This window comes from Babylonia areolata, chromosome 10, assembly GCF_041734735.1.
Source record: "Babylonia areolata isolate BAREFJ2019XMU chromosome 10, ASM4173473v1, whole genome shotgun sequence".
Classification (NCBI taxonomy): domain Eukaryota; kingdom Metazoa; phylum Mollusca; class Gastropoda; order Neogastropoda; family Buccinidae; genus Babylonia; species Babylonia areolata.
Genome location: NC_134885.1, coordinates 19,637,802 through 19,755,301, shown reverse-complemented (window position 1 = coordinate 19,755,301; position 117,500 = coordinate 19,637,802). Strand labels below are relative to the sequence as shown.

Genomic DNA, 117,500 nt, shown 5'->3' with positions numbered 1-117,500 from the left:
GGACAGCCCAACAAAATATCACTGGGGACATGGGACAGCCCATCAAAATACCAGTGGAGACGTGGGATAGCCCATCAAAATACTATAAGGACATGGGGCAGCCCATCAAAATACCACCAGACCCCAGATGGTTTTTGTCGTGTCTGTACCTAGATAGTAATACAAGGGAAATAATTACTATAAAGAGTCAAAGGTCACAGCAAGCGTGACGATATATCTGGATCAAGATGGTGGATTAAACCGGTGTAACTATTACCAAGTGTCTGTGCAATTTGAATGGTAGCACATGATAACAACACCAACCATCCACGCATACATACACACAAGATACAGATAAGACAGTTTTCATGTGGTAAGCCCATCTGAGATGGGTTTTTGATGGGCTGTAGATCACAAATATGGGATTGCCCACTGGGATCCCAGCAGAAATCCATGTTGGCCCCACTTGGAAACCCCATTGCAAACCTTAGTGGGGCACACCTGTTTTAGCCCAAGTGGGGCCCATTTGGTTAAACATGTGAGACCCATTTGGCTCTGCTGTCTGGGAACCCTTCTATTCCCTTATGTCCACCTTGTAGTCAGGAACTGAGGAGGTCATGACAAACCAGTCCAGAAATTTACCCTCCCCCAAGATTGCGCAAAGCAGCCTTGCAGAGAGTGTTCTTATTCACAAGGGCCTGGGACTGTTCTGATTCAACATACACAGAATACCACATGTCTGCTTATTCCCGTTGCAACAATTTTCTCAGTTGTTGAGCTACACTGCGTGACTGAGCGTTCCTGGACCCCCCTTCCAATCTGCATGGAATGACTCTCTTGGAAGCGTCCTCATCAATCTGCTAACAGCAAATTAGACTCTAAAAAAAATCATGGAAATGTCACGGTAGGAGAAGTGGACTGTGGCAAAATGACCACATAATTTGGAACAATGCATTTGATAAAGGATAATAGCTTAAGATAAGGATAATTACAGTTGATGCTGCTACTGTATATATGTGGAGGTTCATTTAGATTCGGGGCTCCTTGACAAGGCTTTTCGCTTCATTTCCTTTGACGTCAATGAGTCATGCAACTGCGGTGATGGCTGCATGGGAACTTTGAGCAGCACTCACTGACAAGAGAGGCATCTGTGAAGCGGAGGATGACAGTTGATCGATTGTGCGGTAGTCTGTCGTACATTTGAGCGTACAGCACACTGAACAACAGGTAGGACCCGGTCACGCCTGAAAAATCTTACCATGACGTAAGCATATGATGGAGTTCAAAACCGTGTTTTTTTCCTGACGTCATCAGTCTGGGAATGGTTCCGTCTGGAGAGAAATTAATGAGCCGGCCTGTGTCAGTCTATTTGACTGAAGAAGGGAGAATTAAATTTTCAGTTCAAGAACTATCGGCTTTCCTCCTTGAAGAGGTCTCCGCTTAACGCATCCTCAGCTTAACGCATCCTCAACAGAACTGTCATGGTCAATGTATAAACAGCACAACGTCCTCTTGCTGCATCATTTCATATCAACGGCTGGTTCCCATTACATACACTCATGTGATGTGAGACCAACGTACGGCTCTATGGACGTTCGTGGGACTTGTTTGCTTTGGATTTCTCCAGGAATTTTGATAAAATGAGCTACAGTCTCCTGGTTCTCAATCTCCCTCAATAGGGGAAAAGAAAACTGGGTCAACCAGCAACTGCCGTTGCAACACCAGAACTGAGTTTTTGCTTCCAATGTCATGTTATTGTCTTGATCTGGTTCGCGGTTGCACTGATGCTCATCAAGCACAGCAAAAGCAAGAGAGAGAAGGAGAACAGAAGAAGAAGGAGGAGGAGAAGGTTATTCTGTACTGAAAAAGAACCTAAAGTAAGTTAATACTTTCGCCGATATCTGCTGCTCTGCCCTAGTTTCGGTTTTCATCAGACACCGGAAATAGCGGCCACAATGGCGCCATCTGCAGTATTGAGGTCACACGGAAGTGAGCTCCAAAACAAAGTCGGCGGCGGCGGCGAGGTGCTTGCAGACGAGTGTCGTCTACTGGGTTTGATCGTCTCAAGCAAAGCAGGATGAGGACAGATCAGAAGCTTTTCTTACTCAAATGCAACCTGAGCATCTTCCTAGTGATCTTATGGGTAAATGATTTCATGGTTTTTGCGTGGTTTGTGTGGTGGACTGCAATTTTGCAGGGATTTTTACGCATTGATTTTTGATCATCGAACCCGAACTTCACGAGTTGGGAAAACTGAAATTTGGATAAATCTGTGGATACAGATTAGCGTGATTGTGCTGTGTTATTTATGTGTCCTTTGCCCCTTTTATTTTCAGGAAGCACCATATTTTTAGTACGTAAATTGTGCTTGTGCATGCAATGACGTGCTCAAAAGTGCCTGAAGCTGATCAACATCAAGTATGCTTCAGTGCTTGCAGTGCGCAGAACTTGAGCTAACGTGGTAGATCTATAGGCCAGTGTGATTGTCTGCTAGCGATGCTGTGAAGCGTATAATGATTACGTATGGATAGTATACACAGATGTATTCATATGTGAGTGTTTCGTGTTGCACATATTTGTGTTTCAAAAACATCACTGTGCACAAGCATGCATCACTGTGTCAGTGTGTGTCAATTCTCTTGTAGAATAAAATTGACATATATTTCTAGTTATATTTGTTTAAATCAGCACTATACTATTTGGCAGATTTTTATCCAGTTTAGTGAAAATTAAATGAGTGATTGAACCAGATATATTTCCTCATTTTTAAGTTTTTGCTTACGTAGAGGGGGACAAAATGCTGGCTGCAGTGATTCTAGGTATGCAGTATGTGAATATGCATGGAGAGGATCTTAGGCAAGCTGATGAAAGTACACACAAAAATTAAAAGCCATTAACTTACAGAATCACAATAATACGATTATCAGAGCTTCACACTGCTGCGGGAAAACCAGGTGCCACATGACCCCATACTTCTGAAACTGAGGGGCCAAAAAGCAAAGGTCCCAGGCCAGTCAAAGAGTTTCAAAGACTGAAACTTAAACTCTGAGCAAATAAGATGCTCTTGCCATTTTGTCTCCAGAGAAAGTATTCTGAGAAACTGAGGCACAAGTCAATAGTGGAAATTGTTTCAATGGCATGGGCACATCATCAGTCTGAAGCCTTAGTAAGTCAGTTATTGGAAAATAGTTATATTGTGGCACTATTGTTGATGATTGTTGATGATTGAAACTAATGGAAAAAAAAGAAAAGAAAAAAGAACTGAAGTAAAAAGGATGGGGATGAAATTCAATTTTGGGTTCAAATGAATGATCATATTTTGTCTTTTGAATTTGATTTTCATTAAAGTTGTATCTTGAAAACAAAAACATAATATCCTATGTGTAAGTTGAATGGTTTTAACTGCTTAACTCACTTCGTACTGCCAGTTAGCTCCCCTGACTTTCCTCACAGATGGCCCATTTGTATGGGTAAGAAATAAAATTGCCAAAAAACAAAGGTCAGTAAATATGTAATGAACTGAAAACTTGCAAACCGATCAGTAACTTCAAGAGATAGTTGGGGACAAAACATAAAACTTCCTCCCTGATGCTATCATCCAGTGGAATGATGAAAGTACCCATATTTTTTGTTAGATATTTGCACACACTGTAAATTAATCCAGATTGAATTCAGAATGTTATATAGTCTCGATAGGGCCCCATTGTCTAATTCTGTTGTGTGCCTTGTGACTGAGAAGAAACTGGGTCATTTGCCATTGTTAACAAGTACTGTTCACATGGACCAGTTGTCTGGAAAATAACTCTTCTGATCATGAGCACAGCAACACACGTTGCATTTATTAGTTGCATCAGAGAGTGGAAAGGTGCCCTCTTAAAATTCAAAACTTTCTAAAGCCTTGATTGGGGCTCCTTCGTCTGAAACAGTAGTAAACAGTAAGGCCTCGATCATGGCCCATCATCCGTAGTTTGTTAAATGGTTTAAGAACAACAATGGATGTTTTGAAATATAATTGACTTTTAATGTAGTGACTGATTTTGTGCATTACATAACACTTGCAATAAGAAGAGCAAGAGTTTATGTACTTGATCAGTGCAGGTCCATTCTTGCGCTGCTGTTGGTTATTTCATCAGTTCAGTAACTCTCTGTCAGTTTGGCTTAAACTAAAGGTAAATCCCTTTCAGTTGAGGTTAAACTGTATATTTTTTCATGCATGATGTATGTATATTGTTTTATAAATTACAAGTTGCTGAAAATCCTTTTGAATCTCAGCAGCACCTGTGCTGGAATTTTCAGAGGTCTTGAAGATGAAAAAAATTTTTTTGAGGGGTTGAGTTGGGGGCATACAGTTAATTTGCTAATTTGTAATGTCTGCACCTGATTTAAAATCTGCCTTTTACCACAGGCTCGTTTCTTGATTTGTTTCATTTTTATTTACCTGTTGAAGACAAGTCCTATTTGAGAGCATTTTATAACGGTGTATTTCATGTTCTTCTTTTTATTTACACATATTTCAAACATATTCATTCTGTGAGCTTGTATTTGGAAATTGTTTTCTATACACAAGTATTGGTGGGAATGAATAAAAGTTAAAAACAATATTGATCTTTTCACAAACTGATAGGGTGGAAATGAATCAAGTTAAAAACAACATTAATCTTTTCACCAAGAAATATCGTACTGGCATCCATGTATGATGTGATAGTTAATTTTTTTTTGGAAGTTGGAAAGGAAAATCAGTAATAAACAAGAGAGAAAAAAAAGAAAAGAAAAAAAGGCCAAACTTTAGCAGATCAGAAAAAAAAACCCAATAACTGCTCTGTGCCCTGCAGATCCTGGGAGGCGCAGTGTTCGGGGTGCTGCTGTGGCTGCGAATGTACAGGTGGACAAGGGAGTACCTGGACTTGGATGTCATCTCCTTTGGCCACTTCAGCCTCCTGGTTTACATGGCTCAGGCGGATGTCTCCCTGATCATCCTCTTCTCGCTGTGCGGACTGATTGGCGGAATTCGAACTGTCAAGTGTGCCTTGGTTGTGGTGAGGGGATATTTTAGTGTCAGTGTGTTTGTGTAATTATAGTGGTGGTGGAATGGGTTGTGTGTGTGTTAGTGCGAGTGCATGTGTGTGTTTCCCTGGTAAACGTTGAAAATATTATGGCTGAAAACTAGCTGACTCTTTTGCTGCCATTGATGACTTCAGTAGATTAGACAGTTCACCGCCTTAGGAAAATTTATTTATTATCCAGGTTCATGTTAAATGGACTTTTTTATTTTTTATTTTAATTTTTTATTTTTTTACATTATGACAAAGTTTGACAGTTGCAGCCGACTTTCCTGTACAGCAGTATATCGACTAAACTTCAACCCTTGACCGTGTTGTTTTGACATAAACCAAATTCTGTGACTGGGAGCGTCAATTTGGTGCTGGGGAGTGTTTTTCATTTAGACAATAACAAGAATAATATTTGTAAAAAAAAAGTTAGAAATTGTGAGAGGGTAGGCTGTTGATCATCATAACTAACAGTTACAGTCAGGCAAAGACAGATACACAGACGCACAGACACACACAAAGACACAGACATATATAGACACACACACACACACACACACACACACACACACACACACACACACACACTTAGGCAAACACACAAACCACAGATAAGGTTTGACTTTGAGAAACCTTGATTATTTATTGAAAAGACTGCCTCTCCTACCTCTTTCCCTGCAACATGAAATTATGCCCTGTTGCCATGCTGGCTAATTGGACCTTCATTGTGGTTGTTTCAGTACCTAATTGCACTCTTGTTGGCATTTGGACTGACAGTGGCTGGATCTGTGTATGGATTTCTCTTCAGGTTTGAGGTAAGTGTAAAGTTGATGTTTTCAGAGGGGGGAAAAAACCCCTCATTAAATTGAAAAAGAAACTAAACATATTTTCAGATGACTCATATTAATTGTAATAGCTGTTTTCAGAGAAAAAGAAGCATATGATGTATAAACAGAAGGGTAAAACTGCATTGTCACATGAGATTAAATTACATTCTATGGACAGAGCTAATGATGAAATGACGAAACATTACGTAAAATGTTTCTGTTTGAGTTTGGTTCTGTACAAGCATGATGTAAATGGTGTTTTTAATTTGTTTATTTATTTAGTTATTTTTTGGAAACATTGAATGTGATATGTGTAGGCATGTGTGTGCCTGTGTGCATATTGCATATATACGCTGAATGCGTGTCATTGCATCTGTGAAAATGATCATGGACTTTAACATTTGATGGTGTCATTGACTTTATCCTTTCATGCAATATTTATCATATGTATCTGAATGTGTGTGTGTATGTGTGTTCGTCCAACAGTATATGCACTTTTGTTAATATGTCTTTCATGAATGTATTTGCTTGTCCACACTGACACATGCCCATATACTCAGCTGCGTTGTGCATGCATTTGATGCATGAATGTATGAATATTGTCCATATGAGAGTGTCTGACTTACATTGGGCAGCTGCGGGCCGATGTAAAAAACAACGACGTTCTTCGCAACATCGTCCTGCGCAACTACACCTCTGACTCTGCAGGGGGAGAGGAGATGCTCCATGTGGATATGATACAATCAGAGGTTAGCATGACTTCCCTTTCCTCTGCCATTCTGCTGCTCTAGCTCTCCACCACACCCCCTTTTTTTTTCAAACATGATGTTAATATTAACAAATGTAACAAGCCAGGAAGCTTGGTAGCTCTTTGATATATATATATATATATATATATATATATATATATATATATATATATATATATATAGAGAGAGAGAGAGAGAGAGAGAGAGAGAGAGCTATCTTTCTCTTCATCAGTGCATGACTTGTATCAATCGCTATTATGTGTTATAAATACAAATTTCAAATTAAAAAAAAAAGGAATTATCTTTTTGTTTCTATTGATGTAGGTGTTGACATATGATAATCTTAAAAAAAAGTAATAATGATTAAATAAGCCTTACACACAAAGATACAAGCATGAAAATGCACACACACTTCAGCATACAGTTTTACAGTTTATGCTCACATGCATATACACGCTGTCTCTCTCTCATGCTCTTTTTGATAGTTTCCATGTGTGTAGACAACAGACCATTCAAAAGAGTTTATAAAAGAAAGACGGATCTGTCTTCAGTTTCAGTGTTGCGGAGGAGACGACGCAGAGGACTACGCGAAGTCCAACTGGTTCTTTGAAGACAAAGCTGGTCGGAAGGGCAAGGCTCCAGCTTCGTGCTGCAAGGAATACATCCTGAATGATAAAAACCCAGACATACTGTGCCCATTCTGGACAGCTGAAGACAGTGACGAGAGAAATGCCGACTTGCATGGACAAGTAAGGCGTTGGGACTTGCTTCAAGAGAGGGATAGGGCCCTCTCTCTCGGTCTCTCCCCCTCTGTCTGAATCCATTCCTTTCTCTTTCCCTTCATCTGAGTGTGCGTGGTTGTCTTCCCTAGGTTTTGTCTGTTTAAGATCAAAAGAACAATCAGTACATGTACAACACAAACTGATATTTGAAATTAAAAAAAAATTAAAAAAAAATCGAAAGAAAGAAAAAGAGGGGTTGGAGGTAGAAGAAGGCAGGGCCCCCCTTTTTCCGTGAATTTGCAATTTCTGTGAAAAGTAACAGTGAGATTCTGCAATTCGCAGATATCCGTGAAAAATAGATTAAAAAAAGAGGGCACCAGTCAGGGATGCACAAGGGAGGTAACCTACTTCGGGAGGTTCTCTGCCGTAGCTACTTTCGTTTTCTCCGCATAGGTGGGTAGTAGTTTGCACAGGACAGGAATGAGACCCCTGCCAGAGTCTGCACTAGTGGGTCACGGTAAGTATGTGTAATTAAACTTAATTTTAGGAAGAAAATTTCCTTTCAGTGAAAAAAAAGTTTGTCAGCGAGTGATAACTAGGAATATTGTTACTGTGAGACACTACTGAAGCTGTGAAGTTGAAAACTGAGAAGTGTTGGTATGTATCAGTGCCTTTTCCATCCCAGTAAATGTAAGATTGGAGGTGCTCTGTGAATTGTAGATTTCTGATAATAGCAGTAAAGTGCTATAGATTTGCTCAGATTAACATCAGATTGCTCCATTTTAAATGTGAATTTCAAAATTTTTCTAGGGGAGAATGCCGACCTATTATTTCAATGATTTTTTATTTTCCTCTCTGGGAGCCCTGGAAGAAAAAAATAGAATCAGAGTGTGAGTGTGTGTCTCTGTCTGTGTGTATGTGTGTGTACATTTGCATGTGTATGTGTGTGTACATTTATATCTGAAGTGTGTGTGAGTGAGTGCACATTAGAAACGTAGATCACAGAAGAGGTATATTCCTGCAAAAGCGGTTTGCGGCAAACAAGGGTAGTAAACGTTCACACATGATCTGTAACCAAAGTGTTGAAACTAATTCTCAAATGAATAAATGAGCCATGCAGAGCAAAGCACTTGTTTGCTGACGTCGTAAGTCAGCATGTTTAAAGCTTACAATATGGTGTGGAGTCTCTCTGGAGAGACTATATTCTTTGATGTAGTATTTTATTTTATGGACTGTTGTTCAACAGGATGCTTTTGAAGTTGTGAATGATTGTCACAATTGAACATCTAGAAGAAAAGAATATTTTGGTAAGACTTTTGATGGTAATGTAGGTTGCGCTAAATGTGTCACTTTCTCATCTTTTGGAACATCCTTTACCGTCAAAAGTTACTGGTTTTAAGCTAACTGTTTAGCATACTTTTTTTTAACATACTTTTTCTTTCTCACCTGTACACAGGCAGAAGTGGGAATCAACAATTCTTATACTATACTTAAAAGTTAATTTGATGACGATAAAACTATCTGATGGCGTTACTTAAAAGTTAATTTGATGACGATAAAACTGATGGCGTTGCTGCATTTCAGGGGTGTACAGCGGCCCTGCTCAAGTTCTTTGATATTGCCATCCTGGTAGTGGCGGGAGTTGCCATCGCTTTGGGTGTTTTCCAGGTCAGTTTATGACATGGTTTGTGTATTTGCTGTAATTAGAGGGGGGAAAAAAAAAGAAAAAGAACCGATGGAATATTGAAATGCTTTCAGGTGCTGTCACAGTTCTCTGTGAATGCTCTTCAGAGGTAAAGTTTGAAATTTGATTTAAGAAAATCTTTTGAAGGAAATAAAAATTTGTTACACAAGTAGTATCAGCAATTTTAGAAGTTTAGTTTGTATGTAAACTTGTTAAGCATATCAGATAATGCCACTTGTCTAAAAATTGATGTTTCTGATGTTAATGATGCCTGCTTATGTAGAGATGTAGATAGTTTATTGTTGCAGTAAAACCTTGCATCACATGGCTAATATTACCTACAGCCACAGAGAGTAAATCTTTTGCTTTCCGTTTCATTCATGTTCCTCTGTCTACACAGAACCATTTCCAGGACTGGAAACATCTTGGAAAACTATGTTTTTACCTTCAGGCTCTGGGAAAGTCTTGAAATTTTGGTAAAACTTTTGACCAGTACGATTTAACATCATTAAAAAACAAACAAAAAAACCCCAAAAACGACCACTCAGAAAGTAATGAAAATCTGACGTAGATTCAGGGTTATCGATTTCTCTCTTTCATCAGCAGTGTAGCAGACTTTCAAAAAACAGAATTTTTTTTATGTATTCAGTTTGGTTTTGTGTTAGGTGTGGATAATTTTCAGTCTGGTCTGGAAAAAATCTGGATTTTTCTTTGGTGACATCTGTGGGAATCCAGTAATCAATAATGATAAAAATAATAATGTGAATTTATATAGCACCTGAACACCAAATAGGATTCTAAGCACTTTACGAAAACAGGCAGACGGACACACACACACACACACAGGCATGCACATAGCACACACTTGACTGCTTGTTAATCTCTTGTTGTTGATGTTTTTGCCAGCTGATCTGCTTGGTAGTGGTGATCATTCTGATCCACGTGCTGAACAACTTGTACGTGCCCCAGCCTGACGACATCGTCTACGACATGGCCCGCAACCAGGAGAAGTCCCCCTACCCCTCCAGGGGAGACTACAAAGAGTACTACACATAGGGCAGCTGAGTCCCCTCCCTTCCTTCGGGCCCTTCATCTATCATCACTCATCTGTCGCCGAGAGAGGTGGCCACTGCTTTGAGAGTGACTGCCTTTGGATGACCTGGACTTTTTTTTTTTTTTTTTGGTGTTGTGGAAAGTGTTAATTCACTGAACTGAATGTGACCATTTTAGATGGTCTAGGAATTAAGTTGTGGGGGGGTGGGGGGGGGGGGTTGGGGTGAGGATATTGTCTGCAGACGTTTGTTTTTTCTAATGTGGCAAGTATTATTGTCCTAAACAAACAACTCTTCCTCTGCGCCTTCACACCCTTCCACATACACACATACACTAACCACTCATTAAGATATGTAGGAAATTAACAGTACAGATATAGATTGGTACCCTGTATTATCTGATGCTGTTTCAGCAATTCTTTGAATTTAAAGATAGGGAATGGTAGGAGATGTAAAGCTGAAACATTCATTATCATTTGTGCATATTGATATTGATTGCTTGGATTGACTTCAGTGTTGTGTATATTAATCAGCTACTTGATAACCTTGCTTGGATGTCACTGGGGTTCAGAGCATTTGAACAAACACTCAGGATCACTTGAATACATTTTTACTTTACTTTTCGGGGTACAATACACTTCAGATTTAAGGTACACTTTTCAAAGAGGGCTCTGCATTCATACCACACAAGGGAGTTAATTATGAGGGACGGTACCTAGTTGAAGGAGGTAATATTTATGAAGGGAGCTATGTTAGTATGTTTTTATCTGTCATACAGAGTAGTATTTTTCACAGGACAGAAGTCAGACCCCTTCCGATGTTTGCACTTGAGAGTCACAGACATCCTTACCTGAGGATTTTGGAATTGTTTCAATTCACCGGCTTGTGCCATCATCTTACCTTCCATCCTCAGGATGGTCTGTGCTTTTGGGGCAGGCTCAGAGCCGATTCCTGAGTTTTCCTCCATTTTAGGATTGTCAGTTCATTTATTTCTGGCCCAAACAGACAGAAAATACAAAAACAAAACAAACTTAGCCGTATGAAGAGCACAGGGACAGGAGTCAAGATGGCTGCTGTCAAAAGAGGGTGCTAGTCATGGGGGCAAAGGGGAGGTTACCTACTTCCGGGAGGTTATCAGCCATAGCTACTTTTGTTTTCTCCACATAGGCGGATAGTAGTTTGCACAGGACAGGAATATCAGACCCCTGCCGGAGTCTGAACTAGTGGGTCACGGTATGTATGTTAGATAACCATAATTTCAGGAAGAAAATTTCCTTTTGCTGTTGCTGGTTTTTGGCAGTTCTAGAAATCATCTGGAGTTCAGATTCTGTATTGTATGAAAAACACTCAGACAAACATCATTATTGGCAGCATGTCAGTGACTTAAGGTGAGATTTGGGGGTTTTACAGGGTATATGCTGATTTCAGCATTTCAGAGTAAAATATGATCACTAGTGCGTGTAGTTTGCACATATTGTTTTGACAGATTGTGCAGACAGAAGAAGCAGTCACAGTCACTCTTGAGCACAATAGTCCGGAAGACATGGTGTGGCCTGTGAGCAAACTATTGTATCAGCATGATGAGTGATGATTTGACACAGAATCTGATGTTAAAAACATTTAAAGACAGAATAGACCGGGATGTGAACTCATTGGCCATGTATAGAACGCTTTAGATTAAAAGATACCCTCCTCGGATACAGGAGAAAAAACAACAACCTTGTGGCCTGAGAACAATGGTACTTGAATAGTATCAGGTCTTTGATAAAGACTAAAAGTTTGAATAGACATCCTGAATTTGATGTTCCCTTCCCCATATTCATAGTGAAATGACTTGTGACAAGAGGGTTGCTTTCCTCCCCAACACCAAAGAACCACTGGGATGAGGTGAAAAGTAGGACCTCTTGAAAGAATGGGTTGCTTGCCCCTTGTAAGTTGATAGATCATCATGTTTAGTCATCTTAACTGCAGCCCATGACTCAGGTGACTACTGTTTCACATGTTCACACATTAGATGTCTTACCCTTCCTCGGGTGCTGGGAATTATTTTCACAATGTTTTCATTGAATACTGTAGCATAGTTGCGGAGTATGGATTTGACTGTACAAGCCTTTCAATATGTGTTTCCTATCCTGGATACAGCCCAACGACATGAAATGGTACTTCATGGTGTAACATTTTGCCTGTCCATGTGTCTCCATTATGCTTGTATCCCCCCTGTTTCTGCTTTTGTTAACTGGTCTCTCTGCTTTTGTAACAGCATGTTAGTCCTGATCACTTTTTCTTTCTTTCATCTTTGTGAAACATGCCCATTTATAGCTCTTGTGTGTTCCAGCTGCATGTTCAAGAATGCTCTTTATTTTTCCTGTAAATCTGTTGGTTTTTTTTTTTGATTGCTTCTCTCTAACTCTTTTAGACCTGCTGGGATAATCCATTTCTTATATGCATTTCCTGATTGTCTTGAATGTTTGTTTATCATTCTTGTTTTCCTGATTGTCTTGAATGTGTGTTTATAATTCTTGTTTCTTCCCTGTGTGTCTTAAAAGTATATTTATAACTGTCTTTACATTTTTTTTTAACCAAAGTTTAGACCATAACTCGTCTAGTTGATTTTTTTAATTACATTTTTTTGAAAAATAATTAAATTTGAAGCATATGTATGGTAGGAGAACATTTGTGATTCTGAATTTGGTCAATTAAAAAACAACACCTTATCACTGTGTTCATAATTCTCTTTTATGGCCTTAAAAGGATTTCTGCCCATTTTACTATTATGGCATATTGCTGATGCCTATTCTCATAGAAAAAAATATTTTGATAATTCTCATTTCTGCCAAACTTTTCATACATTATCTCTGTTTCTTCAGCATATGTGTTGTTTGGGAATGTTTGATTGATAGACTCTAAAACCCTGTTTGTATCTGAAAGGTACATTTGTTATGATTTCTGTTATATCTCAACAGGATGTGTATTATCATTTCTGCTATTGTTACGGCATTGTTCGTGTTTCTTATTAGATGCTGTCAAAAACTATATTCTGTTCCTGAAAATCAGGTGCATGACAGTTGTATTTTCCCGTCACTGCTGTCAAACTTGAATGTGAATGATGTGTATTTTTAAAAATATTTTTTTAAGCAGAAGGAATCGATCCACCAAAGCAACAGACTTCCACATCTCTGTGGACATAACAGTTGTTATATATAAGAAATACGGTTTAGCAGGTTGTGTGTAGGTCTCACCCATTTGTGCCATCTAATTGGTGAAGACTGTCCATGGTGTTTGCCTTAGAGAAACCAGCAGTATTACGCATCTTTTTCATGGAGTGCAGGCATCTTTTTTGTTCACGACATTGCATTGAAATTTACAAATTCCAGGAATGCCTCTTTTTGCAATGTCATACCGAAGAAATTTTTTTCAGTGTTAGGAGAGTGTGAATCACTTCAGTGGATTAAATTACTACATCATGTGGGGGAAAGAAAAACCAACACAACCTTCGATAGTTTAAAAAAAACCCATTTTTTATCAGTCTGTTTAGTTTGACAGTTGATTTGTGTACATGTTTTTGACATTGAAATTGGTGTTTGTACATAAGTGTGTTTTAATGTGCATTTAACCGTGATGTGGCCACTATGGTCAGCTGTGCTAAAACAATGTGAATTCTCTCATATATGTTCCACTGTCTGGAATGAAATGTTCTTAAATCCTGTTTGTGGCCGCTATTGCATTGATGTTTGGTATACAGTACTGTCGCATTGATAAATCCCTGGGTTCTGTTTGCACACTGAGGGCTTGGAATTTGGTAAGGGCACAAGACCGGGAAGGAAAAGACTGATGACCCTGTACCCTTTCACAAGATCTGGGTTGTAGTCTTTTTAGAGATGAAAAACTGAGATCTCATTTATAGCACACAGCCTGCGCACAAGAAAAACAACATAATTATGCACTGCAAAGATTATAGTAGGTCTTTTTGCACTGTCCCGTCTTTTTTTTTTTTTTTTTAACACCTTTTGCTCAGTCTGAAAGAATCCATGACAACAAAGGGAATGTCACTTTTGTCTCCTTGGCATTCTTTGTTTTCTTTTCCCTCTCCCTTTACATCTACCTTTGTTTTGTTTTGTTTTTTGTTTAAATAATCGAAATAATCCCTTTTTTTTGCACTCCTTATGGTTGGTTTTCAAATGTCCCGACAAAGGTTGTGCAGAAAGATTGAGGGAAGTGCGTTTCGTACGGAACCCACAGAAACCTCAGAATGGAGTGTCAAGAATTGTACGCACATCTAAAGAGTCTTTTTCTGATAGTGCCTGCTATGATTTGTACCCACCTAAAGATTTCCTCGTTTAGCAATAATACTGGTCACAGTGCAGAAGTTGAACTTGTTGGTAGGAGAGCTTTCATATGCAGCTTCGGTCTGATGCATTTCATTTCCATGTTAGTCCACAGCAGAAATGTATGAACTTTGTGAAGATATTGTGGATGTGAGACTACATTGTTTCTGGTATTCAGTGGGAAAAAAAACAAAACAACAACAAAAAAACACTATTATGTGCTGTGAACAATTTGTATTGTTTTGTAGATAGATTTGTTGTGTACTGTAGTTAGCTCTTGTTTGACCAGCTATAGAGGAAAATGTTTGTGAATTTTGAAAGTTGTAAAGTTGTATGTTTCATCTCGGATGTTTAGTGCAAGCGATGTCACAGTATGCGAGTATGTATTGTCTGTTTATCGTTGGTCATCAAAGATGAAAGTGAATTTTGCAACACTGCACCTGTATTCTGCTGTTCTTCTCGGATGTACTGTTTCTACTCTTAATGTTGTACTTCTACATGCTGGGGGGATAAGTTCAAAATACTAAGCTCATTGTCTGTGAATTTTAAAACTTTATCGGTGTAATTCAGTGTATTTTGCATTTAGTGTTTTCATTATTGTGTCATTACTCATTTGTCAACCCTAGATTCTTCCCCTCCTCCTAACCCAAATATATATTCAGTTTACTGTATGTGCAATGATTTCATAATGAAAGTCACTTTGATAGAAGCTCAGTATCAATGAACATTTTTGCATTGTGTGATGATTCTGAATGTTGTTTTTTTTTTTGGTTGTTGTGTCTGTGAGCATCAATGTGTACAATGCACATACGTCTATATACTCATGTATGGATAATTATCTTGTATGTCTTCAGCTTTTTAATATTGAAGGGTTATTTAAAAAAAACAAAACAAGATTCTCTCAAACCTATGGCTTCTTTTTGAGTATAATCTAGTGCCATCCTTTTTGCTCACTGTCATACAGTCATGTATTTTTTTCCGTGAAATATTGAACTTATGTTTGTGTGAGTGAAGGATGTGTTGACCTTGGTGATAAAGGGGAAGGTTGTGCCATCCTGTGGACCAAAGAACATGCTCATTCGAACTGTAAGGACATTGTTGAACCTGTAAGCTTTTTTCTTTATATGGTTTATTCATTTTTTTGGTTTTGATTATAAGAATTTTAAAAGGTTGGTATAAGCTTTATTTTAGGGATTTAGATGATTAGTTACACTGAAAGGTGTGTGTGTATTTTGTTGTTTCTTTTTATCTTCTTGGGGTCCATTTCTCTAGTCATTGTCAGTGTGTTGTGATTGTAGGAGTTTTATTGCTCACTGTATTTTTTTTTCAATTCATTTTGTCTTGTGTATGTTGATATGTGTAATGTGTGTGGACATGTGTATGTGTGTGTAGTGTGTGTGGACGTATGTGTGTGTGTGCGTGTGTGTGTGTGTGTGTGTGTGTGTGTGCGTATTGAATCCTCTAGAAAAACCTGTTTTTAGTAAACCTGAATCAAATAGAATCTGTACCATCAGTTAAGAGACTTTGCTCCCTGTTTAATGTTAAAACCATGGTTGGTGCATTATTACATTCAAAATTGCAAGAAGACATTTTATAAAGCTAGTCAGAAGGTGACTATAATGCACAGGAGATGAAAACTTTTTTTCATCTTCCTGCAGTGCTGGTCATTTTAAGGTTTTCTACTGAAAATCTTGCATAATAAAAACTTGGTCTGGGTTGTAGTCTTTAGAGAGATGAATTACACACACACACACACACACACACACACACACACACACACACACTCACACACAGATATATATATATATATATATATACAATTTTTTTTGGTTTTTGATTCTGCCACAGAACAGATTTCAGATTTTAACAAGGCCTTGAGCAAACAATATACAGACGATACCATTTAAATATGTGAAAGAGAAGATAGTGCTTTTCCTTATTTTGAATTATATATATGTATATATTAAAAAAAAAAATTATATATATATTTTTTGTTTTACAGGTGGACATTAAGTTATTTATATGATTGTTTTCAAATACTACAATTTTGTTTCCATTATTGAATGGGTTTCAGTCGTGCTGGATATGTTTGTACTGCCCAGTTCTCTTTTCTTTCTTTTTGTTTGTTTTTTGACGGAAGATGATCAGATGAGACTGCAAGTCAAATCAAAAACTTATGTTGTTTGTAATTGAAATAAAGGGGAATTAAAAAAAGAAAAATTCAAAGGAAGCAAGGTTTTTGAACTCTTCCATGCACCTTTATGTTTAAAAAAAAAGTTTCACAAATACATGATATTTCAGGGTGAATTTTAAAGAAAAAAAGTATTTGGCAAGCAAACAGATTTCAAAGAATGAGTACATAAAAAAACAAAGTGTTTGACAAACACACACGAGATTTCAAAGAATGAATACGTATTAGCAGGAGAAATGTTTGCTTCTAGGAACTGTGTCTCAGTCACATGATTAACATGATCAACAGAATGATTAAGAAATAGAATATAAAAAACACACATATGCACTTACACTGACACCTTTCCTCCATGAAAAGAAAGAAATTGTGAGCAGCAAAACATTATTTGACAATTCTGTTCATTTCCTTTTTGCAACAGTATTGTGTGTGTGTGTGTGTGTTTTGAACCAGTATTGGTTTTGTATTTCAAACCAGTATTTGTTTTAACATTTTTTACAACCAATATACAGTTCTGTTTTAGTTTTTTGTGTGGGGAGTTTATTGATTTTGTTTTACAGTATTATTCACGTAAGTGTGCGTTGTCATATTTAGGTTTTAACAGTGATTGTGATTTTTTATTTTTTATTTTTTTAATTTTTTATTTTTTGGTTGTGTGTATCAGAACTGTGTTGTGGATATACATTAAATGACATTGACCTTTTTTTTTTGTCACATTCTCTGATATATTCCTGTTTGTGTATTAAAATGTATTGGTCTGATTTTGTGTTATTTCGCATCCCCACACCATGCATTTTGTTTCTAGATTTTATAGAGAGACGATTGTAATATTCAGAGAGTCATGCTTAGTTCTAGCATCTCTCATGAATATGTATTTTTTGTACATGATATCCTAACTTGTACCAGTGCTAAGACTGGATACAATTTTTTTTTTCTCAACATTTTTTTTTTTTTTTTTTGAGGGATGGTCAGAATCTACTGTCACCTGTGTCGCTGTTTTCAGATTTCTGATCTGATATGAGCACACATACAAAAGTATATCTCTGTCAAATTGATCTTCTTGCTACTCATGCCTTCATAACTTTAGAATGATCTCATCATAAAAGCAAACTGAAATAGACTGGAATAGTTGGTTGGTGACTGCTAAAGAGGGGCAGGTCATTTTAGGGGCCAGATTTTTTAAGTGGAAGAGACTGTACCTTTAGTGTTGCTTTCTTCAGCAGTGGCGAGCTTCTGCTTGAGAAGTCCACATCCATACTATCCATACTTGATAATGGGTTACAATGTCAGAACGCTTCTGAAGGATGAAAGTGCTAAGTCTGTGCATGTGCAGCATCCAGCTTTTGTCCCAGAGAACATTCTTTGCTTCATGATAATGTAAGTCCACACACAGCCAAGGTTATTTTGACATTTCTTGGGAATGTGGTGTTCTTTCTGTTCCAACACACAAACCGGATTTGGTGCATTATGACTTTTGATTTGTGAAAGAAGATCTCTAAGGCTCAGCATGGTCAGCTGGGCAAAAAGCAACAAGGATAATAAGGTGAGCAGATCTCAAAGCCATATCTTTTGTTAAGTACAAAACTGTTCTTCAAATCATAGTTGAAGGGCTTTTCTTTCTGTATTACCGGTAGTTGGAAGTATGTTGATGGCAAGTGAAAAGTTACTGCACTGGTTTCCATTCTTTCTCACAGGTGACATTGCATTCTGATCTTCCCTCTTGAAAGCAGTGGTTTGAAAGAAAGGGTGCGGATGGGTTTGTATGTTATTCAGTGAGAAAGATACATATTTCAGTGTGTTCATGTATACAATGCAGCAGCTGTAGTTAAGTGTTTGGTGAGCTTGCATTCTCTTTTTGTTGTTGTTGTTTTGGTTTACAAACACCAAGCTGTGATGTATCTTTTCTTGCTTGTGAAGGTTTTACCGGCCTGATTTGACAGACTGGTTTTCATGTCGTACACCAAAATCTGAATGATAAGTGATCCGATGGGTATGTTAGATGTGAAATTTTTTTTTTTTTTGCCCCACCCTCTGAAGCCCTCACCCTCACCCTGCAGAAAATAGGGAAAAAAAAAATCCCTTGGGATCTTGATGAGACAAAAGATGAACATGCCTTTTACAGCATGTTTGAAGAAAAAACAATTTGTGAAGAAAAAACGCCCCGTTGTGATGTGATTGTAGGCGTTGAAATTCATAGCTAGATGTGAAAGTTAAACATTGTACGTCAGATGCATGATATGGGAAACGTGAGAATCTGGTTTGCACGAGCATTTGTTACATTCCTGACAAAGAGCCTTCTATTCCTCCTTATTTCTGGTAAACTTCCATAAAGGATGTGCAGATCTTCTTGCCCAATAAAAACAAAATGTTCAGTCTATTAACAACCTGTAAAGTGACCGGTAAAGTCTACTGTGTATTGCAGTTCAATCATGGACAAGTTAAAAGCCCACATGTGCACAGTCAGTCACATTTCCATGATAACAAAAGTTTTCATCTGATTGGTCCCTTTCAGATGGCTGTTGTGCTGTGTTCTGTGATCGGATTAGAAGATTTGTACTGGTTACAACTGTGAAGGTATGATCGGATAAGAGGATTTTTATGATTCACAACAATAAAAAGTATGATTGGAACAGAAAATGTTTACTGTTTACAAATACAAAGAAGAGACTGGATAAGAGGTTTACAGTTTAAAGTCATAAAGATATGATTGGGCTATGAAATGTTTACAGTTTACAACTGTTAAAGCTATGACGAAACTAGAAATTTTTTATCGTTTACAACCATGAACAATGAAGATGTGGTATAGCAATGGAGAATATTTACTAAATGTTTAGTCATGACCAAAGATTTCACAGCTCCCAGTTTGACCATTGTTACCACTCTGGTTCAGTCGTGTGTGTAAAACATCTGAGACAACAATCCCAGCTTTACCAAAGCTGTTCTGAAAGTGAAAACAAACTGAAGTGTCCACTGACACAAGGCAGAAAACCTTACCAGTCATAACATTGGTCAGCTGCATGCATCATTCTCCAACACATTGTGTTTTAACTGTTCCGAGACATATTTTTCTTGTGATTAGAGTTGTTTTTTTTTTAATCCACGACACTCTTGGTTTGTGGGCTTCATTGTATGTTATGTAAGAGGCGCCAATGGATTTTTTGTCCATTTTTTTTTCTGCCTGCCTTTTCTTTCCTGGGTGTCCATCGTCTGCAGTATTTGTTAAGGTTGTTGGTGCTCTGCTTTGTGCGTGTGTGTGTGTGTGTGTGTGTTGGTCAACGTCTGTTCACTAAAATGATTTTAGACAACAAAAAAAGAATTGTATGCAGTGTGTGTGTGTGTTTCATTCTTTCAGTTTGCAACCAGTAACTTCTCATTGTGTCACACTTTTCTTTTCTCTTGGTTTTGAATATTTTCAGCATTTTCATGCTTTTGTGTCTGTGGCTATGTTGATGTTTTATGCTCTTTTTTCCATTTGATTTGAAAAAGAATTTTTTGTTTTTAAATGTCCTAAAAACAAAAAATTAAAATGTTTTCTTAAGAAATATAAGAAATAGATGTAACATCTTTTTTCTTTCTTGTAACATCTTTTTGAGAAAGAAAAAAACAACAAACCCCCCCCCCCCACACACAAAAGAGATAACATTAAGTGGCAAGAAATTTAACAACAAATGTAAAAGAAAGTTTGTATTGAATTTTTTTCTTTTCTTTTTTTCTTCTCGCATGTCCTTGTATCGTCTTGTCAGTAAATGTATGAACAACAGTTGGGGGCATCTGTGCTCAAAGAAGTGTTTGTGTAACAGAATTGATCATATCCTTTTCTTGTCTCTGACTTGCTTTCCCGTTCGTGTATCTTTTTTGTACAGTTTTTTTCTCCTGTGTACATAGTTCCCCCTTAAAGATTTATTAAAAGAGGTCAGAAGCAAAAAAAAAAAAAAAAGGATGAAATAAGCGGAGTCAAAATAGTTTGTGAATTACGATGGCAAATGATCATTAGAGATTGATAATTGTGAGATGTGCCGATCATGAAACATGAATCATGCGAAAGATAGGGCAGTCACAGAGACTGATACTAACACTTTAGACTGATACTAACACTTTAGTTGAACAATATACACGTAATATGTGATAAAATGATCAAAGAAAAGAAATCCCTTTTTTCAGAACAGTTTAGTTTTTGGTTTTATTGGCTGCTAAATTCTGCATTCATTTGGTATGCTTCTCATCAGTATTGTACATATTATGTTTTGATTTTTGTGCTTGCATTTGGTAACCAAAAATTGTGTTTGTTTGATATTTTTGAAAGATCTGTTATTGTTAAAACAAAAAACGTACTTAAAGATTTTGTTATCATTTCCTTGTATAATGCCAGCAGTTTAGATCTGGTGATGGTGAGAGTGATCAGTTTCTCATTGTTGAGGTGCCCAGTGTGTATTGATTTGCTTTTCAGCATTCCCTTTTCGGTTTTAGTTAATTCATTTTTCGTTTTATAAATTGGTTCGCTGATGTACATATGTTTGCTCATTCTCTGTGTATATTTGCTTCTTTTTTTGTATGCATTTGTTTGCTCAGTTATTGAATTCTATGTTTTGCACCTTATTGCTTCTTTTGTTTTTATCTTATTTTTGTGATTGCTTTTTTTTTCTTCTTTGTTTTTTTAAATTGTTATGTTTGGTGATGTTGCTGACTGATATGGGTTTTGTTGAAGATTTCTGTTTGAGTAGAAAATCATGTTGGATGCGCTCAGTTTCTGTTCTGGAGGTGAACAGTTCTACAGAAGTGGAAAGAAAACGGAGAATGGTTGAGGTGATGAAGACCACTAAGAGATTAATAGTGTGAGTGCGCTTGTGTTGGTATGTGTGAGAAGACATTTTCAAAATGGTTGTTTGGCTATGGTGGATTTCAACTAAATTTGGGTCATTTTGAAATTTGCAGTGAGAATATCATGAGAAAACACACCTCAGTGTCAAGGTCACAGCTCAAATGCAATGATTGATCTCTATGGTTTAAAAAAAAAAAAAAGGAAGAAGAAGGAAACTAACCATATCTGTCTTAAGTAGAATTGGGTACATTTTACACTAATAATCTCGCTTTTGAAAGAAGGTGGTGGTGGTGTGTGTGTGTGCTTGCATGTTTTTTTGCGTCTATTGGAAGATGTATGAAGATGTAACACTGGCTATTCTTTGAGTTCCTTTGTTAGCACTTTAGCCCATTTTGGTTTGCAGTCAAGGAGCCAGAATTCTCAAGTTTGGCAGACTTTGCTGCTCTTACTTGATTTCTCTCATTTTCCAGTGGTTTGTCGCACGTAAAAGATTTTTGTGCAAAATGCACATAAGAGATCAACAAACCTGCCATTAAATTTTACACATTTGCTAATAAGTCAGTGAGTGAATGCAAATTCCAAACATACTGGTTAAAAAAAATTGTCATTGGTTAATTCTTACTTTTGAAATGAAAAAATATTTTGTATTTAGAAACAAAAACTTTGTATTTATAATTAAAAAGCACTTTGTATTTAGAAATAATATTTATTTTGTACTTAGAAACAAAAATTATTATGCATTTTGAAACAAAAAAAAATTGTATTTAGAAACCAAAAGCATTTTCTATTTAGAAACAAATTATTATGTATCTGAAAACAAAAAAATATGAGGTAGTTAGAAACAAAAAGTAATTTTTATTTAGAAATGTGATTTATTATATATTTGGAAACATAAATTATTATTGTGTATTTAGAAACAGTAAAAGCTTTTTTTGTGGAGCAAGCATTTCTGGTGGATGCTGAAAGACAGTTTCAGAGTTACTGAAGCAGACCATTAATAATGTTAAAACCATGTTAAATATTAAAAAAAAACCCACATGATTTGGTTGTTCTAGGATACTGTCAAAGAAATTTTTCACACTCAAGACAAATGTTAAAAAAAAAAAAAAAAAAAAAAAAAATATATATATATATATATATATATAGAGAGAGAGAGAGAGAGATAGAGATATATATGTTATATATATATTTTAAAGGTGGGAGTGGGGGAGAAAAACCTGAGAATTGATAAAATTTCAATTAATCTCTTTTGACAGATGTTGGTACTCTAAAACCAGCTGTCGCATTTTCCCTGATAACAGATTTATGGAAAATGCACAGTTAAGTGTCAGAACTAAATGGTCTGTTGTTGAATATTGTCTATCTGAACATTGCTCAGCTTCAGTTTAAAACCATGTTAGGGTGGTAAGTGTGAACATTGATATTTTTATTATGGTGATTGTTGGGTCGGTGTTACAACAAATTGTTTAGCTAAAACCAGGGCATTTCGCTTATTGTTTCAGTCGTTTGGAGGTGGTAATAGTGACATGTTTATGTTTACATTGTCAGTTATGAGCTGTTTATAAATGAAGGAGAGACGGACTAAAAAATCCAATAACAGATCTGTATATATTGTTTGACACTCTTGGAAGTGTGTGTGTGTGTGCTCCTGCATGTGTGTTTACGAAGCATAGTATAGTTATAAAAGAGAAAGAATGAAATCAGATAAGTTGTCTTTTTTGTCAGTATAACCTAGTTTATCACAGTGATGGTCAGAAAGTTGTCAGAATAATTTGAAACAACTGTTCCAGGAATATGAATGGGTTGAATGTATTTTTTCAAGAAATTGTGATTACACTGGAGAAGTTTGAAGACAAGAGGGTTGATATGTTAATGTAGATAAAAAAAAGTATCTCTGGTATTTTGCATCAAATATAATATTTTGAATAATTTATCAGTGTGGAGCATGAAATAAAACAACTTCAGTGATTTATTAGTGTACTGCATCAATTGCATACTTTTCAGTGACTTGTCAGAGTAGTGCGTCAAATAGAACATTTTCAGTCATAGGTCAGTGTTGGAGATAAGAGTCTATCAGTTATGTTTTTGCAACTGTGTACTGATGTTATACATTGCCAGATGGCTAAATCCTTTCCAGGTTCAAGCCATTGTGTACTTGCATTTTGTGACGTGTCAAAAGTCTCATTTTGCAACTAAATGAGTTTTGATTTCTGTGCAATAAGTATGCTGTTGTTCAACTTTTTTGGTGAACGTGAAGGCGCTTCAGTGTGTTTTATCATGTTGTGTTCGTGAGTGTTGTGTATACTTTTATCTGTTTTTTGTTGTTTCAGCGAAGGTAATTATCACTTATGGAATACGACTTTAATGCTTGTCTGATTAAAAAAACAAACATAACGGTTAACATTTTTTTTTTTTTTCTGCAGATGGATCTCTTATTACAGATGGATCTTTTATTAAGTTTAGGTGATACAAAATCAAAACATTAAGGTGAAATTAACAAGTTTTTATACTTTTTCAAATATATTATTTTAAATTAGTGTACTAAATTTTGATGGCTCGAGCAAAAACTGTTGAGATGAAATTGCTCCAATCAGCTATTTAGCCAGACAACATTTCGAAATTGTGTGAAAATTTTAGAACATATTCAGCCAGACAAAATTTTGGAATTGTGTGAAAATTTTAGAACAACCTGGTCCAGCAAATCAGTTTGGACATGATGACAAAGTGTTAAAGTACATCAGTGTTGAGTTATGTATATGTATTAATAGGAATAACCGTTGTGTGTTGGAAGAAATTTTGCATCAATTTTTTAAGGCAAGAAGAAAAGGCAGTGAAGGATTTTTAATGAAGAATGTTAAAGCTTTCTGTATTTTGTTTTTCTCATGTATTTGGAGCTGTTGGGCTGTTTGTTGTCATTGATAAGATGGGGTTCTTAATAAAGTCATTATCGTCACATTTTTGTATGTTGTCTTAGTTGATTTGTTTGTGTATGCGTGCATGTTCTCACATATTTATGGTTGTGTGTGTGCGTGCTCTTGTGAGGGAGAGATTTGTGTATGTACATCTGAAAGAGAGGTGTGCATGTTCATGCGTGTTTGTGCTCGTGAGAGAGGGAGAGGGGCTTGTGTGCATGTGTGTATACACTTGACTGTGTGTGCGTGCGTGCGTGCGTAAAAATACAAGATTGAAGGTGCTTTGTAGCTTGGATGGTTGCCAAGATGATAAATATGATGCTAGAAATGTGAGCTGTTGTCAAAAAGTTTACATATTGGTCACACTGGGGGCTATTCATGCAAATATGTATGCAGATAAATACAGCTCAGTAAAGCCGGATTAAAAATATATTTGCTTGACAAATGAGAAAGGAGAAAAAAACAAAAACCCCTCCCCAAACATATCCTGATCAGATGTAGCCATGACCGTCCAGCTGTGTGTTCATATCCACTTAACATTGTCTTGTGAAGACAATGGATTAAACAATGGATGAAAAAACAAAAAAACAACAGCAAAAGTATAATTTGGATCAACTTATGCAGTTAACAGATCATCTAATAGTAGGAAAATCAATAGTTCTAAAAGAAAATTATTTTACGTGGAATGTTGCTTTAGTGGTTTAGCTTTTAGTTATTTGTCCAAACCAGAGTTATGAAGGCAGAGAAACTTTGATTGAAAACTGTAAAATGTAGATTAATGTGGGCTGCTTTTGGTAGAACTATTCCCTTTAAAGCACACAAATTATGATAGTGACCAAAACTAAGACTTGGATTGATCTGTGGAAGTACCCAACACCTGAGCTATGAAGGCTTTGCCTCTTTTCTTATCTCAGAGAAATTAACTCCTTGACTGCTGACACTTTTTGAGGTAATCTGTGAGTCCTATGTACACAAAAAGAGGAGGATGGCAGAATGGATAAGACGCTCATCTGCCGACTCAGTGTCTGTGAGGGTCTGGGTTCGAATCGCACTCTCACCTTTCTCCCAAGTTTGACTGGAAAATCAAACTGAGCGTATTATCATTTGGATGAGACTATAAACCACAGTCCTGTGTGCAGCACGCACTTGGCACAGTGAAAAAGAACCCATGGCAACAAAAGTGTTGCCCTTTGGCAAAATTCTGCAGAAAATACCGCACTCAGGTACAGAAATATGTATACATGAACTCAACGTGTGACAACCTCATTAAGTTATACTGCTGTCTGTCATCTGCCTAGCAGACATGGTGTCATGTTTATGGATTTGCCCGAACACAGCGATGCCTCCTTGAGAACTATGCACACTAAAGCTATGGTAACTTCTCTGTAGGAGTTTATGCATGAAATTATACATACTGATGCATGGTAAGTTACTTTTCTGTGTTCACACGGAAATAAAACATAAGGAAAAACTTTGTGATTTGTTGGTATTTATTGAAATTATTACTTATTTATAAAATCTTGTGAATATTTGTGCAAACAAATTCACAAATACATAACATAGAAACAAACAAAAAATAAGCATTAGCATTTTCTTTTTCAAAATTATCTTCTGAATCCTTGTACAAGTTTTTTTTCCATCACTGTCTGCATCATTCATAATTTTCTCAAACATCTAAAAGGATTGCTAGGTTCAGTTCTGTGGAGCAAAAAAAAAAAAAAAAAAAAAAAGAAAGATTTTGTGAGAGCTGAATGACTGGGTGAGTAGGAAAAGGAAGATAATCACTTTTATGAACATTTCCAAAGCCTGTCAGGGAATCTCCCCCTTCTCAATTAGGCACAAATGTTTGATGAAATACCTCTGGTAATCTAATGCAGATAGGCACCACTGAAGGCTCTTAGAGCTCTGTTCATTTAACGGTAAGAGACAGTCAAGTGGTGAAGTTTGTACAGCTTACAAGCTTTTTGTTTCAATTTTTATTTTTTCTCTTGACATTTACTTTAACATGGTGGAATGGGTCCTCAGAAACATCAGCAAATGCATCCAAAATGATTGAAAGTGAACAGAAGTATTGCTAGCTGAGCAAAAATGGCCCTGCAGAAAGATAATTTTCGTGTAAAAGCATGCCCAAAACTCACTCCACACTTATTTCCATTTTTCAAACCAAATATTTTGAAGGCATTTGTTAGAGATCAATCTCATAATGGTTCCCATAATGCCAAGAAATACAAATGACCACATGCATTTTAAGAGATCAATCTCATAATAGTTCTCATAATGCTAAGAAATAAAACTGACCAAATGCATTGTTAGATGAGTGGAAATGAGCACAAGATGATTTAAACAGATAATCAATCAATCAGTCAATCAATTCATCCATCCATCCATCCATCCTTTTAATGTGTATCCACACAAGATATACAGAAATTCACCTTCAGGCTCATCATTACACAGGGACAAAAAGTTAGAAAGTATCTTAAGAAAAAAATAAAATAACAGTCATTTCATTATGAGAATATATGATTATATCACATTCAAACCAAAAGTGAAAAACTGCTCACTCATATAACCATGGTGGTGAAAGGGGGTGAGGGAGAGGGTGTAAGAGGGAGGGAAGCAATGACCATCCAGTAAATTTAGTTATCACATTGTAATACAAACAGTAAAAACATGAACATTTGACATACAAATATACAATTATGAAAAAAAAAAAATCTACCTTTGAAACTACACTTGATTACAAATGATCTGAATGGGGGTGGGTAGGAATGACCCACTTGTAAATAAGGAATACAGTTTGAACACAAAAACTTGGCTTTGAAACCATATCTTCCCAGAGTATTTGTCATAAATCTCTATCACAATGGTTTTTTTGGCTCTCTTGCGTTCACAACTCCCCAAACTGCCTGGCGGGCAGGTAAAGTGCTCCTACAGTTCACAGCACCCCACTCCGCCCATCACATTAGTAAGCACCGATTTTCAGAATAAGAAACCCTATTCCAAGTTATCAGAAATTCTTTAAAAAAAAAAAAAAATGCAGGTACAGAAGGTATGCATTAAACATAATATTTTAACAAATATGTGAACAAACACTTTTATAAACTCGGGAGACAACTTAACAAATATGTGAACAAACACTTTTATAAACTCAGGAGACAACATAACAAATATGTGAACAAACACTTTTATAAACTCGGGAGACAACATAACAAATATGTGAACAAACACTTTTATAAACTGGGGAGACAACATAACAAATATGTGAACAAACACTTTTATAAACTGGGGAGACAACATAACAAATATGTGAACAAACACTTTTATAAGAACAAGCACAGGGGGAGGGGCTCCTGAAATAGTATCTGGTGTCACGGAGTGAATGAACGATACAATGTGTCTTGACAGACTGGTAGATGGCTGCCTGGTGTTTCACTCACAGGAGAAAGATGGCAAAGTAGATAAGATGCTCACTGCCAATTCAATGTCCGTAAGGGTTTGGGTTAGAATCCCGTTTTCGCCCTTTCTCCCAAATTTGACTGGAAAATCAAACTGAGAGTCCAGTCATTGGAATGAGATGATAAACCGAGGTCCCGTGTGCAGCAAGCACTTGGCACTCTGAAAAAGAACTCAAGGTAACAAAAGTGTTGTCCTCTGGCAAAATTCTGTTGAAAAAATCCATTCAGATAGGTACACAAAAATACATGCATGCACTCAAGGCCTGATTAGCGCGTTGGGTTATGCTGCTGTCAGGCATCTGCAAAGCAGATGTGCAGTGTATATGGATTTGTCTGAATGCAGTTGCGCCTCTTTGAGAAACTACAACTGTTTCACTCACAACTTGTGGGATGGAAAATGGAAGCCTTGCATGAAGAGGACGGATTTCTTGATTATTCTGGAGCAGAGTTGAAGAGGATGCAGTCAGATGCTTTGAAAGAGGGGGTGACAGTGTGGAAGGTGGGGGAGAAAGTGACCCTGAAAATGATGTGCCATTACTCTGCACTACATTTATCATGGAAACCTGACACACATGCTCCTGAGGTGAAGAAATTTACACAGGATGCTGGCTCAAAACATGAACTGCCAGGTTATACAATACAACTGACTGCTTCCTGTGGAATACATGTGTAAATAATGCACGGGTAAGCTAAAATTCATGGAACACTTAGAACAGTCTAAAAGATTTCATTTTGTACAGTTTGAGAACATTCAGTTGTTTGTGACACTTCTTTTGTTTGACTTTTGTGACCAAGCTGTACTGGGGATACTGTGCGGATGACTGGGACACACATCAGGCAGGATGGTTCCTTTACATCACAACTAACAAAGCATTATTTCATACAATATTCACGCTAAGTCTTTATTGTCATCACAAAAACACATGATTAAGTCACATCACTGGTGACAATGATAAGTGCAGCAGCAGTATTATGACATATGCATGTGCATACCAACAATCTTTCTTCTTGGGCACCAAATAAGCACATGCTGAGCAAATGAACTGTGTTTTGGGCCAAAACTGTCTCAAAATATTTTGTATTTCTCTTTTTATCACAACAGATTTCTGTGTGTGAAATTCAGGCTGCTCTCCTCAGGGAAAGCGTTTCGCTACACTACAGCACCCCCACCCCCCCTTTTTTTTTCTTCCTGCGTGCAGTTTTATTTGCTTTTCCTATTGAAGTGGATTTTTCTACAGAATTTTGCCAGGAACAACCCTTTTGTTACTGTGGGTTTTTTTTACGTGCACTAAGTGCATGCTGCACAAGAATATGGATACTTGGAAGGCACAATACTGCTGGTAATGCAAATGTTAGAGGGTTAAAGCATATTTAAGCACAGTATTGAGAAACTGAACTATGAGAAAGGGATTCAACATTGCATGAAGAACCATCTCTCTATCCTTTTCTGTTATAAATCATTTGACATCACACCATTTCTGAAATGGATACAGACAAATGCACACGTACACAGGGATGCACACACATATGCAACAAAAGTGGAAAACTGATTAAGCAATCAAGAATTGAAATTGTACCATGATTTATCTGGGGGAAAAAAAAGTACTATCAGACATGTACAAAAGCAGTCTTCATACAAGGAAAATAGAGGAAATAAGGTATTCTTACTCTGTATTTGACAGGATTATGTTAAAACCAGTTTGATCTGATCTTGACAGGACCTGATAAATCTATGATAGTGGTATGGAAACAGATCATTTTCACTTGTGATTACCAGTACTACACACTTCACTTGTGATTACCAGTACTACACACACAGTACTTTTCAAAGCATGTCACCAGTTGAAAAAAAAAAGTCAATGTTTGCTGAGGTGCACTGACTTTCCTCTCATGTGTAGCATCTTCACAAAATTAGTGGCTAGAAAGGTCTTGCTGTATCTACCATCCTGCCAGGTTTAGTTTCTGTGCTGTTCATAGAGTTGAGATACTGTCTATGTCAGTGTTTTTCTTTTTTTCTTCTTCTTTTTTTAATTGACACAAAACCACACATACAGATGCACCACTCTCACGCATATATGTGCACTGACAACTAGATCAGACTCTTCATATGGATTTACTTGATTAACAACTGTGACTCCCCCCAAAACAAACCTGTCCAAGTGATAATTAAACCTTTATTTAGTACTGACTCAGCTCATCAATGTGGGTTTGTCACCCCTTGTGATGATGAGAGACGTCTAACTCTATTCACCTCCAACTCACCAGAACAGAGACTTGTGCTTGTTTTCCAAGGTTTCTTTCTTGAGGGATTGGAACTCACAATGCATGGTCCACTACTGCCAAGCCAAAGCTGACAGTCTAATTCTGAACCAAATGAAATAGGAATAGCCCCATCAAGTGGGAATAAGGTGACTTTTCTGTTTTTCTAACACAAACAAACCAGCTTGTTGAAACCCACTGTTCATCATGACCTCATCTCCAAGGAAAAAACATCACTTTATTTTGACACACAACCAACAGACCCGGAGGAAATCTAGCAGACATTTTTTGTGCCCCAATGACTCTTCAGAGTTGAGGGAGAAGATTCTGCTAAAATTAATTCAGAGTTCTGTCCAGTTCATGAAACAAAAATTAATGTGCTTCAAATCCGTGCCTGATGATCTAGTTTGCATTGTTTCAGGCACTATGGGGTTAAAAGGGATTTTTTTTTTTAATCACAAAATTAGCATGATATGGTTACGTAAAACACCATCAGCTTATAATATTCCTGATATAAAAAATATTGAACAAACAAGTATCTGATTCATATTACCAACAACATTCTGGACATATAAAGACATTCAAAAAATTTTCTGGAAGCACCACTGATGACTAAAACAAAATGAAGGACTGGTTAAAATGTACAGCCTGGGCTGCCACACCGAGACATTTCAAAATAGCACAAATGGGAATGTATTTTTGATGTTTATATTTGGTGTGTGTGTGTGTGTGTGTGTGTGTGTGTGTCTTCATGTGTGCTCTGAGTGTATTCATGTTAGCTTGTACATTCTCACCTTAAACATTCAGTCCAATCAACCTCTGTCCCTATCTACCCCAAAAGTAGAAAACCACAGCCAGAATGACAGGCACCAAAGCCACCAGACAGCCGTATCCCCAGGCACTGCCTGCCCTCCCTTCCCTCCCATCTCCCACTGTGCGATGCTGGATGGAATACACGGTTTCTCTGTACGCCTTTTCCGTGGCTTCCCGCGCTCCTGCCCACATGTGAGGCCCCTGCAGACGGTAGTGAAAGGGGTAAATGGGCCCGAACATCACCGCCTGTGCCATCTTCACATCGCCTTGAAGTAGGAGGCGCCACCAGTCAGGTCTCACACCAAGTTCAGCAGCAAGGATGTCGGAGATGACAAAAGAGACAAACTGAAAAGACAGTTGACAGTTTTGGATACTCCTTGAAAAATTACAAGAAAAGGAAAGGCACTGTGTTTTTAAAACTGTTTTACTTTAACAATTTAGCTCTGATCATTTCTCAGTCTATCAAAGAGATAAAACATGTCACCACAGTGCACTGCCATCTTGTCTTTTCCTGCATGTAAGTGAGCAAGATTCCACCACAAACCAGTCCAAACGACACAGAGGGAAGGATTTCTGAAGCTGTCAATCTTATCGTTTACTATGATACAATGATCAATAAAAAACAAAAACAAAAAAGAAAGGAAAAAAAGAACAAAATATACAAACCGAATATTTGTAGCAGCCATGAGTTTTAAGCTGCTGTTGGTTTGTGCGATCAACATCCTGCTGTCTGACTTTTCTGTCAGGGAGCCGATGCCTGCCAGCCAACACCCGAGCTGCCAGTCGTGCCTGCAGTTCCAGAATAGGGGGAATGGGTCCGGAGGCTCTAAAGCAGCCCACTAGAGCCAGGGAGTCATGGGGCAGTGACATGGGGAACGCCATTTTGTATAGTTCAAGTCTCCCACTTTCTGTCAACACAATCAGTGACCCCAGCTAAGTGACCGCAAATGCTTCATTCAGAAAAGGAGTGAAGAAACAAGACTAACTCTCTGTCAACACAATCAGCTACCCCTGCTAAGTGACCGCAAATACTTCATTCAGAAAAGGAGTAAAGAAACAAGACTAACTCTCTGTCAACACAATCAGTGACCCCTGCTAAGCAAATAATTAATTCAGGACAGGACTGAAGAAATGTGAAGTTCAGTCAGATGTTCAAATACTATGGGAGATAATCTGTTCAGCTAAGTATTGATGTCATGAGGAAAATATCTGATCACTGAAGAAATGTGATATTGAGTTAACCGTTCAAATGATGCAGGAAATAATCTGTTCAGCTCTGTATTGATGTCATGAGGAAAATGTCTGATCAGTTTAAAAATTTACGCAGACAGCAGAAAACGGTTTAATATGCTCAACACTGCAGTGATGCAGGAAATCACTGGGTCAGGTGAGTGAAGAAATAAAGCAGGAGGTGGTGACTGTTGGCTCTGTTATTGTTCTCTACACTCCAAATGTGGGGCGACAGGAAATAAAACACTCATCACAGACTGAAAACAAAAAGGGGATCCATACTGCAACTTGAAGGTCATGCACAAGTTTAATTAATCACCAAATCTGTTAATGAAACAAAATTAATGTTTGCTAGTCAAAGAAGCACACAAAGTAAATCACAGAGATGATTATTTGCCTCATGTAAATACCAGCGACACAAACATACAGGCACTCACGCATACATACATTCTTGCATGCAAGCATACAGTTTCACAAATATCACACATACACACATCCACAAACATATGAAAGCATATAATTATGTATTCATGTACATAAAATTACATGTGCATAAACTATCCTCACAATTATGTGTGCACACACACGAATGCACACTTATTTGCACACTAATGTACAAAGCCACACACTGAATACCGTCCAATGACAATGAAGATTACAAAAAATCAGCTGTGAAATTAAAACATGAACACAGCTCCTTATTGTTTTAAATCCTGAACAGCCAACAGAAACAGAGGGTGCTACTGCTCTTCCCTTACTGGGGTCAGAGGACACGATGGACGGGTCAATGGCGTCAAAGTTTCTTTTGTAACCTGTGGTGAAGATGATGTCATCGACCTCCTTCAGCACCTTCCCATCCTTCAGGTGAATCTCACCTGTGCCTGTCACCCTCTCTATGGCAGACACCACCTTCACCTGGCCTGTGAACACCTGGAGGCACGCATACAGTTATAATCTAGTGAGCACATATACATGTACACACATGTACACACACACACACACACACACACTCTTATATATTATTAAGCACATATACATGTATGCATCACACACACACACACACACACACACACTTATATATTAGTAAGCACATATACATGTATGCATCTCACACACATACACACACACTTATACACACACACATGCTGGCTATGTGGCCAGGTGATCACTGCCATCATTTGTGGGCTCAGAAAGGGGTGTCCTGTGTATGCCGAATCAGTATAGCCACTTCTGAACACCACCACGTTGACTCAGCAGCAGTGCATGGTCTCTTCTGATGAGGCCTAATGATCATTCCCTGTGGACTGGTGTGAACTTAGCCTTGGTCTGGTTTTGAATGGGGGGGACTTGCAGTGAGCAACATGGGGAAATGCCACTGAAACAGTGCAGATGATGGGGCATCAAAAACGAATAAAAAAGGATAAGAAAAAAAAGGAAACATGAAACAACTAAATCATCTGCACACCCATGCAATAACCTTGATCACAACCTAACAATTCATACGCAATGACACACATGACAACAACAGAACACAACATCAACAACCATACCCTACCAACACATATGCACACGCAAACACACACACAAACACACAGCTGTGGGCTGTGTCACAGTTCACCTTAGCCGGCAGCTGATCATTGATCAACACACTGGTGAAAATGTCAGGGGTGGATGCATCTGGCTGGATCCCAGAAGTGACTGGATTCAGATACTGTGTAGAGCCACTGACGAGGATGCCAAGCATGATCCACTTGGGAATGTACCTCAGCAGCATGCGGTTCAGACGGAAATCTGCTGGCAGAAGACCACCATGGACACGAGGAATGAGGTATGCTCCGTGATGCACACTCATATACACCTACACAAACAAAACAACATAAGTCATGACGTGTTCATTTCAATGACACTCAAATAAATACACATACAGATATCATACAAGTCAACATAAGTCATGATGTGTTCATTTCAATGACACTCAAATATACATACAGATATCATACGAGTCAACATAAGTCATGATGTGTTCATTTCAATGACACCTAAATATACATACAGATATCATACAAGTCAAGACGTGTTTATTTCAGGACAATCACATACAGTTTATATATTTGTTTACCTATCAGAGTGGATTTCCTCTACAGAATTTTGCTACAGGACAGATTGTTTTTAATGATCACAATAGTTATGAGAATGCCAGCTAATGTAACAGCTAGTTATCATATCTAAAAAGAACTTCTTTCCCTGTCTGATGCAATAATCTGCTGTTACCTGTTTGGCTACAGGTGCAAGATCACATGCCACATCTCCTGCCGAAGATGCAGAACCTGGATGTAGGAAAAGAAAAGAACAAAAAAGTGAACACCTTTCTTTGAAACAGGACATTGAAACATTTCAACATCTGAACATTGCACTGAATTCCGTAATGCCATGAGAGTTATGGAAGATGACCAAATGCCTCAGACATGATGGCAAATCAAAAAAAAAAAGATGCAACAAATCAAAATAAAAACCTTAACTGTGGAAAACAGACTACTCTGCTGAACAACTTTACACAGGCCTGCAAAAACATTTCTAAATCAGAAACAATTTTTCTCTTTGTATCAACAGAAAACGTCATACATTAGATAAGAACTTCATCTGAAAAAAACTGTCCCTCGTATCAAAAAAATTCTCCAGATGTAAAATTTTGTTCATTCTAATACCAAATGAAACTCACTACCAATGCCATTCAAACTGCAATCTTTATTTTGACATAGCTCCTGTGGGATTCCTGGGGTTTGACCCAATTCAGTTGATGATAACTAGATTGGAATTTAATGAAAAAGAAAAATCACTGTGATTATAAACAAAAAATTCCCTGCCAAACTCTTGCTTACAATTCCTGTACTGCAATTCAACTGTTTCACCACCAAGTTTCTGTGTGAAAACCAATCCCCAGTGCCAAATATTTTAGATCGAAGCTCTCAGTCACAGTCTTTGGCTCAAGTAAAAACAACACACGAGATCAGGGGGTGAAGACTAGTCATTGTTCTACTGCACAGGAAACTGGATGCAGCTGTCAAGCTTTGTTAAAATGTCAAAAACGACCTTTTAACACAAGCCCTCGATGTTGACTTATGTGGCCTTTGGTGATGCGCTGTTCATTTGACTGAAGTCACTTATAGTGGCATGAGAGTTAATATAACACTATATGATGGAACATATCAGACAAGTAATCCAACAGGAAAAAAAGGTAACTCAGTTCAACACAATACAACTGACTACACCAAGTCAGTATTATCATGAAACCACTCCTTCAATCAACCTTCAGAGGTGGACAAATAACTGAAATAAAGTATTTTACACCTGTCGACAGGATACTGCTGCATCATGTGAAGACTGACATGACAGCAATTCTTAAGAGACAGAAGCAAGTGCTAAATCAGTTTCAGTTTCTCAAGGAGGCATCACTGCATTCAGACAAATCCATATTTGCAACACTGCATCTGCTAGGCAGATGCCTGACAGCAACATAATCCAAAGTGCTTGTCAGGCCTTGAGTGCATGCATATGTGTTTGTGTACCGATCAGAATGGATTTCTTTTACAGAATTTTGCCAGAGGGCAACACTTTTGTTGCCATGGGTTCTTTTTCAGTGTGCTAAGCACATGCTGCACACCGGTCCTTGGTTTATCATCTCATCTGAATGACTAGAAGCTCAGTTTGATTTTCCAGTCAGACTTGGGAGAAAGATTCAAACTCAGACCATCATGGACACTGTATTGGCAGATAAGTGTCTGAACCATTCTGACACCTTGCTCCTTCTTTCAAACAATCAGGGTCATGGAGGATAACCTAATTCAAGGCAATGGATACCTCAGACATACTCCTGATCCTTGCTGAATCAGTAAGAGGGAATGCTTCATAACATTTATCACTCACAAGCATACACAAGATCATACAGAAATGTAGCAGCGAAAGCACTTTCCTACAAAAATAACAATGAAAATATGCTGAGCAAACAAACATACCCACAACAACAGCCACCCTGTCCTTGAAAGGCTGTGAATTTTTGTAGCTGTTGACATGGCTGACACGACCTGGGTACCCTTCCCTCAAGCCAGGAGTGTCCGGGATAAAGGGTAGAGAAAAGAATCCCTGACACAGAATGACCCCACCATAGGTTTCCGAGGTCTTCTCATCACTTTCTGTGTTGCCCTCCATTTTGCATGTGGTCACTACCCAGCGTCCAGTTTCATCGTAGTCGTCAGTTTTGTGAACGCTTAGGACCTGGAAAACAGACATAGTTCTAAGATTCATTGATGAATATATTTTTTAATCACTTAAAAAAAAAAAAATCATGTCCTCTTAAATTTACAACCACTCTACCAAAAGATCTGAAATTTACAACCAATCTTAAAAAACAACAACATATATATATATATATATATATATAAAAGGTTGTAGGAGCAATGTAAACTTGGAACATGTAAATGAACTGATGACAATTACGTTTCCTTTATCTGAATATTGTTGAAAAATGAGGAGTTTGTATTATACTCCCAGTTTGGTTAAATATACTTACCATGTCAAACTGATGCAAATTAGGCCTATCTGCTTCTTCTTCTGGCCAAAATTTTTCGTGGCAACTCAGTGATACAACACCTTGCCATTAGACCGCCGTCTGCTAGCCAATGAAATGCCGTTTGCAGCAGGAGGTAAACAATCATTCCAAACATCAATTTCCGAATGACAAAGTGGGAGAGTAAAGTGTAAAAGGGTCCCCACTGCACTGCACTGACATGCTTCAATCAGGATAGGGGCCAAAATTTTATTTTGGAAATCCTAAGTGATGGAAAACGTGGACACAAACACTAGAAAGTGACAAAACATGCATGCATGTCTGTTCTATATATCTTCTAGGTGACAGACCAATGGAAGCCTCAATGCAACACTGCAACAGATAATAAAGGGAGGCAGAAATAAGCAGCTTTAGTTTCTGAAGGACATCATGTCACAGCATTCAGAAAAATCCATACATGTTACACCACATATGCCAGGCAGTATAATCCAATGCTCGTGTCAGATCGTGAGTGCATACATAATTATATATTTGTGTACCAATCAGAGTGGATTTCTTTAACACAATTTTGCCAAGGACAACCCTTTTGTTGCCATGGGTTCTTTTTCAGTGCACAAAGTGCATGCTGCACACGGGACCTCAGGTTCTGGTCTCATCCAAACAACTAGACAATATGCTAAGTTTGACTTTCCAGTCAAAGTTGGAAGAAAAGGCAAGACTGGGATTCTAACCCAAACCCTCACAGACATTGTACTGGCAGACAAGCTTCTTAACTGTTCTGCCACCTTCCACCTAAAGCAGAAGTAACCACAACAGCAACAGTGTAAACATAAACAAAAGCCAAAGAACAGGATCATCACCAATGGGAACATACTGACACCGAACACCAGTTGTTGCCTCACCTTCGTGTTGAACGATACATGTTGCACCAGTTTGAAATGTTCAGCATAGCTCTGCAGATACTGCTGAAAGAGGTGATGGGGCAGGTAAGGCGGATAACTGGCCGGCATGGGGAAATCACTGAAACACGTCATGGCTTTACTGGTATTGGTGATGAGACTGTCGTACATCTGAGGCCCATTACCGTACTTTGGTGTGTCTGGTGTGTACCACACCCCACCTGAAGGAAACACAAAAATAATGTTTGGTCAGTGAGTGGTGACTATTTCTTTCTTTTTTTTTTTTATCTGCTTTGGGTTGGGTTTTTTTTCCCGTTTTATAACTTCTTAAGTGCTGGGCTTTTGGCTTGTGCTTTGTATTTACCATGTAGTTTTGGGTTGTGGAGGCCAACCATGGTGGGCAAAATCACAATTTTTTTTTTAAACACACCTCTGTTATGACCCACTAGGGCCAGGTTTGGATCACTGTCCACCATTCTGAAAGTGTCAACTGGTTTCTGAGAGGGGTACTTTATATAACATCCATGAATGACTGTACAAAGTGTGACCGGGTCCTGCTCCTCATGAACAATTAAAGGAGAAATACCAAGCTTTCTATTGGTGCATATTGGGACACAGCAACACTGAAATAGAAATGGAAAATACACGAGGTGACACAGATGTACGTGTATGTCCTTTACAAATAGTGAAGCATTTTAGTGCACACACACACACACACACACACACACACACACACACACACACACACACACATGTATATATATGTCTGTGCTTGGCACTCAAGAGGTTAACTTAAGTTTCATTACTCTTATTTTGTTCTTGTTGTCAGCTTAACATATAAGTAAAGAAAACAGACAGTGTGTGCAAATGCTTTGGATTTTCAAGTTAATGTTGTTTCACTAAAAGTGATATCAGACAATGATGTAACAGTATGCAGTGTGTGTGTGTGTGTGTGTGTGTGTGTGTGTGTGTGTGTGTGTGTGTGTGTGTGTGTGTGTGTGTGCAGGTAAGAGAAATATATCACACACACACACACACACACACACACACATATATATATATATATATATATATATATATATATATAATGTATGTTTTTGTGTGTGTGTGTGTGTGTGTGTGTGTGTGTGTGTGTGTGTGTGTGTGTGTGTGTGTGTGCAGACATGTATGTCCATGTGTACAACTGTGCTTGATGGTGTATAATGTATCTGTCAAAGGATGTGTTGCAGCTAAAATGGGATTTACTTTCATGATAAAACTGTGAAGACTCAGCACTTTTTACAATACTAATGCAAGTCAAGAAGAAAATAAATTTCAGAGACTCTGAGTCTCATGACTGAATACAATCAGGAAAAAAAAATTCAATGGAAACAGGCCAGTCTGTTACAAGGAAAAAAAATGACCGACACTGAAAGTGCTTTGGTCACTGAACAGTTCCGCTACCTACACTGAAAAGTGAATCATTCTCACCCAGATCCGAGTTGATCTCAAAGCAGTGGGGCTGCAGGCCCTCCTCCAGACAAGCTTTGATGGACGTCAGTCCTGCCACCCCACAGCCTACTATGGCCACCTTCCGTCTGCTCTGCTCCCTCATCCTCTGCTGCAGTGTGCCTGCACGAAGAATGATGAGAGTAATGACTGTAAAGGGTGTCATGTCTCTAATCTCACAAATATAAAAACAAAAGTGGTGATGAATAGTTTGAAGAGCAGTGTGTGTGTGTGTGTGTGTGTGTGTGTGTGTGTGTGTGTGTGTGTGTGTGTGTGTGTGTGTGTGTGTGTGTTGTTGTGTGTGTGTGTGTTGTTGTTGTTGTGTGTGTGTGTGTGTGTGTGTGTGTGTGTGTGTGTGTGTGTGTGTGTGTGTGTGTGTGTGTGTGTGTGTGTGTGCTGTGCGTGCGTGCGTGCATGTGTGCGTGTGGGTGTGGGTGCATGTGCGTGTGTGTGTATGTGTTAATGTGTGTGAGTGTGTGTGTGTGTGTGTGTGTGTGTGTGTGTGTGTGTGTGTGTATGAGCTTGTGCACGTGTGTGTAAATGTGTGCATGCATGTGTGTGCATGTATATGTGTGTGTGAAGGTGAGTGTGTGTGTGTGTGTGTGTGTGTGTGACTGGCGGCATGTTCATTTATAGTCACAGCAGAAGCAGTCAACAGAGCACTATCAGCACCAGGTCTCCATCAGCTGCAGTGGCAGAGATATCAATCCCTGTAAACTCTTAGAAACACCCAGGAAATTGAGGGTAAGGATGTGCAGGGGTGGATGTGGGGATCATTCATTCTTAATTTTTTAACAGACCCTTAGTTTATTGGTCTACTCAATGTGGATTCAGTGAAAACATAGCAAAGTGAGAGCTGTACGATCAATAAGCTTAGTCTCTCCATTAGAATGGGAAGTCATTTATAGTCTAGCCTTCTGTAAAGGACTATGACTCTCAAAATAGGAGGCACTGGCTCTTACTGCCTGCAACCTTGGGGGGTAGTTGGCCTTTGGAAACCATCCCAACGCTGACTGTCCTAAAACCCTCTTGGCAGATTGAGTGGGGATGTAACTTGGGCATGACATTCTCCACAATAATCCAATTCTAGCCCAGATAGATGTGACAGCAGTTGCCTCCTCTGCTATTCTTATGGTCACAGACATGACTATCAAACATATATACATGTATACATACATACATAAACATGCATGTGATTGGCTTTGGCTTTGTTTCATCACCTGAGACTAGTACTGTGACTCACAGCCACAACCTGAGCTCAGTGCACCATGTACGTCATGAAACTACCAAAAGTTATAAATCATTCAAAAACAAAACATGCGGACCACTGTAGCTGTCCAAAAATGAACATGTTGGAACCATTTAGGTGTCCAAACAAATTGTGACTGGTTGTAAGAGCACCAAAATACAATGAAACTGGGACAGTTGGCATCAGTGCAGGGGATACTGGGATCACTTTGATTTAACACCAAGAACTGTTGACAGTCATTACATTCTTGATTTAACATTTAGTCATCAGTCATCCAAAATGACCTTTCATCCTTCATTTCATCACCCCCAAGTCCTGTGGCGACAGGCGAGCGACGAAACGACAGGTGTGGGTACACTGGCAGTCGCAGCCGCAGACCTGCACGCAGGCGGCTCAGGCCATAGGGTCGTTCTTCGTCGACAGGAGCAGCGATGGAGCTCGGCAGCCGTCTGAGCGTCTGAGCAGCCCTCTTTAGGAATGCACTGCTCACCTCCCTGGCATGAGGAAGGGGCTAGAAAAGGTGCCCTAAAAATTGCCTGCTCCATATCACCCTGGCCAGCATACCGCGGCTGGCGGGGACCCTACATCAGCGGTCGAAACAAAGAGAAAGAAAAGAAAAAAACAAGGATCGTTCCTCTCACCATTGGTGCTTGGAACATAAGGACTCTCCTGGACAGAGATAATGCGGACAGACCCCAAAGGAGAACAGCACTAGTTGCATCCGAACTCGCCAGATACAACATCGACATCGCAGCCTTGAGTGAGACTCGGCTTGCAGGCGAAGGCGAGCTCTGTGAACGGGGATCTGGTTACACCTTCTTCTGGAGTGGACGAGGAAGCGAAGAGCGACGTGAGGCTGGCGTTGGTTTTGCAGTAAAAACAGCACTTGTCAGCAAGCTAGCTGGAATCCCAAAGGGAGTCAACGATAGGCTTATGACCATGAAACTCCCACTGGCATCTGGCCAGAAGCACCTCACCATTGTCAGTGCCTACGCCCCAACCATGACCAACCCGGATGAAGTGAAGGCGAAGTTCTACGAGGACCTTCACTCTGTCATTGCTGCCATCCCTAAAGCAGACAAGCTCATCATTCTTGGGGACTTCAATGCTAGAGTTGGCTCTGACTACATCTCCTGGGATGGAGTGATTGGAAAGCACGGTGTGGGCCACTGCAACCCAAATGGATTGCTTTTGCTTCAGACCTGTGCAGAGCACGAACTGCTGATAACCAACACAGTTTTCTGCCTCCCCACCCGTAACAGGACGTCATGGATGCACCCTCGCTCAAAGCATTGGCATCTCATCGATTATGTCATCGTCAGGAAAAGGGATAGGCAAGATGTACGTGTAACAAAGACCATGTGCGGCGCCGAGTGTTGGACAGACCATCGTCTTGTAGTCTCGAAGTTGAATATTCGAATCCAACCCAAGAGACGCCCCCAAGGCCAGAAGGCTCCAAAACGGCTCAACATCGCTAAGCTGAAAAGCATCACCATCAAACAGTCCTTTGTGGAGCTGCTGGAAGATCGTCTGGAATCCGCCTCTCTGGACAACCAGAATGTGGAGTCTGACTGGAGGACCCTGCGTGAGCTGATCTATAGTACAGCTTCAGAGACCCTGGGACCCATGACCAGAAAGCACAAAGACTGGTTTGATGAAAACTGTGATGAAATCAAGCAGCTTCTGGATGAGAAACGCCGTCTGCATCAAGCCCACCTGAGCAACCCAAAGTCCACATCAAAAAAGGATGCGTATGATGCCATCCGCAGGACTGTTCAGCAAAAGTTACGCCAGATGCAGGATAAGTGGCTGAGTGACAAAGCTGATGAGATCCAGGGATATGCTGACAGGCACGATATGAAGAGGTTCTATGATGCCTTAAAAGAAGTCTACGGCCCCACATCCTCAGGATCATTCCCCCTCCTCAGTGCAGATGGGAATACCTTGATCACCGAGAAGGAGAACATTCTCGAACGATGGGCTGAGCACTTCAACAGTGTCTTAAATCGCCCTTCCTCCATAAATGATGAAGCCATAGACCGTCTCCCACAAGTCCCCATCAACGAAGCACTGGACGATCCGCCAACACTTCTTGAGACCCAGAAAGCAATCCGTCTGTTATCCAGTGGCAAAGCACCTGGCTCAGACTCCATACCAGCAGAGGTCTACAAGGATGGAGGCACTGTGCTGACTGAGAAGCTTCATCAGCTGTACTCACTCATGTGGAAAGAAGAGACGATCCCCCAGGATTTCAAAGATGCATGTATCATTCACTTGTACAAGCGAAAGGGGAACCGGCAAGCCTGTGATAACCATCGGGGCATTTCCTTGCTCTCCATCGCAGGCAAGATACTTGCCAGGATCCTACTTAACCGCCTCACAGCACACCTTGACCAAGGTCATTTGCCTGAGAGCCAATGTGGATTCCGGAAAGAGCGCGGAACCACTGACATGGTGTTTGCTGCAAGGCAGCTGCAAGAGAAATGTCAGGAGCAAAATGCTGATCTGTTCTCCACCTATGTCGACCTCACTAAGGCCTTCGACACCGTGAGTAGAGAGGGACTGTGGAAGATCATGGCCAAGTACGGATGCCCTCGGAAATTTATTTCCTTGGTCAGCCAATTCCATGAAGGCATGCAGGCTCGAGTCCAGGACAATGGTGAAACATCTGCTCCTTTTGCTGTCACAAGTGGTGTCAAGCAAGGCTGCGTCCTGGCTCCAACGCTGTTCAGCCTCATGTTCTCTGCAATGCTTACTGATGCCTTCAGAGATGGCGATGTTGGAATCGGCCTAAAGTACCGAACAGATGGCAAGCTGTTTAACCTCAGAAGGCTTCAAGCAAAAACGAAGGTCATGACAGACATCATCAGAGACTTTTTGTTTGCTGATGATTGTGCCCTCAACGCTGGATCTGAAGCTGACATGCAACTCAGCGTCGACAAGTTTGCCACTGCCAGCAGGAACTTCGGCCTTACCATCAGCACGAGGAAAACTGAAGTTCTCCATCAGCCAGCCCCAGGGAAACCCTACGTTGAGCCCAACATCACAGTCAACGGTCAGAGACTCAGTGCGGTGGAGCGGTTCACATACCTTGGCAGCACACTGTCACGAAATGCGACCATCGACGATGAAGTGAACGTCAGGATTGCAAGAGCAAGCGCAACTTTTGGTAGACTCAATGCAAATGTCTGGAACAGAAGAGGCATTAGTCTTGAGACCAAGCTAAAGGTCTACAGAGCAGTAGTTCTCCCCACACTACTGTACGCCTGCGAAACTTGGACAGTGTACCAACGACATGCCAAGAAGCTGAACCACTTCCACACAACATGCCTCAGGAAGCTACTGAACATCAAGTGGCAAGACAAGACCCCAGACACAGAGGTGCTCGCAAAAGCCACCCTTCCCAGCATCTTCACCATCCTGATGCAGTCCCAGCTTCGCTGGGCTGGACACGTGGCGCGTATGCCAGACCATCGGCTGCCCAAAAGGCTCTTCTATGGCGAGCTGCAACAAGGGAAGAGATCACACGGAGGTCAGAAGAAGCGCTTCAGAGATACTCTGAAAGTCTCTCTGAAAGCGTTTGATATCAACCCTGACTCCTGGGAGGAATCTGCAGTGGACCGTGACAAATGGCGCGCTGCTGTGCACAAAGGCGCCAGGTTGTGCGAGGCCAACAGGACTGCTGCAGCTGTTCAGAAGAGGCAGGCCAGAAAGTCACGGGCAAACAAGCTCCCTGACAATGATATGCCTGTCTTTGTCTGCCCCAACTGTCAGCGAACATTTCGTGCGCAGATTGGACTATTCAGCCATCTGCGCACTCACAGATAGATTCATGAGCATCCTTCCCCCCACCCCACCACCACCCTCCCCCCATCCCCCATCCCCCATCTGGATGACAACGATGGTCATCATCGATCTCGATGGACACACCACCACCACCACCAACACCAACAACTGTTGACAGTCATTACATTCTTTGATTTAACACCAAAAACTGTTGACAGTCATTACATTCTTTGCTTTAACACCAAGAACTGTTGACAGTCATTACATTCTTTGCTTTAACACCAAGAACTGTTGACAGTCATTACATTCTTGATTTAACACCAAGAACTGTTGACAGTCATTACATTCTTTGATTTAACACAAGAACTGCTGACAGTCATTACATTCTTTGATTTAACACCAAGAACTGTTGACAGTCATTACATTCTTTGATTTAACACCAACAACTGTTGACAGTCATTACATTCTTTGCTTTAACACCAAGAACTGTTGACAGTCATTACATTCTTTGCTTTAACACAAGAACTGCTGACAGTCATTACATTCTTTGATTTAACACCAACAACTGTTGACAGTCATTACATTCTTTGATTTAACACCAAGAACTGTTGACAGTCATTACATTCTTTGATTTAACACCAACAACTGTTGACAGTCATTACATTCCACATTCCTAACATGACAGCTTTCATAAATCAGTACAAGTCTTGATCAAACTTGTCAAAGACATCAAAGTGAAGAGAAAATTCAGCTGAGGTCAACATGAGAGTAGGGTATAAACTAATAAAGGCCACACTATTTGGTAAATTTTTATGCATTGAAGTTAACAAACAACACAAATGATTCTTTTACACCAACTCGTGTTTCATACTTTTAAATTTGATGACTGGACCAAACAGTGCTACAGGGTTTATGTAATGTCTGGCTGCTTTCCTGGGCAACTTTCCGTTTCCATGGAAAAATATGTGTTTCTCATTGACATGAAGAAACTCTGATGGAGCTTATAGAACATCTTGTGTGTGTGTGTGTGTGTGTGTGTGTGTGAGAGAGAGAGAGAGAGAGAGAGAGAGAGAGAGAGAGAGAGAGAGAGAGAGAGAGAGAGAGAGAGAGAGAGAGAGAGAGAGAGAAAAGAAAGAAAGAAAGAAAAAATACAAAAAAGACAATTATCATGAAATGATGTTAATTCAGTTTACTGACTGCAATTGTTTTGTATTACAAAGCAGTGCTGATTTAGATTTAGATGAGATGAATAATGGAATGCCTGCAGGAGATATCAGTACATGTCATTAAAAAATCAAGTGAAAGCGTGATGTTGCCCAATGATGCAGTGTCTGGTTTCAGTTCCTAGTGTTTGTGCTCACTCAGTCTCTCTCTCTCTCTCTCTTGAACACACACAAGTTCAGTTCAGTTCAGTTCGGTTACTCAGATCAAGGAGGTGTCACAGCGTTCGGACGCAACCATATACGCTACACCACATCTGCAAAGCAGATGCCTGACCAGCAGTGTAACTCAATGTGCTTAGTCAGGCCTTGAAGGGGAAAAAACTGAAAGAAAATAAGTGTGTATGTGTACAGAGAGAGAGAATTAAGAGATTTCAGTACTGAAACATATCCATTACACATTTGAAAAATTCCCATTTACATAATATCTTTAGAGATAATGCATTCAGTAAGTACACATAGCGAAATGAATGGTCCGCCTGAGAAGAGTAACCAGTAAACACTTTCAACATTTTAAGGTGCAGTTAGTGCAAAGATGGGGTTACAGGGTACTTGACAGTATATGTGTGGGTACCTGCATGTGTCTGTACATACGTCTGTCGATCAGTGTGAATAGATGTGTGAATCAGAATCAGAATCAGAATCAGAATCAATTCTAATGTCAATTAAACCTGAACAAGGTTTATGAGACACGCATGCAAAGTTACATGAAACCACGCACAAACAGCAAAACAAAATAGATAAATATTGAACAAGAGACTGAATCACTCCTGCACACTATGGCGTTTTTGGCAGCAGTTACTGACAAATTTCCCAAACAGTTGAGATGATGTGCCCCTGAGTAAACCTGATGTGTTTATTTAATAATTGACTGTGTGGCCACACCCATCAGTGTCATTTGGAGAAGTTTTTTTTAATTTAAAAAAAAGAAAGAAATTTTTTTAGAAGGAACAACAACAGAAGTAACTCTTATTTCCTTCAACAAAGTATCCAAAGGACACTGATGGGTGTGGCCACACAGTCAATTATTAAATAAACACACCAAGTTTACTTGGGGGGTACATTATCTCAACCCCACTCCCACCAATATTGGTGCGACTTCAACGCAGCTGTAACTGAAACAGCCCAAACAACTCTTGGAAAACAACGCATCAAAAAGAAGCCCTGGGTCACGGACGACATCCTACAGCTGTGTGACAAACGTAGAGACCTGAAAAAGAAAAAGAATGAAGAAGAAGGGGCAAAACAGTACAAAGCAGTTAACACCGAAATCAAGAGAAGCATGAAGAAGGCAAAGGAGAATTGGATTGAAGGAAAATGCCAGGACATAGAGGAAAACCTGACAAGAAACAACAGCAAGAAAGCCTACCAAGTTGTGAAAGAACTTACCAACACAAGGCAAGGTAGAACTATGTCCAACATCCAGACCAAGGATGGAAAATGTCTAACAGAAGAACAAGACATCCTAAAGCGATGGACAGAATACTGCTCAGAGCTATACAACATACAGACCACAGGTGATCCAGCAATACTGAATGTTCCACCAGCCACTGATAACAGTAATCACCCCATACTCCGTGAAGAAATAGAGGCAGCAATAGCATCGCTGAAAAAAGGGAAATCGGCAGGAGTGGACAACATCCCATCAGAACTGGTCCAAGCAGGGGGTGAAGTTATGATAGATGTGCTACTGAAAATCTGCAACAAGATCTGGCAAACAGGGGAATGGCCCACACCGTGGACACAATCACTGATCATCACCCTTCCCAAAAAGGGCAATCTCCAGCAGTGTCAAAACTACCGCACCATCAGCCTGATTAGTCATCCCAGCAAAGTCATGTTGAAGATCCTGCTTAACAGACTGAAACCACAAGCAGAAAACATCATTGCTGAAGAACAGGCAGGTTTCAGACCAGGAAGGAGCACAACTGAACAAATCTTCAACTTGAGGTTGCTATGTGAGAGGTACCATCAACACCAACAAGACCTCTACCACGTCTTCATTGATTTTAAGAAGGCATTTGACAGGGTCTGGCATGCAGCTTTGTGGGCTACCATGAATCTGTACAACATCAACGCCAACCTGATCAGACTGATACAGCACCTCTATGACAAAGCCACCAGCGCCGTCTACCTCAACAATAGCATTGGGGACTGGTTCAGAACCACAGTCGGAGTGAGACAAGGCTGTCTACTCTCCCCAACACTCTTCAACATCTTCTTAGAAAGAATAATGACTGACGCACTGGAAGAGCATGTAGGAACAGTCAGCATAGGCGGCAGAACAATCACAAACTACGTTTTGCCGACGACATTGATGGACTGGCTGGAAAAGAAGAAGAACTGGCAAGCCTGGTCAAACATCTAGACAAAGCCTCCACATCGTATGGAATGCAAATCAGTGCGGAGAAAACCAAACTGATGACTAACAACACCAACGGCATCAGCATTGACATCAAAGTCAACGACGAAAAGCTTAAAACAGTCCACAGCTTCAAATATCTGGGAGCAATCGTGTCAGATGAAGGATCTAAACCAGAAGTACTCTCGAGAATTGCCCAAACAACAACGGCACTCAACAAGCTGAACACCATCTGGAACAACAAAAACATCGCTCTCAGCTCAAAAATCAGACTGATGCGTTCCCTGGTTACATCAATATTGCTCTACGCCTGCGAGACTTGGACCCTGACTGCAGACATCGAGAGAAGAATCCAAGCTGTCGAGATGTGATGCTTTCGTAGACTACTTGGCATCTCCTACAGAGACCACATCACTAACACGGAAGTGAAGAACAGAATCAAGCAAAGTATTGGACCCTACGAAGACCTTCTGTCCATAGTGAAAAAACGCAAACTTAGGTGGTATGGACACATCTCCCGATCATCTGGTCTTGCCAAAACGTTCCTGCAAGGCACCGTACAAGGAGGCAGAAGGAGAGGACGGCAGAAGAAGAGATGGGAAGACAACATCCGGGCGTGGACAGGCTTGACGCTCGGTGACGCCCTGAGGAAATCAGAAAACCGTGAAGAGTGGAGAGGGGTGGTGGCCAGGTCAGCAGCGGTGCCCCAACGGTCTGAACCCAGACTACGGGTGAGGTGAAGGTGAAGGTGATAGTATTATTTCAGTCCAACACTCTTTCCCACCCTCAACAAGTAAGTATCATGTATGTATGCGAGTATGTGAGTGCAAGTATGTAAATATGAGGTTGAGCAAGTTTTGATTATCATCACACACACACACACACACACACACGCACAAGACAAAAAAAAAAGACAAAAAAAAAAAAGAAGAAAGATATAAGTTACTGAAGCAGAAATGTCAAGAGTGAAATCTGACCAGGAGTCCTCAAGAGGAAAAGAAAACTAAAATGTGTGGTGTGTGTGTGTGTGTGTGTGTGTGTGTGTGTGCGCGCGCGCGCGCAAGCGAGCGAGCGAGCGAGAGAGAGAGAGAGAGACATGCAAAGTGCATGGGTGTGATCACAACAGTGCAAATCGTGGATATTATGGAAACATGCTTCGGTGATGTCGCACTTTAGCAACCTAAATTGCTGAAGCTGGATTTAGGATGAAACTCTATAAGCTGTAGCATTCATTTCAAGAACTCCTGGGATCGTACACTGAAAAACGAGTTTAGATAACAATACAATGTTGCCTCATAACACACACACACACACACACACCACACACACACTGGCCTTCTACAGAACTTGTCAGTGTCGATGGCATACCTTGCCGAAGTTGAAAACGGAGCCCCTTTTGGTCTTCTCTTGTTCGTGACCTATTTTCTCTCAGTGAACTAGCTGGACTTCATTTCTCTCTCTTTCTCTAACCTTTCATGCAAAAGCTGCTGTATGCGCTGACACGAGTTAATTGTCACCAACTTCTCGTGTTTGCTGGGATTCAGGTTCGTTGGTTCCGGGTTAAAGTCCTAGTTTCGTACATAAATATCATGATTTGACATTAGTAGGGTGAACTGCGGACTTGGGAAATTTTTTTAATGAAGGCTTCACAAGTCATGTGAAAAGTTGCCAAGAGGGGTCGATAGGGCTGTTCACTTGTTTAATCGGGATAAGTTGCTATTCTTTTAAGTCCCAAAAGTGGATCCTTGATCCGGTTTCATTTCTCACTGAGTGCGCAACGCTCTCTCTCTCTCTCTGTTCGGTAGTCATTAATTTTTAACGTCTGTTCACTGGTGTTGAAAAAAAGGTGTAGCCTATGCAGTGCGTGTGTGTATATGTAAGTGTATAAGAACTTGAACGTACTCGAACTCGTACAAAGAGTCTCTCTCTCTCTCTCTCTCTCTCTCTCTCTCCAGTCTCTCTCTCTCTTACACCGTGTGTGTGTGTGTGTGTGTGTGTGTGTTTTCTGTGTGTCTGTGTGAGTGTGTCTGTGTGTGCCTGTGCTACGGTACTTGTGTCCACGGCGGACGCCATATGGGTTATATGAAGTTGGCTTAGGGGGTGAGGGGTTGTTTATTGGTAAATTTTAGATTTTAAATAAAAGATGGGATAATATGAGGATTAAATCATTAGAAAGAATAATTTTGGATCAAATTGTTGTGGATCAAAATCCTGTCGGCGACGCCACTTTTGTAGCCCGGTGTTGAACCGAGTCAGTGGTATTTACATAAAAGGGGATGGTACATAAGAAATAATTAATGAATTACTGAAAGGATATTAAAGATCCACGCGCACGGGCCAGGAACATGTAAAGGCCAGTCACAAAAGGTTTTTTCTATTGTTTTCGTTACAATAGTTATGAGAAGATAAGAAGAAGAGAAGAAGATAAAGAAAACAATGCAGCGATGTGGCGATGACGCTGCCCGTTGGGGCGACACATGCACACTGTGTGCGACACAGAGAGAGAGAGAGAGAGAGAGAGAGCAGGCCATGTTGTGACAGGCCAGGTGAAAAGTCGACCAGTGATCGATAGGCTGGAGTTTAACGACCACAAGGTCAAGTTTGTTCTTTAGGAGTTGTTTTAGTACATATATTTATTTCTTAAGGGGGTTGTTTGTGTGGTTGGGGTCGTAGGTGTTTGGTGGTTGGGGGTTGTTTGTTTGCTGTGTTGTGTTGATTGTATGTGGGTGGCCGGCGTGTTGTGCTGTTGATGTGTTGAGTGTTAACTGACTGTGTGTTGTGGTAGAGTGGGGTTGGGTTTTGTGAGTTTTGTCTTGTATGGAATGTTTTGTTTTGTTGCTGGGTCTTGTGTTTGGTTGTTTTTTGGGTGTTATTATTGTTTTTGTTGATGGTGTTGTTGTTGGTGGTGGTGATGATGATATCTTTTTGGTGAGATCGGCGGTAAAAGAAGAAGAGAGCCCGGCGAGAGGGGGAGCGCCAAGCACCCCCCAAAGAACTCCGTGGCCAAACCCGGGGCACCACCGGCCACCCCACCAGCCGCCGGACGCGCCGGATATGCGGCCGTGACCTGTATCACTTGCACATCATGTGTATTTCTCAATCGTGACATTTGTTTTTTTCATTGCAGGCCTGTCACCGCCATGGACGGACGCAGTCCACGCCTCGCATAGACTGACAGAGTCCAGTTCGGGTCAGGTCCCCTAGCTGGATGATCCTCGCGAGATCCAGAGGACAGGAGTGGGATTATAAGATTTCCGACACTGCCAGTTTAACCATCTCAGAGTGGTACAACGGCGTGAGGGGGTGGGTGGGTGATCCAAATCGGCTTTGGTTTTATGGGTCTCCTGATATCCCAAGGATTGGTTTTTGGGACTTGCAGCTCCTTTTGGTTTGTCCCCTGAGGAAGTAGAGCGGGGGTATTAATGAGGGTAGGGGGCATGTGTAAATGTGTTGTGCTTGCGGGAGGAGGGAAGATGGGTGGGGGGAGAGGTCGAGTGTGTTGTGCGTGGAGGGGAAGGGGACGGGTGATGGTTGGGGTGTTGAAAACCAGCTGCGAATCTCCCCAGAGGACAGGAAGGATTTGGTGAGAATCCTCATGGGTTGGTTTCCTAAGGTGGGATGAGGTTGGAGGAAGTCCTGGTTTGTTAGGCTATGCTTTTGCTTGTAGTGCAAGAGGGGTTATATTGCCTGTTATTTCAGTGCATGCTGGCATTGCAGTGCTCGTAGGATGCCTCTGCACCGCACTTGCACCTGAGTTTCCGGATGGTGCATGCGTGGGGGTGGGTCCTGATTCTTCTGAGGAGTTTGGAGTTATTTCTTGGGAGTAGAAGACGATGGTTTTTTGTTTTTTGTTTTGTTTTTGTTTGTTTTTTGAATGTGAATGTGAAGCCAGCCCGTCTCTGTATACTTGTGCTTCATGTGTTTGTTGCATCGGTCGTACATTGTTTGTCGTACCTTGTTTGTAATTTCTGTTAGAGAGTATTCCACATGTGATGGGGAGCCATACTCTATAGTTTCTTTGGCTGCTTTGCCAGCCATGTCGTTACCTATGATACCTGTGTTAGAATGTAGCACATGAATGTAAACTGAGTCGGTGCCCTTCTGTATGATCTGGTGTGCCAGGAAGAGTATCTCCTTTTGGAGGCCCCTCCTGTTCTTCGTCACCCCAGAGGTCAGTGCTTCTAGGAACGACTTGGAGTCTCGGCTGTCAGGAGTACCACTCCTCCTGGGATTGGGGGCATGTCATTCACGGCGAAGCATGCCATATAAATGGCACATAGTTCCGCCGTAAAGATGCTGAAACCAGTGATCACCCACTATGTTTTGTTGTTGGATAAATAAATAAATAAATAAATAAAGTAATAAACTTTCCGCGTTGCTTTCTTTTATAATGCAGTATGTCTTGAGTTCTAAAAAACCTTTTTGACAAAATAGTTTTTATTGTTTGGTTCAGTCTGTGCAAATAAAATGATGGGAACAAACTCTGTCAAAAGCTGTCCGAAGAAAGAAGAAGGAATTTTTCATTGGGAGCAAAAGATACAAAAAGACTGTCCCATTTTCTGTTCTGGAACAGATAAAATTGAAAAGAAAGACACACAGCTGGTATAAGAAGTACAGGACGACAGGGAATTATAACTTGATGCTTATGCGCGTGCACGAAACCAGGTTAAATGTGCATTATGCAAGGTCACTAAAGAGAAAGAACTGTCTGTTGCATAAAATATTAAAAGTGACCCAAAGAAATATTTTATTTACATTGCTTCGCAAACTAAACCTAAAGAGATAATTCCAAACATAAACACGCCTGATGGAATTTTAACTACAAATGACAGAGAAAAGGCAGAGGTCCTAATTTTTTTCTCTAGTGTTTTTACAATAGAATATATCAACAATATCCCTTCTTTTGAACCAAAGTATAAGGTTTCAAGAGATAATGTCGAGGTTTCAGAAAGGATGATAAGTGACAAGCTTTTACATGCAAATGTAAATAAAGCCATTGGTCCTGATGGAATTCACCATTATTTGTTACAAGAGTTACATCGCAGCTTAGCCATTCCCTTAAAGCTTCTGTTTGAGAAAACACTATCACATGGTAAAATACCACAAACATGGAAGGTAGCAGAGGTAAAACCAATATTTAAAAAAGGTAATTAACAAGACCCTGGTAATTATCGTCCAGTAAGTTTGACGTCAGTGGTTTGTAAAGTCTTTGAAAGCTGTTATCAGATCAATTTGGCTTTACCAGAGGTAGATCCTGTGTGACTCAGTTACTGAACACTTTACATGACTGGTGGATATCCATTGAAAACAATAAACCAATAGATGCAATATATCTGGACTTACAGAAAGCCTTCGACAAAGTTCCTCACAATAGGTTAATTGTAAAATTGTAAGGGTACAGTATAGGTTGGAATGGATAAAAGACTTGTTTGAAAGAACACAATATGTATCAGTAGGGTCTGAGTCGTCATGTCCTGTCAAAGTTAATTAGTGGTGTTCCTCAGGGCAGTGGCTTGGGGCCCACTCTCTTTGTGTATTATATAAATGATATGCCTGATATGCTTAACTGTTTAGTGAAAATCTTTGCTGATGATACAACGATCTATGAGGAAGTAGACTCTGATATAGGTAGGTTAAAGTTAGAAGCTAATATAGATAGATTAATAGACTGGACTGATAAATGGCAAATTAAATTTGATAACAATAAATGTAAAGTTTTACATGTAGGAAAGAATAATCCACATTATAGGTATTACATGGACTGTACTGAACTGCAGGAAACTTCATCTGAAAGAGATCTTGGGGTTATTGTTGACCCCAGTCTCTATTTTGATACTCATATTCATGAAACCATAAAAAAAAGCCAATAGACTGACTGGAATGTTAGTTGGGAATATACAGTGAAAAAGTAAGAACATAATGATACCTTTGTTTAAGTCATTAGTTAGGCCAGTCTTGGAATATGGGAATGCGGTCTGCAACACAGGATTAGTTAAGCATACAGACATTATTGAAAATGTACAAAGAAGATTTACGAAAAGAATTATTGGCTTTACTGATACGGACTATGAAAAAAGACTGCACTTTCTTAAATTACCTGGTTTAGAATATAGAAGACTGCGCGGTGATTTAATAGAGATATATAGAATGACTCATGGTTTTTATGACAGTAAAACTATATATTCTTTGTTCACCTTAAACGATAACAATGTTAGAAGAGGACATTCCCAGAAACTGTTCAAGTTTCTGCTAAAACTTCCAGATTTGGACATTTTTTTTTTTTTTACTAACAGTCTAACAAATGTTTGGATTAATTTGCCACAAGATGTTGTCTCTGCAGGAACAGTGAATACTTTTAAAAATCGTGTTGACACTTACTTTCAAAAATTAAAATACAAAACTCATCTAAATATTCTTTAATAAGCTTTGCGCACTATCAGATTATAAAAATCTCCCTATACATTTATGGGGACTCTCACTTCCCCCCATTTCAAGCGGGCAAAAGGCTTTACAGGCCTAAAGGCCTTCATATTCATACGATATAAGAAAGGCAGTGCACACCCACAAAAGCCCATGACGTCAGGTTCCCGACGAAAGCGTGTGCACTATCTCCCTATTCAAACAGAGTTAATGGTATGTATTACGCTTTGATTTTTACTGGAGTATGCTTGTTATAAACAGTGATGGATGTTTTATGCCAGAGTTTCAGAGCTTTATTGGGGTCAGAGAACTGATTCATATCTGACAGAGATGACTGAGCTCAGTGTAGTCAGGAAGGAAAGATTTATCAAAAATAGGAAAACATCAGTATGTAATGAAGTTATCTCCAGATTTTGGAATTTTCACCCTTTTTTGCAGTTTTATATTTCGTATTGACATAAACATGATCTAGCACTTTTCAGATGAGGGGCAGTTCGACTTGTTGCATCAACTGATTGAAGAAGGCCAAAATTATATATTCGAGCCCACCAAATGTTGGGTTTTAGAATACCAATGTTAAAATTACCAAGGAGAATGACTTCATTATCAGCAGGTGCAACAGCCTTCACCGTTTCACTAAAGCTGTCAAACCAGCCCAAGTGTTCTGAAAGTTTACACAATTTCAAGGATTTTGGTTTTTCTCACGTTTACTTCAATCCATATTGTTTCGACGTCGTATTTTTCAAACGGAACAAAATGTTTGTAAGATAAAAAATGACTAATAAAAATGAATTAGCCAGTTTGCTTTAGAGGGATGGGAGAAATGTAGCACATGTGCACGGCATGCTCCTCTCTCTCTTACAGATCATCCACACTGGCACGCCATCGTTCACACAACCACATCTCTCCAGTTCATCCATGACAAAGACAAGTCCACTGCAGTGATATTCTTTCAAAGCTTTATATAAAAACAATCTGGTTATAGGTTTTTTTTAAGCAAATGTCCAAATGTCTCCTTCTGCTTCTACCTCTCACAATTCTCTCTTCTTCTTCTCTGCCTTCTTCGTCTCTGTCGTCTTCCTCTTCTACATCTTCTTTGTCTTCCTCCTCTTCTCCGTCTTCATCTCCTCTGTCTTCTACTTCTCCTCCTTCTCTTTCTACTTCTCCGCGGTCTTCCTCTTCGCCTTCTTTCTTTTTCTCCATTGTCTTCTTCTCCGTTTCTTTTTGTCTTCTCCTTCTCTTACTTCTCAGCCTTTTTCTACTTCTCCGTTCTTACTCCTCTCCTTCTTCTTCTTCTACTTTTCAGTAATCGTTCATTGTCTTCTTCTCAGTCTACTTTTCCATCTTCTTTTCAGTCTTCTTCCGAGTTTTTTTTTCTTGGTCTCCTCTTCTTTTACTTCTTGAACTTCTTTTTCTCCTTCTTCGTTTTCGTCTTCTGTTTTATAACACATTTAAATAACATTTGTCAGTTGTTTCCATTATTCCATATACGACTGACAAACTATGCCACTGAGATTCATATTGAGCAAAACATGTCAGGAGTTATAAATGATACAATTATTTCCAAAGCATGTTAAAATTCTTCAAGGGAAACAATTCCTTAGATGAATAAATACGTTTTTCTGGATACACTGAAGTAAACCATGTTCCATATCCACTGAGATGAAAGGGGTCCGAAAATTAGCATGTGCGTGTCTGTTTCTCTGTATGTAAGAGAATGTGTATGTGAGATCTTCAGTTTAACGTCTATTCATTAGAAGTGTCATTAAACGGAAAGAAGAGAGGTAGTGGATGAAAGAGAGGGAATGTTTGTGAATATTAGTGTAAGAAAGTGGGATTAGAGGAAATGAAAATAAGTCTATTATGAGAAATAAAAATTTTAAAGAGATGGTGGTGTGTAATAAATGAGATGTTATAGGAGGGAAAATAGGTGTATCCATATCAACAAGTGTTAACTTACAACAATGTAGATATAAATAACGACATTAATTAGAATACATCAAATAATGATACCAACTGGACTGGAGTTGAAGATTTCCGAAAATATTCTAAGCAATGAATAATAATTCAAAATCTTTTCAGTGGCTAATGGAGCATTGGTAGAAAAGTGGTCAACTACAGCTTTTGATAGTAACTGTCTTTTGCTTGGACAATGAATGAGTAGATGGTTTACAGTTATTTGTTTACCGTAAAAACATTTTATATTGTTTGAAAATGTTCTACACAATGCATTTAAACGAATTATGTACATAAGGTTTGTAATTTGTCTTGAATGTGCTGTAGGTATCAAATTTAGAAAATATTTGGGATTAGCAGCATTCTTTGTGTTTACACAATATTGGTGATATTGAATATTTGAATCATCTATAAGCAATTCATTAAATTGATTTCTGGATACATTTGCTATACTACTGAAGCATTCGTGTATATCTGACTGGATGTCGAGTTGTATTGCACTTTCGAAACTACGTGCTGCTCTTCTAGCTGCTTGGTCTACCCATTCATTTGAAGATATTCCACAGTGCGAAGGTACCCAGCAGAAAGTTATATTGATGCCCTGTTTTGTCAGTTGATGAATAATATGTTTTATTTCCATTGTTATCTGAATTCGTTTCTTTGAATTTGGAGATTTAATAGCTTGTAATACTGACTGCGAGTCTACATATAATAGAACCTTACACACAGTTTTTAGAAGGTCTGAAATATAATTTAAGGCCATAAGTATGGCTGCAAGTTCAGCTGTGAAAATGGAATATTGTCTACCAATATAGTTGTTTTTTTTCTGAATTAATCTCTAACTGAAGGAATTACAAAAGCCACTCCTGAATTACTATTTTCAAGAACAGATCCATCTGTGTGTATTCTTAGATAATTTGAATATTGATTTTCCGTATAGGAGAGTACTTTAGTCTTTCAGAGAAATTTTGACTGTTTCTTGGATAAATCTGTATAATCTATGTCCAAAGTAGCTTTACACTGCTCCCATTCAGGAACTGGTGAAGAAGCAGGCATTTTTGCAGTCTGTTTGCCTTTTGAATCCGTGGAACTAATTATGTCTGATGCACCAGCCGCCGTGGCGAAATGGTTAGCGTCGCGGACTGACGGCTGGGAGGACGCGGGTTCGAATCCCAGTGGAGGTGGGTTTTTCGGCCCGTGGGCGGCTCCTACCAAGAGCTGAGTGTGCTGTGGGCTTAAATGGGGAGACTGGGACCACACAGTCGAGTGTCATCCACTTCAAGGATGCGTCTTTGGGTGTGTTGCTCTAATTACCTGACCAACACTGCAAGTGTCTGTATCTCTCGGGCCTGGTAACGCCGGGATATCATTATGACAGGAAGCGTAGAGTACAGCCTTGTCACGCAGTCCCAAACCAAAATGGACCTCCATAGCAACATCGTCATCATCATCGTCATCCTCCTCCTCCTTCATCGTCATCAATATAAACAAAATAGTCTCAAAGTCTGTGGCCTTTCATGCCCTGCTCTCATGGTGACCTCAGTTTCGATGCCCCTCCACTTCCGTGCTTGGGGTGAGTCCTGTCAATGTCGTCAGTGTCGGCAGATTCATGGCGGCCTGTTGTTTGAGGGACGTGGTGGCGGTCTCCACTCTGGGAGGGACGCTCACTCAGTCTGGCTCCGCGACTAAGCCATTAAGCGCGTTGGGTTACGCTGCTGGTCAGGCATCTGCTTGGCAGATGTGGTGTAGCGTATATGGATTTGTCCGAACGCAGTGACGCCTCCTTGAGCTACTGAAACTGAAACTGACTAAGCCATCATTGTCGTTAGTAGGGGGCTTAGTAGGTGGTGTCCTAAGTACGTTAGAACAGGCACCACTGAACACCACCGATGTGACTCAGCAGCAGTGCAGGGTCTCCTCTGGTGTGTGGCCTCCTGGCGACCTGACATCGATATTTCCCTGTGGACTACCGACGCTGGAACTGCGACGGACGAACCCCGTTGTGGCCGTGTACGGGGGAATCTAAATGAGCGGCGTGGGAGTAATGCCACTGAAATGGTGCAGATGATGGGGCAGAAAAAAAAAAAGCAAAAAAAAAAGCAGAAAGTCTGATGCAAATCTATTAATCATACTGGATGTCATGGACTGCGGAGGATTTGATTACGAATTTTGCGGCTGAAGCTTTCCTTTGTTCATCAAGAGATAAAATACCTGCTTCTCTGTAAGTTCCTAAATTTGATGTATGAATGGGCACACCTAGAGCGAGTTTATAAGCCTTACAATCAATGCTTTGCAGCTTCTTTAACAAATGTAGTGGAGCACTGAAAATTACCTCTTGAGCATATGTCAAGTGTGAACGTACGAGGGAGGCAGCAGGAGATATCAAAGATTTGGTATCTTGCCCCCCGTGCTGTTTACAAATTATTTTAAGAAAGTTTAAACCTTTCCTTGCTTTGTTTAATATATGATCGATATGATAATTCCACAAATGTTTTGAAGAAAGTTAACCAACCAATAATTCAGCAGATTGTGTATATCTTGTAATAGTACCATTTATTGTAAGCACAGGGAGATTTTCTTGGTCAGATCCTGTATTAAATAGCATCGTATTTGTTTTCTCTAATGATGATGATGAGCCATTTTCTGTCATAAAGTTGCTAATTTTATCAAGTTCTGCAGAACATCTATTTAAACTGACCACACAGGTAAAGAAACAGTTTACAAGCGAAAAAACATTCTAGCGACTTTTTAATGTGAAAAAAGCATACGACCAAGTGTGGCATGTTCGACATTTAAATAGACTGAAAAATATCGGTGTCACAGGAAACATGTATGATCATATTTGATTTTTTTTTATCAGATAGATTTATACAAGTAAGAATATGAAATACATATTCAAACCCCAGACAATTACACATTGGGTTACCACTTCTTCTTCTTCTTCATATGCCTGTTGACTCCATGTGGAGCACAGTGCTGCTACAGCACTCCTCCAGCGGACTCGGTTTTGGGCTGTCCTCTTCAGCCGGGTCCACGCACATCCGGCTGCCTTCATCTCATCCTCCGTGCTTCTCCAGGTCTGTTTTGGTCTGCCTACTCTCCTCTTGGCACTTGAATGGAATCCCCAAGGAAAGAGGAGAGAAGGCAAAGATAGAGATGGGGTTACCACATGGATCAATAATTTCACCGATTAAAAAAAAAAATTGTTATTAGTAGATCTACTGAACAAGCCAGCTAGAGATACAGTCTTAGTTCAATTTCCATATTATATTTGTTTATGGATAAAGGTGACAATGAAAAATGAAACGCCTACTAGGACACTGAATAACACAAAGAATGTGTGTGTGTGTGTGTGTGTGTGTGTGTGTGTGTGTGTGTGTGTGTGTGCGCGCGCATGTGTTAGTGCGTGCTTGTGTCTGTGTCAGTGTCTGTGTGCACACCCATGTGAGTCTGTGTGTGTGTGTGTGTGTGTGTGTGTGTGTGTGTGTGTGTGTGTGTGTGTGTGTGTGTGTGTGTGTGTGTGTGTGTAGGCACGTGTTGCGAGTGTGTGTGTTTGAACGTATGTGCATGCAACACACATCTGTGTGGTGCCAGTCAGGTATCTCTGTCTAAAGCATAACTGAGATACGCAAATGATTCAACATGCACAGCCCCCTGCTTCACATTCCACCCCCAAAGTAGAAAACCACAGCCAGAATGACAGGCACCAAAGCCACCAGACAGCCGTATCCCCAGGCACTGCCTGCCCTCCCTTCCCTCCCATCTCCCACTGTGCGATGCTGGATGGAATACACGGTTTCTCTGTACGCCTTTTCCGTGGCTTCCCGAGCTCCTGGCCAGGCGTGAGGCCCCAGCAGACGGTAGTGAAAGGGATAGGCGGGCCCGAACAACACAGCCAGGGCTATCTTCACATCGCCTCGAAGCAGAAAGCGCCACCAGTCAGGCGCCACACCAATTTCAGCAGCTATTTCATCGGTGTATGGTGTGGAGAAGCACTGAAAAGGTTTTTAGTATGAAAGTTAGGAACGCTTCTTGAAAAACAGAAAGTGCCAGTTTGACAGAGGAACGATTGATAAGTAAACAAATTAAGAAAAGACGATAGATAGTGAAATAAGCAAATAAGAAACAAGTGAAAAGATGTATAACAAACAGACATACAAATGATGAAAGAAGCAAAGAAATAAAAGATGCGGTCATTAAGTCTCTGATAGGAAGGAACATAGATAGATAGATAGATAGACAGATAGATGGAGTACAAATTTGGAGGGTGTTATGGAGGAATTAGAAGAGAATATGAACTTTTTCAGAGCATGAAATATCAAACTTTCAACTCACTGAGCACGAATTTTTAAACTTAAGAATGTTAATCATTAGCTTTCAAACAGACTTGAGTACTTGAATAAATTTCGAATCTGTACTACAGTAAACATTTTGCAACATATTAAAAAATGTTCTTAATTTACTCTAGATTTAACAAATATTTCTCCCCTGTGTGTTTACACACGCAGAAGATTCAATACACACATTAAAGATGATGTAATCCATCTCAGTGCTCGATGGGTTATGGAAACATACCCAGCATGCACGTCCCCGAAAACACTGAAATAACGGCTTCCTACATGGCGGATTAAATAAACAGGACGGTCCACATGTAAAATGGTGTGTGTGTGTGTGTGTGTGTGTGTGTGTGTGTGTGTGTGTGTGTGTGTGACTAAAATAAGACTGAATGACTCAGGAAGCGAATGATCAGCGCCTTATGGCAGCTGTCAGACGGCTCAACCCAGGTAGGCAGCCTGTTGTGCAAATGACTCCGTGTTTGTAAAACGCTTAGAGCTTGGTCTCTGACCGAGGATACGCGCTATATCCTGTCCTATCCTATCATTTTATGTCATTTAACAGAAACACAATGCATTTACTGCGCATGAACCTGAACGACATAACAAATGTGTGACTGATAAAACAGGTAAATAACTGCTTGGCTTTTGAAGCTGTGTTTTTTCTTTTTTACTGGCTCCCACCCGTTTCGTCTAATTTCCATCACATTTTTAAATCGGATTCTATCACAAAATGAATCACTGAAAGGATGCAGATGATGGTATTTTCCATAGTTCAGAATCTGAACCTGTTGCTTGTTCATAGATTCTGTATTTAACTACAGCATGCCTGGAACGCCTATGCCAAGTATTGCAGAGGAAAACGTGTGTGATGTTCTTCTTCAGTTAAGATAAGTTCTTGTATAATAATTATTGTGTGATATATATTTCAGGGTTTTGGTATTGTCAACAGAAAGCGTTCAAGGATAACCTACTCAGATTAAAAAAATATTAAAGAAGACTACATATAGCAAGAAAATGTAATCAGTTACACTAACATCTCGAAATTGTCCTTTACATAAACATTCCAAATATGTTCCTGTTTGATTTATATAACCATACGAACATGTACCATTGTCTATGCTTGGTCTCGAGTGAATCAGGCTGTACTGATGAAACATTCATGTCAAACTCCCACCAAAGCAAGTTCAATGCTCAACTCATTTTGGTTTTGAATAGAAAAGAATGTATAATGTGAACTTATCTGTGTAGACATCGAGATGTTAAGAGTAAATTGCATATTTTTCCTTCTGTATTACTTGAAATAAACATTCCGGTGACATGGTTAATTTCACACCAAGCTCAGTGCATTCTCGTGGAAAGCTAACATAGAAAGACGTAATAACTATACATACAATGTACTTGTAGCAGCCGTATGCTTCAAATTGCTGTTGGTTTGTGCGATCAACATCCTGCTGTCTGACTTTTCTGTCAGGGAGCCGATGCCTGCCGGCCAACACCCGAGCTGCCAGTCGTGCCTGCACTTCATAGACAGGGGGCAGGCCTCCTATGGTATAGATAAAACCCACCACTGCCAGCGTGTCGTGGGACAGCGAAGTAGGGTACATCATTTTGTACAGGTCGACTCTTCCGCTCTCTGCCAACAGACCAGCAAAGTCAGTCAATGTGGGGTACGGAACAAACTGTTTAGTTCGACTGAAGTGATGTGAGAACTTTTCTATTCAATATGATAGTAGAATGGGGCATATGGTATTCCATTCAATGCTGGGGTGAAAGGGGAAATATTCTATTAAATCAAACCATGAAATGATGCAGGATATTTTCAATGCAGAGTTTTGTTATGAAATGATGTCAGAGTTTATTTCCTCTTATTATATTTTTTCTGTGAAATTTACTCTTCTGTCAGGCGTATATTTTAGATAATTTTGTTCAGAATGAACTGACAGCAACAATTCAGTAAGCATATATTAATTGATTTGAACGTAACAAAAAGGACAGACAATATATGTAAGAAAGACACAAGACTAAAAAAGACGACAGTAAAGGGAAACTATAAACATCACTGTAAGGCTGTTCGCAGATGATATGTCATCTCCGGGTGGTCTGCAAAAGCAAATCAGTAATCTAAGAAAAAAACTATCTTCAAAGGAACTGGGACTTATAGTAAATTTACATCAAACCAAAATAGTGATTTCAAGGAAGAGGGCGGGGTGGGGTGGGGGGGGGGGGGAGTGTTTCTAACAGAGAAAAATGGACATTCGGAGGAAACACAACTGAAACCATAAACAAATACAAATAGTTATGGTTTACAAACACCGCAACCCTCTTTCTATTGACTCCACTGTATCATGTGTTCGCTACTGGTTGCAGCTTACCAAGATGTCACTTTCACGATTTTCGAAACATGTTGAAGAAATCTTTAGACAGAAATAACAGAACAACAGAAAATTGGTTTGGAAGAATCAAAGTGTGCCTTGAGTTGCGTGGTTTCCATGATATAACAAATGGATGAACCAGGGCACTGGCAATGAGATCACCTTCTTAAAGTCTCTCAAACAAAAACTGATTGACAAATTAAAAGTAGACTTTGTAGGAGTTAGTCACATATTTTCTTTATATTGGTCATTTAAGACAGACTTTCATTCTGAACTATACTTAGAAATATAGCTATAAAACGTTTTAGAGATACTGTGATGCGTTCATATCCGTCAGAAATATTTTCCAAAATTCATAAATCTTACTGACAATACCTTGCTACCTGTTCTATAAAAACCATGTGTTACCTTCTGGAGAAATCTTGCGATATATACTCCAGAACAAAGTACACATTAAATGAACTGGTACGTTTGTAAACATGTAGCGTAAATTTATGAATACGCACGTACATCTTATGTATTTACTGACTCCTTTTTTTCATCCATTCATCCTTTGTCCATGCAATACCAGCTCTTTGTTTGGATGAGCGAAATACATATTCTTTCCGTATGATGAACTACCATTTGTATGTCCCTACCGCTTTTGTGTATGGACCTGTGGCCTTCACAATAAAACCCGTGTTAGTGTGGTGTCACTGTCACTCTCTCTCTCTCATTTATTCACTCACTCGCAGCTATTTTCTTATGACATGGAAGAATGTTCTAAACATCTGACATCCACGATATTGACCTTCAATATCAAATTAAGAAATCTGTTACAAAATAATCTATTGCAGAGACAATTACAATTACTTCCTATGGATCTCGGTCTCATAGGCTTCACTGACTACTGAAATACAAGAGTAAAAGTGAATACGTGATGACAGATTTTCCGTCGGTCCAGCGAATGACAACACAGACATGGTCCTTAAGTGAGAGAAGCCTATATTGGGAGATACTAACTACGTCTTCAAAGAAATTGAATGGGTGTAGGTCCTGTACAGAATATCCATGTTTTATGTGTTTCTTCTTCTCCTGGATGGCACTCCACTTTTTCACTCAAATGTCTTCTTCCCCAAGAACACTGGAGTTTCCGCTGAGCCCTTGCAATTGCAACATCATCTTAGATTGTAGTTTTTAGGTGTAACTTCGAATTTTGTATTCTAGATTGGGCTTTTCTAAACTGGAACCAAAGTTATGCTTCATTCCTCCTGGGAGGATTTATCAGGCTCCTTATCCCTGACTGACAACTGCAGAAAATTCCCTGACAAGAACAAGAAGTAAAGGATGCTCCTGCTGTTCACTTACCATGGTCAAATGACATTATGGACGGGTCAATAGCGTCAAAGTTGTTTTTGTAACCTGTGGCGAAGATGATGTCATCGACCTCCTTCAGCACCTTCCCATCCTTCAGGTGAATCTCACCTGTACCTGTCACCCTCTCTATGGCAGACACCACCTTCACCTGGCCCGTGATTACCTGAAAAGCACCATGAAATAGGTTCTCTGTCAGTCTCTGTGGGCGTTTTTCTTTTCGTCATTTTTTATGGTGTTTTTTTTCTTCTGTTTTGTGATAGTTGTCAGTGAAAATATCCCTTCTGTCCCTTAATTTCATTAACGGAGAAACGAATAGATACGCAATTTATATAAACAGTATTTTACTTTGTATCCGCTACTGGCTGAAATTAACAAGGTTGAAAGAATACAGATTACCACATACAGCTTACATAATGCTATTTGACTTATATGCAAGAAATAAAAGAAATTGGGTATCAAGTGTTCGTTGTAAATTGCATTAGTTTGGATTTAGTTATGCATTGGGTAACCAAGATATTCAAGGTGTCAACTTGTTTTCAAGTAAGTCTAAAGACAGATTAATTGCATGCATATAGCAAGAGCATTAAAAGTAGAGATATATTTCAAATATATCGCACATTCTGTATTATGCAGCATGTTAAACTGTATCTACAAATGGATTCAGATACACTTGAAAATTGTCATGACAAAAATTAGCATTGGTATCTCTTGTGTTGCTTAGCATCAATTTTATTACAGAAAGCACATTGAAATTGATTTAGTTCGTCCATTATACAAAACTGGAAATGAAGATTCCTTGCACTCCTTAAGATTATTATTCAAAAGCAGATACCTAAAGACAGATATTGGCCAAAAAACATTCAGATATAAAATAATGAATACTATTCATGATGTCAAGTTGAAATGGTTCCAGATCAGGTTAGTTCACAGAATTTTAGCTACAAACATTGTTTTAACAAGAATGAAATAAAAGCCAGTGGCAGATGTTCGTTCTGTAGCCGGGTTGGCTACAATCTTCGTTGGGCCAGCTAAGCAGACGACTTTTGCGACTCGCCGAAGGTTACTAAGGATGTTTGTAAATCGGTCACAAGTTATCTCCCTTTACAAGGAATCGTATGATTTTTCATCAATTTATTTAATTATAAACACTTCCTTATATATGAGATTATAGTTTTTATGTTATTGGATTCTAAAAAGATCATACTTCTCAACTGTAATGATATCATTTGGCCAGAAAGCCTATAACTCTTTTAAATTAATATTTATGTGAATGAGTTTTGGCGCGATCTTCGAAATCCACTCATTTGAAACATAAAAAATACCTTCGTTTTCTATAAATCGATATAGTTGCCGTGGAATTTAGATTGTGCATTAAAATGTAAATGATTAAACTTTCTTCTCGTGTGCCGCTTTCCGTGCACACCTAAGTTATAGGCATGCGATGGTACGAAATGTCTGACAGCATTTCGGCCCCACAAAACTATCTCTTCTTCAAGCCATTGGAATTCGTCAGTGCCAATTTGAGCAAAATATGTTTTTACAATACCTAGAAATTTTTATAGCGTGTCTTGAAGATGTTTACATTTCTGTTATCAATCTGATTCGTATCATACATGTATAGTTGTGTTATAGTTGGTTTAAACGAAGTATTTCATTGTCGATCACGAGTGCCAAAGCACCGCCAAGCGGTGCCGACACAGGAGCTGTCCGTTGAGTTTTCTCTTGAATTTTGACATAAAAAATCTTTAGAAGCAGATTCTATAGATGAATTTTATATAGTTGGAAATTCAGGATTTCCAGTTACTTAACTGTTACAATTATATTACATATCGCGACGTATTAATTGTTGTAATCAGTGTACAGAAATGATACATGAACTCGTTAAAAGCTCGTTCATTCAGTGACTCTTTTGTTTACAGTTTTTTAACTACATTGTTTTTGTAGAAAATGGTTTAGCTTAAGAAAATGCTCGTCTCTTGTAGTTTTGTGTGAAATATAATATGTCTATGTTAGTTCCCCGAGCCGAAAGTCAGAAGCCGCTAAATTTGATCAAACAAACACAAGCTTGGCTCCTCAAGGCTCGCGGAGGGCCGGTTTCGCGAGTCGCTTCGCGGCGCTAGCTTTGCGGTTCGGCGGAACAGAATATAAGGAGTGAGCGAGTGCCAGACAAAGAGAGAACTATCCTGGTCTGGAAGAATGAAAGAATAAAAGAAGAAAACCAGCGCACTGCCTTCCCGAGTCTACCTTGCCTGGCTGCAGCTCTCTTCTGCTAACACCTTCTACCTGTCTTCACCTTCTCTAACACCACCTTACCACCCCATCACAGTTCTATAATGTGAACAGAGATGAATTAGAACATGTCTTTTGGAGATGTATACATGTTAACCATTTCTGGAAGAACCTTGAACATGTGGTAAGTAGCTACTGTGTCAATGTTTAAAAAATAACACTGAACGAATCAGTTGTTTTATTCGGAAATGATCCAAAATATAAATCGGACAGGGTATTATTTGACTTCATTATACTGCTGGCAAAGTTTTTCATCTATAAATGTAAAATTAATGAAAATCTACCACATTTTCACGCATTTCAGAAATATCTAAAAGCAAGGAACGAAATAGAAAAGTACATTTCATTTGCAAACATGTGCTCAATTTCATTAATAATTGGAAATGCTACAAAGATTTAATGAAAACAAGTCAGAACCGTTGATGCTTGAATGGAATATATAAAAGACCATTTTTTTTGGTTCATCTTGATAACAGCACTGGAAGTATATATTTGGTTTGAAATGAATTAAGTGACAATGATATATATTCATATGTGTTTATGTGTATATTTCTGTGTGTAGAGGTATATATGTATGTGTGTGTAATTATATATATATATATATATATATATATATATATATATATATATTGTGTGTGTGTGTGTGGGGTGTGTGTGTGTGTGTGGGAGACCAGGGGTGGGGAGTGGTTCGGGGTGGATGGATGTGTGTGTGTGTGGGTGTGTGACAGGAGGAGAGGGGAGTGAAAGAGAATCATCCCGATCGCTTGTAAACAGTGATAATTTGTCCATTCTAAGTGTGCATAAAATTGGAGCTTTTCTCTCCCCTGTCAACTAATTCACATTTGTCTATTGCTGCTGAAAAAAGATTGATACCCAGTTGCAGACACTGATTCTGCAGACCGGATTACTTTATAATGACAAGCATTTTGTTTAGTTGTTTATTTCTATGATACTATTTGCTACCCAATGTTATGAATCGATATCTGTTCTTTGCATTTTTTTGGAGGGGGGTGGGGGGGAGGGGGGCGAGGTTTTGTGTGTGTGTGTGTGTGTGTGTGTGTGTGTGTGTGTGTGTGTGTGTGTGTGTGTATTAGGTTTGTTTGTTTGTTTGTTTGTGTGTGTGTGTGTGTGTGTGTGTGTGTGTGTGTGTGTGTGTGTGAATGATATTTTTATGGTTTTTCTTTCTATATGGATGTATGTATCCTATAATGGATTATAACAAAAAAGTGTATAGAAAGGAAAACAATCAGAATGACAATGCATACATGCGTAGTAATCTACAACAACAAGAGCAGGAACTACAGCAACAACAACAACAAAGTGAAACATATGACAACAACGTACAGTAGCAACAGCAAATTAAAATCAATTCAAAACCCCAAGACAATCGCCACAGTCTACCTTGGAAGGAAGCAGGTCATTGATCATCAAGTCGGCCCGCTGAGGAGGGGTGACTGCATCGCACTGAAGTCCTGAAGCGACAGGATTCAGGTTGGCTTGGCTGTGTAAACCGCCAATGAGAAACGAAGGGGGCATGTGCCTTGTCCCCATGCGAGTCAAGGAGAAATCCCACGGCGTGAGACCGTTTAGGAAGCGGGAAACGACGTAGCACCCGTGACGAACACTGAGATACACCTGTGACGATAAATAACGCACTGACATAACAGGTTTGCAAAAGGAGTGTGTACGTGTGTGTTTTGTGTGTGTGTTATGCTTTTTGGTTTCTTTGTTTTTTTGTTGTTGTTTTTTTGTTTGCTTTTTGGTTTGTTTCTCGTTGGTCTTGGTTTGGTTTTGGTGTGGGTGTTTTTTCCTTCTAATCAAATGGGGGCACAGGGATTCTGCAGTGCTTAGCCCACTTGATTATACATATCTGCACATGGGGATATGACAACTGATATGAACAAAAAAGGGGCACATAAGTGATAGTGACATGACACACCATTCTTCCTAGTCATACCCCAGACCCGGTGGTGTCAGCTTTCCGCCCACTCAGCAGTTTTCTCTCCTTTCTGGTCACAGTGAATGGTGCCTCCGTTCTTACGTTCTATTTCCATAGTAACCTGCAGCTGGTGACCCTGTCTTTCCTGTGGTCTGATCTTCTAAACTACATTTACATTAGATCCACTCATCATGCAGCAACGAAACAGGGAAGAACATTTCTGCAGCTTTAAAAAACTGAATGTTGAAAAAAATCAAGGGTAAGGCAAATGAATTAAATAAAAAAAGAAAAAGTGTCATCCTCACACCATTCTTATGTCATGAAAAACCGCAGGTATATCGATGCAATAGATACTATCCATTTGTCATCAAATATCATAAACAGGACTGACAGTAAAATAAATTTTTTTTTAAAAAGCTTGGGAAAAATAACTAAAAAACTGCAAGTGGACCTCACTGAGGATAGTGCTCATGCATTGCATTGATTCTCTCGCACTCGCTAATGGTTTTAGGATTGCAATTTGCCGCAGGAATTTCGTCGTATGACTTGCTGAGTTCTAAGACATCTTAGACGCTTTGGTCTAAGTTTGTTTCGACATCTGGGAAAATGCATTTCAGTGGAAGACAATACTGTCTTGTGAACTGGGCCAAAGTAAAAATAACATTCATGCCTGAGACATTTATCTGTTATTACCTGTTTAGCTACAGGTGCAATGTCACAGGCCACATCTCCTCCTGAGGCCGAGGTGCCTGAAAAAAAAAAGAATTAGCATGCTGTGCACAGTGATTGTCTATGCTATTGTGAGGCTCAGCAGCAAAACATTTTCTCCCATTCATCAGAAGTGCATAACTGCAAATGGTAGACGTTCCAATGCATGCACGCATGCAGAAGACTAATGTAAGCAAGGTAAATGTCCTTTGGGCAAACTTAGCTCATTGATTTTGCTCAATCGCTTTAGTTGTCTGTCCAAAGCATTAGGTGCCACGGGTGTCAGAAGTGTATTATCAGAGTATTACTGTACTGGGTCTATGGATGACCGGGCATCCAGAACCTATGCATCAGTTGAAGGAAAATGGCCCCACTCCCCTTTTGGTTAATCATAATTAGTCTGAAATTCACATGGAATTTTCACTATGACCTCCACTTTCTCAATACCCTTTGAATATAAAACGATTCACAGCAATGCATGTAGCAAAAGCTAAAGAAATACGCAACAATTATCAGGTTTCTAGTTAAAACATTCACCAAGGAAACAAAGATGGCAATAAGCAAACACAAAGAAAACTTACCCACAACCAGAACCGTCCTGCCCTTGTAAGGCTGGGGATCTCTGTAGCTGTTGGCGTGGCTGACACGTCCTTGGTACCCCTCATCCAAACCAGGAGTGTCCGGGATAAAGGGTACAGTAAAGAATCCCTGACACAGAATGACCCCATCATAGGTTTCCGAGGTCTTCTCATCACTTTCTGTGTTGCCCTCTGTTTTGCATGTAGTCACTACCCAGCGTCCAGTTTCATTGTAGTCGTCAGTTTTGCGAACGTCCAACACCTGGAAAACAAACATAGTTCTCAGATTCAATCATGTATAATAATAGTTTTGTTATCATCCCATCCTCATGATTTCTTGACCCTGTACGTTATGTGTATTTGTTTGAAAGTTCTGATAAAAAAATGTTATCCCTTACTAGATTTGTTCTGACAAAGGCAAACGAAACCCCACAAAAACTGGCGATGAAGAGGGTGAAACTGAAGGGCATACTCACTCCAGTGTTTTATCGTCGTTTTTCCATGGACTTGAGACCATTGACTTTCACGTGGGGCATTGTGGTCGTTTGACTCGGCGTTGTTTTGTGCCTTATCATGCCTACAAGTACTTCTAAACGTCGTATGAAGTGAAAAAGGACTTCATTTTGAGAAAAGTAAAGACTGGAAATTTTTTCGTTTCATCAATTCAAGGGTATTAACTCGCATGATTCTGTGGATATTTTTATGGCAGTTTGGGGCATAATCCAGTAAGTGATGAGGCGTTCACAATTCTTTCTCTGAATAAATATTTAACGGTCTCCTTCTCCAACTTTCCATCACATATTAGCGTGTATTGTCCATTGAATATAGGATTGAACGGGCAGGTCAACAACTTGAAACAAAATGGCGTCGCTCGCGTTCGCGAAGAATATGAGCACGCGCTTTGAATGTGTATAAATATGTGTACGCAATTGATTTTTGCCCATGACCTTCAGGGCTCAGCCAATAGATCTATGAAGTCCACTCGTCGTATTGATTTTAGTATTTTCCGAAAAAGACCACTTGGGCGAATGAACATAGTGAAAGCCCTGTACACTGAGAGTAAAACACACAAGCTTTTTATGTATTGAGTATAATTTCAAAATGTAATGTTTAAGATGAGAAAGATCAGTTTAAAGCAAATTATGTCCCGTAGCATTAATTACAGATTAATTTCCCCTTTTTACTATCTGCACCAAAACGTTTGCAAAATAAATAAAACTTTCATTCTTAGCAAAAGAAGTTCCTGTTTGAACAAAAAATGATAATAATGACTGCTTTTGTTGTTGTGTCAGAATATCAGATCAAAGTGCCAAGTTTAGTGAATAAAAAAAACACACACACACACAAAAAACAGTAAATGCAGTTTGCATATAATTTGGCTTCCTTTTAAAAAATTTTTGTGCCGATCCCTGAGGTGCAATATTGTTTTAAACAAGATGACTGGAAAGAACTGAATTTTTCCTATTTTTATGCCTAATTTGGTGTCAACTGACAAAGTATTTGCAGAGAAAATGTCAATGTTAAAGTTTACCACGGACACACACACACACACACACACACAACCGAACACCGGGTTAAAACATAGTCTCACTTTGTTTACACAAGTGAGTCAATAAAATGAAAAGATAAGAACGAATAGCAAGACGTCGTCATCAGTAAGAACACAAACATTAAAGACGTTGCCTCACCTTCGTGTTGAACGATACATGTTGCACCAGTTTGAAATGTTCAGCATAGCTCTGTAGATACTGCTGAAAAAGACGATGGGGCAAGAAAGGGGGATAACTGGCTGGCATGGGGAAATCACTGAAGCATATCGTGGCTTTGCTGATGTTGGTGACAAGGTTGTCGTACATCACAGGCCCATTGCCGTACTTTGGTGTGTCTGGTGTGTACCACACCCCACCTGAAAAATGTCTCTTCATTAGTATTTCAATTTTCTTTTCTTCTGGGTTGATTTGTGGGATGGGTTCTTCTTCTTCTTGTTTTCGGTTGTGTGTGTGTGTGTGTGCGCACGCGCGTGTGTGTGTATGTGGGTGCGCGCGCGCGTGTGTATGTTTGTTTTGTTCGTGTAAAATAAAACAAATGCAAAATATAGAAAATTTGGCTTAAACATCGTAGGATAAAAAATCTTCACAGTCATACCAATGATAGGTTGTAAGTCATCCAAATCAAGCCGTATTTCCGGATCATTAACGGTTTATTTCGTTGAGGCTCGTTCCAGAATCCGAAAACGTCATTTACCGCTTCCCAGTTGCCGGAACCTAGCCTATGGTTGGTGAGACGACGGTATGACATATTTTTTCTTGTTCGGAATTACAAGAAAAAGAATACAAATTGTGGACAGAACACATACAGTGACACTGACTACTCCATCAATGTGTTTGCTGCAAATGAATATTCTAAAGTGGATACTGAATTAACACGAATAAATATAAGAATTGAATCAAACGTTTCTTTCAATTTCAATCAACCTGTTGCTGGACTGGTTTCTGCAGATCTATACATGCTGCAGTGTGCCTGAGGCGATGTCAACGTCTCCTTTACGGCAAAATTAAAGGAATTTCTTAAATGACTGAGATATGTCAAGAAAACGTTATTTCAATGCTGTTTAAACACAATAATATTTTTATTGCGCTAAAAAAGACCCATAGCTTTAAACATTAAATTTAGTCGAGTGACGTCATATGTGGCGTAGCAGGTCAGGGTTTTTTCAAAGCTTTTCAATATTTAATACAGGGCCCATTTTAATGATTTTTTCACCCCTTTTTTCTCATGATTCCTTCACTGGATACAACACGTTTAGTGGCATTAGTCTTGAGACCAAGCTAAAGGTCTACAGAGCAGTAGTTCTCCCCACACTACTGTACGCCTGCGAAACTTGGACAGTGTACCAACGACATGCCAAGAAGCAGAACCACTTCCACACAACATGCCTCAGGAAGCTCCTAAACATCAAGTGGCAAGACAGGACCCCAGACACAGAGGTGCTCGCAAAAGCCACCCTTCCCAGCATCATCACCATCCTGATGCAGTCCCAGCTTCGCTGGGCTGGACACGTGGCGCGCATGCCAGACCATCGGCTGCCCAAAAGGCTCTTATATGGCGAGCTGCAACAAGGGAAGAGATCACATGGAGGTCAGAAGAAGCGCTTCAGAGATACTCTGAAAGTCTCTCTTAAAGCGTTTGATATCAACCCTGACTCCTGGGAGGAATCTGCAGTGGACCGTGACAAATGGCGCGCTGCTGTGCACAAAGGCGCCAAGTTGTGCGAGGCCAACAGGACTGCAGCAGCTGTTCAGAAGAGACAGGCCAGAAAGTCACGGGCAAACAAGCTCCCTGACAATGATATGCCTGTCTTTGTCTGCCCCAACTGTCAGCGAACATTTCGTGCGCAGATTGGACTGTTCAGCCATCTGCACATTCACAGATAGATTCATGAGCATCCTCCCCCCCCACCCCACCACCACCCTCCCCCCATCCCCCAGCTGGATGACAACGATGGTCATCATCGATCTCGATGGACACACCACCACCACAACACATTTCACAAGTGAGTCTTGAAGGCCTTGCCTCTCTTGTTACATGTATCGATTCAAATACATCATAATCCTTAATTATCAACTTTAATTAAATGGTTGTTGCAAGATTGAATTCCAATGTTTTTGTTATATTATTACAGAGTGGAGAGTGCCCTTGTGGTGAGGGACCAATGACAACCGACCACATCCTTCAAGACTGTAGGACGCATGCAGCATCCAGGAGGAAGTACTGGCCAACACCGACAGCAGTGGAAGCCAAACTGTACGGCACCCTGGAGAAGCTGCGACGGACGGCAGCCTTTATCAAGGACACCGGGCTGCTCATCTAATGGGAGGCGAACGAGGAAGAAGAAGAAGAAGAAGAAGAAGTTATATTATTGCCGCAGACATTTTAATGTAGTTTGCAAAACAGGAAGAACTCAATTTTTTTTTTTTACAACTGAGTGCTATTTTACAAAAATTGAATGCTAGCACACACACACACACACACACACACACACACACACACACACACAGAGAGCCGGAGAGAGAGAGAGAGAGAGAGAGAGAGAGAGAGAGAGAGAATCGTTCTCACCCAGATCCGAGTTGATCTCAAAGCAGTGGGGCTGCAGGCCCTCCTCCAGACAAGCTTTGATGGACGTCAGTCCTGCCGCCCCACAGCCTACTATGGCCACCTTCCGTCTGCTCTGCTCCCTCATTTTCTGCTGCAGTGTGCCTGCAAATTAACTGTGTAATAAGAGGATGCCCCTTTTCTCCCCTTGCATTAGTTCTTGCCATGGAAATTTTTAGCAGAAATGATTATGAACTTTGCAACAATGGCTATAAAACGCCAGCCATGGACAAAATGAAAGACACTTATCTAAACATTAAACAATTCGCAGATGACCCAAACTTGTTTCTGAAACTTAGACAGGACGTGTTTACTTTCCTGACTACACTTAACTTGTTTGAGCATTTTTTCTGGGCTGAAATTGAATTTGCATAAACAAAAGCAATGAAAATGGGCAAACATGTCACAGAACAGAATTTTCCATTTGTACTGGTTGACAAAATGCAAAAATGGGCATGTATTCCCAAAGAAACAGAATAGCAAGCAAATTGGGGAAAATTAGGAGGAAATTTAGAGAAACAGTATAAATGATAACAAAAGTTGATAGAAGAATGGAGCGAAGAGTCCAAAGTATCCGCGGTAAAATATCTGTCATAAAAACTTTGTCAGTCTACACATGTCATGCAATCGACTGGTACCCCGGAAGAAAAAAAACCAACCTTGAAACAAATATACTCGATGTTCTACAAATCTTTTGGCAGAGAAAATATAGCAACATTAGAGCCTTTGAGAAAATGAAAAGAACAATGCAAAGTGAGTGTAATGATATAGGACTGAACATGATAAGTATGCTAGTATTTCAGAGATGCATGCACTGACAAAGAAATGGAAAATTATATAATGCAACGGAAGAGAACTAGAGTATAAAACGCAGATGGCATCTAACAAAATATTAAATCACTATGAAATATATTCTGTTCGGCATTTGTTTGGAAGCTCAAATGTGAAAATATTCTGCAAATACAGAAGAAGTGATATTAAGAACAATCGGCAAATGTGTTAAAGTATCTTCTACGGACATTTCATAAGGATATCAGACTGATGCCTTTGGCCAAGATGATCTTGTTAAAATAAATCATATTATCTGGATATGTAAAATGTGAATACGTCTTGCTAATTTTGAATAAACTATGTCATTCTGATGGTTAAAATGTGTATAAATGTGGCTAGAAATACCACAGAAAAAAATGTTCACCTTGCAACTTATCTTTCACCAACAGTCAAATATTCGAAGTCAATACATCCTATGACACTACATGGATCTTAAAGAATTGTTGCGACTCAAGAGAAATTACTGTTAATGACTATTACTGAATGCAAGCACTCATTAAAAAGAACACAAATAGGGTAAAAGAAGCAAATTTGGGTGCTTTAACTTGGAACTTAGTCATCTCGGATACTACGACACAGAAAACCACGTGAAACTTAAGGGTTCAAAGATTTATTTTCCAGTAATTTGCACGGCAACTGAATAAAGCGAAACATTTTAAAATTTCGAAAGAAGCCCAATTTACCATCACGTGAGGCTATTCTGAGTACGTTGTTCGTGAATATGAGCAGGGCTGACCAATAAACTATCATGTCATGTGCCCAAATAACTGACAATGCAAAATATACAAAGTCGCGTTTCTTTTCTGGAAATTGAAGAAATAAAAGGAAAACGCAGTTTCCTACTCTGTGTCGTTATATTTGTTATGTAACATTCTTCTGCGTGCAGCCACATAGATCCACCAACACATACGCAGTTTCGTGTACAGTCAATATAACATATGTAAAAATAAAAGCACAAAGTACAGAAGGCAGTCTGGGTAAGTCAGGGTGACAAACCACAGGACTGTCCTTGTCTTGTGAGTTGACCTTTTTTGTGTCAAGTAATATCCAACTATACGCACAGACACACAGACGCGGGAACACATAAGATCGCACACATACACGCACAAACACACACACACTCACTCTCTCTCTCAAACACACACACTCTCACACACACACACACACACACACACACACACACACACACACACACACACACTCTCTCCGTCTAATATCACTTAAAGTGGCAGACGTCAAACTGAAGACAACACACACACACACACACACACACACAAACACTAACACTAACACAGAGCTCCTTGTAAATGAACAGCTTTTCTCTGATCACATGCATGTAACAGAGTTGGTTTTGCACATGAAAACAAAATTTACAACAGTGTTAAAGGAAGAATGAGGAGGTTATTGAAAAAATAGTTTGGAATGTTGCACACGTTGATGTGTTCCTTTATGAGTTGTCAATGCCAGAAATCCGTGTGAAACTGGACTGTGCAATGAATCTAATAGGCGTAGACGGGAATGATGCCTTGAGTGTATTGAGTGCTCTGTTTGTATGACGCAACATACATCTGTTTGTAGTAGTAGGAAATCACATGACTGGTTACATCATGAGTGTAAAGAAGAGAAATGTTAGAAGATTATTAAGAATTAGATGTCGATGGAGGAATTGTTTTTGTTTAATGTCCCGTCACACATATCGGTGATTGAAGACATTTTGTTAAAGTATTTATGAATACATTTGAGTATTATCGGTTAGAAGGGGTGGGAGATGTGAATGAATGGAGGGTTGGGGGAAACTGGGCAAATGAGGGTGAAATGAGCGTGAAATCTGAAAAAAAAAATCTAAATACAATTACAGGAAATTATTTAAAGGACTTCGTAAAAGAGAAGTCGTTAAACTGACAAGCGAAACAACTGATAATGAATGCAAAAAGTCAAAAACAACAACGTTCTCAGTCACTTGTGAAGACACACTTTCGTGTACATAAGGCTTCATCAAGCTACAGTCAAAAATTATATGCTTAATTGTCAGGTTACTAAAGCATGTGCACTTGACATTAGAACAATACTTGGTCCGTAATGAATTTGATAATAGTCTGAGAGCTGAACTCAGAATTGGTCTGCGAATCGGACCAAAGTCTGTGAGAGTCAACTGACGAGGTTTTAGACTTGAATTCAAGCACCCATAAAAGTCTCTTTCTAGTATATTGCTTATTTTCTTGTACGACAATGGGCAATATACTTTTATACTATCTATATGATTCTTTGCTCCACTTTTTGCTTCCCTGTCTGCTTGGTCGTTATAAAGGAATCCAGTGTGGGATGGTATCCAACAAAAATCAACATTTGTACCCTTCACAAATAGGGAGTGCAATAAATACCTAATTTCAAACAATAAATCTTCTCTTTGATTATTCTCAAAAAGGAGCAAACTTTATAAAACAGATTGAGAATCAACACAAAATAGGATATTACTTACTATGATTGGTATATTAACAAGATGATTTAAATCCATAAGGATGGCCACCAATTCAGCTGTAAAAATTGAATGTCCCTTACCTAAATAATATGATTTTTCTGTTTTTAGGTGAGGAATGACAAAAGCAGATCCTGCACTGCTATCATCCAGGACCGAGCCATGAGTGTAAACTTTTAAATGATAATCAAAATTTTCTTCTAATTCAATTATGACTGATGCGTGCTATTATATGTGGAGATTCTCCTTTTGTTGTGTCAGAAGCACATATGTATGTTGACGTTCGCTTTTGTTAACTCCCAGGGAGGGACAGGTGGCACCAGAACACGAGGTGCCATATCATGCAAATCAATGTTTGCAGAATTTAAAATATCTGACACATATGTGCGAATGGTTTGTAGATGTAAATTATTTTTTGCATTTTTTGGAAAACCAATATCAGACCTGATAGTTAATTCCTCAAAATCCTCCACTGCTGTACATCTCATGATGTATTTAGCAGAACATAATTTTCTGATTTCATCTAGTGGTAGAATACCCACAAGCTTATAGGCTCCTGAGATGTCGATCTTTAAAGCCTGAAGAAGATTTTGCGAGGCGTGAATACAACATTTACTTAAAAGAAAAAAGAAGGAGTTTGATGATAAAGTTTTTTTTTTGTTTGTTTTTTTAAACTTTTTAAATTTTTTTCCAAAAATAGGTATACAATACATACAGAGAATAGTATGAAACAAACAATATACAACGAACAGTAGCATCTTCCACTACAGAGAGAGAGATAAGACAAAATAAAACAAAACAGACTATAACAAGGCAAAACAAATCTGTAACAACATCAACAACAAATAACAACAACAACAACAAAATTGTCCAATTATTCAATCAATCAATGTTTACATCTTAATGATTGTAGTAATCATGATGATTTAAGATGACATTAATAATAAATAGCCTGGACCAGTTGTGACATAGCAACAGCATCAAATGTATCAACTATTACAGTAATGGTATATAGGGTAAGGCGAAAGCGAGTGGTGGCATTATAATATCATAATAATAAGGAGCATGAGTAAACCACTTCTGCATTATTGGAAAAGAAAGCTTGTAGTTGATCACATTGTAAAGACAACAGCAACCATAAAGGTTCAAAAAATAAACAAATAATACATATAAGAAATAAATAAAGACCTGTTAGTACAAAGTAAGGACTGTTATACAGAATGGTAACTATGGAACATGCGAAATTATGATTAAGTAACAGTTTCCATAATTGGAAGGTAACTGCTCCACTTTGTACGGAAAGCATGATGGTTCATTAGTATATAAGATGCATGTTCTTCGATTTTGTATCTGAGCTGTGTTTTAAATGCATTGAGTTGTGGTGGTTGTTTATTGAATTTGCATTTGTACAGAAAGTTTTTGGCAAGTAAAATAATGAAATCTAAAATGTCATCTGTAGCAAATGCGTGTGAGTTTCCAAATAAAACTAATTCTTCACATAATTGGGCATTGTATACATTATTGCATTTGTTATTAATATCAGTTTGGAAAGCAGTCCAAAATCTCTGCACAATCTTACATCTCCAAAAAAGGTGTTCAATGGTTTCTGGATGTGATCCACAGAAGCTACATTTATCATTGTGAGAGATATTCATCTGTTTCAGTGATTTGTTTGTTGCAATAATCCTACGAACTATTCTTATTTGAAACCATTTTAAGTTAACGTCACTTATTTTGTGTATTTTGTGAAATGTCTGTTTCCAATTAATGTTCAGTTGCAACAAATCGTTCCATTTCTTACAGCATTTAGGGGTCGTATTGTTTTTAACTAGAGTATCGTAATAAACTTTTGTTCCTTTTTTCACTGAATATATCATTTGTAATGATTTTCTCATCTGCAAAGCAGTGTTATTATCAATTTTAACGTTTAGTTTTTTTTTAAATATAATTTCTGACTGACCTTATTGCAACCATTTAAAGTAAGGAAATTTGTTATATTTCCATGCTTTTGACTAAAATCTTCATAGGAAAGGAAACTACTGTCCTCGTGCACTAGATGAGAAATATTCCAGACACCCTTTTCCATCCAATTTCTGTATGATAAAATCTTACTTCCAATTTTAATATTTTGGTTCAGAAAGATTGGTTCTGCTAAAACTTCTTTGCTACTTAATAGTGGGACCTTCTGACAAAATTCTTTGTAGGCTTGGAAAACATGAATCCAGAACTTATACTTATCATTAGGTGTTGGTAGACAGGGTCCACATCTATCAATATCTTCGATAACTGGATTGCTTTCTTTTATTATTATTGTCCATTTATGGTTTGAAAACTTTAATTTACGTATCCAGCTCAGTTTAAGACCTTTAATAAATTGTTTGATGTCAAACATTCCTAATCCTCCTAATCTTGTACTTTTAATTACTGTTTTTCTACTTATTCGATCCTGTTTTTTGTTCCAAATGAACTTAAAACATGCCTTCTGCAGCTCATCAATATATTCATCAGGTAGATTTGGTAGAAACATCCACAACTGGGTTATTTTTGATAAAATCAATGACTTGAGAACAGCTATCCTTCCTAAAGGGGTAATCGGTCTTTTTATCCATATTCTAAATAACATTCTATTTTCAGACATTTTGTCTTTATAGTTTAATTCCTCACATTCTTCTAAATCAACAGTAAACCACACTCCTAAGATTTTAAATTTTGGTGGGTTCCACACCATTTTTAAATGAGGTAGATATCTAATTTGACATTGTTTTCTGCTACCCAGCCATATTGCTTGAGTTTTACCTGTTTTCATAAATAATCCTGAAAAACTACTAAACGAGTCAGTTGTCCTTATGATCTCCTCAAACGGTATTCTATCTGCTTTGGTCATCAGTTGGGTGTCATCTGCAAACTGTGCAATTTTATGATCTGTATTGTTAATATTAATACCTTTAATCAGTTTATTTTCTCTTATCATTATGCCAAGGATTTCAACACATAAAAGAAATAAGTAGGGTGAAATGGGATCACCTTGACGACATCCTCTCTCTACTGGAAACCAAGAAGACGCCGTTCCGTTTACTACTACTGCTGATTTAATATTTTGATAAAAAGTACTTATCCATCTACAGAAGACTGGACCAAATCCAAATGCTTTTAACACTTTCATCATGAAAGTGAAGTCAACAGTATCAAACGCTTTTTCAAAATCTATACAAATCAATAAACCAGGCAACTGCTTTGAATTTAAATAATGAATCATATCATGTATTAATCTAATATTGTCACCAATAAATCTGTTAGACATAAATCCTGTTTGGTCATCACTAATTAAAGAGGACACCACAGACTTAACTCTATTTGCTAAGCAAGAAGATCCAATTTTGTAAACAACATTTAATAAAGATATCGGTCTCCAGTTCTTAATAAATTCTCGTGGTTTGTCACCCTTTGGTATACAAATTATTATGCCTTCTTTCTGTGTTTGTGACAGTTCACCTTTCTTCAAACCTTCATTTAGTGACCTGACAATTAAGTATCCAAGATCCTTCCAAAAGAATTAAAAAAATTCGGCAGAAAAGCCGTCAGTACCTGGACTCTTATTGTTCTGCATGCGTTTAAGTGCCTGGGTAGCTTCTTCATAGGTAATTTCACCCTCAAGGTTTTCTATTTCTATATTACTAAGTTTAGGCATTTCCTTAACAATATCTGCTATTTCACATGTTTGAATAAGTCTCTTTTTATATAAATGTTTATGGAAATCATTAACCTCCTTTAATATTACATTATGTTCATGGAGTTCTTCTCCTTTGTCTGTAACTAATTTCTTCATACTCTTATTTACAAAGTGCCTTTTTTCAAGATTACAAAAGTATTTTGATACTTTTTCTCCTTCTGCTATCCATCTGGCCCTTGAACGCATGAGTACTCCTCCCATCTTCTTTTTTCTAATATCTACAAGCTTTGACTTATTCTCTTCTATTCTATCATTTTCTTGACATGTTCTGACATTCCTGCTTTCTAAGTTCTGTATTTCTATTTCTAACTGTTGTTCTTCCTCCTCTGTTTTACGTTTTTCCATTGTGGCATATGAAATTGTTTTTGATCTAATCTTCATTAATAGAACATCTAACAATAATTGGTCTGATATTACAAACTGTATTTCGTACATTGGAATGTTTCTTAATTCTTCATAATTGTATACTGGAACTACATATTCTCTAATAACTTGTTTGATTTCTTCTTTGATTTCATTTACATAATCTATATCTTTCAGTAAAGAATTGTTGAATTTCCAGAACGACTTTCGTTTAATTTTTTCACCAAATGAAAGTTTAAGAACTATCATTGAATGGTCTGTCCTATAGCCATATTGGATGTCTGCTTCATGTACATACTGTATCAAACATTCAGATATAAGGAAGAAGTCCAAACGGCTCTGTTGAAAAGGGGATGGTCTACGCCATGTAAAACGTGTACTATCAGGGTTTAAGTCTCGCAAACATACATATCAAAGTTTATCATAATATCTTCCACTTTGTCTCTAACTTTAGGGTTATTTATGTGTTTATAATTAAAATAATCTTTATGTGGGTCAAGAAGTAGATTCCAGTCACCTCCAATAATCAGGTTTGGGTATCCAAACTGTGTAATATTTTTTTCCAGTTCATCATAAAATTCTGGGGAATCTTTGTTTGGGCCATAAATATTGACAATTAAGAAATCCTTTTCTACTGTTGTGAAGGAAATAATTATGCAGTTTCCATTAGGATCCTTGTACACCTTTTTAATTTCAAATTCAAAGTTGTTATTGAACAGTAACACCTCTGGATTGTGAATTATGAGATGCAAAGTGACAAGTGTAACCCCATTCAGATCTAACATACGATTCAATATTTGGGTCGAAATGTGTATCTTGAAGAAGATAAATGGAGTGTTTCTTTTGTCTAAGAAAGTAAAAAACATCTCTCCTCTTTTTAACGTTACCCAGTCCTTGACAGTTCATGGAAACAATGCTTATATTTTCCATTTCATTTTATTATTATTGTGGCTATTATATCAAGTAATTAATGGCTTATACTATATTTTCTAGTGGAGTCTAGAGGGCATCCACTCATTCTATTGTTTGCATGGTACATAGTACAACTGTAGTCAGGTCAGGTCTCTACCTGCCACAGGTACCATGTAACCCTGTGCTACCTGTCACATGTGGGCAGATGGAGCTCGACAGCCTGGGAAGGCAGTCCATCTAAGACAAGGAAAAGTCTGAAGTAAAACCCATGAAGTGCTAAGGAATGCAGGACAGTCTCGACATGCATTGACCCTGGGTCCATGGCCATGTCCCGACTTTCAGTAGCCGCGCCCCCGTGCCTCCGAGGAAGGTTTTTGAGCCAGAGGCTAGGACAAGGACAGTCTGATATAAAACCTACGACCTGAGGACCTCACTGTCACCGTCCCAGCTTGCTAAGCTATGGCAGATGAACCACGGGTGTAAAGGGTGGGGCCAGTACTGCGCACACTGCACTCCACCTAAAAATTCCATTGCGCAGGCTTGAAGGACACGTCCACGTCCGCGCCACCAACTATTCCAAGTCCTGTAGCGATGGGAAAGGGGCGAAAACGGCAGGTGGAAGATGTCACTGGAATCCGCAGTTCCAATCCTGCATGCAGGCGGTTCAGGATATTGGTCGCCTGATTGTTGACCCGGAGGTGACAGCATCACTCGGCAGCACCCTGAACGACCAAGCAGCCTTTTCTAGGGACAGCACTGCTTGCTCCACACGGAGAGGGGCCTAGAAAAGGTGGTCCAAACAAATGCTCATCTGCATACCCCCCAGTTGGCTAGCCGCGGTCAACGGGCATCTCCAAACGCGGTCGAACAACAATAGAGAAGAAAAGGCCGGCACCTGCCTCACAATTAGGTGCAAAAGGACTAAAGGTAGCATGCTGGAACATCCGAACCATGCGTGACTCTGCAGACAGCAACCACCCAGAAAGGCGTTCCGCTCTAGTCGCACACGAACTTCAGAGACTGAACATTGACATTACTGCCATCAGCGAAGTCCGCTTTGCAGGGGAAGGCAGCCTCCAGGAACACGGCGCTGGGTACACCCTCTACTGGTCAGGCAAGCCAGAGACCGAGAGACGCCTTTATGGCGTAGGCTTTATGGTCAGGAGCACCATTGCCTCCAAGCTTGAAAACCTGCCAACAGGACACTCAGACCGAATTATGTCCATGCGCCTCCCACTACGGAACAAACAGCATGCCACTCTGTTCAGCGTGTACACTCCAACCCTCCAAGCGGACCCCACAGAAAAGGTCAAGTTTTACACTGATCTGCGCAACCTCGTTCAGAACACCCCTGCTGACGACAAGGTCATCATCCTTGGCGACTTCAATGCCAGAGTTGGCCAAGATTCAGAAGCCTGGAAAGGAGTCCTTGGCAAGCATGGCGTTGGTAATTGCAACGACAATGGGCGCCTTCTTCTCGAGTTCTGTGCAGAGCAGCAGTTTACCATCACCAACACCATTTTCCAGCAGAAGGACAGCCTGAAGACAACGTGGATGCATCCTCGGTCCAAACATTGGCACCTCATTGATTACATCCTGATGCGCCAGAGAGACGTACGAGACGTCCTACACACCCGAGTGATGCCCAGCGCGGAGTGTCATACTGACCACCGCCTCGTCCGCAGCAAGCTCAGGCTCCACTTCAAGCCCAAACCAAAGAAAGGAGGAGCTCCTAGGAAGAAATTCCAGGTCGGCAACTTTCAGTCAGCTGAAGTGAAAGCTGAATTCCAGGCGAAGCTTCAGGACAAACTTGAAGACCCCAGTTGCCCCACAGACCCCTCTCCAGAAGCACTATGGGCACAGCTGAAATCAGCCATCCTGCAGTCCTCTGAAGAAGTCCTAGGGTTCTCGTCGAAAAAGAACAAGGACTGGTTTGACGAAAACAACCAGGAGATCCAAGAATTGCTGGCGAAGAAGAGATCAGCCCACCAGGCTCACCTTGCACAACCGTCTTGTCCGGTGAAGAAAGCAACCTTCCGGCTCATATGCAGCAACCTCCAGCGCAAGCTTCGTGAGATTCAAAATGGGTGGTGGACCAACCTGGCAGAGAGGGTTCAGCTTTGTGCAGACACTGGTGACTACCGGGGCTTATACGAAGCCTTGAAGGCGGTGTACGGTCCCTCATACCAGGTCCAGAGTCCTTTGCGCAGCGCAGACGGCCAGGCGCTCTTCACAGACAAGACGTCAATCCTGAACAGGTGGTCGGAACATTTCCAGGCCCTCTTCAGCGCCAACCGCACGGTTCAAGACTCGGCAATTCTCCGCATCCCACAACAGCCAGTGAAATTACAACTGGACGAGCTACCAACCCTAGAAGAGACTGTCAAGGCCATTGAACAGCTGAAATGTGGCAAGGCAGCAGGGGTTGACGGAATTCCGCCGGAGGCGTGGAAGAATGGAGGCCCAGCACTACACTCCAAACTCCACAACCTCTTTGTCTGCTGCTGGGAGCAAGGCAAACTACCACAGGACCTCCGTGACGCAGTCATCATCACCCTGTATAAAAACAAGGGAGAAAAGTCGGACTGCTCCAACTACAGGGGGATAACTCTGCTCTCCATCGCAGGCAAGATCCTCGCCAGAGTCCTCCTAAATCGGCTGGTGCCTACTATCGCCGAAGAACATCTCCCAGAGAGTCAGTGTGGCTTTAGAGCCAACAGAGGCACCACTGACATGGTCTTCGTTCTCAGACAGCTACAAGAAAAATGTCGGGAACAGAACAAAGGACTGTATGCGACATTCGTCGATCTCACGAAAGCTTTCGACACCGTGAGCAGAAAAGGTCTGTGGGAGATCATGAAACGTCTAGGATGCCCCCCAAAATTCCTCAGCATGGTCATCCAACTACATGAGGAACAGCGTGGACAGGTCAGACACAGCAACGACCTTTCGGAGCCCTTCCCAATTGGAAATGGAGTGAAACAAGGTTGTGTCCTCGCGCCGACCCTCTTCACGATCTTCTTCAGCATGATGCTCCAACAGGCCACTGAAGATCTTGGCGACGACGACGGTATCTTCATCAGATACCGCACTGATGGCAGCCTATTCAACCTGAGGCGGCTACAGGCCCACACCAAGACACTGGAGCAACTCATCAGAGAGCTTCTGTTTGCCGACGATGCTGCCCTCGTCGCCCATACAGAAGCGGCCCTGCAGCGTATAACATCCTGCTTCGCAGAGGCTGCGCAGCTCTTCGGCCTAGAAGTCAGTCTGAAAAAGACGGAAGTTCTCCACCAGCCTGCCCCACGGGAAGAATTCCACGCTCCTCACATTAACATCGGTGAGACAGAGCTGAAGTCGGTCCACCAGTTCAGCTACCTAGGCTGCACCATCTCGTCTGACGCCAAGATCGACAAGGAGATCGACAACAGACTTGCAAAGGCAAACAGCGCATTCGGCAGGCTGTACAAGAGAGTGTGGAACAACAAACACCTGAAGAAAGACACAAAGATCAGCGTGTACAGAGCTGTTGTACTGCCCACCCTGTTGTATGGCTCCGAAACCTGGGTCACCTACCGGCACCACATACGACTGCTTGATCGCTTTCACCAGCGCTGCCTTCGCACCATCCTCAGCATCCACTGGAGTGACTACATCACAAATGTCGAGGTCCTGGAGCAGGCAAAGACTATCAGCATCGAGGCAGTGCTGCTAAAGACCCAGCTACGTTGGGCAGGGCACGTGTCCAGGATGGAGGACCACCGCCTGCCCAAGATCGCGCTGTATGGCGAACTGTCCACTGGCCACCGTGACAGAGGAGCACCCAAGAAGAGATACAAAGACTCCTTGAAGAAAGCTCTCGGTGCCTGTCACATTGACCATCGCCAGTGGTCCGCAGTAGCCGCTGATCGAGAGACCTGGCGACGCACCATCCACCAAGCTGTCTCCTCCTTCGAAAACAACCGCAGGGCCAGCCTTGAGGACAAACGCAGAAGGAGGAAGAATCACGACGCTGCAGCCGCGAACCCAGACCAGACTTTCCCTTGCAACCGCTGCGGCCGACTCTGCTTTTCCCGCATTGGCCTTGTCAGCCATGAGCGTGCCTGCATCAGACGTGGACAACGCCCTTCCTAGATCTTCGTCAGCGAAGCCAGGCCATGATGATGATGAGTACAACTGAGCAAAGGCTTTCATATAAAGAAAAATACACTGCTTTATAAGTACCCATCACTGAGTGACAATCATTTATATCATCCACGACGGGACAAGTTAAAATAAAAACAAAGTACATCAAGAGAAAAGCACACATTTAGACATACAGGTAAGTCTTGGTCAAGTGAGTGGGATCTTGCGGCGAGGCGACGTTCGTGCAGCACTGGAAAAAAACACAACAAAACAAACAAAATAAAACAAACCAACCTGTGTTTGTGTCCTGTTTGTGTTAACATAACGTGTGCGCAGGTGGGAGCATGTTACACACACGTGCTCGTGATGCATGCATGTGGGGGTGGGGGGGGGAGCCTATTTTTGTGTCATGTTTGTGTTAACATAGCGTGTGCGTAAGTGGGAGCATGTCGCACGCACGTGCTCATGATGCATGCATGTGGAAAAAAACAAACAAAAAACTACAAAATGACCATATGCATGGCAATATTATCTGCACAATCCATTGAAGTCATACCCTGCACAATCGCCACAACATACACCCCCACGCATATACGTCCACTGGGAAAGTTTAAACTTCACACACGCACCGCGGAATATACGGCACAGTTCTCTCCAGCACAAGGAGTCGGCAATTTTATGTCCACCACGAGAGAGTAGGGAACATAGGGTCGGGGTGCGCGGGAGGAGTAATGGCAAGGAGGGGGAGGGGGAAACGACAGTCAACGATGGAGGGTACGGTAGTAGCGGGACACACCAAGGATACAATAAGCAATAGCAAGCATAGCAGCACACAGAACTGGAGAAACCACACACAAGCACGTGCACAAATATTACGAGGAGAGGTGGGCTGTAAATTTAACGTCTCTCTGTTGTGTGCGGAAATAATGTATTGATACATGTATGTTTAGAAAGAAAAAAGTGTACGAAATGAATAAACGTTGAGTGAATCGTTTGTCTCTAGACGTATTCCAATCATAATATACATGTATATATAAAAAGCACTCACTCACAACCTCCTCCCACCTTCCCCTCACCACCAGTGCACATCCTGGGCTGACAATAAATGAAGGGGAACAAAAAGAATATTATGTGTACAGTCGGATGCCAACTGTGTGTGAGTGTGTGTGTTTGTGGTTTAATTTGATTTTGCGGTAATGATACTTGGTGGTTGTTTGTACAGACGTGTGCGTATGCGCGTGTCAGTATGGGAAGTAGGTGCGCACGCGTATGCGTGTGGCTATGTGAGTGTTCCAATGTGCGCGTGTTCATATTGTAGGTACGTCTGTGTGAAAGTTAATGCACGTGTCCCCCTCTCATCATCACCCCTCTCATGCACTAGTGTCAGAGTCACAATGTCACATTGCACGGCGCAGTACCTCATCAACATCCACATCCACCTCACAGTCTTGCCATTCTTGATCTTTGCAAATATTTTCCCCCTGGAACTCCAAGCGTCCAGTGTCGCCGAATGTTCTTTTGCTTCTTTAAGAAGTTTAAAGTTCAGGGAAGTCAGGTCCTCTGCAATGGAAATCTTCTGTGGATTTCCTTTTAGTTTGCGACGGTTAGCGAGAACCTCATCTTTCTTCCTCCTGGACAGAAAGCGCACTATCATGGGGCGAGGTCTGGTGTGCTGAGGAGTGCGGCTGCCAGTTCTATGAGCTGCTTCGATGTCTGCTTCCGTGACGGCCACGCCCAGTTTGCTTGTGAAAAGATCGCTGAGCTTGAGTGCAGGCGTTTGTTGTTTCAGGCTCCTCAGCTTTGGATTCTGGTATGTTGTACACTCGCAGGTTCCATCCGCGACCATACTGCTCTGAGTCATTGTTTCCCTTTCGAAGAGCTGCAGTCTGCTTGTTTTGTTTATTAAGCATTTCAAAAAGCTCGCCGTTGGTTTTTTGTACCACCTCCACTTCTCTCTGCAATTTGTCTCTTTCTTTCTCAACAACGATGAGTCGTTCTTCCAACGCCTCTATTTTGTTAATAAATTTAGAAGTGACATCATCAATTTTTGTTTGAATGTCTGTTTTCATTTTGGAAATATCTTTAGACACCAGACTGTTCTGCAGACTGTCAAATCGCTCACTGATCTCTCTCATGAACACCATGAATCTCGAATCCATGTCTCTCTCCTCCTGAGCTCTTCTTCCAGACTAATCTTTTTACTGATGTGTTTAAGTGTGTCTGGACTGTCACCCTCACTGCTAGAAGTGGATCCTGGCTGCTTACGTTTAAACTGAGCGAGAATGTTTTTGTAACCTGTAGACATCGCATTCGTGTTATTGCTTGCCTGCTTGTTCCTTTCTCCTCCCCTCTTCCCCCTCTCTCCCCCTCTCTGTTTTTTCGTTGTTTTCTTTTTTCTTTTCCCTTTTTTTTTAAAGCTACGAAACCACCCATCACGCAAATTGCAACACAAGTGTCAATCTTCTGATTTAGTCAATACAGTTTGTGCAAACAATGTACTCACTTCATTCCAAGATAGAAGAGAACTACACACAAACAAACAGGCACAGCACCAATTTTCGTTAAAGCTGACACATGAGGAAATCACTGTTCCCGAGTGCACAGGCTGCACGCCGCCAACGGACGCTGTCACATCACTGAGCGAACTCCATCCCAAGTCCGTGAAAGGAACACAGTTTTCACAAGGCTGCTTGAACTGAAGTCCTCAATCGCCAAAAACAAAAAAACAACAACAACAAAACAAAACAAACAAAAAAACAAACAAACAAAAAAACAAAAACAAACCCAACCCCCCCCAAAAAAAAACAACAACAACAAAACAAACAACAACAACAACAACAAAAAAACAAAAACAAAAAAAACCCCAACAAACAAACAAACAAACTCGCCACCCTGTACAGTAATATATTTCTTTTTCAAATTGTCAAAAAGTTTAGCTTTGGGTGAAAATCTTTAGACAGAGAATTTTGACACGCCCGCCATCTTGCCAAGGGACACCAATCTCTGATGATAAAGTGTTAGATCATCTTATTTCTTCCATACAGAATCAGAAGGAATTTTGGGATAAATTCACAAAGCGTCTTTTAAAAGAAAACAGCCAAGAAGTAATATCACTATTGATGAATGGTTTCAATATTTCAAATCTTTATTAGAGAAAGAAGTCAGGAATATTAATGTCATTGACGAATTATATGTTGATGACAGTGATAATTACATTAATCGTCCAATTTCTAAAGAACTGTTTTTAGCTTTTAGAAAATTTTAAAAACGGAAAGCAGCTGGTCCTGATGGTATTATTAATGAGTTACTGATAAAATCAAATAGTCAGTGGTTGATTTTTTTTCTTGAAACCATTTAATACTCCCTTTGGTAGTGTTGAGTTCCCTGAAAACTGGACAGAATCAATAATTTTGCCATTGTTCAAAAAGGGGTATTTCACTAATGTTGATAACTATGGACGTATATCTCTTAGCGATGTAAGTAGTAAACTTTACAGCTCTATCATAAATAATAGATTACAAGAGTGGGTTAAGGAAACCAACATTACTGGTGGACATCAAACAGGCTTTAAAAAGGGATACTCAACCACAGATCATATGTTTTCTTTATTAGCGCTAACACAGAAACAATTTCTTACAACCGTAAACTTTATGTAGCTTTTATTGATTTCGAGAAAGCTTTTGATTCCATAAATAGAAGTCGATTATGACCCATTTTAATTAAACATGGCATGAGAGGGGAATTGCATAGGTGTATAAAAGCATGTACAACAATGTCTAATGTAGGGTAAGATGTGGTGCTAACTTGTCAGATTATATTAATTGTTCTGCTGGAGTAAAACAAGGTGATGTATGTAGCAAGGTGTTATTTTCTATCTTCATAAATGAGTTAGCATTACACGTTATCAATAATAGAAGACATGGAGTTACTTTGATGCCAGATGCTTTTGAGTTAGTTATTCTTTTGTTGGCTGATGATGTAATTTTGTTTTCAGAGACAGTTGTGGGTTTACAGTATCAGTATCAGTAGCTCAAGGAGGCGTCACAGCGTTCGGACAAATCCATATACGCTTCACCACATCTGCCAAGCAGATGCCTGACCAGCAGCGTAACCCAACGCGCTCAGTCAGGCCTTGAGAAAAAAGAAAGAAAAAAAGATAATAATGATAACAATAATAACAATAAATTAAAATGAAATAAAGAGACAATAGTGATGATACAAAATGCAAATGAATGTAAAACATGCAGACACACATTCACACACACACACACACACACACACACACACACATGCATAGCAGATATGCAACAAACACGCAGTTTCACAGATATGAAAGCATAAACAAATGCACATAAACGTACACGAGCCCCGTCACACACACACACACACACATAAACACACAAATTACCCTGCACCCCCCCCCCCTTCACGCACTCATTTCTAGGCTACGTATCGCAGCTTCCACGGCACACACACACACACACACACACACACACACACACACACACACACACTTACTTGTACAAGCACACACACATACGCCCATATCCCCCACCCCCATATTTACAAATATATATATATATGCACACCCGCATGTTCCAATATTCCGTTGCTCCCACAGTACAGACATACATACACACACATACCTCATCCTCTACACACACACACACACACACACACACACACACACACACACACACACACACACACACACACACACACACACACACTTGCACAGAGCTCTCCTGACATATGTGTACACTTACACACTCGCACACGCACACAAACACACAGACACAGACACAGGCACACACACAGACTGATTAGACGCAAGAGGGGTGGGAAAAGATCTCTGATGCCAGGAACGTGGCGTCTTGCGTGTTGCTCAGTCTATTGTATTTGGAAAAGCCCACAGAGACTGTTCCGTTTTGAAGAAATATGCGCAATGTTGGTTTGGAAATGATGCCTATATTCGTTTGATTTGCGAAGCATCGTGCTCTACCTTTCATGCAGGACTTATGGTCACTCACTCTCTCTACCTTTATTTCTTTGAGGCAATCGATGGTGTGATGGCCTTGTACCTGTTCTTTTTGGTATTCTTTGACGTTTCTGAGGATTTCCGATTTCCCTAGATGTATGCCGCTCGTTGTTGTTGCGTTACCAGCAAGTCTGTCAGCTCGCTCATTTCCCTTAACATCTGCTTGTCCCGGGCAGTACGAACATGTAAGGTTTTGAATTTGAAAGTTGCGCATTGCCTCATGCCACTCTGGGCTTCCCATTCCGCTTTCAATTTTCAATATGAGGTTCATTGCGTCCGTTAGAATCATGGCATGTTAGGCATATGGATATATGATAGCCACTGGAGAGCATGTGCCACAGCTTCAACTTCCATCGTTAGGCTGGAGGTTGTGACTTTGAACGCAGCATTTTCTTCCCTAAATGTTTTCCCATTTTGTTTCGCAGTGAATCCTCAACCGGATTGGCCTTTGGTGACTGAGCCATCTGTGTATATGATGATGTCCTGTTCTTTACTGTTTTCTTCCATGAGTAGCTTCACTTCTGCGTCAGTTTTGCCCCCTGGCCATTCCCGACAAAGTCTTCCTAGAGTGGGTGAAATAGCTGTGTTGAATAGATGATTGAGGTTTTCGGGGTTTTCCTGCCATTCTTTTGCTTCTTTCAGGTCTTGTAGTCGGCATACTAGCTAGATTGTATCTTCTGCTTGCCCATCCATGATCTTCCTCGTCCTAGACAGCCGCCTTTTGGTTCCTTGAATGCATCATGCAGTGGTTTTGAGTGTTTTCTAATGCTCTGAAGTAGGTCTTAACCTGTTCTAACTTGTTTCTGGCCTGTACTGGAGGAAGGTCAAGCAGGTATCGCATGGTTTCCGTAGGTGTGTCTTTTGTTGTTCCAAGGATCAGCCTCATGGTTTCATTTTGAACCCTTTCTAATTTCAGGAGGCTGCTTTGAGACGGTGTTGTTAGCCCAAGTCCGTAGTCGATCACACTGAGAACGAATGATTGATATAGCAGGAAGAGGTGGCGCTGTTCGATACCTTTGGTTGCCATTGCTTTTAAGACTGAAAGACCCTTTTTGCATTTGAGAACAGTATTTTCCGTATGTTTTCTGAAGGTCAGCATCCTGTCGAACTGTATTCCTAGGTAGTGTAGGCATTTCGTTTTCTCGATCTGAATTCCGTCGAATGACACAGGTGGTGGTGATTTGCTCGCGGTTCTGTTGTTGAGGGTGCACAGCAACGTTTGGGCTTTCGCTGGATTGATGGAAGATCCTGTGTCCTTGCACCATTGAGCGAAATTGCTCGGGATTACAGACTCGATTAAATAACTTACATGGAGCTGCTTCAAGACTTCAATTAAAAGTTAATATGGGGAAAAGTAATATTATAGTATTCCGAAACGGTTGATACTTAGGTGCAAGGGAAAGGCGGGTGTATTATTATTTTTCTCCACCCGTCTCAGTTTTGTTGTCGCTTGTAAAGATATTGCCAGTAAACTGAGCTGAGAATGCCTTGATATGTATTATGCAGAAGTTGTATTTACTCAATAACTATTCCTTAGAACTGCTCTTCAGGCTTTTTGATAAACAAGTACAACCTATTATGCAGTATGGGTCGGAATTATGGGACTTGGATAAAGCAGCAATCCACTGTGAATCTGTTCATCTGTTTGCTGTTAAACGGTTTTTGGGACTGGATCCGAGAACGCCTAATATATGTGAATTCCACCGTCAATTCAATTCGGTACTGGTTTAGATTATTACAGATGGAAAATCATAACTACCATATAAAGCAGACAAAATGTTATACCACGTAGATGCCAATGGCAAGAAAAACTAGGTTTCAAATGTACGCCTTTGTTTGTGTGAAAAAGGATTTGGGCATGTATGGTTAAATCAGGGTGTTGGTTGATTTAAAAGTTTCATACTTACTTTTCGTTAACGTCTAGTTGATTGCAGGTGGCAAACTTGGGATCTACGTACTAGTACAAGTGAAAGGTTTAGTCTTTTCAGAATATTTTGAAGTAATCATGATATGAAACCTTATTTGTTGTTAAATATTGTTAAACATCTCAGGCCGGTGTATTACAACAAGATTCAGACTCGGTATAACTGATTTGGCTGCCCATCATTTAAGGTACAGAACATATACGGAATCTGATTTATTGTGTCCATTATGCAAGAAATCAAAAGAAGATGAAGTACATTTTGTCCTTTGTTGTGAAGCACTTAGTAATGTTAGAGAAAGACTCATTCGACCTAGATACTACAAACAGCCTTGTGTGTTAAAGTTGAGTTTATTATTGTCAAGCACTTCTATTACTGTTGATCGTAATCTATCTCTGTACCTGTACAAGGCTTTTCAGTTTAGAAAAATAGCAACTTCCTAATCTGTTCTATTACTTTTGATTAATGCTTAGTCTTTTGTTTTTGGTTTGATTATTATATGTTTCGCACTTTATGTTGTGTATATTATGCATTGTTTGCATACCCCTTCATTTGGGGCCATGGCCTATAATGAATAAATCATCCGTATCCGTATCCATATCACACACACACACACACACACACACACACACACACACACACACACATATATATATATATATATATACATATACATACTCTCTCTCTCTCTCTCACACACACACACGTGTAATTCCCGACTGGACAGAGAAAGATCAAGCTCAGAATACAACGTAAAATCTGTATTCATTAATACAAAGTAAAATTCATCTCCAAGTCAAAACGGGTCATGAACGGACATGCTTCTGTAAGATTTACCTGGTGTTTCATTTATTTGCTGTTGTTTCTGTCATAAAAACGAAGAGGTTTCCCTCAACTGATATCCCAACATCTGTCCCTTTATATTTCTATATAACGCTATTCGCCCTTGAGACACGCTGAGAAACTTACCTGGACAAAGGGAGAACCTTTCAGCTCAGAAGACAGCGTGGAAATAAGTCACTGGACTGGCCTTCCCAATGTACGCTGAAACTGTCTGTTGATTGACGAGTTAACATAAAACCAGTTTTCATAACTTCTTCGTGCACCGTCTAAATTACACACACACACACACATCCACACGTGTGCGCGCATGCCTGCAGACAGCACACACACACACACACACACACGGTTGAAAGGTGAAAAACACTTTATGAAAGCTACCATCAGTGGTTGGAAAGAAACAAAAAAGTATTTTTAAAGGTAACATTTAAAGATATTAAAAGTAAAAGAAAAGGAGAGAAGGAAAGAAGGACCCCCCCCCCCCCAAAAAAAAAAAGAAAAAAAAGAAAAAGAAACGTTGGCCTACATACCCAGTTTAGCTGATGGCAAACAGCCATCCCTTTTGATGGTAAGTGAACCATGTTCAGCAAAGTTCTGTGTCCCATTTTTGTTTTGGGGTCAGTGGCCAAAAGAAAAAAAAGGGGGTGACAAAACAAACACACAGAAGTTGAAATGTTACAAGAATATGGCCCAGTAGTTCTTACAGTTGGAAGACGTATAATAAACCCCTTTTGGAAAGATGTGTTTCGTAGCTACACAGAATTTTATGACAAAACTGATATACATGTTGAGCAAGATATCCTGATGGAACCTTTGTTTTTCAATAACAAATTTAAGATTGATGGTAAAGTCTTGTATTTTGAAGACTGGGTCAGAAAAGATGTTTATTATGTGAGAGACATTGTGAAAGGGAATGGACATTTTTTCAATATTCAAGAAATCCAAGATAAAATTGAAAATCGAGTCCCAATGTTAGAATTCTTTGGTTGTGTTAATTCAGTTAAAAGTTTTTTAAGAGAAAAAAACATAACATTTGAAAACAATGATCACAATGGAATCAGCTTTAATAAACCATACACTGCAATGATAAAGGCCCCAAGAGGAACGAAATGTTTCTACGAAATAATAATTGGAAAACCAGAAAAGCCAAATGCCTGTAAAAATTGGGACTTGATTTTTGAAAACAAGCTTGATTGGAAAAACATTTTTTTCAATACAAAAAAATCCATGAAATAAGGTTGAAATGGTTCCAGATGAAAATTAATTACCATATTCTTGTGACAAATTCGGTTTTGATGAAGATGGGAATACTCTCACATAACATGTGTAATTTTTGTAAGGATGAAAGAGATACAATTCTGCATTATTTATGGGAATGTAACCATGTACAACATTTTTGGAAGGTGTTTGTGAGATATTTAAAAGAAAAGTGTTTACATTGTGATAGACTTAACCTGAATGACACACTGGTGCTCTTTGGACATAACAAAATGAAAACTGATGAATGTTTCTCATATATCTTATTGACAGCTAAATTCTATATATACATATGTAGAATCAACAAAGTAAAACCAACATTACAAATGTTCAAAAAGGACCTCAAACAGGCATATGAAATAGACAAGTATGCCTTTAACATAACTATGGAATATAACAAGTTTGTGGAAAAATGGGCACTTTATAATTGTTTGATACAAGATTAAGCTTTTCAATGATACCTTGGAACTTTGACATTGAACATATATTGTTTTGCTGTTATAGATTTGTCAGTACTTAGAACTTAATTATATGCCTACCCTATACTTTCTAATGCACAAAACATATAAATTCTGTATCTGTAAACCTTTGTCTGAATAAAAAATGTTGAAAAAAAAACAAAAAAAAACAACAAAAAAACAAACAAACACACGACTTGAGACGTCTCCCCAGGGACGTTTCCAGATGACCCCTTCCACAAAGTGTTGCATCCTTACAAGTTTAAATTCGTACATTTACACGAACACACACACACGCGCGCGCGCGCGCGCGCGCACCCACACACACAAGCACCCACGCACACAGCACACAAGCACGACGCACACGCGTGCGCGCGCGCGCGCACACACACACATACATATATATGCATATGTGTGTGTCTTTATACACACACACACACACACAAATATATATATATATATATATAAACACACATAGATAGATAATATTTAACAAAAACTTTTGCCATATGGATAAGTGTGTGTGTGTGTGTGTGTGTGTGTGTGTGTGTGTGTGTGTGTGTGTGAGAGAGAGAGAGAGAAAAAAAAGAAAGAAAAAAAAGAAAGAAGAGGATCAACACAAAATAGGATATTACTTACTATGATTGGTATATTAACAAGATGATTTAAGCCATAAGGATGGCCACCAATTCAGCTGTAAAAATTGAATGTCCCTTACCTAAATAATATGATTTTTCTGTTTTTAGGTCAGAAATGACAAAAGCAGATCCTGCACTGCTATCATCCAGGACCGAGCCATGAGTCGAATCTCGGTGACGGCGCCTGGTGGGCAAAGGGTGGAGATTTTTCCGATATCCCAGGTCAATATATGTGCAGACTTGAAACCCCTTCGTGTGTACGCAAGCAGAAGACCAAACACGCACGTTAAGATCCTGTAATCCATGTCAGCGTTCGGTGGGTTACGGAAACAAGAACATACCCAGCAAACGAAAACAGGGTATGGCTGCTGCTTAATGACGGGGTAAAAACGGTCATACACGTACAAGCCCACACGTGTACATCCGAGTGAACGTGGGAGTTGCAGCCCACGAACAAAGATGAATGAGAATTCTCTAAATAAAATCTGGCAGTCTCTTCCACCTCGTTTTAGTATGTTCCCGCGAACTGTCAATGCGATCAACGTGCTTGTAATGATACGTATAAATGAAAGTCACTGAGAACGTTACTTTTACCCGCGACACAAAACGACCGCTTGGCGAATGTGCACAATGTCAGACCTTCATACTGTCTGTAAAATATCCTTTCTATGCTTTGAGACATATTTCTTCTTCGTTCGTGGGTTGTAACTTCCACGTTCACTCGTATGCCAGTATACACGAGTGGGCTTTTACGTGTATGACAGTTTTTACCCCCGCCATGTACGCAGCCATACTCCGTTTTTCGGGGGTAGACATTATTTCAAAACTTGACATTTTGGATGAATGAGATCCATTTGAAAATATATATTTCCCATAACATGTTTAGATTGATGTCCCATTAAATGGCAGAATTTTGCTGCTCCTGGAAGATATGTTGTGCGAATAGTACATATCCATACGCTGATTTTGTGGTCTTCATTCCCTACTGTCATGCTGAACTCGGTTTCATTTTCTTTCCTCTTCCAAGTCTGTGTCATACAGAAACGCACGCGTGGTAATTCTTTTCCAACGTCAAGAGGTCGTTGAACTCCAGTGCCCCTTTGGCTCTTCCTTTCACCTCCTCCTGATCACGTTGAGATGTGTGTGCTTAACTCTCTCCATACGAACGGCGAAATAGACGACGTTAACAGCGTTTCACCCCAATTACCATCATCAAAATATTGCAAGCGGAAGGCTCTTATACTGAAGACGTGAATGTTGACAAAGAATACCACAATTCTGACGACGGAAGCTAAAGGTTGGGTCATTCAGACACCCACTGGACATCCGAGGGGTCTGTGTAGAGGAGAAGAGAGGACTGGCCGTACTGAGTTAGTTAAACAAGGTCAATGCCCTCAGCTGGTGTTTTTGTGTTGAAGTCAAAGTCAAAATCTAAATGTTATTTCAAGATCGTAAACTGAATAAGCAACAACTGCTCTCTCTCTCTCTCTGTTACTGTCAACTGCGACGCATCAGTGCCGTCCGGAAATATCTGTCCACTGACGCAACATCTAGACTTGTCGTTTCTCTCATTCTCTCTCGCCTTGACTACTGTAACTCTCTATTGTCTGGTATGCCTGCTTCATCCATTCAGTCCCTTCAGCGCATACAAAACTCTGCTGCCCGACTCGTCCTCAGAAAGAAAAGATCTGAGCACATCACTCCTCTTTTGCAACATCTCCACTGGCTCCCTGTCTCACACCGAATAAAGTACAAGATCAGCACTCTATGTTATAGATGCATTCACAAAACTGCCCCTTCCTATCTCTGCGGCTGCCTTCACCTCTACACTCCATCTCGCTCACTACGATCGGCCTCGGATCCACTCTGTTTACGCATACCCAGATTCAAACATTCGACTGTTGGCCGCCGTTCTTTCTCTGTTTCTGGACCTTGCGATTGGAATGAACTTCCTTTTTCGCTTCGTCAAGTCTCCACACTCAGCTCTTTCAAGTCTGGCCTTAAAACCCACCTCTTCCCAAAATAGCCTCCCTTACCTGCCCTTCCTTGTCTTTAGTTTCTACAGTATTAGAGTTACGCATGCGTGTGAATGACTGGTGCGAAAGCGCTTTGATTTGTCTCTGCACAAGATCCAGCGCTATATAAATACCATTATTATTATTATTATTATTATTATTATTATTATTATTATTATTATTATTATTCTCTCTCTCTTTAAATCAAGCCATCTGAAAAAAGAGAGAAAATATTTGGAAAAAAATGAAGCAATACTTATGCTTAGATACATGTAAACAAACAAGAATTGTGTGAATTGAAATGCAAAGTAACATTTCTGTTTTACACACATACATACAAACAGATATGCTCGAATGCACCACACCCACCCCACCTCTCTGTCTCTCTCTGTGTCTCTGTCTCTGTCTCTCATATAACACAAATACAGTGCCAACGAAAGCATACACAAAACATTTCACAAATCAATAAAAAAAATGAGGTGATGAAGTATTATGATTTTAGACGAAAATCCATCCCCTTCCCCACCCCACCCATTCCTTATGTCATTACTACTCAGTTTCCTATTTCTCCCTCCTCAGTGTGCACCACAAAAAAGTACGATTAAAGTAATAAACAAACTAGCTATTCAACCAGTAAAATTACAACAGAGAGCAAATCGTTATGTTCTTTTAATTTGGAAGATAATCTTCTTGTTACGAAAACGGAAAATGAATTTCTATTACATTGTCAGTGAATATTCATTGCGCCTTTTTTGACACAACCGGATCCATCGATTACCGTGATCCCTTCGTGAGATTTGCACCACAATAGAAGGGATTCGATAAAAGCAGTATTTGCAACACGATGTGTGTGTGTGTATGTATGTGTGTGTGTGTGTGTGTGTGTGTGTGTGTGTGTGTGTGTGTGTGTGTGTGTGTGTGTGTGTGTGTGTGTGAAGAGAGAGGGGGAGATGGACAAGGAGCGAGAAAGAGAAAGAGAGAGAGGGGGGAGGGGGGCGGGGGAAAGGGCAAGTGAGAAGGAGAGAAAGAGGCGTCTTGATATCAATCCATGTATAGATAATGATCATGCAAAACTAAAACAAATGTGAAAGGCATGCACATGTAGAACAAAAGTAAGAGAGAGAGAGAGAGAGAGAGAGAGAGAGAGAGAGAGAGAGAGAGAGAGAAAATCTCTGAGACAGAGAGAGAGAGAGAAAGAGAGAGAGAGAGCATTCCCCCTTAAAAAGTATTATTCACTGAGTCATGGTAAAAGAGTCAAAGTCCGTGTCATACAGCCTGTGTTACTACAAGGCAGCGAGCCCACACAACAGCGGGCCCCAACTGAACACACAAGTCGCGCACTGCTGCTCAACTGTGAAGGCGGGCGGTTGTAAGAAGAGAACACATTTATAACATTCATCATTTCCACAGCACATCTTTGATCAAGCAGAAAGCATTATCAGTCACAAATGCATACATTCATGTGTATTTGCCCGTTTTTGGATTTTTTTTTTATAGAGGGATTAACAAGCCGGGGGAGTATCGACACGGGGGAGCATCGACTCGGGGGAGTATCGACTGCCCCCATTACAACCCCCCTACCACCAAACACACACGACCCCAGCCACACAAACAAATATCTGTACTAACTCCCAACGAACAAACTTGATCTTAAGGGTGTATTTTGGCGGTCGTTAAACTCCAGCCTGTCGATCACTGGTCACTTTTCACCTGGCCTGTCACAACATGGCCTGCTCTCTCTCTCTCTCTCTCTCTCTCATTCTCTCTCTGTGTCGCACACAGTGTGCATGTGTCGCCCCAACGGGCAGCGTCATCGCCACATCGCTGCATTGTTTTCTTTATCTTCTTCTCTTCTTCTTATCTTCTCATAACTATTGTAACGAAAACAATAGAAAAAACCTTTTGTGACTGGCCTTTACATGTTCCTGGCCCGTGCGCGTGGATCTTTAATATCCTTTCAGTAATTCATTAAATATTTCTTTTGTACCATCCCCTTTTATGTAAATACCACTGACTCGGTTCAACACCAGGCTACAAAAGTGGCGTCGCCGACAGGATTTTGATCCACAACAATTTGATCCAAAATTATTCTTTCTAATGTTTTAATCCTTTTATTATCCCATCTTTTATTTAAAATCCAAATTTACAAATAAACAACCCCTCATCCGCTAAGTCAACTTCATATAACCCATATGGCGTCCGTGGACAGAAGTACCGTAGCACAGGCACACACAGACACAGACACACACAGAGACACAGACAGACACAGACAGACACACACACACACACACACACAGACACAGCCACACACACACACACACACACACAGGCACACACAGACACACACACAGACACAGACACACACAGAGACACAGACACACACACGCACACAGACACAGCCACACACACACACACACACACACACAAGGAGTAAGAGAGAGAGAGAGAGAGAGAGAGAGAGAGAATGCGAATGGTTTATTCATCAGGCCATGACCCCTCATGAAGGGGTGAGTGAACAAATATTGTTACAAAACATTCAAGAACAAAATAAGATTTCAACAAAATAACACTTGACATGATAAACAATAGTTCATGACAGACTACGAGATTACAATGTATCTAAGTTTGAACGCTTTATATAAGAAACATGACAGATTATGCGCGTCACGTTGTCTTGTGGATAACATCAGAAGACTTAACTTAAAGGCACACGGATATTGGTAATACTTGTGTGGAATAAACTTTAGTCTAATCTCACTAAGGACTGGGCAGCTTAAAACAAAATATAATTCATCTTCCTTGAATGTTTTACACAATGAACAAATCAAGTCTCTTTCATTATGTTCTCTGCATCTATAAAAAGTACAGCCAAATCAGATACACCTAACCTAAATTTTGTCGCTATATATCTTAAATGTTTATCTATATTGAGCATTAAATATTGTTTTATATCATGTGTATTGCAAAAGCTTCTATACATGCTAAATCTTTCACTACCCTGAATATGATTATGCCATTTCTGCCATCGACAATCAGTCAAACGCTGTCTAAAAACATTGATAAATCCATTTACGTTACCAACACCCTGGTTCAGCCAAACGTCACCAAAACCGTACTCAAACAAACAAACACGTATATCTGATACCCAGTTCTTTTTCCCTCTACTATCTAGTTCAAACAACATTCTGTAAGCTTTACGGGGTAATCGAGATTCTTCCATTTCTAACAACTTAAGCCAGAAGCGAATACACTGAACAACAGAGTTTAAGTAAACGGGGTACCTGTTAGTTTCCCCATGTATAAAATCATTAGGAGTACATATATCTACACCGAGAAATTCCTTGACTCGTGGCAAACAAATGTACAGATTCACAGTGAAGAGCAGCTTTGCTCAGTCCCCACAGCTCTGAACCATACTGCATAACGGGTTGTACTTGACAAAATAATTTTCGCAAATAATTTGAAAGAAGTATTATTCAACGCAGATAACTCTCTCACGATACATATCAAAGCATTCTTTGCCCTACTGGCAAGATCCTTGCAAGCGATACTAAAAGTTAAACGTGTGGAAAACAAAATCCTTAAATACTTGTAAACATTTACAACAGGCATTGTAATACCATTATAAAACCACCTTTCTCTTACAACTAAAAATCCCCCTTTTCGAAACACAACAATATTACTTTTCCCCATGTTAACTTTTAACTGAAGCGATAATGCTGCGTTTTGTAGATTATTTAATTGAGTATGTAGTCCAATGACAGTTTCAGACAATAAAAGAACATCATCTGCAAGCAAAAGAATAAATAATGCAAAATCTTCATATGACAAAGTGGCACCATGTCTTCCATTATTGATCACTTCTAAAGCTAGTTCACTTATAAACAATGAAAACTGAGCGCCACACCTAATCCTACATTTAACACAGTCGCACATACTCCTGATACATTTATATAATTTACCTTTCACACCACATTTTAGTAGAACTGGCCCAAGCAAATTTCTGTTTATGGAATCAAATGCCTTCTCAAAGTCTATAAAAGCTACATACAATTTGCGATTTAGAGAGAACTGTTTCTGTATCAAAGCTAACAATGTAAACATATGATCGATTGTTGAATAACATCTCTTAAACCCAGCTTGATGCTCACCTGTAATGTTGTGTTCATAAACCCATTCCTGCAATCTAGCATTAATAATTGTACTAAATAATTTGCTGCTAAGGTCACTTAAAGTAATACCTCTATAATTATTTGGACTATTTATGTCGCCTTTCTTAAATAATGGCACAACAATAGATTCTACCCAGTTTTGAGGAAAGACACAATTATCAAACAGAGTATTAAACAGCTTTAGAAAATAACCTGATCATAAGAGTTTTTTACAGTTCACCGATGATACCATCAGGACCGGCTGCCTTACGATTTTTCAATTTAATAAAAGCAACTAAAATTTCTTCCTTCGAAATTGGACGGTTCGCGAACCCATCAGTATCATCATTATCACAAAGAGCTTCTTTTGCATTGTCATCTCGTGTCTCTTTCTCTAACAATGACTTAAAATGATTGAACTAGCTATCGATACTAATACTATTTCTTGGCTGTTTTCTCTTAAATGATGTCTTATTAACAGTATTCCCAAACTGTTTCTGATTACGTATTGAGGTTTCTAATTTATCTAACAATAAACGATTGAACTGCTTTTCTTTCCTCGCCAATAACTTTTTATGCTCGCGCCTTTTTATACTATATTCATGACAAACTGTTTTGTCTGAATTTTCGTAATAATCTCCTAACATTTCTTCTACTAATTACACATTCTTTATCAAACCAGTCATCAGATTTTTCATTTTTATTAACAGATACGCGCTTTTTCATACATTGCGCACATCCTCTCAAACATTCATTAAACATGTTAAGTGCAGTGTTTATGTCAACTTCAGTCATTGTCGTCGCAGCATCAGTTTGTACACAAGTTGACTGAGTGCAGGCTATCACCAAACAACAGGGCATTATCATCGTTCCATACAAACCTTTCTATGAATTGAACACTAGTTGTTTCATGTACATTCAATATGTTTTCATTTGGAAAAACTACATAGAGTGTTACAGGCATATGATCTGATTCTATTCGCTCAGAAATGTACAACTCACTCGAGTCGCACACCATAGAAAAAAGGTCTTTAGAAAATATGAAATAATCATTAACTCTACGCCCGGAGTCAGAAATATATGAATAATGACCCTCAAGATCACCCCTACATACACCATTCAGAATTCTTAAACTGAAAGTAGTGCACATATTCAATAACTTTTTTTCCGTAACTGTTCATGTTACAATCTTGGGAACTATGACCATACGTAGGAGACTCACTTTTAGACTGCATATCAAGCACAAAATCTGCGGAATAATCTTGCGAAATATTAGATGTTCTACTATTCAAATCGCCGCATAAAATGACAAATGCATCGTTTTGCAACAAGCAATCAATTAAACATTCTTCAAGCAAATGTATACCATTATCAATGTCAAAGTGAGTGTAGAATGGTGACCCTTCTGGTGGAACATACACACAAACATAAAGAATATCTTTTATTTACTAAATAACTGACTATTTATCAAAACTACACCAAAATTTGAACATTCCACATCAATCAGCTTGACATATGGAAGTAATTTGCTTTTTATCAGACAGATAACACCACCTGAACGCCTGCCGTGCTTGGACAACTTAAAGGCAGGCATACAAAACATTTCATATCCATCAAATACGATATTTTCAAAAGTATCCAAGAAAGTTTCTACAAGACATAAAAAATCAAAATTGCAAACAAAAGACACACAATTTTCATCTCTGATTTTAGAAAACAATCCGTTTGTGTTCCATTGTGAAAAAGAAAATGGTATTTTATTTACAAACGGTTCCGTTCTTGTAGATTGTGTGTCAAAAGCACGCTTGTGTGTGTAACAGTTCACACGGTCACTTGACACTGCCTCATTTTCATGCAGGCTGTGTGTTGCCATGTTGTTTTGTACGTGCTGAACAGCTGACAGCTGAGCGCTGTCATGCGGAACACTGGCTGTCCTCGCCCGTTCAACACTGACCGACAAATTTTTTGCCGGTTCAAGGTTCTTCCAGAAATGGCTAACATGTATACATCTCCAAAAGACATGTTCTAATTCATCTCTGTTCACATTACAGAACGAACATCTGTCACTAGCTTTTATTTCATTCTTGTTAAAACAATGTTTGTAGCTAAAATTCTGTGAACTAATCTGATCTGGAACCATTTCAACTTGACATCTTGAATAGTATTCATTATTATATATCTGAATGGTTTTTTGGCCAATATCTGTCTTTAGGTATAGGTATTTGCTTTTGAATAATAATCTTAATGAGTGCAAGGAATCTTCATTTCCAGTTTTGTAAAATGGACGAACGAAATCAATTTCAATGTGCTTTCTGTAATGAAATTGATGCTAAGCAAAACAGGAGATATCAATGCTAAATTTTGTCATGACAAATTTCAAGTGTATCTGAATCCATTTGTAGATACAGTTTAGCATGATGCATAATACAGAATGTGCGATATATTTGAAATATATCTCTACTTTTTACACTATTGCTTTTTGCATGCAATTAATCTGTCATTAGACGTACTTGAAAACAAGTTGACATCTTGAATACCTTGATTACCCAATGCATAACTAAATCCAAACTGATGCAATATACAACGAACATTCGAAACCCAATTTCTTTTATTTCTTTCATATAAGTCGAATAGCAATATGTAAGCTGTATGTGGTAACCTGTATTCTTTCAACCTTGTTAATTTCAGCCAGTAGCGGATACAACGTAAAATACCGTTTATATAAATAGCGTATCTATTCGTTTCTCCGTAAATGAAATTAGGGGACAGAAGGAGAGACAATTGTCCAGACAGACTGACTGAGAAACTATTTCATGGTGCTTTTCAGGTAATCACGGGCCAGGTGAAGGTGGTGTCTGCCATAGAGAGGGTGACAGGTACAGGTGAGATTCACCTGAAGGATGGGAAGGTGCTGAAGGAGGTCGATGACATCATCTTCGCCACAGGTTACAAAAACAACTTTGACGCTATCGACCCGTCCATAATGTCATTTGACCATGGTAAGTGAACAGCAGGAGCATCCTTTACTTCTTGTTCTTGTTAGGGATTTTTCTGCAGTTGTCAGTGAGGGATAAGGAGCCTGATAAATCCTCCCAGGAGGAATGAACCATCAGTTTGGTTCCAGTTTAGAAAAGCCCAATCTAGAATACAAAATTCGAAGTTACACCTAAAAACTACAATCTAAGATGATGTTGCAATTGCAAGGGCTCAGCGGAAACTCCAGTGTTCTTGGGGAAGAAGACATTTGAGTGAAAAAGTGGAGTGCCATCCAGGAGAAGAAGAAACACATAAAACATGGATATTCTGTACAGGACCTACACCCATTCAATTTCTTTGAAGACGTAGTTAGTGTCTCCCAATATAGGCTTCTCTCACTTGAGGACCATGTCTGTGTTGTCATTCGCTGGACCGACGGAAAATCTATCATGACGTTTCCACTTTTACTCCTGTATATCAGTAGTCAATGAAGACTATGAGATCGAGATCCATAGGAAGTAATTGTAATTGTCTCTGCAATAGATTGTTTTGTAATAGCTTTCTTATTTTGATATTGAAGGTCAATATCGTGGATGTCAGATGTTTAGAACATTCTTCCATGTCATAAGGAAATAATTGCTAATGAGTGTACAAGTGAGTGAATGAGTGACCGAGAGAGACAGAGAGAGAGAGAGAGAGAGAGAGAGAGAGAGAGAGAGAGAGAGAGAGAGAGAGAGAGAGAAATGAAATGAAATGAAATATTTATTCAGAAGACCATCGGCCCATTCTGAAGGGACCTGAACACGTAAGTTACAATCGTAATTGTATACAAAGAAAACATCTCACCAAGCAATATTTATTACTGACAGCAACTGCACGTCTTTTTAATGCTTTATATAAATATAGTAATAAATTCCAGGTTACCTCTTTGTTGGATGATGAAAACAAAAGGCTCAGCCCAAATATAGATGGATCATGATAATATTTTCTGGAATAAATTCTTCTCTAAGATCACTTTATGCAGGGCAAAGAAACACAAAATGTAATTCATTCTCTTCAGCTGACTTACATAATGGACATACTAGCTCCAGTACTGGACTTCTTCTATATCTTAATGAATGCTTACATATTGATGAAACTCCGATTCTAAATTCAGTTAAATAATTCTTTATAAACCTGTTTATATTCATAGAAAGATAAGGCTCTCTAGAGTAGCCATATTTAAAAGTCCTATAAAATTGAAACCTTTCACTTGTTTGAATGTGATTATCCCAGTCTACAATCAATGATTCTTTGCTTGAACACTTTCATATGGCCTAAAACAGATTCTGCACCCTGATTATGCCTAACAAATGAAAACCCAATTTATCTAATGTTGTACGTAACTTTGTAACCCATGTATGTTTTCCCCTTTCATCAAGATCATGTAACATTCTATATGCTTTATATGGTAATCTATGTCTCCATTTGAGTTAATTTCAACCAGAACCTGATGCAGCGCACATTAGAGTTTAAATATACGGAATATCTATCCAGATCACCATAAAGCAAATCATTCGGCGTTCTGATATCTACACCTAACCATTTTTTACACCACAAGTATGTACTTTTTCAATATCATACGCTGCTTTATCCAAACCTCATATTTCGGATCCATACTGTACTATGGGCTGGATTTGGGCATCAAAAAGTTTTAAAAACAATTCAGGCGAATTGCCTTCTAATCTAAATAACGTTCTCAGGATTCCCAATAAAGCTTTTTTTAGCCCTGTCTGTCAGGCAATCACAAGCTGCATGAAAACTGAGCTTCACTGAAAAATATATGCCTAAGTATTTATAACCATTAACAACTTTTATTTCTGCATTACCATGACCCATCTCTCCCGTGAAGCTAACTAACCCCCTTTTCTAAAAAAAACTATTATATTACTTTTGTTCATATCAACTCTCAACTCTATACAAACTATTCAATTGATTGATTTTGCAAACCAACAGCTGTTTCTGACAATAGAACAATATCATCTGCAAACAATATGATAAATGATGGATGATGGATTTTTCGGCCCGCGGCCGGCTCCTACCCAGAGTTGAGTGTGATACTGGCTTAAATGGGAAGACTGGAACCACACAGTGGTTTATAGATTTCCTTTACTGTTGTCTTTTATAGTCTTGTGTCTTTCTTACTTACATTGTATGCCCATTTTGTTATGTTCAAATTTATTACTGTATGCTTACTGATTTTTTTCTGTCAATTCATTCTTAACAAAATTATTTAAAAATAGGCCTGATGGAAGAGTAAATTTCACAGAAAAAATATATGAGGAAATAAACTGACATCACTTCATAACAAAACTCTGCATTGAAAATAACCTGCATCATTTCATGGTTTGATTTAATAGAATATTTCCCCGTCACCCCAGCATTGAATGGAATACCATATGCCCCATTCTACTATCACACTGAATAGAAAAGTTCTCACATCACTTCAGTCGAACTAAACAGTTTGTTCCGCACCCCACATTGACTGACTTTGCTGGTCTGTTGGCAGAGAGCGGAAGAGTCGACCTGTACAAAATGATGTACCCTACATCGCTGTCCCACGACACGCTGGCAGTGGTGGGTTTTATCTATACCATAGGAGGCCTGCCCCCTGTCTATGAAGTGCAGGCACGACTGGCAGCTCGGGTGTTGGCCGGCAGGCATCGGCTCCCTGACAGAAAAGTCAGACAGCAGGATGTTGATCGCACAAATCAACAGCAATTTGAAGCATACGGCTGCTACAAGTATATTGAATGTACAGTTTTATGTCTTTCTATGTTAGCTTTCCACGAGAATGCACTGAGCTTGGTGTGAATTTAACCATGTCAATGGAATGTTTATTTCAAGTAATACAGAAGGGAAATATATGCAGTTTACGATCTATGCACATCACGAAGTTTAAACAGATGAGTTCACATTTTCACTTTTTTCTGTTCAAAACCAAAATGAGTATGGCATTGAAGTTGTTTTGGTGGGACTTCACATGAATATTTAATTGAACAGTCTGATTCATTTGAAACTAGAAATTGATTGGTGTATATATTTTTATGGTCATATAGATAAAATGGCAAGATATTTAGAATGTTTATGTAAAGGAAGAATTTAAAATGTTACTGTAACTGATTCAATTTTGTTACTTTACATGCTCATCTTTGAAAAAAAAAAATTATGTAGTGTCCTTGAAGGTTTTCTGTAGTCAGTACCAAAGCCGTGAAGTATCGTATATCACACAATGATATTATACAAAAAAAACTAATCTTTACTGAAGAAGGAACATGAAAATGTATAATCCAAGTCAAGTATGTCGCACACGTTTTCTTTTGTAATGCTTGGTATAAGCGTTCTAGGCATGCTGCAGTTAAATACAGAACATGTGAACGAGCAACATGTTCAGTCTTAACTATAGTGAATACCATTATCTGTATCCTTTGATTCATTTTGTCGTGGGATCCGATTTGAAAACGTGATGGAAATTAGACGAAAAGGGTGGGAGTTAAAAAAACAACAAAAAACCATCAAAAGCCAAGCAGTTATTTACCTGTTTTATCAGTCACACATTTGTTATGTCGTTCAGGTTCATGCGCAGTAAATGCATTGTGTTTCTGTTAAATGACATAAAATGATAGGATAGGACAGGATATAGCGCGTGTCCTCGGTCAGAGACCAAGCCCTAAGCGTTTTACAAACACGGAGTCATTTGCACAACAGGCTGCCTACCTGGGTAGAGCCGATTGACAGCTGCCATAAGGCGCTGATCATTCCTGTGTCATTCAATCTCGTTTCAGTCACACACACACACACACACACACACACACACACACACACACACACAACATCACACAAATAATAATAATGGATACTTATATAGCACACTATCCAGAAAACTGCTCTAGGTGCTTTACAAAAACGCTTTGTTAACATAAAACATTACATCTATGTTACATACACACACCAAAATATGACTACACACACACACACACACACACACACACACACACACACACACACACACGCACATGTAAGTTTGTGCCTGCCTATGTGTGCGTATGTGTTAGGGTAGCTGTTAGATACACACAAACATATAACATTTTACGTGTATGACCGTTTTGTTTATTTATGAAGCCATGTTGGAACCCATGCTCTGTTTCCTGGGTAACAGGATTTTTAACGTTCGTATATGATGTTCTGCGTGCTTATACATACTGGAGAGGAATGTTAGTTAACTCTAGAGTCAATTAAGAACTTTTTGTATATGCTGGAAAATGTGTACTGTAATACAGATTCGAGATTCATTCAAATACTGTATTGTCTATTTGAAAGCTATTGATTAACATTTTAAGCCACCAGCGCAATCTGCTTCAACAGTAACATAGGGGACTGGTTCAGAACCACAGAGTGAGGCAAGGCTGTTTGCTCTCACCAACTCTCTTCAACATCTTCCTGGAAAGAATCATGACTGATGCACTTGAAGACCACAAAGGAACAGTCAACCTCGGAGGCAGAGCAGTCACCAACTTACGTTTCGCCGACGATATTGATGGCCTAGCAGGAAAAGAAGAGGAGCTGGCTAGCTTAGTGGACCACCTTGATAAAACCTCTAGAGCCTATGGCATGCAGATCAGTGCAGAGAAGACCAAACTGATGACCAACAACACCAATGGCATCAGCACTGACATAAGAGTGGATGGCCAGAAGCTAGAAACTGTCCACAGCTTTAAATACCTGGGAGCAATTGTGACAGATGAGGGATCCAAACCCGAAGTACTCATTGGGCCCTACGAAGACCTGTTGGACCTTGGTCAAGAGACGCAAGCTCAAATGGTATGGCCATGTCACGAGATAATCAGGGCTTGCCAAGACATTCCTGCAGGGCACAGTGCAAGGGGGGAGAAGGAGAGGCAGACAGAGGAAGAGATGGGAGGACAACATCCCAGAATGGACGGGCTTGAGGTTGAGCGATACAGTCAGGAGGTCAGAAAACCGAGAGGATTGGAGGATGCTGGTTGCCAGATCACCTGTGGCGCCCCAGCTGTCCACAAGACTACGGGATAGGTGAGGTGAGGTGAGGTGATAAACATTTTAAAGAAAAAAGAAAAGAAAAAAACGATCGTGCTCAGAAAGTTGAAAGTTTGATATTTCATGCTTTGAAGTGATTCACACTCTACTGTAATTCCTCCATAATACCCTATAGATTTGCGTCTATCTATCTATACATCTATCTATCTATCTATCTATGTTCCTTCCTATCAGAGACTTAATGACCGCATCTTTTATTTCTTCGCTTCTTTCATCATTTGTATGTCTGTTTGTTATACATCTTTTCACTTGTTTCTTATTTGCTTATTTCATTATCTATCGTCTTTTCTTAGTTTGTTTATTTATCAATCGTTCCTCTGTCAAACTGACACTTTCTGTTTTTCAAGAAGCGTTCCTAACTTTCATACTAAAAACCTTTTCAGTGCTTCTCCACACCATACACCGATGAAATAGCTGCTGACATTGGTGTGGCGCCTGACTGGTGGCGCTTTCTGCTTCGAGGCGATGTGAAGATGGCCCTGGCTGTGTTGTTCGGGCCCGCCTATCCCTTTCACTACCGTCTGCTGGGGCCTCACGCCTGGCCAGGAGCTCGGGAAGCCACGGAAAAGGCGTACAGAGAAACCGTGTATTCCATCCAGCATCGCACAGTGGGAGATGGGAGGGAAGGGAGGGCAGGCAGTGCCTGGGGATACGGCTGTCTGGTGGCTTTGGTGCCTGTCATTCTGGCTGTGGTTTTCTACTTTGGGGGTGGAATGTGAAGCAGGGGGCTGTGCATGTTGAATCATCTGCGTATCTCAGTTATGCTTTAGACAGAGATACCTGACTGGCATCACAAACATGTGTGTAAGCAAGCACAGCCACACAGGTACAGTCATATATATGTGCACACACGTTTAAACTCACAAACTGGCAAAGCAAGCTTACGCACAAGCTCGAGTGCACACACACACACACGCACACACCACACACACACACACCACCACCACCACCACACACACACACCACACCACACCACAACGCGCATACACACACACACAGGTGCACGAGACACCTTTCATTTCAGGATACGTTGAACGTGTTTTACTTTACTGTTTCCAGAACATTATATATCTAATGAAGCTGTTGCAAAAGTGCTTCCCTTCAAGTTTTTAACATGCTTTAGAAATAATTGCTCGTTCAATACTCATATTTTGCTAAATAGTTTAGTGGTTTAGTGTGTCAGCTGTATATGGAATAATGAAAAGAAGGCGAAAAGTAACAGAACGGTTTGATTTTGAAAAGTGCAAGCTGTTGTGAAATGTGTAACTGTGTTTGGAATGAGTTTGTCAGTCGGGAATCTTGCTTCTGTTGAAGGGCCACGTCCAATATACTGAAAATTCTAATATTCAACTGTGTGGGGTTGTGGAAGGATTTTAGGATGGTATGTGAAAAACAAGCAAAGGCCCATCACATAACAAGATATCATATATTAACAGGTCAACCAAGAAAATATGTTATATTTGATTGTAGTTCAGCATTCATTCAGAATGATTTCTTTATGGTTACAGCTGTTGCTTGGAAACATAGCTATATCCTGCATAGTTTATTAACATTTTGTTTCTCCCTTTTTTACGGTTAATATATGCATTTGCCCATATATGCTTTTGTATGGGACCTTGTTTTTCTTATCACGTATTCAGTATCCGGTCAGTTCCCTCTTATTATGATTATCATGATCTGTTTGATATATGGCCATGAATTTGGAAGTTTAGTTAAAATTATAATGCTAAATTCGTGCTTTTCGTTTGTATAATTTCCAGTTCTTTGACTTTATTGTATGTCGACCCCACCCTTCCTGAATAAACAGTCAGTCTTTGTCTTTGAAACGTATTCTTCAAAACATAATATTGCAAATGTTTTTGGGCCTGACAGCTACTGTTAGGACTACTTACGAGTGCATCTCAATCGGCTGAAAAAGTACGAGTATTCAGAAACTTTGAAAAAGAGATTCAGTACCAGTTAATGTTTTCCTAAATTTGATAAAGAATCCTTCCTTCTTGCTTTAACTTTATCATTTCTGTCAGTATGTGACAAGTTAAAGTACTATTTTCAAGTGCTTCTAAATGACCAATAAAAAGAGATAGATCCCAGTTTTATGATCTCGCATTACTGAATGAGTTTTGTGCCTAAACAAATCATTTCAGCCCACAAGTGTCGGAAATCGACATTTATTTAACTTTTTTTCATCTCATTCATCACCCTAGTGCTCCTATCATTGTTGATTCTTTAACTTATTCATATAACCATTGTACTGATAAAAGAAAGCAAAAATAATTCCACTGTAATAATCTGGTGACCAAATGATCCATCACATTACATGCTTATTTCGATCGTTTCAGTTCTTTCGAAACGTCGGGAAAAAAAACAACCCACATGAATAAGCATTTAATGTCTCTCATTTTGAACTGTGCTCTGCACCATCTTCATCGGTCTGGATTTAGACTAAATCCCTCCCACCTGCTATCCCAGACATAGTATTCTGATTGAGTAGTGATTAATAAATATAAACGACGATAAATTCGCTGACCTCATGAAACCACAAACTGTTTCCTCGAGAACTGGCAATTTATAATTCTCTCGGTATACTCTCGTGTTGTTGTTGTTGCTGATGTTGTTGTTGTTGTTGTTGTTGTTGTTGTTGTTGTTGTTGTGTGTGTGTGTGTGTGTGTGTGTGTGTGTGTGTGCGTGCATGTGTGTGTGTCTGCGTGCGCGCGCGCGCACGCGCGTGTGTTCTTCTCGCAACTGAGAGAAAACGTGGGAGGGAAACGACCACGATTTCTTGTGATTTTCTCAAAGTGAGAGAAATCGTGGGACTGCGAGGAATCGTGGGCTTACAGGGGTATTGAAACTGTGGTCATTATGCAAGCAATGCATGAAAGTCCACCCAATTTTGGACTTTTTTCACGTTTTTTTTAATTCAAATATTACAAAGAACAAAAAAAAGAACAACATCTAAAAATCTTTTTAACAGACGACCATCTGAAACTAGTCCCAGTGTGGATTGGATGTTCATATTAGTGCAGAGCACCACATTTTTCCATAAACTAGAAAAACTCCACAGACAGATCGCATTTCATGCACGACTGGAGAGAGAGAACAAGAAGAAAAAAATGAAAAAGGAAAAACAAAACACAACAACAGCAACAAAAAAACAACAACAAAAAACAGAAAAAACACACACCCAGTTAAACGCGACTGTCTGAGATGTGATACATTATCATTTTTTTTGGCACGCATACATAGTCGTTTGTAATCTTTGTGTGACATTAGACAAACCAGAGAGTGTAGAAGGAGGGAGAGGGCACACTCCCTTCTTTCCCCTATGTGCAAAACTGAAGCCTCGCTCGCTCGCGGCGCGCCGCGTCCCTCACCACCCTCTCCCTTCCCCCAGACAGTAGATAGCAGCCAGGCGCAAAGGAGAAGCAACACAGAAAAAGCATGTGCGTATGTTGACTGTCTGCGGCATGTCCCCCAAAATAAATACGTGGGTTATCGACATAATTTTGCAGATTCTCTATAGGTTTTAAAAGAGATACAGCAAAGAGAGAGAGAGAGAGAGAGAGAGAGAGAGAGAGAGAGAGAGAGAGAGAGAGAGAAACACTGACAAGGCGACAGAAATAATGACATATATGTTCATTTATGTTTTACCTTTTCACTCTCCTCATCCACACCCCACACAATGTGATATACACAGTTCTAAATAATATTATCGCAGAGATAACAAGTCTGACATAATTATATCAAAATACTTGTACATATAAAAGCTACAGCAATTTAAAAACATACAAATATATACAGTAAATTAAATTACCTGCTTTTTCCTGTGATTCATGGCTGGTTCTGGCTTTTTTGGAACTTGCAGGGTGATCCTGTCGACAGGGCATTTTTCTTTTTGTTGTGACTTTAGGTGGTGGATTTGGAATGTTGAATAATGTGGGGACAGCATTCCACACAAGACTCAATTTTTCCGCACTGGGATTCATAAACTGATTTGGCTCAAAATGTTCAGAGCAAAGTTTGCAGTTAGTGTACAGGTACTCGCTGGTTTTTCCCTGTAGATCAGCTCGCCTGGTGTTCTGAACCCACTTTTTGCATCTGTACAAAAAAAGCAATATAGCATTTCAATATTTATTTTCATTCAGTTTTCAATTTATAGAAACTGGTATCATTTCATCCTCAGTTGTTCTCTTCATCCTTCTCAGTACTATTACTACTACCACGACAACAACAACTACTACTGATGATGATGAAGATGATGATGATGATGACAAAGCTGGTGCTGCTACTACTGCTGCTGTTGCTGCTGCTCCTGCAACTGCTTCTACTATTACTGCCATTCCTGCTAAACTGAGTGATTACTGATTACTAGAAAGATTTGACTGGCGTCTACTGCAAGTAGTGATTACTATTACTATGACTGCTAGCTGAGCAGTCTACCATAACCACTACACTACAACCATAGCAACACATTCAGTGTTGCATAATTATATCAATGCATCACTATGGTTCTAATCACTAAAACAGTGCCTCATTTTGGGTTCAGTTTTGATGCCGCTCTAATGTTGTCTGTCCCAGAACCAAAGTCACAATCACAAAACGTCACGGATACCTTTCACAGCTCTACTTTCGGTTTTGCTGAAAACTACTTTCACTTTGCACACTCGGCTAAACAAAGCTCTGACTAACGAATGTAATAACGACATAAATGTCCATATCAACACGATACTTCATTAAACAAAATCATGAAACGCTTACCTGTCTTCATCTTTGGGAAATCGGAACAATGTCCATCCTTTTTTGCGCGAGTTTTTGCAGTTTACAGCAGAACACCAAGCCATTTCCTCTGCTGCCGTAACTGTCTGGCCGCTTGAGGGCGCATACTATTTCCGGTCGAGAGCTGCTCGCGCGGCGGCTTCACGCGAAGCGCTGAGTGATTCATCTCGCTAAGTTTAGTGCCTCTGGACAAACTAATATAGTAAGTGATTCATCTCTCAAGAAGTCGAATATATGGATGCCACTTATTTTTTTTCCAGTTCTGCTTGCTTCATATTTAAGTTATACTCGTACCTTTCCATTTTATATTTGTAATTTAACTCCCCAAGGAACCCGTTTATATTAGGTTTTATTTTATCAATTCGACACTTATACACATGGGATTTACCAAGCAGCACTATTCATTCAAATACCTCGTCCGCTCGTGTCTTTTCATCCGTACCAGATAGTGCCAGTTCAACATTAGAAGATAATCTTTCGCAACGATGACAGCTATTTTGCAAGGTGTTTTCAAGTTCTCCCCAGAAAGAAGGTGAGAACTGACAATCCCACAAACAGTGGTAAATTGTGTCTTTTTCTGTGTCACACAAACTACATGTATCACTTTCAGTAATTCTCATTTTCTTTAGGAACGTGTTCACTACCAGTATTCTGTGACATATTCTAAGTTGGAACCATTAAAGTTTTATCTCTTTAATTTTCTTAGCTTGCGTCAAAACCTCGAATCATCTAATATGTGTATTGATATGTTTTTCCCAGTTGAAAAAGGCTTTGCTATGTGATACCTCTATCTTTTCAGTAATGATGTTGTAATATGCCTTTGATCGCGTTTTAGTAGTGGCTATTTTTTTGTAATGCGCTGGTTTTCTCATAACAAAAAACAAACAAACCATCCTTCTGAAATCCATTAACTTTACTTTTTCAAGATATTTTTGCACCAAACGTGTCCAGCTGATCAATATCGGGACAAAAAACACCCAAAAACAAAAACAAAACACACCCAAAAACAAAAACAAACAAAAAGAAAACCAAACAAACCCAGTAGTATTTCCCCGTTTTGCAATTTTGTGTGTACACTTTATTTAACCCATGACATTTTTAGAGACTGTATGTAGGTTTTGATAATTATGTGGCATTCCTATTCCTCCCCTCTGGATATCTTGTACTGAGTGTTTTCTTTTAATTTTGTGTGTTTTGTTATCCCATACAAATTTGTAGCACATCTTTTGCAGTTGCATAACTTGAGAATCTGGAGGGTTGGGAAGTAAAATCCACAGATAAACTAAATTTGACAATATCAAAGATTTGAGTACTGCTACTCTCCCTAGTGGTGTTATTCTTTTGGACCAGATTCTGAATAAAGTTCGGACTTATAGTAATTTTTCAGTCGTGTTTACTTCTGTCATATTCATTTCACTGTGAACCAAAGCCATAGTATTTTAAATTGCTTAGGATTTCATTCCATTTGGGACTTTTTTTTTATTGGCGGTGAAGGAGGAAGAGGATGATGACGATGCTGCTATGGAGGTTTGGGACTACATGACAAGGCTGTACTTTACTCTTCCTGTCATAGTAATATCTCAGCGTTAAACAGGCCTGAGCGATACAGACAGAAGTTAGAGCACCACACCCAAAGACGCATCCGTGAAGTGGATGATACTTGACTGTGTGGTCCCCATTCAAGCCGATACCACAGTCAACTCTATTTATAAAAAAACCCCATTAGTTTATCTGATTGTGTGCAGCGTTTGTTGCTTGACATATATCTATGTTTTGACAGTAATAACTTTAGGATATATCTATTAGTTTTAATCCAGTGCTTCTATACGTTACCTGCTTTTCTTTTACTCCCAGGTACTCACTGAATAAACAGCAACATTAACTGGAAATCTCATTACTTTGGACGAATAAAAGTTCATCCAGTTTCGATTCGTTTTGGGTTTTTTTCCTTTCCCACCCCCTATCTCTGTTTCATTTCTTTTGATATTTTCATATATGAATTCCCGCTCCAACACAATTTTATTTTGGAGAGGTGCTTCTAACTTAAATCTCTCTCTCTCCGCCTCTTTTGCTATCTCTGTCTCTGACTCTCTGTCTGTCTGTCTGTTTCTATGTCTGTGTCTGTCTGTTCGTCTGTTTTGTT

General features: G+C 39.6%; 4 protein-coding genes and 1 long non-coding RNA gene across 5 annotated transcripts; 3 read left to right on the top strand and 2 right to left on the bottom strand.

The window, feature by feature from the left end:
- Positions 1–2,002: 2,002 nt before the first annotated feature.
- Positions 2,003–10,175, top strand: LOC143286484 (tetraspanin-6-like). The gene is made up of 7 exons (XM_076594060.1): positions 2,003–2,122; positions 4,812–5,015; positions 5,768–5,842; positions 6,490–6,603; positions 7,155–7,352; positions 8,910–8,993; positions 9,916–10,175. The coding sequence occupies exons 1-7, from the start codon at positions 2,057–2,059 to the stop codon at positions 10,063–10,065; spliced, it is 891 nt and encodes a 296-aa protein (XP_076450175.1). The 5' UTR covers positions 2,003–2,056; the 3' UTR covers positions 10,066–10,175.
- Positions 10,176–26,012: 15,837 nt separating this feature from the next.
- Positions 26,013–49,276, bottom strand: LOC143286870 (flavin-containing monooxygenase 1-like). Its single transcript, XM_076594764.1, has 9 exons — positions 48,999–49,276; positions 38,996–39,136; positions 37,529–37,746; positions 36,076–36,334; positions 34,334–34,389; positions 33,681–33,920; positions 32,821–32,992; positions 31,499–31,740; positions 26,013–31,177 (listed from the first exon to the last, which is right to left on the bottom strand). The coding sequence occupies exons 2-9, from the start codon at positions 39,117–39,119 to the stop codon at positions 30,845–30,847; spliced, it is 1,644 nt and encodes a 547-aa protein (XP_076450879.1). The 5' UTR covers positions 39,120–39,136; positions 48,999–49,276; the 3' UTR covers positions 26,013–30,844.
- Positions 49,277–50,154: 878 nt separating this feature from the next.
- Positions 50,155–51,980, top strand: LOC143286483 (uncharacterized). The gene is made up of 3 exons (XR_013055823.1): positions 50,155–50,224; positions 50,758–50,933; positions 51,753–51,980. It is a non-coding gene; the product is annotated as an uncharacterized LOC143286483 (long non-coding RNA).
- Positions 51,981–59,665: 7,685 nt separating this feature from the next.
- On the bottom strand, positions 59,666–88,035 carry LOC143286306 (flavin-containing monooxygenase 1-like). Its single transcript, XM_076593844.1, has 9 exons — positions 87,576–88,035; positions 73,702–73,842; positions 71,274–71,491; positions 69,589–69,847; positions 68,993–69,048; positions 67,762–67,995; positions 64,063–64,234; positions 61,735–61,976; positions 59,666–60,001 (listed from the first exon to the last, which is right to left on the bottom strand). The coding sequence occupies exons 1-9, from the start codon at positions 88,033–88,035 to the stop codon at positions 59,666–59,668; spliced, it is 2,118 nt and encodes a 705-aa protein (XP_076449959.1).
- Positions 88,036–100,831: 12,796 nt separating this feature from the next.
- Positions 100,832–111,303, top strand: LOC143286305 (flavin-containing monooxygenase 3-like). Its single transcript, XM_076593843.1, has 4 exons — positions 100,832–100,849; positions 105,321–105,492; positions 108,018–108,190; positions 110,968–111,303. Exons 1-4 carry the CDS (start codon positions 100,832–100,834, stop codon positions 111,301–111,303), a joined length of 699 nt encoding a protein of 232 aa, XP_076449958.1.
- The last annotated feature ends 6,197 nt before the right edge of the window (positions 111,304–117,500 follow it).

Bases quoted from the DNA above. Each gene is read 5' to 3' on its own strand.
- LOC143286484 (XM_076594060.1), top strand. From the start codon at position 2,057: ATGAGGACAGATCAGAAGCTTTTCTTACTCAAATGCAACCTGAGCATC. The intron at 5,016-5,767 runs GTGAGGGGATAT...TGGTTGTTTCAG, and splicing joins TCAAGTGTGCCTTGGTTGTG to TACCTAATTGCACTCTTGTT. The intron at 8,994-9,915 runs GTCAGTTTATGA...TGTTTTTGCCAG, and splicing joins TCGCTTTGGGTGTTTTCCAG to CTGATCTGCTTGGTAGTGGT.
- LOC143286870 (XM_076594764.1), bottom strand. From the start codon at position 39,119: ATGAGGGAGCAGAGCAGACGGAAGGTGGCCATAGTAGGCTGTGGGGTG. The intron at 36,335-37,528 runs GTGAGGCAACAA...TCTGTTTTCCAG, and splicing joins ATGTATCGTTCAACACGAAG to GTCCTAAGCGTTCACAAAAC. The intron at 31,741-32,820 runs GTAAGGGAAGAG...TTGTGTTGACAG, and splicing joins CATCGTGTCCTCTGACCCCA to AAAGTGGGAGACTTGAACTA.
- LOC143286306 (XM_076593844.1), bottom strand. From the start codon at position 88,035: ATGACTCAGAGCAGTATGGTCGCGGATGGAACCTGCGAGTGTACAACA. The intron at 71,492-73,701 runs GTGAGAACGATT...GACATTTTTCAG, and splicing joins TGAGATCAACTCGGATCTGG to GTGGGGTGTGGTACACACCA. The intron at 67,996-68,992 runs GTAATAACAGAT...TTATCGTCACAG, and splicing joins TTGCACCTGTAGCTAAACAG to GTGTATCTCAGTGTTCGTCA.
- LOC143286305 (XM_076593843.1), top strand. The intron at 105,493-108,017 runs GTAAGTGAACAG...GTCTGTTGGCAG, and splicing joins CATAATGTCATTTGACCATG to AGAGCGGAAGAGTCGACCTG. The intron at 108,191-110,967 runs GTCAGACAGCAG...AAACCTTTTCAG, and splicing joins ATCGGCTCCCTGACAGAAAA to TGCTTCTCCACACCATACAC.